Below are 139,840 nucleotides of genomic sequence, written 5' to 3'. Positions count from 1 at the left end.
ACATAGCCTCCTCTACTGCCATGATGAGGCCAAACTCAGGTTGGAGGAGCAACACCTCATCTACCGTCTGAGTAGCCTCCAACCTGGTGGTATGAACATTGAATTCTCCAATTTCCAGTAATTCCCTCCCCCTTCCCCTTCCCCTATCCCAGGCCCCTCTCTGCCTCTCTCTCCTTTCAACTTTCTGCTCCTTTACCTCTACAGTTCTTTCATGCTTATCCCCTCCCCCCTTTATCCTTCCTCTGATTGGTTCTCCACCTGTGCCTCTAGCCCTTCTCCCTCCCCTATCTCTATTACTGGGCTTCGGCCCTCTCTTCCCCCCCCCCATTCCTGATGAAGGGTCTTGGCCCGAAACGTTGGCTACTCTTTTCTCATGGATGCTGCCTGACCTGCTGAGTTCTTCCAGCGTTGTGTACGTAATCTTTGATCCACAGCATCTGCAGTTGTATTTTTGTGTTTATCTCCTGCCGTTGTCTGTTATTTCTCTGCAGATTTGCTCCTCCAATTCTCGCTGACTATTGGGTGGTCTATAATACAACCCTATTAATGTGATCATGCCTTTCCTGTTTCTCTGGGTTGAACTCTATCTGCCACTTCTCAGCCCAGTTTTGCATCCTATCAATGTCCTGCTGTAACGTCTGACAGCCTTCCACAGTATCTACAACACCCCCAACCTTTGTGTCATGAGCAAACTTACTAACCCATCCCTCCACTTCCTCATCCAGTCATTTATAAAAATCACGAAGAGTAAGTGTCCCAGAACAGATCCCTGATGCACACAACAGATGACCGACCTCCATGCAGTATATGACTCGTCTACAACCACTCTTTGCCTTCTGTGGGCATGCCAGTTCTGGATCCACAAAGCAATGTCCTTTGGATCCCATGCCTCCTTACTTTCTTGCACAGTGTACCTTATCAAATGCCTTGCTGAAATCCATATACACTACATCTACTACACTTCCTTCATCAACATGTTTAGTCACATCCTCAAAAAATTCAATCAGGCTCGTAAGGCACGACCTGCCCTTGACAAGGCCATGCTAACAATTCCTAATCATGCTATACCTCTCCAAATGTTCATAAATCCTGCCTCTCAGGATCTTCTCCATCAGCTTACCGACCACTGAGGTAAGACTCACTGGTCTATAATTTCCTGGGCTATCTCTACTCCCTTTCTACAATAAAGGAACAACATCTGCAACCCTCCAATCCTCCAGAACCTCTCCTGTACCCCATTGATGATGCAAAGATCATCGTCAGAGACTCAGCAATCTCCTGCCTTGCCTCCCACAGAAGCCTGGGGTACATCTCATCCAGTCCCGGAAACTTACCCAACTTGAAGCTTTCCAAAAGCTCCAGCACATCCTCTTCCTTAATATCTACATGCATAAGCTTTTCATTCTGCTGCAAGTCATCACTACGATCTCCAAGATCCTTTTCCTTCGTGAATACTGAAGTTAAGTATTCATTAAGTACCTCTGCTATTTCCTCCAGTTCCAAACATACTTTCCTACTGTCACACTTAATAGGTCCTATTCTTTCACGTCTTATCTTCTTGCTCTTCACATACTTGTAGAATGCCTTGGGGTGTTCCTTAATCCTGCCCGCCAAGCCCTTCTCATGGCCCCTTCTGGCTCTCCTAATTTCCTTCTTAAGCTCCTTCCTATTAGCCTTATAATCTTCTAGATCTCTAACATCACCTAGCTCTCTGAACCTTTTGTAAGCTTTTCTTTTCTTCTTGACTAGATTTATTACAGCCTTTGTACACCATGGTTCCTGTACCCTACCATAACTTCCTTGTCTCATTGGAACATACCTATGCAGAACTCCACACAAATATCCTCTGAACATTTGCCACATTTCTTCCTTACTTTTCCCTGAGAACATCTGTTTCCCATTCAAGCTTACAATTTCCTGCCTGATAGCCTCATAATTCCCCTTATTCCAATTAAACACTTTTCTAGCTTGTCTGTTCCTATCTCTCTCCAATGCTATTGTAAAGGAGATAGAATTATGATCACTATCTCCAAAATGCTCTCCCACTGAGAGATCTGACACCTGACCAGGTTCATTTCCCAATACCAAATCAAATTCAGTCTCTCCACTTATAGGCTTCTCTACATATTGTGCCAAGAAACCTTCCTGAACACTCCTAACAGACTCCATCCCACCTAAACCCCTTGCTGTAGGGAGATGCCAATCGATATTTGGGAAATAAATCTCCCATCACAACAACTCTTATTACTACACCTATCCAGGATCTGTTTCCCTATCTGCTCCTCAATATCTCTGCTACTATTGGGTGTGTCACTTACATGCAACCCTGTAAAACCAGCAAAAGAACACACCTGGAGTCTGGTTTTGCTGTTTACAAAACACTATTTTATTAGTAACTACGTCATATAAAAACTGAAACAAGGTAAAACAAGAATTAACGGTGTTACGCGTATATAGGTGTAAATATATAAATCCCCAAAACTTCTTCAAGCTTAGGTGGTAAGTGATACAGTCTTACGATGATGTGGTAAGGAAATTCAGTTCAGTCCAAGTAAACAGGTGTTGTTGATTCTCCTCGATGTCCTCCAAATCTTCCAAGTTAGCCAAATGTGACCAACTTAAGAGCACCATCTTCAAGTGATGATCTACCAACCCAGGCAAGGGTTAGACACACCGGTAGATTCCACAGGGTTGTCCTTACATGCACTGATAGTCATTGATCAAGTCCTCTTAATTGATCCTCAGCCCTAACCTTGTGGGCACTTAAATTTTCAGTGGCAATTCCGCCACCAGTCTTCATGCGCCTGTGTGTCCCGCAAGAGAGACAGTTATGCTTGTTTAAATACCAGCGTGCTGAACACCAGTTGTCCATCATGTAGCTCGTCCCCTCTCTATCTCTACAGCAAGCAGCTTGCGCTGAATGTCTCTCTCTCTCTCTCTCTCTCTCTTTTACAGGCATGATTCTTAAAGGCACAGTCCATAATGAATAAAACTTAAGATTCCATCACAGGTGGCCTATAAAAAACACCCAGTAGAATTATTAACACCAATTAAAGTTCTGCATGGAAAGTTAGATAGGAAGGTTCAATCGTTAGGTATTAATATTGAAGTAGTAAAATGGATTCAACAGTGGCCTGATGGGAGATGCCAGAGAGTAGTGGTGGACAACTGTTTGTCATGTTGGAGGCTGGTGACTAGTGGTGTGCCTCAGGGATCTGTACTGAGTCCAATGTTGTTTGTCATTTACATTAATGATCTGGATGATGGGGTGGTAAATTGGATTAGTAAGTATGCAGATGATACTAAGGTTGCGGATAATGAAGTAGGTTTTCAAAGTTTGCAGAGAGATTTAGGCCAGTTAGAAGAGTCGGCTGAATGATGACAGATAGAGTTTATTGCTGATAAGTGTGAGGTGCTACATTTTGGTAGGAATAATCCAAATAGGACATACATGGTAAATGGTAGGGCATTGAAGAATGAGTAGAACAGAGTGATCTAGGAATAATGGTGCATAGTTCCCTGAAGGTGGAATCTCATGTGGATAGGGTGGTGAAGAAAGGTTTTGTATGCTGGCCTTTATAAATCATAGCATTGAGTATAGGAGTTGGGATGTAATGTTAAAATTGTGCAAAGCATTGTTAAGGCCGAATTTGGAGTATTGTGTACAGTTCTGGTCACCAAATTATAGGAAAGATGTCAACAAAATAGAGAGAGTACAGAGAAGATTTACTAGAATGTTACTTGGGTTTCAGCACCTAAGTTACAGAGAAAGCCTGAACAAGTTAGGTCTTTATTCTTTGGAGTGTGGAAGGCTGAGGGGGGACCTGATAGAGGTATTTAAAATTATGAGGGGGATAGATAGAGTTGACGTGGATAGGCTTTTTCCATTGAGAGTAGGGGAGATTGAAACAAGAGGACATGAATTGAGAGTTAGGGGGAAAAAGTTTAAGGGTAACATGAGGGGGAATTTCTTTACTCAGAGCATGGTAGCCGTGTGGAACCAGATTCCAGTAGAAGTGGTAGAGGCAGGTTTGGTATTGTCATTTAAAGAAAAATTGGATAAGTATATGAACAGGAAAGGAATGGAGGGCTATGGGATGAGAGTGGGCCAGTGGGACTAGGTGAGAGTAAGCATTTGGCCTGGACTAGAAGGGCCGAAATGGCCTGTTTCCGAGCTGTAATTGTTATATGGTTATATTAGCCCTTTCCTGTTCCTAACCTCCACCCACAGAGACTCCGTACACAATCCCTTCATGGTGTCCACCTTTTCTGCAGCCATGACACTAACCCTGATCAACCGTGCCACGTCCATACCTCTTTTGCCCCCCTCCTTGTCCTTTCTGAAACATCTAAAACCCAGCACTTGAAGTAACAATTCCTGTCCCTGAGCCATCCAAGTCTCTGTAATGGCCACCACATCATATCTCCAAGTACTGATCCACGCTCTAAGCTCATCCTCTTTGTTCACAACACTCCTTGCATTAAAATAGACACATCTCAAAGCTACGGTCTGAGCGCGTCCCTTCTCTATCACCTGCCTATCCTCCCTCTCGCACTGTCTACAAGCTTTCTCTAGTTTTGAGCCAACCTCCTCTTTCCCAGTCTCTTCAATTCAGTTTCCACACCCCAGCAATTCTAGTTTACACTCTCCCCAATAGCCTAAGCAAACCCACTGCCCGGATATTGGTCCCCCTTGTATTCAGGTGCAACCTGTCCTTTTTGTACAGGTCACATCTGCCCCAATAGAGGTCCCAATGATCCAGAAATCTGAATCCCTGCCCCCTGCTCCAATCCCTCAGCCACGCATTTATCCTCCACCTAATTCTATTCCTATTCTCACTGTCGCGTGGCACAGGCAGTAATCCCGAGATTACTTCCTTTGCCGTCCTGCTACTCAACTTCCCTCCTAATTCCCTGTAGTCTTTTATCAGGACATCTTCCCTTTTCCTACAAATATGTACCATGACCTCCGGCTGTTCTCCCTTCCACTGCAGGATATCTTGGACATAATCTGAAACATCCCGGACCCTGGCACTTGGGAGGCAAACTACCATCTGAGTTTCCTTCCTGCGTCCACAGAATCACCTGTCTGACCCCCTAACTATAGAGTCCCCTGACATCTCCTCTCCCCTACTTCCTACTGTGTACTGAGGGAAATACATGTTAGTAGGGAAGTGGTGTTAGGTAAATTGAAGGGATTAAAGGTAGATAAATCTCCAGGGCCAGATGGTCTGCATCCCAGAGAGCTTAAGGAAGTAGCCCAAAAAATAGTGGATGCATTAGTGATGATTTTTCAAAACTCTTCAGATTCTGGATTAGTTCCTGAGGATTGGAGAGTGGCTAATGGAACCCCACTTTTTAAAAAAGGAGAGAGAGAAAAACCGGGGAATTATAGACCGGTTAGTCTGACATCAGTGGTGGGGAAAATGCTAGAGTCAGTTATCAAAGATGTGATAACAGCACATTTGAAAAGAGGTGAAATCATCGGACAAAGTCAGCATGGATTTGTGAAAGGAAAATCATGTCTGACGAATCTTATAGAATTTTTTGAAGATGTAACTAGTAGAGTGGATAGGGGAGAGCCAGTGGATGTGGTATATTTAGATTTTCAAAAGGCTTTTGACAAGGTCCCACACAGGAGATTAGTGTGCAAACTTAAAGCACACGGTACTGGGGGTATGGTATTGATGTGGATAGAGAATTGGTTGGCAGACAGGAAGCAAAGAGTGGGAATAAACAGGACCTTTTCAGAATGGCAGGCAGTGACTAGTGGGGTACTGCAAGGCTCAGTGCTGGGACCCCAGTTGTTTACAATATGTATTAATGATTTAGATGAGGGAATTAAATGCAGCATCTCCAAGTTTGCAGATGACGGGAAGCTGGGCGGTGGTGTTAACCGTGAGGGGGATGCTAAGAGGATGCAGGGTGACTCGGATAGGTTAGGTGAGTGGGCAAATTCATGGCAGATGCAATTTAATGTGGATAAATGTGAGGTTATCCACTTTGGTTGCAAGAACAGGAGAAAAGATTATTATCTGAATGGTGGCCGATTAGGAAAAGGGGAGGTGCAACAAGACCTGGGTGTCATTGTACACCAGTCATTGAAGGTGGGCATGCAGGTACAGCAGGCGGTGAAAAAGGCAAATGGTATATTGGCATTCATAGCAAAAGGATTGAGTACAGGAGCAGGGAGGTTCTACTGCAGTTGTACAAGGCCTTGGTGAGACCACACCTGGAATATTGTGTGCAGTTTTGGTCCCCTAATCTGGGAAAAGATATTCTTGCCATAGAGGGAGTACAGAAGGTTCACCAGATTGATTCCTGGGATGGCAGGACTTTCATATGAAGAAAGACTGGGTTGACTAGGCTTTTATTCACTGGAATTTAGAAGATTGAGGGGGGATCTTATTGAAACGTATAAAATTCTAAAGGGATTGGACAGGCTAGATGCAGGAAGATTGTTTCCGATGTTGGGGTAGTCCAGAACAAGGGGTCACAGTTTAAGATAAAGGGGAAGCCTTTTAGGACCGAGATGAGGAAAAATTTCTTCACACAGAGAGTGGTGAATCTGTGGAATTCTCTGCCACAGGCAACAGTTGAGGCTGGTTCATTGGCTATATTTAAGAGGAAGTTAGATATGGCCCTTGCGGCTAAAGGGATCAGGGGGTATGGAGAGAAAGCTAGTACAGGATTCTGAGTTGGATGATCAGCCATGATCATACTGAATGGCGGTACAGGCTCGAAGGGCTGAATGGCCTACTCCTGCACCTATTTTCTATGCTTCTATGTTTCTGCTCTGTACCTAATGTGCCCTCTTGTGCTAGCAATTTTAGCCCTGCGAAAAAGCCTCTGACTATCCACATGATCAATACCTCTCATCATCTTATGCATCTCTATCAGGTGTCCTTTCATCCTCCGTCACACCAAGGATAAAAGGCCGAGATCACTCAACCTGTTTTCATAACGCATCCTTCCCAATCCAGGCAACATCCTTGAGAATCTCTTCTGCACCCTTTCTATAGTTTCCACATCCTTTCTGTAGTGAAAACTGAGCACTGTACTCCGAATGGGGGTCTGACCAAGGTCCTATATAGCTGCAACATTACCTCTCGGCTGCTAAATTCAATCCCATGATTGATGAAGGCCAATGCACCGTATGCTTTCTTAACCAGAGAGTCAACCTGTGCAGCAGCTTTGAGTGTCCTATGGACTTGAACCATTAATGGGCAAGAAAGTGGCAAATGAAATACAATGTTGGAAAATGCAAGGTCATGTACTTTAGTAGTAGAAATAAATATCCAGACTATTTTCTAAATGGGGCAAAAATCCAATAATCTGAGATGCAAAGGGACTTGGGATTCTCTGTGCAAAACACCCTAAAGATTAATCTGCCAGCAGAGTCGGTGGTGAGGAAGGGAACTGGAATGTTAACATTCATTTCTAGAGGCCTGGAATACAAGAGCAGGGATGTGATGCTGAGGCTTTATAAGGTAATGATGATGCCTCGCTTTGAGAATTGTGAGCAGTTTTGAACTTATCATCAAAGAAAAGATGTGGTGGCATTGGGGAGGGTTCAGAAGAGGTTCACAAGGATGAATCTGGGAAAGAAAGGGTTATAATATGAGGAACATTTGATAGCTCTGGGTCTGTATTCACTGGAATTTAGAAGGATAAGGGGTGGGGGGGAGGTTCTCATTGAAACCTTTCGAATGTTGAGAGACCTAGACAGAGTAGATATGGAAAGGATATTTCTCATGTTGGGGAGTCTAGAACAAGAAAGCATAGCATCAGGATAGAGGGGTATCCATTTAAAACAGATATGCATAAAATGTCTTTTGCCAGAGGGTGATCGAATTTGTGGAATTTATTACCACAGGCAGCTATGGAGGCCAGGTCGTTGGATGTATTTAAAGCTAGCTTGATAGGTTCTTGACAGGACATAGCATCAAAGGTTACAATAAGAAGGCTGGGGAGTGGGGCTGAGGACGGAAAAAAGGATGAGCCATGTTGAGTGGCAGGCAGAACTGACTTGATGGGCCAAATGGCTTAATTTTGCTCCTCAAACATGAGAAAATCTGCAGATGCTGGAAATTCAAGCAACACACACAAAATGCTGTTGGAATGCAGCAGGCCAGGCGGCATCTATAGGAAGAAGTACAGTCAATGTTTTGGGCTGAGACCCTTCGTCAGGACTAATTGAAAGAAGAGATAGTAAGAGATTTGAAGTGTTTGGGGGAGGGGGAGATCCAAAATGACAGGAGAAGACAGGAGGGAGAGGGATGAAGCTAAGAGCTAGAAAGTTGATTGGCAAAAGGGATACACAGCTGGAGAAGGGAAAGGATCATGGGATGGGAGGTCTAAGGAGAAAGAAAGGGGGAGGGGAACACCAGAGGGAGATGAAGAACAGGCAAGGAGTGATTGTGAGAGGGGCAGATGGAGAGGAAAAAAAAGGCGGAGGAGAATAATTAATAAATAAATAGACAGATAAACAAACAAACAAGCAAATAAATAAATAAATACATAGACAACACGCGTGAATCTGCAGATGCTGGAAATAAATAAAAACACAAAATGCTGGCAAGAACTCAGCAGGCCAGACAGCATCTATGGGTGTTTCAGCCCAAAACGTTGTCACTACTTCCTCCCATAGATGCTGTCTGGCCTGCTGAGTTCTGCCAGCATTTGTGTTTTTAAATAAATAAATAGGTGATAGGGTAAGAAGGGAAAAGGGAAGGAGTGGCACTATTGGAAGTTAGAGAAATCAATGTTCATGCCATCAGGTTGGAGGCTACCCAGACGGAACATAAGGTGTTGTTCCTCCCACCTGTGTGCGGCATCATGTTGACAGTAGAGGAGACATGGATAGACATATCAGAATGGGAATGGGAATTAAAATGTGTGGCTACTGGAAGATCCTGCTTTCTCTGACAGACAGAACGTAAGTGTTCAGTGAAATAGTCTCCCGGTCTGCATCCAGTCTCACCAATACAAAGAAGGCCACACTGGGAGCACCACATGCAGTATATCACACCAGCCAACTCACAGGTGAAGTGTCACCTCACCTGGAAGGACTGTCTGGGGCCCTGAATGGTGGTGAGGGAGGAAGTGTAAGGGTAGGTGTATCACTTGTTCCGTTTACAAGGATAAGTGCCAGGAGTGAGATCAGTGGGAAGGGATGGGGGGGGATGAATGGATAAGGGAGTCGTGTAGGGAGCGATCCCTGTGGAAAGCAGAAAGGGAGGGAGGGAAAGATGTGCTTGGTGGTGGGATACTGTTGGAGGTGGCAGAAGATACGGAGAATTATATGTTGGACCTGGAGGCTGGTGGGGTGGTAGGTGAGGACAAGGGGAACCCTATCCCTAGTGGGGTGGCAGGAGGATGGGGTGAGAGCAGATGTGCATGAAATGGGAGAGATGCGTTTGAGAGCAGAGTCAATGGTGGAGGAAGGGAAGCCCCCTTCTCGAACAAAAGAAGATGTTTCCTTCGTCCTAGAATGAAAAGCCTTATCCTGAGAGCAGATGCAGTGGAGACAGTGGAATTGTGAGAAGTGGATGGCATTTTTGCAAGAGACAGGGTGGGAAGATGATTAGTCCAGGTAGCTGTGAACTCTAATTTTGCTCCTATATCTTTTGGTCTTATGGTCTAAGATATGGTCCAACTTGTGGAAACCATGCTGACTACGGCTTGTTTTATCGTGCACCTCCAAGTACCCCAAAACCACAACATACTAATTCAGTTCATCCACCATTTCCTCATCCTCCATTGCTACCTCTCCAGCATCGTTTTACAACGGTCTGACATCCACTTTCCACTCTAATTTACACCTTATATATCTGAAGAAACTTTTGGTATCTTTTTTAATATTATTGGCTAGCTTATTTTTGTATTCCATCTTTTTGTTCTTTATGGCTTTCTTAGTTGCCATCTGTTGGTTGTTAAAAGCTTCCCCATCCTCTAACCCACTATTTTTGCTCTATTATATGCCCTCACTTGTCAGCCATGGTTGTTCAAAGGTTCATTTATTATCAAAGGATACAACTCTGAAATTCTTCTTTTCCAGATATCCACAAAACCAAGAAATAAAAGAAAGGCAACATAATCATAAGACCATAAGATAAAGGAGCAGAAGTAGGCCATTTGGCCAATCAAGTCTGTTCCACCATTCCATCATGGGCTGATCCAATTCATCCAGTCATTCCAACTCCCCTGCCTTCTCCCCATGCCCTTTGATGACCTGGTTAATCAAGAACCTATCTATCTCTGCCTTAAATGCACCCAATGACTTGGCCTCTAATCTATTCAGGCCTTTTAACAGTTGGAATGTTTCTATGAGATCCTCTCCTCATTCTCCTGAATTCCAGGGAATATAGCCCAAGAGCTGCCAGACATTCCTCATAAGGTAACTCTTTCATTCCTGGAATCATTCTTGTGAATCTTCTCTGAACCCTCTCCAATGTCAGTATATACTTTCTAAGATAAGGAACCCAAAACTGCACACAATACTCCAAGTGTTGTCTCACGAGTGACTTATAGAGCCTTAACATCACACCCCTGCTCTAATATTCTATACCTCTAGAAATGAATGCCAACATTACATTTGCCTTTTTCACCTAGAGGTTAACCTGCAGGGTATCCTGCACAAGGACTCTCAAGTCCCTTTGTATCTCTACATTTTGAATTCTCTCCCCATCTAAATAATAGTCTGCTTATTTATTTCTTCCACCAAAGTGATGACCATACACTTTCTAACATTGTACTTCATTTGCCCATTCCCCTCAACTATATAAGCCTCTCGGCAGACTCTCTGTTTCTTCAACACTACCTGCTCCTCCACCTATCTTTGTATCATCAGCAAATTTAGCCGCAAATCCATTAATCCCATTGTCCAAATCATTGACATACATTATAAAAAGCAACAATCCCAACACTGACCCCTGTGGAACTCCACTGATAACCGGCAGCCAGCCAGAATAGGATCCCTTTATTCTCACTCTCTGTTTTCTGCTGATCAGCCAATGCTCCACCCATGCTAGTAACTCCCCTGTAATTCCATGGGCTCTTATCTTGCTAAGAGTCCTCAAGCATCAAAGGCCTTCTAAAAATCCAAGTACATCACACCTACTGCATCTCCTTTGTCTACCTTGCTTGTAATTTCCTCAAAGAACTGCAGTAGGTTAGTCAGGTAGGATTTTCCTTTCAGGAAACCATGTTGGTTTTGGCCTATCTTGTCATGTGCCTCCAGGTATTCCATAATCTCATCCCTAACAATCAATTCCAACAACTTCCCAAACACTGATGTCAGGCTAATATGTCTATAGTTTCCTTTCTGCTGCCTCCCACCCTTCTTAAATAGCAGAGTAACATTTGCAATTTTCCAGTCAACCAGTACAATGCCAAAATCTCTCGATTCTTGAAAGATCATTGTTAATGCCTCTGTAATCTCTCCAGCTGCTTCCCTCAGAACCCAAGGGTGCATTCCATCAGGTCCAGGAGACTTATCCACCCTCAGACCAGTAAGCTTCCTGAGCATCTTTTCTGTCGTAATTTTCACTGCACAAACTTCACTTCCCTGACACTCTTGAATGTCTGGTGTACTGCAGATGTCTTCCACTGATGCAAAATAGGTATTCAGTTCCTCTGCCATCTCTGCATCCCTCATTACATTATCTCCAGCGTCATTTTCCATTGGTCCTATATTTACCCTCAGCTCTCTTTTACCCTTGAAATACTTAAAAAAGCTTTTAGTATCTTCTTTGATTTTAGTTGCCAGCTTCCTTTCATAATTCATTTTTTCCTTTCTAATGACCTTCTTAGTTTTCTTCTGCAAGTTTTTAAATGCTTCCCGATCCTTTATCTTCCCACTTGCTTTGGCTTCCTTGTGTGCCCTCTCTTTTGCGACGGTCAGGCCTAAAACTTCAACTGTTCTTTTTTCCATAAATGCTGCCTGGCCTGCTGAGTTCCTCCAGCATTTTGTGTATGTTGCTCAGATTACTAGCGTCTGCAAATTTCTCTTGTTTGTAAAACGTAAAAGACTCATTGACCCTCAAATCCTCCTCTCCTGCATACAAAAATATGAGAAAGATTGGGCGAAAACTCATAATATAAAAAACTACAAGACTGCAAAAAAATCCATCGTCCAAGTCCGTATCCAAAATACAGAAAACCTGGGTAACATTTTCTGAGCATAGCGGCAGGTTCTCCAGTCTCCGGCAGCAGAGCAATTCCATCAGTGTTCAAAAGGCACTCTCCCCTCTCCAGCAGCAGACAGTCCCACCAGTGATCAAAAGGCAGTCTCTCCTCTCCAGCAACAGAGTGGTCCCACCAGTGATTAAAAGGCAGGCAGCCTGCTCTCAACTTGTGCATTCGTCTCGATGTTTCAATATCCCTCTTCACTTTAATTGGTGAACAATGGAAGGTATAATTGGCAAAATGTAGTTGATCATTGGCTTGTGACCCGTCCCACAGCCTTCTCACCACAAGGTTAGTGTATGCTACCTCTGCCTCCCAGAATCTGCTCGGAGACTGCAGAGTGATGAAACACCCTAACGATCTCCAAACTACCAATCACTGGTTCTAGAGTCACATTCAAGATGAAAAACAAGCATAATAGACATGTGAAATCAATGGTTTCATGGTCTATCCAGAAGATGTCAACTGTGGGAGCATTGTACCACGGCACTGTCTTGACCGGAAGTCATCCTGCCTTTAGAATACTTCTTATTGAGGGGAATAAATCTCTCTAGATGCAGCATGTTTTGCTGAGTTCCTCCAGCATTTTATGTGCAATGTCCTTTATAATTCTGCATTGCTCTGTCAGTTTCCAATCACTGTCCTCTACTGTAAGGAAAACAAATTCAAGTATCCAGCTGCACTCTCTATCCCAGTCAACATCAGAAAGAAAATTTTCCTTTTATCTCTGTGTGATTTGCCAATCTATCCGCTGACTGCTGGACCCCTCAGTAAAGTTTTCTCATCTGTTTTGTGCTAATTGCATTTTAGAACCATAGAACACTACAGCATAGTACAGGCCCTTCAGCCCTCCATGTTGTGCCGACCCATATCATCCTTAAAAAAAAGTACTAAACCCACACTACCCCATAACCCTCCATTTTTCTGTCATCCATGTGCCTGTCCAAGAGGCTCTTAAATACCCCTAATGTTTTAGCCTCCACCACCATCCCTGGCAAGTCATTCCAGGCACTCACAACCCTCTGTGTAAAAAACTTACCCCTGATGTCTCCCCTAAACTTCCCTCCCTTAATTTTGTACATATGCCCTCTGGTGTATGCTATTGGTGCCCTGGGGAACAGGTACTGACTATCCACCCTATCTATTCCTCTCATAATCTTGTAGACCTCTATCAAGGCCCCTCTCATTCTTCTACGCTCCAAAGAGAAAAGTCCCAGCTCTGCTAACCTTGCTTCATATAGCTTGTTCTCCAAACCAGGCAACATCCTGGTAAATCTCCTCTGCATCCTCTCCATAGCTTCCACATCCTTCCTATAATGAGGTGACCAGAATTGAACACAATACCCTAAGCGCAGTCTCACCAGAGATTTGTAGAGTTGCAACATGACCTCTCTACTCTTGAACCCAATCCCCATTAATGAAGCCTAGCATCCCATAGGCCTTATTAACTACCCTATCAACCTGTGCAGCGATCTTGAGGGATTGATGCACTATCAATAACTCCAAAAGACTAGAAGTAGAGTAAATACTGAAAGGCTTTTATTAGCAGTAAAACGGAGCAGTAAAATGGTGCACGTCCATGCTGGATGACTGCCCTGGACTGTGGGAGGAGCAGTGACACAATCACCTTTATCCAGGGGTCTGTGGGAGGAGCCACAGGAGCAGTCAGCAGAGGGGCGTGACCAGACAGATATACGTGGTTTACCACAGGGATGTATGGATTTGAACCCCAAGGTCCCTTTGTTCATCCACACTCTTAAGCAACTGACATTAATCCTGTATTCAGTCTTCTGGTTTGTCCTTCCAAAATGCATCACTTCACACTTTCAAATCTCTTAGTATCTTTCCTTTCGGTTAGTCCTGACGAAGGGTCTCAGCCTGAAACATTGACAGCGCTTCTCCCTATAGATGCTGCCTGGCCTGCTGTGTTCCACCAGCATTTTGTGTGTGTTGTTGTTTGAATTTCCAGCATCTGCAGATTTCCTCGTGTCACCTCACACTTGTCTGGATTGAACTCCATCTGCCATTTTTCTGCCCAACTCTGCAGCCTGTCTATATCCTCTTGTAAACTTCAACAAACTACAGCTCCATCCCCAACTCCTTCAATCTTCGTGTCATCTGCAAACTTACTCACCCATCCTTCCGCCTCTACATCCAGGTCATTTATAAAAATCACAAATAGCAGGGGTCCTAGGACAGATCCCTACGCACTCCACTAGTCACCGACCTCCAGGCAGAATACTTTCCTTCCACACCAACCCTCTGCTTTCTTCCTTTAAGCCAATCTTTTATCCAAACAGCCAAGGTTCCACTTATCCCATGTCTCATGACTTTCTGGATAAGTCTCTCATGAGGGACCTTGTCAAATGCTTTGCTAAAGTCCATGTAGACCACTGCCCTACCCTCATCAATTTCTTTTGTTACCTCTTCAAAAAACTCAATCAGGCTCGTGAGGCATGACCTTCCCTTCACAAAGCCATGTTGACTATCCATGAGTAGACTGTACTTCTCCAAATGCTCGTAGATCCTATCCTTAAGAATCCTTTCCAGCAGTTTGCATACCACCGACGTAAGATCCACCGGTCTATAGTTCCCAGGTTTCTCCCTATTACCTTTTTAAAACAAGGGAACTACATTTGCCATTCTCCAGTCCTCCGGCACTTCCCCTGCAGCCAAAGAGGATTCAAAGATCATAGCTAATGCTCCTGCGATCTCATCTCTCAATTCCCACAACATCTTGGGGTGTATCATAGCTGGCCCTGGGGATTTATCAATCTTAATGTTTTTAAGAAGATCCAGCACTTCTTCCTTAATCTCCACATTGTCCAGAACACAGGCCGGCTCTACTTCGACCTCATCCTGATCAAGATCCTTTTCACTTGTGAATACTGAAGCAAAGTATTCATTTAGGATCTCCCCAACCTCATCCGCTTCCTGGCACATGTTGCCCTCTTTTATCCTTTAGCGTTCCCACCTTCATTCTCGTCATCCTCCTATTCTTCACATATGCATAGAATGCCTTGGGGTTCTCCTTAATCCTACATGCCAAGGCCTTCTGATGCCCCCTTCGAGCTCTCCTAAGTCCTTTCTTTAGCTCCTACCTGGCTACCCTTTTGAGTTGTTTTAGTCTTCCCATGTTTTTTGTTTACTCTGTGAGATCCATGTACCGTGTTATATCTAACAATATTCACACAGCATGCTGGAGGAAATCAGTAATCTAAGCAGCATCTATGGAAAAGAGTACAGTCAATATTTCCCCAGTCCTGATGTAGTGTGTCAGACCAAAACATCGACTGTACTATTTACCATAGATGCTGCCTGGCCTGCTGATTTCAGAGTCAGAATCAGGTTTATTATCACTGGCATGTGACGTGGAATTTGTTAAGTTAGCAGCAGCAGTTCAATGCAATACACAATCCGGAAGAGAGAAAAAAATAAATTAAATAAAAAAACAATGATAAATGAAAAGTAAATCAATTACAGTGTACGTATATTGAATAGATTTTAAAAATTCAAAAAAACAGAAATGCTGTGTATTGAAAAAAGTGAGGTAGTGTCCAAGGGTTCAATGTCCATTTAGGAATCGGATGGCAGAGGGGAAGAAGCTGTTACTGAATCACTGAGTGTGTGCCTTCAGGCTTCTGTACCTCCTACCTGATGGCAACAGTGAGAAAAGGGCATGCCCTGGGTGCTGGAGGTCGTTAATGATGGATGTTGACTTTCTGAGACATCGCTCCCTGAAGATGTCCTGGGTACTTTGTAGGCTAGTACCCAAGATGGAGCTGACTAGATTTACAACCCTCTGCAGCTTCTTTCGGTCCTGTGCAGTAGCCCTTGTCATACCAGATAGTAATGCAGCCTGGCAGAATGCTCTCCAAGGTACAACTACAGAAGATTTTGAGTGTATTTGTTGACATGCCAAATCTTTTCAAACTCCTAATGAAGTTTAGCTGCTATCTTGCCTTCTTTATAACTACATCCATATGTTGGGACCAGGTTAAAAACATAGAAACATAGAAAATAGGTGCAGGAATATGCCATTTGCCCCTTTGAGCCTGCACCGCCATTCAGTATGATCATGGCTGATCATCCAACTCAGAACCCTGTACCTGCTTTCTCTCCATACCCCCTGATCCTTTTAGCCACAAGGGCCATATCTAACTTCTTCTTAAATATAGCCAATGAACCGGCCTCAACTGTTTCCTGTGGCAGAGAATTCCACAGATTCACCATTCTCTGTGTGAATAAGTTTCTCCTCATCTCGGTCCTAAATGGCTTCCCCTTTATCTTAAACTGTGACCCCTTGTACTGGATTTCACCAACATCGGAAACAATCTTCCTGCATCTAGCCTGTCCAATCCCTTTAGAATTTTATACGTTTCAATAAGATCCCCCCTCAATCTTCTAAATTCCAGTGAATAAAAACCTAGTCAATCCAGTCTTTCTTCATATGAAAGTCCTGCCATCCCAGGAATCAATCTGGTGAACCATCTTTGTACTCCCTCTATGGCAAGAATGTCTTTCCTCAGATTAGGGGACCAAAACTGCACACATACTTTAGGTGTGGTCTCACCAAGGCCTTGTACAACTGCAGTAGAACTTCCCTGCTCCTGAACTCAAATCCTTTTGCTATGAATGCCAACATACCATTTGCCTTTTTCACCGCCTGCTGTACCTGCATGCCCACCTTCAATGACTGGTGTACAATGACACCCAGGTCTCGTTGCATCTCCCCTTTTCCTAATCGGCCACCGTTCAGATAATAATCTGCTTTCCTGTTCTTTCAACCAAAGTGGATAACCTCACATTTATCCACATTAAATTGCATCTGCCATGAATTTGCCCACTCACCTAACCTATCCAAGTCACCCTGCATCCTCTTAGCATCCTCCTCACAGCTGACACTGCCGCCCAGCTTCGTGTCATCCACAAACTTGGAGTTGCTGCATTTAACTCCCTCATCTAAATCATTAATATATATTGTAAACAACTGGGGTCCCAGCACTGAGCCTTGCGGTACCCCACTAGTCCTTGCCTGCCATTCTGAAAATTTACTCCCACTCTTTGCTTCCTGTCTGCCAACCAATTCTCTATCCACATCAATACCATACCCCCAATACCGTGTGCTTTAAGTTTGCACACTTATACGTTTCAATAAGATCCCCCCTCAATCTTCTAAATTCCAGCGAGTATAAGCCTAGTCAATCCAGTCTTTCTTCATATGAAAGTCCTGCCATCCCAGGAATCAATCTGGTGAACCTTCTTTGTACTCCCTCTATGGCAAGAATGTCTTTCCTCAGATTAGGGGACCAAAACTGCACACATAATTTAGGTGTGGTCTCACCAAGGCCTTGTACAACTGCAGTAGACCTTGTCAAAACTGTGTGGGACCTTGTCAAAAGCCTTTTGAAAATCTAAATATACCACATCCACTGGCTCTCCCCATCCACTCTACTAGTTACATCTTCAAAAAATTCAAAAAATTCTATAAGGTTCGTCAGACATGATTTTCCTTTCACAAACCCATGCTGACTTTGTCCAATGATTTCACCTCTTTCCAAATGTACTGTTATCACATCTTTGATAACCAACTCTAGCACTTTCCCCATCACTGATGTCAGACTAACCGTTCTATAATTCCCCGGTTTTTCTCTCCCTCCTTTTTTAAAAAGTGGGGTTACATTAGCCACCCTCCAATCCTCTGGAACTAATCCAGAATCTAAGGAGTTTTGAAAAATTATCACTAATGCATCCACTATTTCTTGGGCTACTTCCTTAAGCACTCTGGGATGCAGATCATCTGGCCCTGGGGATTTATCTGCCTTTAATCCCTTCAATTTACCTAACACCACTTCCCTACTAACATGTATTTCCCTCAGTTCCTCCATCTCACTAGACCCTCGGTCCCCTACTATTTCCAGAAGATTATTTATGTCCTCCTTAGAGAAGACAGAACCAATGTAGTTATTTAATTGGTCTGCCAGGTCCTTGTACCCTATGATCAATTCACCTGTCTCTGACTGTAAGGGACCTCCATTTGTCTTAATCAATCTTTTTCTTTTCACATATCTATAAAAGCTTTTACAGTCAGTTTTTATGTTCCCTGCCAGCTTTCTCTCATAATCTTTTTTCCCTTTACTAATTAAGCCCTTTGTCCTCCTCTGCTCATCTCTGAATTTCTCCCAGTCCTCAGGTGTGCCGCTTTTTTTTGCTAATTTATAGGTTTCTTCTTTGGACTTGATACTATCCCTAATTTCCCTTGTCAGCCACGGGTGCACTACCTTCCCTGGTTTATTCTTTTGCCAAACTGGGATGAACAATTGTTGTAGTTCATCCATGCGATCTTTAAATGCTTGCCATTGCATATCCACCGTCAACCCTTTAAGTATCATTTGCCAGTCTATCTTAGCTAATTCACGTCTCATACCTTCAAAGCTACCCTTCTTTAAGTTCTGAACCTTTGTTTCTGAATTAACTATGTCACTCTCCATCTTACTGAAGAATTCCACCATATTATGGTCACTCTTACCCAAGGGGCCTCGCACGACAAGATTGCTAACTAACCCTTACTCATTGCTCAATACCCAATCTAGAATAGCCAGCTCTCTAGTTGGTTCTTCGACATGTTGGTTCAGAAAACCATTCCGCATACATTCCAAGAAATCCTCTTCCTCAGCACCCTTACCAATTTGGTTCACCCAATCTATATGTAGATTGAAGTCACCCATTATAACTACTGTTCCGTTATTGCACGCATTTCTAATTTCCTGTTTAATGCCATCCCCAACCTCACTACTACTGTTAGATGGCCTGTACACAACTCCCACCAGCGTTTTCTGTCCCTTAGTGTTATGCAGCTCTACCCATATCAATTCCACATCCTCCAGGCTAATGTTCTTCCTTTCTATTGTGTTAATCTCCTCTCTAACCAGCAATGCTACCCCACCTCCTTTTCTTTCCTATCTATCCCTCCTGAATATTGAATATCCCTGGATGTTGAGCTCCCATCCTTGGTCACCCTGGAGCCATGTCTCTGTGATCCCAACTATATCATATTCATTAATAACTATCTGCACATTCAATTCCTCCACCTTGTTACGAATGCTCCTCGCATTGACACACAAAGCTTTCAGACTTGTTTTTACAACACTCTTAGCCCTTATACAATTATGTTGAAAAGTGACCCTTTTTGATTTTTGCCCTGGATTTGCCTGCCTGCCTCTTCTACTTTTCACCTTACTACTTTTTGCTTCTACCCTCATTTTACACCCCTGTCTCTCTGCACTTGTTCCCATCCCCCTGCCACATTAGTTTAAAGCCTCCTGAACAGCAGTAGCAAACGCTCCCCCTAGGACATTGGTTCCAGTCCAGCCCAGGTGCAGACCGTCCTGTTTATACCAGTCCCACCTCCCCCAGAACTGGTTCCAATGCCCCAGAAATTTGAATCCCTCCCCCTTGCACCATTTTTCAAGCTACATATTCATCTGAAATATCCTCCTATTTCTACTCTGACTGGCACGTGGCACTGGTTGTAATCCAGAGATTATTACCTTCGTGGTCCAACTTTTTAGTTTATCTCCTAACTCCCTAAATTCACCTTGTAGGACCTCATCCCATTTTTTACCTATATTGTTGGTACCTATGTGCACCATGACTACTGGCTGTTCACCCTCCCACTCCAGAATGTCCTGCAGCCGCTCAGAGACATCCTTGACCCTTGCACCAGTAGTGCAACATACCATCCTGGAGTCTCGTTTGTATTCCCCTTACAATTGAATCCCCTATCACTATAGCTCTCCCTCTCCTTTTCCTTCCCTCCTGTGCTGCAGAGCCATCCATGGTGCCATGAACTCGGCTGCTGTTGCCTTCCCCTGATGAGACATCTCCCCCAACAGTATCTAAAACAGTATGTCTGTTTAGGAGGGAGATGACCTCAGGGGACTCCTGCACTACCTGCCTACTGCCAGGATGTCTAGTGGCCACCCCTTCTCTTTCTGCCTGTGTGGCTTTTACCTGCGGTGTGGCCAACTCACTGAACGTGCTATTCATGACTTTCTCAGCATCGCGGATGCTCCAGTTTGAATCCAATCGCATCTCCATCCGCTCAATGCGGTCTGCCAGAAGCTGCAGCTGGACACACTTAGTGCACACATAGTCATCAGTGACACTGGAAGTATCCCTGATTTCCCACATGCTGCAGGATGAACAAACCACGGGGCTGATCTCAGCTGCCATGACCTACCCAATACTTGCCTCAACTTTTGAAACTTTCTCCTTTTAAAGGAACTTACCCGGCTTTACCTCACTTGGAGTGAAGCTCGTCCTCAGCCTCTTCTCGTCGAAGCCTCTCGAGACAAAGCCTTCCTACTCTGTCTTCTTCTATTATGTCGCCCACTCCATCTAACTGTTCTCTTTAAATACTCCCGCTGCCTCACGGTCCGACTTACACGCGCTTACGCAGTCATGCCCCCGTTAAACTGCCGAAGAAAATGAGGTTAAATCCTCAGAGATCGTGACACCCATGAACTTGAAACTGCTCACTCTCTCCACTTCTGATCCCTCTATGAGGATTGGTATGAGTTCCTTCATCTTACCCTTCCTGAAGTCCACAATCAGTTCTTTCATCTTACTAACATTGAGTGCCAGGTTGTTGCTGCGGCACCACTCCACTAGTTAGCATATCTCACTCCTGTATGCCCTCTCATCACCACCTGAGATTCTACCAACAATGGTTGTATTGTCAGCAAATTTATAAATGGTACTTGAGCTATGCCTAGCTGCGCAATCGTGTATATAGAGAGTAGAGCAGTGGGCTAAGCACACACCCCTGAGGTGCATCAACATTGATCGTCAGTGAGGAGGATATGTTATCACCAATCCACACAGATTGTGGTCTTGGAAGTCGAGGATCCAATTGCAGAGGGAGGTACAGAGGCCCATGTTCTGCAACTTCTCAATCAGAATTGTGGGAATGATGGTATTAAATGCTGAGTGTAGTCAATGAACAGCATCCTGACATAGGTGGTTGTGTTGTTCAGGTGGTCTAAAGCCACGTGCAGAGCCATTGAGATTGCATTTGCCATTGAGCTATTGTGGTGATAGGCAAATTGCAATGTGTCCAGGTCCTTGCTGAGGCAAGAGTTGAGTCTGGTCACGACCAACCTCTCATTCATCACTGTCGATGTGAGTTCCTCCAGCATTGTGTAAGTGTTGTTTGGATTTCCAGCATCTGCAAATTTTCTCTTGTTTGTATATAACAATATAATGGACATGATCGCCTAAATCACCTGATACAGCACATAATAATGATGATGATGAATGTACATGGTCTCAGTTGAAGAGGCTGTTTGGATATTATCTTTAGATATTTTGGAAAATCAGTATTGCAATGTCAGATTCTTTGGGTTTCATCTTCCCCAAAAAATCTCCCCAGTGATTCAGAAATCATCCTTTTAGATAAAAAGTCAGAGATGCAAATGGATTTGGGAGTCTGTGGTGAGGAAGGCAAATGCAATGTTAACATTCATTTCAAGAGGTCTAGAATACAAGAGCAGGGATGTGATACCAGTGCTTTATGAGGCACTGGTAAGGCCTTACTTAGAGTATTGTGAACGGTTTTGGGCTCATCTAAGAAAAGATGTACTAGCATTGGAGAGGGTTCAGAGGAGGTTCGCAAAGATGATTCTGGGAATGAAAGGGTTATCATATAAGGAATGTATGGTAGCTCTGGGTCTGTACTCACTGGAATTTAGAAGATGAGGGGTGATCTCACTCAAACCTTTCGAATGTTGAAAGGCCTAGACAGAGTAGATGTGGAAAGGATGTTTCCCATGGTGGGGGAAGTATAAGTCAAGAGGGCATAGCTTTAGGATAGAGGGACATCCATTTAAAACAGAGCTGCAGAGAAATTTATTTAGCCAGAGGGTCATGAATTTGTGGAATTTATTACCACAAGCAGCTGTAGAGGACAGGGTTGTTGGGTGTTTTTAAGGCAGAGCTTGATAGATTCTTGATTGGTCATGGCATCAAAGGTTACGGAGAGAAAGTTAGGGAGCGGAGCTGAGGAAGGAAAAATAAGATCAGCCATGATTAAATGGCAGAACAGATTTGATGGGCCAAATGGCCTAATTCTGCTTCTAAATCTTATTATCAAAAATGTATATCCTGGAGAACATTCTAAGTGGTTGACTCACCTTCTGGTACAGAGGGGCTAATGCACTGGATTGGAAAAAGCTGCAATAAACTCAGCCAGTCCTATCATGGGCACTAGTCTCCCCAGCATCCAAGGACATCTACAAAAGACAATGCCTCAAAAAGTCAGCATCCATAATTAAGGAGCCAGGACATCCAAGACATGCCCTTTTCTCATTGCTACCATGAAGGAAGTGACTCATCAGCCTGAAGGCCCACACTCAACATTTCAGGAACAGCTTCTTCCCCTCTGCCATCAGAATTCTGAATGGACAATGAACCCATGGTCACTACCTCACTATTTTTCCACTCTTTTTGCACTACTTAGTTAACTTAACTTTTTACATATTCTTATTGTAATATATAGCTTTTATTATTATATAGTTCAATGTACTGCTGCTGCAACTGCTGTGAAACATCTGCCAGTGATATTAAACCTGATACTAATTCTGTCTTGGGGTACTGTGGATTGGGGGTATCCCAGAGAAAAAAGAAAAGCAGCAACATGGTGGTTCATGCGTCTTGCTGAATAGAAGCCACAACACTTGGAGAGTCAGGCAATTCTATTATGAGCATTGAGAAATGTGTGAGTGGGGAAGGAGGTGCAGAGAGGCATTTCCATGGCCATGAACAAATGTTGGCAAGCCTATATACAAGATCAAGAATCAAAAGATTGAGCATAGTGGGACTAATACTTTGAGATGCATATATTTCAATGCAAGAAAAGGAAAGGCGGATGAATTTAGGGCATGGATCACTGTGTGGAATTATGACATTGTAGCCATTAATGAGTCTTGGTTCCAGGAGGGGCAGGACTGGCAGCTCAACGTTCTGGGGTTCCTTTAAAGTTGTCATTGCTGGAGAGCGGAGAGGATAGTGGGGATAAGCTCCTACTCCCATTAAATTCTCCCAATGTCATCTGTCTCAAATAGCTCTTGGTCTTCACATGTGGCTTAGCTACTAAACAATTTCTAAAAACATAGAAACATAGAAAACCTACAACACAATACAGGCCATTCGGCCCACAAAGTTGTGCCGAACAAGTCCCTTTCTTAGAAATTACCAGGCTTACCCATAGCCCTCTATTTTTCTAAGCTCTGTGTACCTATCCAAAAGGCTCTTAAAAGACCCTATCGTATTCACCTCCACCACTATTGCCGGCAGCCCATTCCACGCACTCACCACTGTCTGCATAAAAAAGTTACCCCTGACATTTCCTCTGTATCTACTCCCCAGCACCTTAAACCTGTGTCCTCTTTTGGCAACCATTTCAGCGCTGGGAAAAAACCTCTGACTATCTACACGATCAATGCCTCTTTGATACACCTCTATCAGGTCACCTCTCATCCTCCATTGCTCCAAGGAGAAAAGGCCGAGTTCACTCAACCCATTCTCATATGGCATGCTCCCCAGTCCAGGCAACATCATTGTAAATCTCCACTACACCCTTTCTATGGCTTCCACATCCTTCCTTTTGTGAGGTGACCAAAACTGAGTACGGTACTCCAAGCGGGGTCTGACCAGAGTAACATATAGCTGCAACATTACCTCTCGGCTCCTAAATTCAATTCCACGATTAATGAAGGCCAATATACCATATGTCTTCTTAACCACAGTGTCAACCTGCACAACTGCTTTGAGCATGCTATGGACTCAGACTCCAAGATCCCTCTGATCCTTCACACTCCCAAGAGTCTTACCATTAATATTATATTCTGCCATCATATTTGACCTAACAAAATGAACCACTTCACACTTATCTGGGTTGAACTCCATCTGCCACTTCTCTGCCCAGTTTTGCATCCTATCAATGTCCCACTGTAACCTCTGACAACCCTCCAAACCATACACAACACCTTCAACCTTTGTGTCATTAGCAAACTTACTAACCCATCCCTCCACTTTCTCATCCAGGCCATTTATAAAAATCACAAAGAGTGAAGGTCCCAGAACAGATCCCTGAGGCACACCACTGGTCATAGAACTCCATGTAGAATATGACCCATCTACAACCACTCTTTGCCTTCTGTGGGCAAGCCAATTCTGGATCCACCAAGCAATGTCCCCTTGGATCCCATGCCTCCTTACTTTCTCAATAAGCCTTGCATGGGGTACCCTATCAAATGCCTTGCTGAAATCCATATACACTACATCTACTGCTCTTCCTTCATCGATGTGTTTAGTCACATCCTCAAAAAATTCAATCAGGCTTGTGAAGCACAACCTGCCCTTGACAAAGCCTTGCTTCCTATTGCTAGTCAAATTATACCTCACCAAATGTTCATATATCCTGCCTCTCAGGATCTTCTCCATCAATTTACCAACCACTGAAGTAAGACTCATTCGTCTATAATTTCCTGGGCTATCTCTACTCTCTTTCTTGAACAAAGGAATAACATCAGCAACCTTCCAATCCTCCAGAACTTCTCCAGTCCCCATTGATAAAGCAAAGATCATTGTCAGAGGCTCAGCAATCTCCTCTCTCGCCTCCCACATTAGCCTGGGGTACATCTCAGCCGGTCCCGGTGACTTATCCAACTTGACGCTTTCCAAAAGCTCCAGCACATCCTCTTTCTTAATATCTACATGCTCAAGCTTTTCAGTCTGCTGCAAATTATCACTACAATCACTGAGATACTTTTCCATAGTGAATACTGAAGTAAAGTATTCATTAAGTACCTCTGCTATTTCCTCCACTTCTACACACTCTTTCCCACTGTCACACTTGATAGGTCCATATTCTGTTTCCCTATCTGCTCCTCAATATCTCTGTTACTATTGGGCGACCTATAAAAAACACCCAGTAAGATTATTGACCCCTTCCTGTTCCTAACCTCCACTCACAGAAACTCCGCAGAGAATCCCTCCATGACATTCTCCTTTTCTGCAGCCGTGACACTATCTCTGATCAACAGTGCCACGCCCCCACCTCTTTTGCCTCCCTTCCTGTTCTTTCTGAAACATCTAAAACCCGGCACTTGCGATAACAATTCCTGCCCCTGAGCCATTCAAGTCTCTGTAATGGCAACCACATCACAGTTTCAAGTACTGATCCATGCTCTAAGCTCATCTAATTTGTTCACAATATTCCTTGTGTTAAAATAGACACATCTCAAACCTTTGGTCTGAGAGCGTCCCTTCTCTATCATCTGCCTATCCTTCCTCACCCACTGTCTCCAAGCTTTCTCTATTTGTGAGCCAAACACCTCCTCCCCAGTCTTTTCAGTTCAGTTCCCACCCCCCAACAATTCTAGTTTAAACTTTCCCCAGTAGCCTTGTCAAACCTCCCCTCCAGGATATTGGTCCCCCGGGATTCAAGTGCAACCTGTCCTTTTTGTACAGGTCAAACCTGCCCCAATAGAGGTCCCAATGATCCAGAAATCTGAATCCCTGCCCCCGCTGCAATCCTTCAGCCACGCATTTATCCTCCACCTCACTCTATTCCTATACTCACTGTCACATGGCACAGGCAGTAATCCCAAGATTACTATTTTTGCGGTCCTGCTTCTCAACTTCCTTCCTAACTCCCTGTAGTCTTATTTCAGGACCTCTTCCCTTTTCCTACCTATGTCATTGGTTCCAATATGTACCACGACCTCTGGCTGTTCTCCCTCCTACGGCAGGATATCTTGGACACGATCTGAAACATCCCGGACCTTGGCACCTGGGAGGCAAACTACCATCTGAGTTTCCTTCCTGTGTCCACAGAATCACCTGTCTGACCCCTAACTATGGAGTCCCCTGACATCTCCTCTGTCCCTACTTCCTACTGTGTACTGAAGGAAATACATGTTAGTAGGGAAGTGGTGTTAGGTAAATTGAAGGGATTAAAGGCAGATAAATCCCCAGGGCCAGATGGTCTGCATCCCAGAGTGCTTAAGGAAGTAGCCCAAGAAATAGTGGATGCATTAGTGATGATTTTTCAAAACTCCTCAGATTCTGGATTAGTTCCTGAGGATTGGAGAGTGGCTAATGGAACCCCACTTTTTAAAAAAGGAGGGAGAGAAAAACCGGGGAATTATGTCTGATGAATCTTATAGAATTTTTTTGAAGATGTAACTAGTAGAGTGGATAGGGGAGAGCCAGTGGATGTGGTATATTTAGATTTTCAAAAGGCTTTTGACAAGGTCCCACACAGGAGATTAGTTCTCCCTCACACTGCAGGATATCTTGTATGCGATCTGAAACCTCCCGGATGCTGGCACCTAGGAGGCAAACTACCATCCATGTTTCTTTCCTGCATCCACAGAATCGCCCGTTTGACCTCCTAACTATTGAATCCCCTATTACTACTGCCTTCCTCTTCCTTTCCCTACCCCTCTGAGTCACGGGGCTGAACACTGTGCCAGAGGCATGGCCACTGTTGCTTCCCCCAGTTCAGCTGTCCCCCCCCCCCCAACAGCACTCAAACAGGAGTACTTATTGTCAAGGGGTACAGCCACAGGGGTACTCTCTAGTACCTGACTCCTGACTGTGACCCACTTGTCTGCCTCCTGTGGCCCCGGTGTGTCCACCTGAATATTACTCCTTTCTATCATCCCCTCACTCTCCCTGACCAGACGAAGGTCATCGAGCTGCAACTCCAGTTCCCTAATGTAGTCCCTTAGGAGCTGCAGCTGCAGGAGAAAGTGAAAAGGTGGGTTACTGGTGCCTGAAAACCAGTTGCTCTGGCTAGATGGGGCTCATCAGCCATGGTTGGCAGCTCATCAAGGAGAAGCAAAACTCTGATCTCAAATCTCCCCTGCCTTGCAGCTATACCCACTCATGGGAAAGGCTTCAGGAGTAAACCCTGAGGAGAACTCCAGTGCGGTCCTACATTGAGTACAATGAATTGAATTGACTTTATTACTTACATCCTTTATATGCATGAGGAGTAAAAATCTTTACGTTACATCTCCATCTAAATGTGCAATTTATAGTAATTTATAATAAACAGTATGTACAACTGGACAGTCAATATAACATAGAAATACAGCTGTCAGCATGAATTAATCAGTCTAATAGCCTGGTGGAAGAAGCTGTCCCAGACACTTTTATGCTGTTTGCCCTGGCTTTTATGATGGTAGCAGCTGGAACAATTTGTGGTTGGGGTGACTCAGGCCACCAATGATCCTTTGGGCCCTTTTTACCGCGGTCTTTATAAATATCCAGAATAGTGGAAAGTTCACAACGGCAGATGTGCTGGGTTGTCTGCACCACGTTCTGCAGAATCCTGCTACTGAAGGAAGCACAGTTCACATTCTAGACAGTGATGCAGCCAGTCAGAACTGGCAACTCCTGTAACACCGCTGGTGCTTAACTGTACTGTCTCTTCTATCCTCTGGATTACTCAGCTGCATGGGCCACAAACAGTTTGTTCCCCATATTGTATTGTCCTGGCTTGATGCTATATGGGTGGAAATGAGGATTGTTTCTGGGAATGAAAGGATTAACATATGAGTAGCGTTTGGTTGTTCTGGCCTGTACTCACTGGAGTTTAGAGGAATGAGAGGGGATCTTATTGAAAGCTATTGAATATTAAAAAGCGGATAGAGAGGATGTAGAGAGGATATTTCCTATAGATTCAAGCTCAAGATTCAAGATTGTTTAATGTAACTTCTTGTACACAAATGTAAGGAGAACAAAGTAATTGTTACTCTGGATCTGATACAGCACAAAAAACCCACAGAAGATTAAGAACATAATAATACTTCTAAAAAACAAACAATAAATATAAATGCACAAAACAGCTTATGCACATAGATTGATTATATGTCCTTAAAGTGATGCTAGGCTGTACATAAGGTGACTGTTGGGAAATAATATAGTAGTGATGAAGTTAGTAGATGGAGGTCAATGGGAGTGGGTGAGTCTAGCACCATTGGACACAGCTTCAGAATAAAGGGACATCCACTTAGAAAAGAGATGAGAAGGAATTTTTTTAGTCAGGGGATGGTGAATCTGTGGAACTCATTGCTACAGACGCTGTGGAGGCCAGGGTATATTTAAAGGGAAGATAGATAGGTTCTTGATTAGTCAGTGCATCAAAGGGTATGGGGAGAAGGCAGGAGAATGGGATTGAGATGGATAATCGATCAGCTCTGGTGGAAGAGAATCAATAGGCTGAATAACCTAATTCTCCTCCTATGCTGTCTTGAGGCAAATTAGGGTGGATAAACCCCTAGAGCCTGACAAGGTGTTCCCTCAGACCCTAAGGGAGGCAAGTGCAAAAATTGCAGGTGCCCTAGCAGAGATATTTGAATCATCCTTAGTGACAGGTAAAATACCAGAGGATTGGAAAATAGCCAATGTGTTCAGCTGTATAAGAAAGGCTCTAAAAATTAACCAGTAAATTATAGGCCACTGAGACTGACATCAGTAATGGGAAAGTTATTGGAAGGTATTCTAAGGTTCTGGATATATGAGTATTCGGATGGACATGGTATGAGTATTAGGAATTGTCAGTTTAGTTAAGTCAAGTCACTCTTTATTGTCATTTCAACCATAACTGCTGGTACAATACACAGTGAAAACGAGACAATGTTTTTCAGGACCATGGTGGTACATGAAACAATACAAAGACTACATTGAACTACGTAAGACAACACAAAAACTACACTAGACTACAGACCTACCAAGGACTGCAAAAAGTGCACAAAACAGTGCAGGCATTACAATAAATAATAAACAAGACAATAGGCACAGTAGAGGGCAGTAAATTGGTTATAGCTAAGTGTATGTCAGCAAAGCCATGTCTAACCAATCTTTTCAAGTTTTTTGAGACAGTTACCAGGAAACTTAATGTTGGCAAGGCAGTTGATAGACTTTAGCAAGGCATGGGAGGTGAGATCCCACATGGGAAGTAGATTAATAAGGTTCAGTTGTTCAACATTCAAAATGAGGTGGTAAATTGGATTAGACATTGGCTTTGTGAGAGTGGCAGTAGATGTTGCCTCTCTGACTGGAGATCTGTGACTAGTAGAGTGCCTCGACAATGTTTGCTGGATCTGTTGTTTATCATTTATATCAATAATCTGAATTTATAATGTGGTTAACTGGATCATCAAATTTATAAATGATACAATGATTGGGTGTGGAAGACTATGGTTCAGGTTGATGAGAGTATGCAGTTTAGATGGTTCAGCACAGACTATATGGGCTAAAGGGCTTGTTTCTGTGCTGTACTTTTATATGACTATAACTTTACAGGGAGGGGTTACAGGGGTTACGAAGTGTGCAAGACAAGGCAGGTCCAACGAAAAGTTGCACAAGATCCAATAATCAGAAATGACGGGGCAATTGAAAAAAATGGATGAAAGAAAAAATGTGGCGGCTGAAAATCCAAAATAAAAATTTGAAATTGTTTCTATTTACTCTCAGTTTGACCTAATCACAGTTGCTTTTTGGTAGTAAAGGCATAAAGTTTCCACACCTCGCATGAGAACATTAACACCACCGTCACGTTTATCTAGAGGTAACGCCAGAAAGTTGTGGAATAAGCCGTAGCCATAACTGCTGCATAAAATCGGCGTGGTCAGCATACAGCGCAGGGAGTGGAGCGTCAGAGTGTCAGTGAAATTAAGGGATTCACCTGACTGGCTGTTTGTCGGCCGCTAATTGATAAATGCACGGTTCTTGGAGAACTAAGGTAGGGAAGGTTGTTCTGTGTAAGGGTTAGGCTGATGGGGGTTTCTAAAGCGAATGATATTTGTTTTCTCTCTAGTCTTTGGTTTAAATAAGGAGTTTGAAGTACATGGTGTGTTTGCTGTTTCAAAATCACGACCAGAATTGCTCCTAGGTGTTTATATTTAAAATAAACCTATTTCTTATTGTGTGGAAGTGTGTTTAGTAATGGGTTTGGAAGTTCTCTGTGTTTTGCCTTTTTTTTCCAGTTGGAGCTCCGATGAATCTGCCACTGATCCCAGATAGTTGGATTTTAACTTTAATTGTCTGCTTGTCACGAGTCGCTATGAATTCTTCACCAAGCTACCAAAGGACGGAAGATGGCCACCCGCCCAATCAGAACCGCTCTTTCTTCTTCCAGCCACTGCCGCCACCACAGATGTTTGTACCTCCCGTGTCTCATTTCATGCACCCTCCCGCCTTCCATCCGTACTTCTACCCGACTGTAGGTGAGTAGATTTGCCGTCGCATACATTTTTGAGAGGAGAGATGTGTATTCGCATACAATTGTGAGATGGCAGATGTGTGGTTGGTTAAAACACCGGTGACGCGAGAAACTGCAGGCGCTGGTATCTTGAGTACAAAACAACACTCAGTGGGTCGACCAGCGTCTGTGGAGGCAAGCGGGGGTGGTCAACTGCTTCGAGACTCGGTTCCGATACGGTTGAACATCCCTCTGCCATCACAGACGCTGTTCGGCCCGCTGAGTTCCTACAGCGGTTAATTTCATTTGTCACTTTAGTCGCTTGATTTATGCGTTTATTTTAATTGTTGCAGTGGATTCATAATCAACGGGTTAATTGTATAAACCCCGCTTTGTCCGGGTAGTCACTGGTAGTTGAGGGAGGGTGCAGCAGGTGAAGGGCTCTGAGCTCAGTGTCTGGAACCGACCCTCTTACTCATGAAGACCAGTGTGCTGTTATGTAAACAGTCCAAAGGGTGTGGTAGTAGCGTTGTAATTTGTTTAACTGGAAGGCGATCTGGTGTTTATTGGGTCATGCCCAGTGACACATTGTGCTGTCTATCTTTTAAATGTTGATATAGGCTGGCTGCCTCTGCATCAGGGTCCCTCATTGTCATATGGACTGACAGGGGTGGTAGTAGAGCAGATAGAATATGGCACAGGAATGGGCCCTTCTGCCCACAAGGTTGTGCTGATCCATTTAAATAGTAATCAAATGGCTAACTAAACCCCTCTGTCTCACAACATCCATATTGTTCCATTTTCCTCACATCCATGTGCTTATCTAAATGTCTCTTAAAAGCCCTAATATATCTAACTTTACCACTAACCCTGGCAGCACATTCCAGGCACTCAGTTTAAAAAAAAAATTGCCCCTCACAACTGTTTTGAACTTGCACCTCTCACCTTAAATAAATGCCCTCTGGCATTGGCCATTTCAACTCTGGGAAGAAGGTATTGTCTATCTATGCCTCAATCTTATAAACCTCTACTACATTAGGGTCATTTTGGAAACTCTTAGATAGGCCCATGGATGAGGGTTGTGTGGGAGGGAGGGGTTAGATTGATCTTGGAATAGGTTTAAGATTGACACAGCATTGTGCAGAGAGCCTGAATTGTGCTGATAGGTTTGATGTTCTAAGTTCAAATAGTTTTTCTGAGCCCATTTGCACCACTTACCTGTAGATGTTATCAAGATACATTTGTGGGATGGCTGGATCTTTCTGAAGCATCAGCAGATTCCATTCAGAGTCTAGTACCATCTGGATTTGGAAATGTGCTGCCTGCACAGAAATAAGCCCTTCAACCCATCTAGTCTGGACAATGATGGGGTGGATGGTGAGAATCTTTACTGAAACATTTAAAACCTGAGATGAGTTTGAGGGAGTAACTGGGTGAACAGTTAAGATTCTGTTCTCACCAAGAACATGGTGGTGATGTGAAATGTGTGTGGAGGCATGTATTTGGACAACATCTAAATCTGGGACACTACTTGAATTATCAAAGCAGGTGAGACAATGGGACCCAGTATAATGAATAAAATTAAGCACAGTTAGCATAATTATAGTGTCTTCTACAAGGTTGTTTTTTGTGCTTATGACACTATTACTTGACCAACACCTAGTGATGGGTAATAAACACTAATTTTGGTGACATCCACATCCCAAAATTAATCAAGTAGTGGCCAGACTAGTTTTCCATTAAGGGGATGCAATACTGATTTACATTTTTCCTTTGTCACATCTGTTTGACGTTGGAACTTGCCTCCTTTTGTTACCATTTTGTTTGACTTTCTGATTTGTTTGAGTTTAATGTTTGTCAGGTGCTGGCCATAAACATTACCCTTATGTGAAGGAATGACTCCTTTAAAATTGTCGTTTTCAGTTCCCAAAATGCTAGGTAGAATTGTGTGTGGATTAAGAACCTTGCAATTTGTTTGTAAGGATCAATTGTTGGTTATATGAAAGTAATTTTTGTCTCTTTTTCCTGTTAGAAATTGGTGGTAGTTTGTATTACCCTGTGTGTCCCATGCCATTCCCAAGAAGCTATGGCCCACAGTCACCAATGGCTCACACGAATTTAAGGAGACCCTATTTTAATTCTTTTGTCGCTCGACCGGCGTTTTATCACTCTGCCCGATTCCGGCACTATCCCTTCCGAAGAAATGTGACTAATTCAGAAGTCCAAACAGACACAAATGAAACCAATCCAATCCAACCCAAAAGGACTGATGTGGTTACTGAAACTATGGCATGTAGCAGTCAAGCAGCTGTAATAAGGCACCAGCAGCCCCCTGGTACTGAATTGGCCTCCAACCCTGTTGAGATCCTCCAAGAAAGAGGCCTGCACCAAGGATTACAAGGAGAGTCTAATGAGACAGAAGAAACAGCTGTTACAACCAAGAGTACCAAAACAGGTGGCTATGCTTTACAAAAGGAAAAGATAAGGATAGAGTGCAGTGAAGGAGCACCTTCAATCAATGTGTGGAGGTCATTTGAAGCTACTGTTCCCTTGTATAACACACCTAATAAAAAGGTAGAAGATGGTATTCAATGTGAAGTTTGGTCTGTTAGTGCCTGTGATAGTGGGGTGCCCTTTTATGGTCCATTTGAAGCTGACAAAATAATCAAGAAAGCTGAAGTTCCAGAAGAATGTACTCTTCCAAGCAAGTCACAAAGAATTTTGCAGGATTCAAACAAGTTTCCAGAAACAGGGTTTGAAACTAGAACAAATGAGGCTTTGTGCTGCCCAGGCAGGCTTGGCAAAGTGGACAGCCTGCTCAGCAAAAACAATAAAAGCTGCAAGTTTCCAGCAAATGAATTTGTGCCTGAGGTGTCTGAAAAGTCTCCATTGCATAGGAGCCCAAGTGGACTTGTCCGTCAACATGGGATGGAAGAGAAGAATGCAACAAATAAAGAAAATGAGCAGATTAGTTCAATAGAGCCGTTAAATGAAGAAAAGGTGTGTGAGCTATTAAAAAGTGATGTTTCCCTTGAGTCAGCTGAAGAATATATACCTTCTGCAAGTGTCCTGGCATGGCTACAAGACCAAGCAAGAAGCAGTTACTGGAAAAGTGGTCTTCCTCAAACATTGCAACATCAGCCAGGAGATCCCAGTGGATCTTTTGAAGAGATCTCCTCAAAGGATGAGGAATCGTCACTTGATTTCTTCGATGTCATGCACAGAAAAAGGCAGGTGTCATACTCTCACTTGATGTGCAATCCCTATTCTTCATCCTTCTGCCCAGCATCCTCTGCCTGCAGTGAAGACATTGGGAGCAAAGGGAATCAATGCCTTTCTGAGAGAAAGCAATTTTGCAGTGGTTGCAGAAAAGAACTTCTAAAAGGAAAAGGTGCAAAGCATGTTTGCAGAAATAACTCTGCTACTTGGAATATCAGTAGTGATGCCTTGTCTGAGAAAGAGGATTTGAAAAAGGACCATTTAACTCATGGGACTTCAGTATCCAACGTATGGCGACGATGTCGCAGGTTTTCCAAAGAATCACTCAGAACAAGCAGAAACAAAAAATCTCGTTACTCTTCAGATTCCATAGAGGTAATGATATTTTAGCAATTAGTGAAACACTGTGGGGCAGCAAATAGCTTTAATTTTAGTTGATTACTTCAACTGTTTCTAGATGGGGAAAGTTCAGCAATAATTTGGGTAAATTATTGGAATACATTCAGAGGGATCAGAGTGAATTTGTTAAGTTTTCAAATGGTTATGGATAGGAAAACTAAGGATTGGGGAAAGGTTAATGCTGATGGCATTGGGCAGGAACTGGAGCAGCAGTTTGGAGGCAGCTTTTACTAGGTAAATTGAACATGTGAACCATTTAAAAACCAGTGGGCCAATGCAGGAACAATGTCTTCCTGTGAGGACAATGAGATGGCAAAGTTCTAGCATCTTTTATGTTAAAAATTTAGTCAAGGAAAGCAAAGCTAGTTTTGGTGATCTAGAATCGGGAGAGAAGTGAAGCAAGGTATTGGGAAGGCTAAAAGGAGACAATTCTTGCTTGGAAAGTAAGAATTACAGGCATTTTATACTTGAAAAGGCAAAGGGTAGGTCTACCAGAGGACAGAATGTATCTACCAAAAATAGAAGGCCTAGGTAGAATGGACATGGAGAAGCTATTTCCTGTGGGGGGTGGGGGAAAAAGTCTAGGACCAGAGGCCATAGCCTCAGAATATAGGAACGTCCATTTAGAACAGAAATGAGGAAGAATTTCTTTACTCAGAGGTGGTGAATCTGGAATTCATTGCCACCGACAGCTGTGGCAGCTAAGGTATTAGGTATATTTAAAGTAGAGGTTGATGGTTTCTTGATTAGTAAGGATGTCAAAATTGATGGGGGTTAAGTCTTGTAACTCCAAAACACAAAAAAACTAATTGAAAGAAAAGCCTGGAGTTAGGAATGACATGTACTTCATTTTACTTCAGTGAGGCACATGTGTGACGTGCAGGTGTGAAGTATACCGTTCACATATCTTTACAGACAACCCATTATGAATTATGTAAACAACAAATGTTTATATTTACAATATTACTCTAATATTACTGAAATATTAAATACGCAATGGCGAAAGCTGGAGAATTTGGTTGAGACTGGTTTTGAGGGTGCAGACGCTTTCATAGCTTCAGTTTTGAATATTATTTGCATGATTTGTTTTTTAACATTGGGTGTTTGACCATTTTTTTAAATGGGTTTCTTTGTTTTGACTGCCTGTATAAATACTTAGATAAATGTCCTTGAACTTTTGAACTTTGAGCAGGGGAAAAATTAGGCATGATCAAATGGTGGAGCAGATTCAATAGGCTGAATGGCCTAATTCTGCTTATGTACATTATCATGTGCCTGGAGCCAGAGAGCAAGATGTTAATGAGCACTTTGCATTAGCATTTATCAAGGAGAAGGATATTGAGGATACTGAAGTCAGGAAAGGGATGCTCATGCTCCATAAAATGACGATAGCAAAACAAGATGGTATTGTTTAGTTGTCTCCAAGGCCAGTGAGCTTTGCATCAGTGGTAGGAAAATGAAGAATTGGAGTGAAGGATGTATGTGGATGTCAAAGTATGGGTTTGAGGGATAGCCCAAATGTCTTCCAAACTTGTGTTTTTGAGGAAATGACAAAAGAAAGAAAAAGGCAGCACTTGAGACAAACATCGAAAACAGAAAACCTACAGCACAATCAATACAGGCCCTTCAGCTCACACTGAACATGTATATACTTCAGAAATTACCCAGGGTTACCCATAGAAACATGTATTTTTCTAAGCTCCATGTACCTCTCCAAGAGTCTCTTAAAAGATCAGATCTTATCCTATCCACCTCCACCATCATCGCCGGCAGCCCATTCCACACACTTGCCACTCTCTGCATTAAAAAAAAACTTACCCCTGACATCTCCGCTGTTCCTACTTCCAAACACCTTAAAACTGCCCTGTCGTATTAGCCATTTCAGCCCCAGGGAAAAAGCCTCTGACTATCCACACGATCAATATCTCTCATCTTGTACACCTCTATCAGGTTACCTTTCATCCTCCATTGTTCCAAGAAAAAAGGCTGAGTTCAATCAACCTATTCTCATAAGGCATGCTTCCCAATCCAGGCAACATCCTTATAAACCTCCTCTGCATCCTTTCTATGGTTTCCACATCCTTCCTGTAGTGAGGTGACCAGAACTGAGCACAGTACTCCAAATGGGGTCTGACCAGAGTCCTATATAGCTGCAACATTACCCCTCATGATTGAAAGCCAATGCACCATATGCCTTCTTAACCACAGAGTCAGCCTGCGCAGCAGCTTTGAGTGTCCTATGGACTTGGACCCCAAGATCCCTCTGATCTTCCATACTGCCAAGAGTCTTGCCATTAATACTATATTCTGCCATCATATTTGATCTACCAAAATGAACCACTTCACACTTATCTGGGTTGAACTCCATCTGCCACTTCTCAGCCCAGTTTTGCATCCTACCATCCTAACCTCTGACAGACCTCTACACTATCCACAACATCTAATCTTTGTCATCAGAAAATTTATTAACCCATCCCTCTACTTCCTCATCCAGGTCATTTATAAAAATCATGAACATTGATTGGCCTGCTGAATACTTCCAGCAGAAGGATGGATAAGTCCCCGGGGACTGACGGAATATTCTCCAGGCTGCTCCACGAGGCAAGGGAAGAGATTGCTGAACATCTGGCTAGGATCTTTATGTCCTTGTTGTCCACGGGAATGGTACCAGAGGATTGGAAGGAGGCAAATGTTGTTCCCTAGTTCAAAAAAGGTAGTAGGGATAGTCCAGGTAATTACAGACCAGTGAGCCTTACGTCTGTGGTGGGAAAGCTGTTGGAAAAGATTCTTAGAGATAGGATTTATGGGCATTTAGAGAATCATGGTCTGATCTGGGACAGTCAGCATGGCTTTGTGAAGGGCGGATCATGCCTAACAAGCCTGATAGAGTTCTTTGAGGAGGTGACCAGGCATATAGATGAGGGTAGTGCAGTGGATGTGATCTACATGGATTTTAGTAAGGCATTTGACAAGGTTCCACAAGGTAGGCTTATTCAGAAAGTCAGAAGGCATGGGATCCAGGGAAGTTTGGCCAGGTGGATTCAGAATTGGCTTGCCTGCAGAAGGCAGAGGGTCGTGGTGGAGGGAGTTCATTCAGATTGGAGAGTTGTGACTAGTGGTGTCCCACAAGGATCTGTTCTGGGACCTCTACTTTTTGTGATTTTATTAATGACCTGGATGTGGGGGTAGAAGGGTGGGTTGGCAAGTTTGCAGATGACACAAAGTTTGGTGGTGTTGTAGATAGTGTAGAAGATTGTTGAAGATTGCAGAGAGACATTGATAGGATGCAGAAGTGGGCTGAGAGATGGCAGATGGAGTTCAACCCAGAGAAGTGTGAGGTGGTACGCTTTGGAAGGATAAACTCCAAGGCAGAGTACAAAGTAAATGGCAGGATACTTGGTAGTGTGGAGGAGCAGAGGGTTCTGGGGGTACATGTCCACAGATCCCTGAAAGTTGCCTCACAGGTAGATAGGGTAGTTAAGAAAGCTTATGGGGTGTTAGCTTTCATAAGTCGAGGGATAGAGTTTAAGAGACGCAATGTAATGATGCAGCTGTATAAAACTCTATTTAGGCCACACTTGGAGTACTGTGTCCAGTTCTGGTTGCCTCAGTATAGGAAGGATGTGGAAGCATTGGAAAGGGTACAGAGGAGATTTACCAGGATGCTGCCTGGTTTAGAGAGTATGGATTATGATCAGAGATTAAGGGAGCTAGGGCTTTACTCTTTGGAGAGAAGGAGGATGAGAGGAGACATGATAGAGGTGTATAAGATATTAAGAGGAATAGACAGAGTGGGCAGCCAGTGCCTCTTCCCCAGGGCACCACTGCTCAGTACAAGAGGACATGGCTTTAAGGTAAGGGGAGGGAAGTTCAAGAGGGATATTAGAGGAAGGTTTTTCACTCAGTGTGGTTGGTGCGTGGAATGCACTGCCTGAGTCAGTGGTGGAGGCACCTCAAAAAATTCCAGTAGATTGGTGAGGTAGGATCTTCCCTTCATGAAACCATGCTGGCTTGGGCTTATCTTGTCATGCACCTGGACGTATTTCTTAACTTCTTCCTTGAGGATCGACTCCAATAACTTTCCAACTACCGATGTCAGACTTGTAGGTTTGTAATTTTCTTCTTTGCTGCCTCCCTCCTTTCTTAAACAGCGGAACTACATCTGTGACCTTCCAGTCCTCTGGAACCATGCCAGAGTCTATTGATTCCTGGAAGATCATTTCCAATGCCTCCACAATCTCCAAAGCCAGCTCCTTCAGAACCCATGGGTGCACCTCATCCAGTCCGGGAGACTTATCTATCCTGAGTCCATTTAGCTTCCCAATCTAGTAATCTTGACTGTACCTAGTTCTATTCCCTAAGACCTCGGGCCATCAGGTATGTTGCTAATGTCTTCCACTGTGAAGACTGATGCAAAATACTCATTTAGTTCTTCTGCCATCTCTTTTGTTACCCATTATAATTTCTCCAGCATTTTCAATCGGTCCTATATCTACCCGTGTCACTCTTTTACTCTTCATATATTTAAAAAAAAAACTCTTGGTATCCATTATGTTAATTGCCAACTTCCTTTCATAATTCATCTTTTCTTTCCTAATGACTTCCTTAGTTTCCTTTTTAAGTTTTTAAAGGTCATTCAGTCCTCAATTTTCCCACTAATTTTTGCTTCCTTGTACGTTGTCTCTTTTGCTTTTATTTTAGCCTTAACCTCTCTCGTTAGGCACATTTGTGCCGTTTTTCCATTCATGATTTTTTTTTCTCTTGGAGTATATTTTTCCTGTATTTATTTCTTGTAGGAATTTCATCCAATTCTGCTCTACCGTCCCTCCATCTAGCTTACTTTTCCAATCAACTTGGGCCAGTTCCTCTCTCTTACCACTAATTTCCTTTGTTCCACTGAAATATAGATACACCTGATACCAGCTTCTCCCTTTCAAATTTGAAACTGAACTCAATCATATTATGATCACATCTTTTAAGGGGTTCCATTACCTCTAGCTCCCTAATCACCTCAGGCTCATTACACAGCACCCAATCCAAAACAGCTGATCCCCGGTGGGTTTATGGACAAGCTGCTCCAAATAGCCATCCTGTAAGCATTCTACAAACTCCCTCTCCTGAGATCCAGTACCTTCCTGACTTCCCCAATCCACTTTCACATTAAAATCTCCCATAATTGACATTATCCTTTTGACACGCTTTTTCTATTTCCAGCCGTAACTTGTAGTCCACATCCTGGCTGCTGTTTGGAGGCCTGTATATAACTGCTATTAGTGTCTTTTTACCCTTCCATTTCTTAACTTGACCAATAAGATTTCTACCTCTTCTGATCCTATGTCCCTTCTTTCTAGTGATTTGATATCATTGCTTACCATCATGCCACGCCACCCCCTTTACCTACTTTCCTATCTTTCCTATACACTGTGTTTCCTTGGACGTTCAGCTCCCAATCATATCCATTATTTAGCCATGACTCTCTGATGGCCACAATGTCATATCTTTTAACCTGCAGCTGTACAACAAGGTCATCCACTTTATTTTTAATGCTGCGTGCATTTAAGTACAGTACATTTAGATCAGTATCTGTTATCAATTTTGCTATATTTCTATCGCACAGCAAATTACCCTGTCTATTCACCTGCCTGTCCTTGCCATCTTTGCTGCACAGTATCTTTGACTTATTTCTATTTTCCTCTTCCTTGACCTTAACAACCTGGTTGCCTTCCCCTTACCAAATTAGTTTAAACCTTCCCTAACAGCTATATTTAAACAATCCCGCCAAGATATTAGTACCTTTTGAGTCATGGCTGCAGAAAAGGAGGAAGTCGTGAAGTGATTATCTACTGAGTCATTATGGGTGTAAGTCAGAAATGGGAAGGGGACAATAACTCTATTGTATATTTTTTTTATATAGACCCCCTCGCCACTATTAACAGGGACTTTGAGGAGCCAACTGAGGCAGTTTCTGGAACTGTTCAATAATACTAGGGTTGTTATGATGGAAAATTTTAACTTAATATTGACTGGCACCTCTGAAGCAATGGGTTTAGATAGGGTGGAGTTTATTAGGTGTGTTCAGTAAGGCTTCCCAATGCTATATGTAGATAAGCTGACTGCACTTGATCTGGTATTGGGAAATAAACCTGATTCAGATGTCATTCTCTCAGTGGAAGAGCATTTTGGAGGTGGTGATCACAACTCTATCTCCTTTACCATAGTGCTACAGAGGGATAGGAGCAGACAATTTGGGAAAACATTTAACTGGGGTAGGGGTAAATATAATGCTATCAGGCAGGAACTTGGGAGCAGATATTCTAGGGAAATACATGGCATAAATGTGGCAAATGTTCAGGGAACACTTGCAAGCATTCTGCATAGGTATATTTAATTGAGGCACGGAAAGAATGGTAGGGTAAAATAAAACCATGGTGTACAAAGAATGTGGAACATCGAGTTAAGAAAAGAAAAGCTTATGAAAGGTTCAAGAAACTAGGTACTGTTGGAGCTCTAGAAAATTACAAGGCTGAGAGATGGCAGATGGAGTTCAACCCAGAGAAGTGTGAGGTGGTACACTTTGGAAGGACTAACTCCAAGGCAGAGTACAAAGTAAATGGCAGGATACTTGGGAGTGTGGAGGAGCAGAGGGATCTGGGGGTACATGTCCACAGATCCCTGAAAGTTGCCTCACGGGTAGATATGGTAGTTAAGAAAGCTTATGGGGTGTTAGCTTTCATAAGTTGAGGGATAGTTTAAGAGTCACAGAGTAATGATGCAGCTCTGCAAAACTCTAATTAGGCTACACTTGGAGTACTGTGTCCAGTTCTGGTCGCCTCACTATAGGAAGGATGTGGAAGCATTGGAAAGGGTACAGAGGAGATTTACCAGGATGCTGCCTGGTTTAGAGAGTATGGATTATGATCAGAGATTAAGGGAACTAGAGCTTTACTCTTTGGAGAGGAGGATGAGAGGAGACATGATAGAGGTATACAAGATATTAAGAGGAATAGACAGAGTGGACAGCCAGCACCCCTTCCTCAATACAAGAGGACATAGCTTTAAGGTAAGGAGAGTAAAGTTCAAGGGGGATATTAGAGGAAGGTTTTTCATTCAGAGAGCGGTTGGTGCGTGGAATGCACTGCCTGAGTCAGTGGTGGAGGCATTTACGCTACTGAAACTTAAGAGACTACTAGACAGGTACATGGAGGAATTTAAGAGGGGGGGGGAGGTTATATGGGAGGCAGGGTTTAAAGTTTGGCACAACATTGTGGGCCAAAGGGCCTGTACTGTGCTGTATTGTTCTATGTTATATCTTGCAGTGGGAGGGAGAACAGCCAGAGGTCGTTGTGCATATTGGTACCAATGACATAGGTAGGATAAGGGAAGAGGTCAGGGAGTTAGGAAGGAAGTTGAGAAGCAGGACCACAAAGGTATTAATCTCAGGATTACTGGCTGTGTCACATGACAGTGAGAATAGGAATAGAATGTGGTGGAGGATAAATATGTGGCTGAGGGATTGGAGCAGAGGGCAGGGATTCAAGTTTCATTGGGACCTCTTTATCGACATAGGTAGAGCTGCATAACACTAAGGGGCAGAAAGTGCTGGTGGGAGTTGTGTACAGGCCACCTAACATTAGTAGTGAGGTTGGGGATGGCATTAAACAGGAAATTAGAAATGCGTGCAATAAAGGAACAGTAGTTATAATGGGTGACTTCAATCTACATATAGATTGAGTGAACCAAATTGGTAAGAGTGTTGAGGAAGAGGATTTCTTGGAATGTATGCGGGATGGTTTTCTGAACCAACATGTCGAGGAACCAACTGGAGAGCAGGCCATTCTAGACTGATATTGAGCAATGAGGAAAGGTTAGTTAGCAATCTTGTTGTGCGAGGCCCCTTGAGTAAGAGTTGACCATAATATGGTGGAATTCTTCATTAAGGTGGAGAGTGGCATAGTTAATTCAGAAACAAAGGTTCTGAACTTAAAGAAGGGTAACTTTGAAGATATGAGAAGTGAATTAGCTAAGATAGACTGGCAAATGATACTTAAAGGGTTGATGGTGGATATGCAATGGCAAACATTTAAAGATCGCATAGATGAACTACAACAATTGTTCATCCCAGTTTGGCAAAAGAATAAACCAGGGAAGATGGTGCACCTGTGGCTGACAAGGGAAATTAGGGATAGTATCAAGTCCAAAGAAGAAACCTATAAATGAGCAAAAAAAAGCGGCACACCTGGGGACTGGGAGAAATTCAGAGTCCAGCAGAGAAGGACAAAGGGCTTAATTAGGAAAGGGGAAAAAGATTATGAGAGAAAGCTGGCAGGGAACATAAAAACTGGCTTTTATAGATATGTGAAAAGAAAAGATTGGTCAAGACAAATGTAGGTCCCTTACAGTCAGAGACAGGTGAATTGATCATAGGGAACAAGGACATGGCAGACCAATTGAATACTTTGGTTCTGTCCTCACTAAAGAGGACATAAATAATCTTTAGGAAATAGTAAGGGACCAAGTGTCTAGTGAGATGGAGGAACTGAGGGAAATACATGTTAGAAGGGAAGTGGTGTTAGGTAAATTGAAGGGATTAAAGGCAAATAAATCCCCAGGGCCAGATGGTCTGCATCCCAGAGTGCTTAAGGAAGTAGCTTAAGAAATAGTGGATGCATTAGTGATAATTTTTCAAAACTCCTTAGATTCTGGATTAGTTCCTGAGGATTGGAGGGTGGCTAATGTAACCCCACTTTTTAAAAAAGGAGAGAGAGAAAAACCGGGGAGTTATAGACCGGTTAGTCTGACATTGGTGGTGGGGAAAATGCTAGAGTTGGTTATCAAAAATGTGATAACAGCACATTTGGAAAGAGGTGAAATCATCGGACAAAGTCAGCATGGATTTGTGAAAGGAAAATCATGTCTGACGAATCTTATAGAATTTTTTGAAGATGTAACTAGTAGAGTGGATAAGGGAGAGCCAGTGGATGTGGTATATTTAGATTCTCAAAAGGCTTTTGACAAGGTCCCACACAGGAGATTAGTGTGCATACTTAAAGCACACAGTATTGATGTGGATGGAGAATTGGTTGGCAGACAGGAAGCAAAGTGTAGGAGTAAACGGAACCTTTTCAGAATGGGAGGCAGTGACTAGTGGGGTACCGCAAGGCTCAGTGCTGGGACTCCAGTTGTTTACAATATATATTAATGATTTAGACGAGGGAATTAAATGCAGCATCTCCAAGTCTGCAGATGACACAAAGCTGGGCGGCGGTGTTAGCTGTGAGGAGGATGCAGGGTGACTTGGATAGGTTAGGTGAGTGGGCAAATTCATGGCAGATGCAATTTAATGTGGATAAATGTGAGGTTATCCACTTTGGTTGCAAGAACAGGAAAACAGATTATTATCTGAACGGTGGCCGATTAGGAAAAAGGGAGATGCAACGAGACCTGGGTGTCATTGTATACCATTCATTGAAGGTGGGCATGCAGGTACAGCAGGCGGTGAAAAAGGCAAATGGTATGTTGGCATTTGTAGCAAAAGGATTTGAGTACACGAGCAGGGAGGTTCTACTGCAGTTGTACAAGGCCTTGGTGAGACCACACCTGGAATATTGTGTGCAGTTTTGGTCCCCTAATCTGGGGAAAGATATTCTTGCCATAGAGGGAGTACAGGTTCACCAGATTGATTCCTGGGATGGCAGTACTTTCATATGAAGAAAGACTGGATCGACTAGGCTTATACTCACTGGAATTTAGAAGACTGGGGGATCTTATTGAAAAGTATAAAATTCTAAAGGGATTGGACAGGCTAGATGCAGGAAGATTGTTTCTGATGTTGGGGAAGTCCAGAACAAGGGGTCGCAGTTTAAGGATAAAGGGGAAGCCTTTTAGGACCGAGATGAGGAAAAACTTCTTCACACAGAGAGTGGTGAATCTGTGGAATTCTCTGCCACAGGAAACAGTTGAGGCCGGTTCATTGGCTATATTTAAGAGGAAGTTAGATACGGCCCTTGTGGCTAAAGGGCTCGGGGGTATGGAAAGCAGTTACAGGATTCTGAGTTGGATGATCAGCCATGATCATACTGTATGGCAGTGCAGGTTCAAAGGGCCAAATGGCCTACTCCTGCACCTATTTTCTATGTTTCTGTTTCTATGTTTCGGGGCAGGTGTGACCTGTACTAAAAGGACAGGTTGCACTTAAATCCCAGGGGGACCAATATCCTGGTGGGGAGGTTTGCTAAGGCAACTGGGGAGAGGTTAAACTAGAATTATTGGGGGATGGGTACCAAACTGAAGAGACTGGGGAAAAAGAGTTTGGCTCATAAATAGAGAAAGCTTGTAGACGGTGTGAGAGGGAGGATTGGCAGGTGATAGAGAAGGGACGCGCTCAGACCAAAGGCTTGAGATGTGTTTATTTTAATGCAAGGAGTGTTGTGAACAAAGTGGGTGAGCTTAGTGTGTAGATCAGTACTTGGAACTATGATGTGGTGGCCATTACAGAGACTTGGATGGCTCAGGAACAGGACTGGTTACTTCAAGTGCAGGGTTTTAGATGCTTCAGAAAAGACAGGCAGGGAGGCAAAAAAGGTGGGGGCGTGACACTGTTGATCAGAGACAGTGTCACAGATGCAGAAAAGGTGGATGCTATGGAGAGATTGTCTACTGAATCTCTGTGGGTGGAGGTTAGGAACAAGAAGGGGTCAATAACTTTACTGGGTGTTATTTATAGACCGCCCAATAGTAACAGGGATATTGAGGAGCAGATAGGGAAACAGATCCTGGAAAGGTGTAGTAATAAGAGTTGTCGTGATGGGAGATTTTAATTTCCCAAATATCGATTGGCATCTCTCTAGAGCAAGGGGTTTAGATGGGGTAGAGTTTCTTGGGTATGTTCAGGAAGGTTTCTTGACACAATATGTAGATAAGCCTACAAGAGGAGAGGCTGTACTTGATTTGGTATTGGGAAATGAACCTAGTCAGGTGTCAGATCTCTCAGTGGAAGAGCATTTTGGAGATGGTGATCATAATTCTATCTCCTTTATAATAGCATTGGAGAGAGATAGGAACAGACAAGTTAGAAAAGCATTTAATTGGAGTAAGGGGAATTATGAGGCTACCAGGCAGGAAATTGGAGGCTTAAATTGGAAACAGATATTCTCGGGGGCAAGTATGGAAGAAATGTGGCAAATATTCAGGGGATATTTATGTAGAGTTCTGTATAGGTACATTCCAATGAGACAGGAAAGATATGGTAAGGTACAGGAACCGTGGTGTACAAAGGCTGTGATAAATCTAGTCAAGAAGAAAAAAGCTTACGAAAGGTTCAGGGAGCTAGGTAATGTTAGAGATCTAGAATATTACAAGGCTAATAGGAAGGAGCTTAAGAAGGAAATTAGGAGAGCCAGAAGGGGCCATGAGAAGGCCTTGGTGGGCAGGATTAAGGAAAACCCCAAGGCATTCTTCAAGTATGTGAAGAGCAAGAGGATAAGACGTGAAAGAATATGGGACCTATCAAGTGTGACAGTGGGAATGTGTGTATGGAACCGGAGGAAATTGCAGAGGTACTTAATGAATACTTCAGTATTCACTATGGGAAAGGATCTTGGTGATTGTAGTGATGACTTACAGTAGACTGAAAAGCTTGAGCATGTAGATATTAAGAAAGAGGATGTGCTGGAGGTTTTGGAAAACATCAAATTGGATAAGTTGCCTGGACCCGATGAAATGTACCCCAGGCTACTGTGGAAGGTGAGGGAGGAGATTGCTGAGCCTCTAGCGATGATCTTTGCATCATCAATGGAGACGAGAGAGGTTCCCGAGGATTGGTGGGTTGCTGATGTTGTTCCTTTATTGAAGATGGAGTAGAGATAGCCCAGGAAATTATAGACAAATGAGTCTTATGTCAGTGGTTGGGAAGTTGATGGAGAAGATCCTGAGATGCAGGATTTATGAACATTTGGAGAGGTATATTATGATTAGGAGTAGTCAGCATGGCTTTGTGAAAGGCAGGTCTTGCCTTTTGAACCTGATTGATTTTATTTTTTTGAGGATGTGACTAAACACACTGAAGGAGGAGCAGTAGATGTTGTGTATATAGATATTAGCAAGGCATTTCATAAGGTACCCCATGCAAGGCTTATTGAGAATGTAAGGAGGCATGGGATCCAAGGGGATATTGCTTTTTGGATCCAGAACTGGCTTGCCCACAGAAGATGGAGTGGGTGTAGATGGGTCAAATTCTGCATGGAGGTCGGTGATCAATGGAGTGCCTCAGATCTGTTTTGGGACCTTTACTCTTCATGATTGTTATAAATGACCTGGATGAGGAAGTGGAGGGATGTGTTAGTAAGTTTGCTGATGACACAAACGTTGCAGGTGTTTTGGATAGTGTGGAGGGCTTTCAGAGGTTATATCAGGACATTGATAGGATGCAATACTGGGCTGGGAAGTGGCAGATGGAGTTCAGCTCAGATAAGTGTGAGGTGGTTTGTTTTGGTAGGTCAAATATGGTAGAATATAGTATTAACGTAAGACTCTTGGCAGTGTGGAGGATCAGAGGGATCTTGGGGTCTGATTCCATAGGACACTAAGCAGGTTGACTGTGGTTAAGAAGGTCTAAGGCATATTGGCCTTCATTAATAATGGAGTTGAATGTAGGAACTGAGAGGTAATGTTGCAGCTATCTCGGATCGTGGCCAGACCCTGCTTGGAGTACTGTGCTCAGTTCTGGTCGCCTCAGTACAGGAAGGATGTGAAGGCCATGTAAAGAGTGCAGAGGAGATTTACAAGGACGTTGCCTGGATTGGGGAGCATGCCGTATGAGAACAGGTTGAGTGAACTCGGCCTTTTCTCCTTGGAGTGACAGAGGATGAGATATGATCTGGTAGAGGTGTATCAGATGATAAGAGGCATTGATCATGTGGATAGTCAGAGGCTTTTTCGCAGGGCTGAAATGGCTGCCACAAGAGGACACAGGTTTAGGGTGCAGGGGAGTAGGTACAGAGGAGATGTCAAGGATAAGTGTGTACAGTTCTGGTCACTGAATTATAGGAAAGATGTCAACAAAATAGAGTACAGAGAAGATTTACTAGAATGTTACCTGGGTTTCAGCACCTAAGTTACAGGGAAAGATTGAACAAGTTAGGTCTTTATTCTTTAGAGCGTAGAAGGTTGAGGGGGGGATTTGATTGAGGTATTTAAAATTGAGGGGGATAGATATGATGTGGATAGGCTTTTTCCATTGAGAGTAGGGGAGATTCAAACAAGAGGACGTGAGTTGAGATTTCAGCGGCAAAAGTTTAAGAGTAACGTGAGGGGGAATTTCTTTACTCAGTGGTAGCTGTGTGGAATGAGCTTCCAGTAGAAGTGGTAGGGGCAGCTTCGGTATTGTCATTTAAAGCAAAATTGGATAGGTATATGGACAGGAAAGAAATGGAGGGTTATGGGCTGAGTGCGGGTCAGTGGGATTAGGTTGAGAATAATCGTTCGGCACAGGCTAGAAGGGCTGAGGTGGCCAGTTTCTGTGCTGTAATTGTTATATGGTTGTCTGGTAAGTTTTTTTTTACTTGGATTGGTGAGTGCGTGGAATGGGCTGTTGGCAACAGTGTTGGAGGTCGATACGATTGGGTCTTTTAAGAGGCTTTTAGATAAGTACATGGAGCTTAGTAAAATGGAGGGCTCTCGTAGGCCTAGTATTTTCTGAGGTAGAGAAATGTTCGGCACAACTTCGTGGGCCGAAGGGCCTGTATTGTGCTGTGGGTTTTCTGTTTCTGTGTAATATGAGGGGAGAAACTTAGAGGGCTGAGTGCAGAATGAGCTGCCAACACTGGTGAACCATGCGAGATCAATTTCAACATTTTAACACAAGTTTGGATAGGTACATGGATTGTGGAGATATGGAGGGCTGTAATTCAGGTGTAGGTTGTTTAGTAGGCAGCTTAAAAGGTTTTGGCTTGTGCTAGTTGTGCCAAAGGGACTGTTTCTGTGCTGTTTTTCTGACACTTTGTCTCATCTACCTTTCCTACCATACTACTTGCGTTCTTGCAGCTCAGGATGTTAATCACACCATGCTCAATGTTGTTAATCCTTTGGGTTCCTGACTTTGACGTCTTAACAACTGTTTCCAACTTTTCCACTACCTGCTGTGGCACTCTGGTTCTCATCCCACTGCAACTCTAGTTTACCACTCCTCACACCACCCCCCCCCCCCCAACATCTTGCAAACTTCCATTTTATTTTAGCATATACTAAGTATGAACTCTTTCCTTACAGTCATAGAACACTACAGCACAGAAATAGGCCCTTCAGGCTGTGTAATCTGTACCAAACAGTTATTCTGTGTAGTCTTGTTGATCTGTACCTGGCCCATAGCCCTCGTACCCCTCCCATCCATGTACTTATCCAAATTTCTTGAATATTGCAATTGAACCTGCATCTATCATTTCTCATGCAGCTCATTCCACTCACCACCCTTGGTGAAGAAGTTCCCATGCAGGTTTCACTTAAACATTTTGCCTTTTGCCCTTAACTCTAATGGTTCTAGGATTGAATGGCTTGTCAAATGAAGACCGCTTGATGGCTCTGGGCCTGTATTCACTAGAATTCAGAAGAATGAGGGGTAACCTTATTGAAACATCAAATGGTCAAAGGCCTTGATAGAGTGGATGTAAAGAGGATGTTTCCTGTGGTGGGAGAGTCTAAGACCAGAGGACACAGCCTCAGAATAGAGGCATCCTTTTAGAATAAAAATGGGAGTTTTTCTTTAGCCAGCGCGTGGCAAATCTTGAATTATTTGTCACAGGTAGCTGTGGAAGCTGAGTCTTTACTTATATTTAAGGCAGAGGTTGATGGATTCTTTATTGGTCAGGGCATGAAGGGATATGGGACAAGGCAGAAGATTGTGACTGAGGAAAATTGGATTAGCCATGATGAAATATCAGAGCAGACTCAATGGGCCAAATGGCCTAATTCTGATCCTTTATCTTATGGTCTTAACCTATGATCTTTTGTACTACACTCATTCAACCTCAATGGGGGGGGGGGGTGGGGAAAGCCTGCTTTCATTTACCCTATCTATGCCCCTCATAATTTTGTATACCTCTACCCAATCTCCTTTCTGGCCTGTGCTCTACAGACTGAAGTCCTAACCTATTCAACCTTTTTCTATTACTGAGGTCCTCGAGTCCTGGCAGCATTCATATAGCTTTTCTCTGCATTCTTTCAATCTTGTTTACATCCTCCTGTACATAAGTGATAAGAACTGTGCACAATTCTCCAAATTTGACCTCACTGATATCTTGTACAACTTCGACATAACATCCCAGTTCCTGTGCTATATACTCCTTTAGGAAGGGTAACATGTCAAAAGCTCTGTTTATGACCCTATTTGCCTGTGATGGCCAGTTTCAAGGAATTGTAGACCTTTATTTGCAGATTCCTCTGTCCTACTACATTCTTAATGCCTGCCTTCCCTTTGCTCTACCACACTCCCCAGTGCCCTACTACTCACTGTCAGTCCTGCCTCACACTTGAACTCCATCTGTCATTCTTTGGCCCGTTTTTTCCAGCTGGCTCTGATTCCGCTACAAGTTTTGAAGCTTTGACAGTCTTTGCCACTGTTCACTATACCCCCAATCTTGGTGTCATCTGCAAATTTGCTGATCCAAATTTACCATATCATCATCCAAATAACATTGATCCCCCTCTTCACACCTCTCCAGTCAGAGAAGCAGCATCTACTGCCACTCTCTGGCTTCTCCCACAAAGCCAATATTGAAATCATTTACTACCGGAATGCCAATCCACTAAACCTTCTTGACTAACGTCCCATGCATAATTTTGTTAAAGGCTTTGCCACAGTTCATTTAGAAAATATTCACTACCTTTTCATCACCTTTGCTTTAAAAAAAATCAAAGAAAAAAAAAGGTCTATAAGATTATGAGAGGCAGAGATAGGATGGACAGTCTGTTTCCCAGGGCACCAATAGCATACACCAGAAGGCAAATGTACAAATTAAGGGAGGGAAGTTTAGGGGAGATGTCAGGGGTACTTTTTTTTACACAGAGGGTTGTGAGTGCCTGGAATGACTTGCCAGGGATGGTGGTGGAGGCTAAAACATTAGGGGTATTTAAGAGCCTTTTGGAGAGGCACATGGATGAAAGAAGAATAGAGGGTTATGGGGTAGTGTGGGTTTAGTACTCTTTTTAAGGATTATATAGGTCGGCACAACATGGAGGGCTGAAGGGCCTGTACTGTGCTGTAGTGTTCTATGGTTCTAATAAAATCCTTGAACAATTTTAAGACTAGTTAGATATGACATAGCATGCACAAAGCCAAGTTTACTATCCTTAATAACACAGAATACTGGAGGAAGTAGCAGGCCAGGCAGCATATATGGAAAAAAAGTACAGTTGATGCTTCAGGCCGAGATCCTTCAGTGGGACTGGAGGAAAAAGATGAGTCAGTTAGAGTGAGGCCTATCTCTAATCTGGCTCTGTTCTATCCAAATGCTTGTACATCCATTCCCTTGGAATACCTACCAATAACCTATCCGCTATTGGGATTGAGTTCACTGGCTGATAGTTTTCCAATTTATTCTTAGAGCTTTTCTTGAACAACAGAACAATATCAGCTAACCTACAATCCTCTGGCACCTCACCCGTGGCTAAAGGTGTTTCAGATATGTCTGCTAGGGCCCCTTCTATTTCTGCACTTGCCTTCCACAAGGTCTGAGGGATCACCTTGTCAGGCCCTGGGGATATCTCCACCCTAATATGACTCAAGAAAGCAAGCACCTCTTGCTTTGTAATCCTTGACTAGTGTGGTAGCCCTGGCAATATCCCCAGTACACTTGCCATTTTAATGGTAGAATTCACCAAAGTTAGCTGAATAAAGACTGTTCAAAGTTCCTTTCATTAAAACAGGAAGCAAGGATGTTGAGAGGCCGTAATAAAGTAAGGGACAGGAATGAAACATGTTTGACACTGACAGATAGCCCAAATTCCAAACTCACTGTCTGAAAGAGAGGAGTTAGAAAGCCTTGTCTCATGGGCTTGTATGCATTCTTGAAGAGCCTTGAAACCAAGTGTTACAATAGACAGTAGGTGCAGGAGTAGGCCATTCGGCCCTTCTAGCCAGCACCGCCATTCACTGTGATCATGGCTGATCATACACAATCAGTACCCTGTTCCTGCCCTCTCCCCATATCCCTTGATCCCACTATCTATAAGAGCTCTATCTAACTCTCTCTTGAATGCATCCAGAGACTTGGCCTCCACTGCCTTCTGGGGCAGAGCATTGTTATAACAAACAATGTTATAAGATGGGCTAGCTTCACTGAATCGTTGTTGTATATTTCATAGTCACAGGCTGTTTTGGCCAGATTCCATGATGGTAATATCTATCTATGCTCATCATTTTTGCCTACATTCCTCTACCTTCCCTCTTCTTTCATGTTTGTACTACCTGTCCAAATGACTTTTAAACATTGCATTTGACTGCATTACCTCATGGCTTATTCCAGATATTCCTAGCCCATTGTGGGAATACTTGCCCCTCAATCTCCTTTACATTTCTTCCTCGTGTCCTCCAGTTCTTGCCTATCCCTGAGAGTAGAGTGGGGTGGGGGAAGAGATTCTATCCATTGTTTCAATGCCACTGAATTTTATACAATTGTAAAACCTACATTCTAGTGAGAATAAATGTGAGCTGTTGAATCTCTCCTTGTAACTAATTCTCCCAATTCCCGGCAACATTGTGATGTATCTCTTCCACACTTTCTTGCTCCCCTTCCTGTATTGTGGAACTAGAACTGACGGGTATACTAACCTTTAAAGGGGCATGATATCCCAATTCTATACTCAATGCCTCAGCTGATGAAGGCAGTCATGTAAGCTGCCTTTTTCACTACCCCACCCACTGTGTTGTCACTTTCCGGGAACGCTGGACTAGTACCTCAAAGTTTCCTTTTACATCTGTGTTCCTAAGGTCCGCTATTTATTCTGACCCCATGGAGTTTGAATTCTCAGTGCTTTATGCTACTTGTCTGGATTAAACAAAATTTGTCACTGCTCTGCCAATTTTTTCCAGCTGATCTTTATCCCACTATTTTTAAAGAACCAACTTTTCTGTTTATAACTTCAATAATTTTTTGCCATCTTCAGACTTGCTAAACTTGACCTCTGCATTCTTAACCATGTCTTTCTATAAAAGGTCCCACCACAGATCCCTGCAATACCATAGTTGGAAAAAATACTCCTACGCTCTGCCTCCTATCCCTCAGATAATCTTGGATCCAGTTTGCTGACGCATCTTGGATAGATGGGTTATGCCTTCTGGCACAACTTGTGATATTTTTTCAATTCCAACCAGGTTTCAGAGGAGCATGATGATTCCAGGACAAGAATTCCAGGAAAAGTAAAGGCTAGACTTTTGCATAAGAAAATTCGGGGATCACCAAAGATCTTTGCACTTCAGATCTCAAATCGGTTGCAGCAAGAAAAACTGAGGGCAAAGAGAAGACAAGAGATGTCTAAGTATATCATTCACCGACGAGAGCAAGCTAAAGAGGGAGCTGAACACCAGGAGTGCCAAAAATCTGGACAAATCTCAAGACTAGAAAGAAAACACAAAGTAGGAAAAAGATACAAATGTGCAAGAGAAACAATGAATGGTAAGGATTCATTGTACTATTGAACTGGATGGTTTAAAAAAAATAAATGTTTACTGGATCTATTTGTCTCAACTAAACATTATGTCCCTTGTGTCCAAGAATCTGTTCAACTTGTCATGCTTGATCTAACAAAGAGCTTTGACTCAGTTTAGAACTCCAGCCCTGCTATTTTCCCCACCCGTGTTTCTGCTTTTCCTTTTTTAAAAAACAAATACTGAAGTTGCACCTGTCACATTTGCCTATGATGCTGGTTCTTTAGCCAAATTGTTCAAATCTGCATTTACTGACTTTTCATACCTTTTGCCATTGAGGCCTGATTCTTTACAACTGAAATCCTCCTTGAACATCTGTAAAGATTTCTTTACTCTTGCAGTAGATAGAGGGGAACAGATGGACGTTATTTACTTGGATTTCCAGAAGGTGTTTGATAAGGTGCCGCATTAGAGACTTGTCCATAAGATAAGCATGCATGGAGTTGGGGGTTATGTATTGGCATGAATAGAGGATTAGTTAATTAATAGAAAGCAGAGTTGGGATACACGAGTGTTACTCTAATTTGCAATTAGCGGTGGGTAGTATGTTGCAGGGTTCGGTGCTGGGCCCAAACTGTTCACGATATACATTAACGATCTGGAAGAAAGGACCAAGTGTAGTGCATCTAAATTTGCTGATACTAAATTGAGTGGAAAAGCAAATTGTGCAGAAGATAGTCTGCAGAGATATAGATAGGTTAAGTGAGTGGGCAACGGTCTGGCAGATGAATGTTGGTAAATGTGAGGTCATCCACTTTGAAAGGAAAATTGAAAGAGCAGATTATTGTTTAAATGCTATATAAAAAAAATGCAGCATGCTGCTGTGCAGAGGAACTTGGAGGTGCTTGTGCATGAATCACAAATGTAGGTACAGCAAATTATCAAGGAGGCAAATGAAATGTTGGCCTTCATTGCTAGAGGGATTAAATTTAAGAGCAGGGAAGCTATGCTGCTACTGTAGGGTACTGGTGAGGCAGAACCTGGAGTACTGTATGCAGTTCTGGACTCATTACTTGAAGGATATACTAGCTTTGAAGGTGCTGTGGAGGAGGTTCACCAAGTTGATTCCAGAGATGAGGGGGTTAGATGAGGAGAGGTTGAGTTGCCTGGGAATGTACTCATTGGAGTTCAGAAGTATGAAGGGAGATCTTATAGAAACATATAAACATTATGAAAAGGATAGATAAGATAGAGGCAGGAAAGCTGTTTCCACTGGTAGGTGAGACTAGAACCAGGGGATATATTCTCAAGATTCGGGAGAGTAGATTTAGGACGGAGATGAAGAGGAACTACTTTTCCCAGAGGGTAGTGAATCTGTGAAATTCACAGCCCAATGAAGCAGTGGAGGCTATCTCAATAAATGTACTTAAGATGAGGTTGGATAGACTTTTGCATGGTTGGGAAATTGAGGGTTGTGGGGAAAAAGGCCAGTAGGTGGAGATGAGTCCATGGCCAGATCAGTTGTGATCTTACTGAATGGCAGAGCAGGCTGAAAGGGCCAGATGACCTATTCCTATTTCTATTTCTTGTGTTCTTGTATCTCTGCTTTCACATCACCAACTTTGTCTCCGTATCTGAAGATTCCTAAAGTTGTTCCATTTTAATTCAAAGTATTTGGTATCTTTAAATGTTAACTATTGCAATAATTGTCCTAAAGCAAGTTTTGTATTGTCCTATTACCTTCAGATTTGTGTACATATTCTAGTCCTTTTCATATATTCACTTTCATTTTTCTAAGAATGAGAAATTGCAGTAACTTCATACTGATGCTCCACATTGTTGTTGATGGCACTGTACTACTGGCACAACATGGTTTCAGTGTAAATCACTTAATGTGAGGCAACCATCTACCACCATTCTAGGGCTTCTCCCACAAAGCAAATGTTTAATCTAATTTACTACCTCATCTTGAATGCCGAGCGACTGAACCTTAATCAACCCCTTGTGGGACCTTGTCAAATGCTTGTCTAAATTCCATGTAGACAATATCCATTGCACTGCCTTCCTCAACTTTCCTGGTAACTTCCTCAGAATGCTCTAAGATTGGTTAGACATGACCTACCATGCACAAAGCCATGTTGACTATCCTTAATCAGCCCATGTCTATCCAAATACTCATATCCAATCCCTTAATACCTTCCAATAGCTTTCCCACTACTGATGTCAGATATGCAGCCTATAATTTTCTGGTTTGTTTAGAGCCTTTCTTAAACAGTGAAACAATGATGGCTATCCAATGCTCTGGTACCTCTCCTGTGCTAAGGATGATTTAAATATCCCTGCTAGGGTCCAGGCAGTTTCGTTACTTACCTCGTGTAAGGTCCAAGGGACCACCTTGTCAGGACCTGGGGATTTATTGACCTTGATTTCCCTCAGGACAGCAAACACCTCTTCCTCGATAATCTGTACAGGGTCCATAAAGTTGATGCCACTTTGCTTCACTTTTATGGACTGTCCATCTTTTGAGTAAATACAGATACAAAAAAATGTTTTTAAAGATCTCTTCCCATTTCTTTTGGCATCACACATGGATTACCAATCGGATCTTCAAAAAGCCCAGTTTTGTCCCTTGCTAACATTTCTCTTTTTGCAGAGTATGACCACTTGTTATCTTTACTACTTATTCTGACAGGCACATGCAATTTTTGTACTCTCAAAAATTTCACTTTTGAAGGCCACCCATTTCCCAAGTACATCTTAGCCAACAAACAGCCTATCCCAGTCCACCCTTGCCAGACCTTCCTCCAATTTGGAATTTCAACCTGCAGATTAGTCCTTTCTTTTTCCAGTTTTACTTTTAAGCAAATGGTACTGTGGTCACTTGATGCAAAGTGTTCCCCGACACAAACTTCTGTCCCCTGCCCTGTCTCATTCCTTTATAGCAGTTCAAGTATCACGCTCCCTTTGGGACTTCTATGTACTAAGGAGCAATCTTTCCTGAACACATTTGACACAAACTATCCCAACTAGTCCTTTTACAGTATAGGAGTCTGTCAATATGTGAAAGGTTAAAATCACCTACTATAATAACCTTGTGTTTCTTGCAATAGTCTGCAATCTCTCTACTAATTTGTTCCTCTAAATCCCTTTGGCTGTTGGATGGTCTGTAATATAGCCTATTTAACGTGGTCGTACATTTATGCGCACAACACTTCACCAGACGAGTTCTCCAGTCTGTCCAGACAGTATTGCTGTGACATTTTCCCTGACTAATAATTCCATTCCTCTCATGTAATCCCTTCAGTTCTGTCATGTCTAACATAACAGAACCCCTGGATAATGAGCTGCCAGTCCTGTCCCTTCTGCAACAAAGTCTCACAGACGGCTACAGCACAATAATTCCAGGTGTTCATCCATGCCCTGAGCTCATCAGCTTCCCTATGATATTTGTATTGAAATATATACAGCTCAGGACGTGATTTGCACCATACTCAACCTTTTGATTCTTGACTGAGGTCTTATCTACATCTGTCTCCAGCCTCTTCACTAACTGTTCTGGCATCCTGGTTCCCATCCCCCTGTAACTCCAGTTTAAACCCCATTGTGCAGCATGAGTAAACCTTCCCACTAGGATATTAGTCCCCTTCCAGTTTAGGTGCAAACCGTCTCTTCTGTACAAGTCCCACCTTCCCTGGAATTTCAGAAATAACCCAAATAGCCCAATAACCCATAAATCCCCTCCCTCCTACACCAACCCCTTGTGTTAAACTATATGATCTTCCTATTTTTGGCCTCACTGGCTGTTCACTCTCCACTTAATGCTGAGGACTCAAACTGAGATTTTGGTGCCAGAGACCTGACCCCTGTGACTTTCCCCAACAGTATCCAAAATGATGTACCTGTTGTTGAGGGGGATGGCCATAGGGGTACTCTGCACTGGCTGTTTAATACCTTTCTCCTTTCCGTCTGTCACCCAGTTTCCTGGGTTCTGCACCTTGGGTGCAACTACCTCTCTATGTCCTATCTGTCACCCTTCAACATCCTGAAAGATCTGGTGTTTATCCAACTCAACAGTGTTGGAAACTGCAGCTTGATGCAGGTGATGTTGTCAGAGACACAGGAGGTCAGCCTGCTTTCCCACATCCTGCAAGCTATTCAGCTATCCTGTCTGGCATCTCTACCGTTCTAACTGAGCCAAATGTAAGGGGGGGGGGGGGGGGAGGCCTGTGGCTAGTGTACTGCTGCAGAGATTGGTGCTGGGCCTGTTTGTCATCTGTATCAATGATTTGGAATGTAAGACCATTAGACATGCGAGCAGATTTGGGCCATTCAACCCATTGAGTCTGCTCCGTCATTCCATCATGGCTCATCCCAGATCCCACTCAACCCCATACACCTGCCTTCCCACCATTTCCTTTGATGCCAAGACAGATCAGGAAACAATCAACATTTACGTTAAATATAAAACCATAAGATTGGGAACAGAATTAGGCCATTTGTCCCATCGAATCTGCTCTGCCATTCAATCACATCTGATCCTTTTTCCCTCTCCTCAACTCCAGTTCCCGCCCTTCTCCCTGTAACCTTTGATGCCATGTCCAATCAAGAACTTGTCAATCTCTGTCTTAAATATACCCAACGATCTGGCCTCCACAGCTGCCTGTGGGAATAAATTCCACAAATTCAATACCCCTGGCTAAGAAATGTTTCCACATCCCTGTTTTCAACGGGTGCTCCTCTATCCTGTGGCTGTGTCCTCTAGTACTAGACTCCCCCACCATGGGAAGCACCCTTCCCACATCTACTGTCTAGGGTTTTCAATATTCAAAAGGTTTCAATGAGATCCCACCCTCATCATACTAAATTCCAAACGCATAGTCATCAAATATTACTCATATGACAACCCTTTCATTCCTGGAATCACCTTTGTGAACCACCTCTGGGGCCTCTCCAAAGCCAGTACATTTTTTCTTTGAGGAGTTCAAAACTGTTCACAATCCTCAAGATGAGTGCTCAACAGTGGCTTATAAGGCCTCAGAATCACGTCCTTGCTCTTTTATACTAGACCTCTTAAAATGAATGCTAACATTGCATTTGCCTTCCTCACCACTGATTCAACCTGCAAGATAATCTTAAGGATATTCTGCCCTTTCATTCCTGGAATCATTCTGTCAACCTCTGGACCCTCTCCAATACCACCACATCTCTGAGGCTTCACCAGTGCCTTATAAACTCTCAGCATCTCATCCCTGCTCTTGTATTCTAGACCAGTTGAAATGAATGTTGACATTACATTTGCCCTCCTCACCACTGACTTGACCTGCAAGCTAACCCTCAATGTATGCTGCACACAGGCTCTCAAGTCCCATTGCATCTCAGATTTTTGGTTTTCTTCCCCGTTTAGAAATAGTCTGCACATTTATTTCTGCTATAAAAGTGCATAGAAACATAGAAAACCTTCAGCACAATACAGGCCCTTCGGCCCTCAAAGTTGTGCCGAACATGTCCCTATCTTAGAAATTTACTAGGCTTACCCATAGCCCTCTATTTTTCTAAGCTCCATGTACCTATGTAAAAGTCTTTTGAAAGACCCCATTGTATCTGCCTCCACCACTGTTGCCGGCAGCCCATTCCATGCACTCACCACTCTGAGTAAAAAAACTTACCCCTGACATCTCCTCTGTACCTACTCCCCAGCACCTTAAACCTGTACCCTCTTGTGGCAGCCATTTCAGCCCTGCGAAAAAGCCTCTGATTATCCACATGATCAATACCTCTCATCATCTTGTACACCTCTATCAGATCACCTCTCTTCCTCCGTCACTCCAAGGAGAAAAGGCCGAGTTCACTCAACCTGTTTTCATAAGGCATGCTCCCCAATCCAGGCAAAATCCTTGTAAATCTCCTCTGCACCCTTTCTATGGCTTCCATATCCTTTCTGAGGCAACCAGAACTGAGCACAGTACTCCAAGTGGAGTCTGACCAGGGTCCTATGTAGCTGCAACATTACCTCTCAACTCCTAAATTCAATTCCATGATGAATGAAGGCCAATACACCATATGCCTTCTTAACCACAGCATCAACCCGCACAGCTGCTTTGAGCATCCTATGGACTTGGACCCCAAGATCCCTCTGATCTTCCACACTGCCAAAAGTCTTACCATTAATACTATATTCTGCTATCCTATTTGACCTACCAAAATGAACCACCTCACACTTATCTGGGTTGAACTCCATCTGCCACTTCTCAGCCCAGTTTTCCATTCTATCAATGTCCAGCTGTAACCTCTGATAGCTCTCCATACTATTCACAACACCTCCAACAAACTTATTAACCTGTCCCTCCACTTCCTCATCCAGGTCATTTATGAAAATCATGAAGAGTAAGGGTCCCAGAAAAGATCCCTGAGGCATACCACTGATCACCGACCTCCATGCAGAATATAACCCTTCTACAACTATTCTTTGACTTCTGTGGGCAAGCCAGTTCTGGATCCATAAAGCAATGTCCCCTTGTATCTCATGCCTCCTTACTTTCTCAATAAGTCTTGCATGGGGTACCTTATAAAATGCCTTGCTGAAATCCATATATGCTATATCTACTGCTTTTCCTTCATCAATGTGTTTAGTCACATCCTCAAAAAATTCAATCAGGCTCGTAAGGTATGACCTGCCCTTGACAAAGCCATGCTGACTATTCCTAATCATATTATACCTCTCCTAATATTCATAAATCCTGCCTCTCAGATCTTCTCCATCAACTTACCAACCACTGAAGCAAGAATGACTATGTTTTTGTCAACATTGTGTTTAGTTTCCCATTTTCTTGCCCATTCTCCTAATCTGTGCAAGCCCTTCTGCATCCTGTGTGATTCCTCAACACTACCTGCCCCTCCACCAATCTTTGTATCATCTGCAAACTTGATGGCAAAGCCATCTATTTCATTATATAAATCATTTATATGTAGCATAAAAGGACTTGGTCCCAACACCAATCCCTGCGGAACACCACTAGTCACTGGCTGCCAACCAAGATCCTTTTATTTCCACTTGCTGCCTTCCACCAATCAGCCAACGCTCTAACAATGCTAGTAACTTCCCTGTAATGCCACGGGCTCTTAACTTGGTCAGCAGACTTAAGTGTGGCACCTTGTCAAAGGCCTTCTGGAAGTCCAAATATAAAACATCCACTGCATCCCCTTTGTCTATCCTTCTTGTAATCTCCTCAAACAATTCCAACAGGCTTGTCAGGCATGATTTTCCCTGAAGGAAACCATGCTGGCTTTGTACTATCTTGTCTTGTGTCGCCAAGTACTCTGTAACCTCGTCCTTAACAGTTGACTCTAACATCTTCCCAACAACTGAGGTCAGGTTAATTGGTTTATAACTTCCTTTCTACTGTCTTCCTGCTTTCTTAGAGTGGAGTAACACTTGCAATTTTCCAGTCCTCTGGCACCATGCCAGAGCACAATGATTTTTGAAAAATAATTTCTAATGTCGCCACAATCTTTAACTCCACCTCTTTCTGAACTCTTGTGTGCAGTTCATCTGGTCCGGGTGACTTGCGTACTTTTGGGTCTTTCAGCTGTTTGAGCACTTTCTCCCTTGTAATTGTAACTGCACCCACTTCTCTTCCTTCACGCTACAACATCCACCACTCTGCTGGTACCTTCCACAGTGAAGAATGATGCAAAATACTCATTTAGTTCATCAGCCATCTCCTTGTCCCTTGTTACTATTTCACCTGCCTCATTTTCTAGTGGTCATGTATCCACTCATTTTTTTTTAACATACTTGAAAAAACTTTTGTTATTATTTGCCAGCTTGCTTTCATATTTCATCTTTTCCCTTCAATGATTGTATTATTTTACTATTTGAGTATTTCTTCATATTTGGAATACACATGTCCTACACCTTCCTCATTCTCCCCAGAAACACATGTCATTGCTGCTCTGCTGCCAGCCCTGCCAGCAGTTCCTTCCAAATTACTTTGGCCAACTCTTTTCTCATGCTACTATAATTTCCCTTACTCCACTGAAATGCTGCTATGTCTCTTGAGATCCATTACCAACCTGAGAGGCAGGATTTATGAAAATTTGGAGAGGCATAACATGATTAGGAATAGTCCATAGAACTATAGAACACTACAGCACAGAAAACAGGCCATTCAGCCCTTCTAGTCTGTGCTGAAACTTTATTCCACTAGCCTCATGGACCTGCACCCAGTTCATAACCGTCCAGACTTCTCCCATCCATGTATCTATCCAATTTATTCTTAAAACTAAAGAGTGAGCCTGCATTTGCCATGTCAGATGGCAGCTCATTCCACACTCCCACCACTCTGAGTTGAAGAAGTTCCCTCTAATATTACCCCTAAACCTTTCCCCTTTCACCCTAAAGCCATGTTCTCTCGTATTTATCTCCCGTAAGTGGAAAGAACCTACTCGCATTTACTGTTTATACGCCTCATCATTTTGTAAACCTCTATCAAATCTCCCCTCATTCTTCTATGTTCCATGGAGTAAAGTCCTAACCTGTTTAATCTTTCCCTGTAACTCAACTCCTGAAGACCCGGCAACATCTTAGTAAATCTTCTCTACACTCTCAATCTTACTGATATCCTTCCTATAGTTAGGTGAACAGACCTGCAAACAATACTCAAAATTTGGCCTCACCAATATCTTACCATAACATCTTAACTCCTGTACTCAATACTTTGATTCATGGATGCCAAAAGCTGCCTTTACAATCCTGTCTACCTGTGATGCCACTTTCAGGGAATTATCTATCTGAACTCCCAGATCCCTTTGTTCCTCCACACTCCTCAGTGCCCTACCATTTACTGTGTATGTCCTACCTTGATTTGTCCTTCCAAAATGCAACACCTCACACTTGTCTGCATTAAATTCCATCTGCCAGTTGGTCCAGATCCCTCTGCAAGCTTTGAAAGCCTTCCTTGCTGTCCACAATGCCTCCAATCTTAATGTCATCAGCAAACTTGCTGATCCAATTTACCACATTATCATTATCATTGATAGGGACAACAAACAACAATGGTCCCAGCACAGATCCCTGAGGCACACCACTAGTCACAGGCCTCCAGTCTGAGATGCAATCATCCACTTCCACTCTCTTGTCTTCTCCCACAGAGCCAATTTCAAATCCAGTTTACAACCTCTCCATGGATAGCTAGTATCTGAACCTTCTGAACTAACTTCCCATGTGGGACCTTGTCAACTGCCTTACTAAAGTCCATGTAGGCAACATCCACAGCCTTTCCTTCATCTACTTTCTTGATAACCTCCTTGGAAAAACTCTAAGATTCATTGAACATGATCTACCACGCACAAAGCCATGCTGACTATCCTTAATCAGCACTCGGCTGTCCAAATACTTGATATCCATTCTCTCAGACCACCTTCCAAAATTTACCTACTACTGATGTCAGGCTCACTGGCCTGTAATTACCTAGTTTACTTCTGGAGCTTTTTTAAACGACCGAACAACATGAGGTACCCTCCAATCCTCCGACACCATGCCCATGGTTAAGGATATTTTACATATTTCTGCCAGGGGCCCCTGCAATTTCTCCACGTCTCTCTCAAGCTCCAAGGAAATATCATGTCAGGCCCGTGGGATTTATCTACCTTTATTCGCTGTAAGGCAGCAAGCACCTCCTCCTCTTTAATCTCCACATGTTCCATGATACTTCTGCTTGTTTCCCTTCCTTCCATGTCTGCTATGCCAGTTTCCTGAGTAGATACTGATGTCAGCCCGGTTTTGTCAAAGGTAGGTCATGCCTTATGAGCCTGATTGAATATTTTGAAGATGTGACTAAACACGTTGAAGGTAGAGCAGTAGATGTAGTTCATATGGATTTCAGCAAGGCTCTTGATAAGGTAAGCAATGCAAGGCTTATTGAGAAAGTCAGGAGGCATTGGATTGAAAGGGACCTTGCTTTGTGGATCCAGAACTGGCTTGCCCACAGAAGGTAAAGAGTGGTTGTAGACAGGTCATATTCTGCCTGGAGGCTGGTGACCAGTGGTGTGCCTCGGGGATCTGTTCTGGGATCCCTACTCTTCATGATTTTTATAAATGACCTGGATGAGGAAGTAGGGGGATGGGTGAGTAAATTTGCTGATGACACAAAGGTTGGAGGTGTTGTGGATAGTGTGGAGGGCTGTCAGATATTACAATGGAACATTGATAGAATGCAAAACTGGACTGAGAAGTGGCAGATGGAGTTCAACCCAGATAAGTGTGAAGTGGTTCATTTTGGTAGGTCAAATATGATGGCAGAATATAGCATTAATGGTACTGTGGCAGTGTGGAAGATCAGAGGGATCTTGGGGTTTGAGTCCATAGGACACTCAAAGCTACTGCGCAGGTTGACTGTGGTTAAGAAGGCATATGGTGCCTTCATCAACTGTGAGATTGAGTTCAGGAGCCAAGAGGTAATGTTACAGCTATATGGGACCCTGGTCAGGCCCCATTTGGACTACTGTGTTTTCAGTTCTGGTCACCTCACTACAGGAAGGATGTGGAAACTGTAAAAAGGGTGTGGAGGAGATTTACAAGGATGTTGCCTGGATTGGGGAGCATGCCTTATGAGAATAGGTTGAGTGAACTCAACCTTTTCTCCTTGGAGTGGTGGAGGATGAGAGGTGACCTGATGGAGATGTACAAGATAATGAGAGGCATTGATTGTGTGGATAGTCAGAGGCTTTTACCAAGGGCTGAAATGGCTAGAACGAGAGGGCACAGTTTGAAAGTGCTTGGAAACAGGTACAGAGGAGATGTCAGGGTAAGTTTTTACTCAGTGGTGAGTGTGAGGAATGGGCTGCCGGCAATGGTGGTGGAGGTGGATACGATAGGGTCTTTTAAGAAACTCTTGGATAGGTACATGAGCTTAGAAAAATAGAGGGCTATGGGTAACCCTAGGTAATTTCTAAAGTACATGTTCGGCACAGCTTCATGGGCCAAAGTGCTGTATTGTGCTGTAGGTTTTCTATGTTTCTAGTGTGTGTGTGTGTATATATTTTATTTCCAGCCAACATCAGGAGACTAAAAGGTTTTGCTACTTAGATGTATCTTGAGGTGCGATAGGAATGAGGTGGGGAGTGGATCTTCTTTCTGTGGTCTGTGCACCACCTGTACCTAATAAAGTGGCCACTGAGTGTAAATTCATTGTTTTCTGCTGCTGTGTGGAATGAGCTTCCTGTAGAAGTAGTAGAGGCCAGTTCAGTTGTGTCACTTAAGGTAAAATTGGATAGGTATATGGACAGGAAAGGAGTGAAGGGTTATGGGCTGATTGCGGGTAGGTGGGACTAGGTGAGATTAAGAGTTCGGCACGGACTAGGAGGGCCGAGATGGCCTGTTTCCGTGTTGTGATTGTTATATGGTTATCCTCTTCAGGTTTGACGTGCTGTGTATTCACAGATGCTCTTCTGCTTACCACTGTTATAACACGTGGTTACTTAATTTACTGTTGCCTTCCTATCAGCTTGAACCAGTCTGGCCATTCTGTTCCATTTTCTTTCATTAAAAAGACATCTTTGCCCACAGACTACTGCTCACTAGATTTTCTTTTGTACTGTGCACCATTCTCTTTCCCTTCTGCACCACAGACCCACGCTAACCTTATTTATATACCCTCAGACGTGGCCTCCTCTGCAGTCTATTGTAGAGCAATCCACAGATTCACTATCCTGGCAAAAAAATTCCTCCTTGCCTCTGTTTTAAAAGGACTCCCCTGAATTTTATAGCTGTGCTTTTTTAGTTCTGGATAACCCATCATAGGAAATGTCTTCCTCATGCCCACCCTATCTTGTTGCAAGATTCAGTAGGTTTCAATGAGATCTCCCTTCTAAATTCCGGTGCATACAGGCCCAAAGCTGCTCAATGCTCCTTGTATGTTAACACCTTCATTACCAGACTCATTCTAGTGAACCTCCTCTGGACACTCTCCAATGCCAACACAACCTTTCTGAGATATGGGGCCCAAAACGGTTCACAATAAGTGCAGACTGACTAGTGTCTTATAAAGGGTTATTATTGCATCTTCGCTTTTGTATTCCCCTCAAAAATAAATGCCAACTTTGCATTTGCATTTGCAGCCTCAACCTGCAAATTAACTTTCTGGAAGTCTTGCATAAGACCCTGAAGTCCCTCTGCACCTCTGTTTCAACTTTCTCCCCATTTAGATAATTATCTGCACTATTGTTCCTTTTACCAAAATGAATTATACATTTCCCAACACTGTATGCCATCTGCCACTTTTTGCCCATTCTTCTACTTTGTCCAAGTCCTGCTGCAATCACATTGCTTCTTTGGCACTACCCCTCCTTCCACCTATCTTTGTATCATTTGCGAACTTTACCACAAAGCTATCAATTCCATTATCTAAATCATTGACAAATAACGTGAAAAGTATTGGTCCCAATACTGACCTCTGAGGAACACCTCTAGTCACTGGCAGCCAGTCAGAAAAGGACCCTCTTATTTCCACTCGCTGCCTCCTGCCTGTCAGCCATATCAAATGCCTTCTGAAAGTCCAAGTAAATGACATCTACTACCTCTCCTTTGTCCACCGTACTTGTTATTTCCTTGAAGAACTCTAAGATTTGTCAGGCAAGATGTCCCTTTACAGAAACCATGTTGACTTTGACTTATTTATCATTAGTCTCCAAGAACTCAAACTTCATCCTTAATAATAGACTCCAACACTTTCCCAATCACTGAGGTTAGGTTAACTGGTCTATAATTTCCTTTCTTCTGCCTTCCTCCCTTCATAAATAGTGATGTTTGCAATCTTCATACCCATGGTATTATAGGAAAGTTACTAACGTGGTTAGGTGTTGGCTGATTGGTAGGAGGCAGCGAGTGGGAATAAAAGGATCCTTTTCTGGTTGATGCCAGTGACTAGTGGTGCTCCACGGGGTCAGTTTTGGGACTGGTTTATATGCTATATATAAATGATTTAGATGGAACAGATGGCTTTGTTGCCAAGTTTGCAGATGATGTGAATATTGGAGGGGTAGGTAGTGTTGAGGAAAGGGGTAGGATGCAGAAGGACTTAGACGAATTAGGAAAATGGCAAGTAAGTGGCAAATTAAATACAATGTTCACAAATGCATGTTCATGCACTGGTAGTGGAAATAAATGTGTGGACTATTTTCTAAATGGGGAGGAAATCTAGGAATCTGAGATGCAGAGGGATTTGGGAATCTTTATGCAGAACACCCTGAAGGTTAACTTGCAGGTAGAGTTGGTGGTGAGGAAGGTAAATGCCACATTAGCATTCATATCCAAGAGGTCTAGAATACAAGAGCAGGGATGTGATGTTGAGGCTTTACAAGGCACTGGTGAGGCCTCACCTTGAGTATTGTGAACCGTTTTAGGCCCCTCATCTAAGAAAAGATGTACTGGTATCGGAGAGGTCCAGAGAAGGTTCACAAGCATGATTCCAGGAATGGAAGGGTTATCATACGAGGAATGTTTGTTTGGTCTGTACTTGCTGGAATTCAAAAGGATTGGGTGGGGGTGGGGGGTACGTGTGTGAAATCTCACTGAAACCTTTCGAATGTTGAAAGGCCCAGACAGTAGAAAGGAAGTTTCCCATGGTGGGAGGGTCTCAGACAAGAGGGCACAGCGTCAGGATAGAGGGGCGTTCATTTAAAACAGATGCGGAGAAATTTCTTTAGCCAGAGGGTGGTGAATTTGTGGAATTTGTTGCCAAATACAGTGGTGAAGGCCAGGTTGTTGGGTTATTTAAGGCAGAGATTGATAGGCTCTTGATTGGACATGGCATCAAAGGTTATGGGGAGAAGGCTGGGAACTTGGGTTGAGAAGGAGATAAATAAAGATCATCCATGATTGAATGGTGGAGCAGACTCGATGGGCCAGATGGGCTAATTTTGCTCCTTTGTAATTTTATCTCTGCCTGGGGTGGGGGGGGGGGGGAAATTACCTCCTTGTAGCTCCTGTCTATCACTGCTTCACTTTCCCTAACAAGCTGATGGTCTTTGAGCTGCAGCTTCAGTTCCCTAATACAGTCTCTAAGGAGTTGCATCTTGATGCAGCTGTGGTCATTGCGGAGGCTGCAAGTCTCCTGGAAATCCCACATCTGACACCCAGAACAGAAAAGGCTCTGTAGTCATACCCCCTGTTCTCTGAAGAATTAAATAAGAAAAAAATGTGCATCAGTCAGTAACCCTCTGAAGGCAGGAGAAAGGTCTAATTTTAATGGTAGCATTAAAAGGGAAATAAGCCTCTGAAAGAGAAGATGAAGAACCAAGTTGTATTCAGGGAAGTGGGTCTAGCTGGTTTGCTCTTGCATTCTATAGGCCCAGCAATAACATAGCATAATAGTTGCTCCACAAGTTCTGCAATAATAAAACCCATTTAGAAATCGCATTGGATTTGGACAAAACTGAATATTCAAATTGCACTTGTAAGGTTCATGTTTTACAATGATAATTGCCTACACTGGTAAGTTATTCCTCCCATAGAAGGGCAAGAGCTACATGTATCACTAGCTTCCCAAGTTTCAAATTAGTGAGGACTAATCAGGTCTACTTAACAATGACTTTATGAATATTTTCAATACTGATTCATTCATCTCTCAATCTGGTGTTAAAGTAAAAAATGCAAGTGAAGATTCTGTGGATGAATATTGGAATAAAGTTGGTGCGAAACCCAAGTCAGCTACTCAGTCACTTGATGATGCAGAGTACGGTAAGAAGACATTTACATTTTAATATGACATAGATATGACCTAATTTAAGTTGATTTTGCATTTTTAGGTGACTAAATTCATTGCTGATCTCAGAGATAATCCAATTAGAACAGCAGCAGCTGATACTGGGATAGTAGTGAAAAATGCTAGTGAAATGCGGCTTATACTCCGAAGTAAGCAAGTTGAACTGGATTTCAAAGGCCTTGGCTGCTTGTATTTCAATACTGTGTGATTCTTGTTGACATGGTCTCCTGCCGTTCGTAGAGAGAACTGCAACATAGAATAGAAGCTTCAATAGCTATGCATATTGATAACTTCAGCCCTGGTGAAAACAGACCAGATAATCACAAGAGTGGTAGAAGTAGTAGAGCAGAAAATGGACTTCTGACTTGAAGTATCAACTCCACACCACTGTTTAGATTAGTCCATGGTCAATTGCTTTGAGCTATAATGTCATTCGCCATTTAAGGAAATTGGCATGCTTTTTAGCATCCTTGACTGAGTTAATAGAAGCTAAATGCTGATTGATTCCATTGGCAGGGAAACCTGCAGACTTGGTATGACAATGCAAAAGCTGTGAAGTGTATTGGCTGGTGTACTGCAAGATAACCTACATTGACATTTTAAGAATAATTTTTGGACCTGATAGAGGGTTGAATTCTACCCACCAGGGAGATTTCTGCCTCTGTTCATCCCAGCAGCTGGAGCCACTGTATTTGGATTCTCCCCTGCAGATAAACAAGCCAGGCTTGCTTATGAATTTGTTTGGAATGGAGAGCTTTACATGGAAAGCATTAATATAGAACATAGAAATCTGCAGCACTTTAGAGGCCCTTTGGCCCACAATATTGTGCCGACCATGCAGCCTACTCTAGAAACTGCCTTGAATTTCCCTAGGGGGTAGCTTTCTACTTTTCCAAACTCAGTGTACCTATCTAAGAGGCTCTTAGAAGACCCTGTTGTATCCATTTCCTCCACCACCGCCGCTGGCAATGCAATCCACACACCCACCACTCTGTGGGTAAACTTGCTCCTGACATCTCATCGGTATCTATGATCTGATTAGGACAACAAAGTACGGATATTGAAGTACGGATTCAAAGCAAGAAGGCTGTGAGTGAATGGCAGATTTCGGGAGCCAAGGCTGTTTTTACTCCACAGGGTAAAAGAGAAGCAAGTCTGTGCAAGCGTGTGATGTCAGCCAGTAGAGCGTGAAAGGTTTAAAAAGAAGACTGCCATGTACAGCGGGCAGCAGAGTGATAGGGCTTTGGCGGTAACGGGACGAGCCAAAGTAGATTCAACTGTGTTAATTGCGGAAAGGAAGTAGAATGTGTGAGGCCTGTTTTCTGTGCTCGGTGTCGGATGTGGGGGGTCCTGGAGTCTCCCAGCCTCCCGGACAGTCATATCTGCACCCAGTGTGCCATTGCCACTCCTAACAGACCAAGCTAGGGAACTGGAGATGCAGCTCGATGACTTTTGCTTGGTCAGGGAGAACGAGGAGGTGATAGAAAGGAGTTGCAGGCAGGTGGTCACACTGGGGCCATGGGAGACAGACAAGTGGGTCACAGGAGGGGGAAGGGGAAGAGTCAGGTACTAGAGAGTACCCTTGTGGCTTTATCCCTTGACAGTAAGTACTCCTGTTTGAGTACTGTTGGGGGAAACGGCCTACCTGGGGGAAGTAACAGTGACTGTGCCTCTGGCACAGAGTCTGGCCCTGTGGCTCAGAAGAGTAGGGAAAGGAAGAGGAAGGCAGTACTGATAGGGGACTCGATAGTTAGGGGGTCAGACAGGTGATTCGGTGGACGCAGAAAAGAAACTCTGATGGTAGTTTGCCTCCCAGGTGCCAGGGTCTGCAATGTTTCAGATCGCATCCAAGATATCCTGCAGTGGGAGGGAGAACAGCCAGAGGTCGTGGTACATATTGGTACCAATGATGTAGGTAGGAAAAGGGAAGACGTCCTGAAAACAGACCACAGGGAGTTTGGAAGGAAGTTGAGAAGCAGGACCACAAAAATAGTAATCTTGGGATTACTGCCTGTGCCACGTGATGGTGAGTATAGGAATAGAGTGAGGTGGAGGATAAATGCGTGGCTGAGGGATTGGAGCAGGGGGCAGGGATTCAGATTTCTGGATCATTGGAACCTCTTTTGGGGCAGGTGTGACCTGTATAAAAAGGACGGGTTGACCAATATCCTGGTAGGGAGGTTTGCTAAGGCTACTGGGGAGAGTTTAAACTAGAATTGTTGGGGGTTGAGAACCAAACTAAAGAGACTGGGGAAGAAGCAGCTAGCTCACAAATAGAGAAAGCCAGGAAACAGTGGGTGAGGGAGGGTAGGTAGGTGATAGAGAAGGGACGTACTCAGACTGAAGGTATGAGTTGTGTCTATTTTAACTCGGAGTGTTGTGAACAAAGCAGATGAGCTCGGAGCATGGATCAGTTCTTGAAGCTATGATGTGTTGGCCATTACAGAGACTTGGATGGCTCATGGACAGGAATGATTACTTCAAATAGTGGGTTTTAGATGTTTCAGAAAGGACAGGGAAGGAGGCAAAAGAGGTGGAGACATAGCACTGTTGATCAGAGATAGTGTCACAGCTGCAGAAAAGGCGAATGTCATGGAGGGATTATCTACGGTGTCTCTGTGGGTGGAATTTAGGAACAGGAAGGGGTCAATAACTTTACTGTGTGTTTTTTATAGGCCACCCAAGAGTAACACGGATATCGAGGAGCAGACAGGGTAACAGATCCTGGAAAGGTGTAATAATAACAGTTGTCGTGATGAGAGATGTTAATTTCCCAATATTGATTGGCATCTCCCTAGAGCAAGGGGTTTAGATGGGGTGGAGTTTGTTATGAGTGTTCAGGAAGGTTTCTTGACACAATATGTAGATAGGCCTACGAGAGGCTGTACTTGATTTGGTATTGGGAAATGAGCGTGGTCAGGTGTCAGATCTCTCAGTGGGAGAGCATTTTGGAGATAGTGATCATAATTCTATCTCTTTTACAATAGCATTGGAGAGATAGGAACATACAAGCTAGAAAGGCATTTAATCAGAGTAAGGAGAATTATGAGGCTATCAGGCAGGAACTTAGAAGCTTAAATTGAGAACAGATGTTCTCAGGGAAAAGTATGGAAGAAATGTGGCAAATATTCAGGGGATATTTATGTGGAGTTCTGTATAGGTACATTCCAGTGAGACGGGGAAGTTATGGTAGGGTACAGGAACTGTGGTGTACAAAGGCTGTAATAAATCTAGTCAAGAAAAAAAGAAAAGCTTACAAAAGCTTCAGAGAACTAGGTAATGTTAGAGATCTAGAAGATTACAAGGCTAACTAGAAGGAGCTTGAGGAAATTAGGAGAGCCAGAAGGGGTCACGAGAAGGCCTTGGTGGGCAGGATTAAGGAAAAACCCGAGGCATTCTACAAGTATGTGAAGAGCAAGAGGATAAGACATGAAAGAATAAGACCTATTAAGTGTGACGGTGGGAAAGTGTATGGAACCGGAGGAAATAGCAGAGGTACTTAATGAATACTTCAGTATTCACTATGGAAAAGGATCTTGGTGATTGTAGTGATGACTTGCAGCAGACTGCAATGTAGATTTTAAGAAAGAGGATGTGCTGGAGCTTTTGGAAAGCGTCAAGTTGGGTAAGTAACTGGGACCAAATGCGATGTACCCTAGGCAGTTTCTGTACCTCAGGATAGTGGAAAGTACCCCTGTGGCTGCCCCCCTCAGCAACAAATATATCGTTTTGGATGCTGTTGAGGGGAATGACCTGACAGGGGACGGCCACGGTGACCAGGTCTCTGGCACTGAGCCTGGTGCTGTTTTGCAGGAAGGAAGGGGGGAGAAGAGGAATGCGGTAGTCATAGGGGATTCCATAGTCAGGGGAACAGACAAGGAGATTCTGTGAGCCTGACAGAGGTACCCACATGGTGTGTTGCCTCCCAGGTTCCATGGTACAGGATGTCTCGGATTGGGTCCAGAATATTCTGAAGGGAGAGGGCGAGCAGCCAGCTGTCTTGGTACATGTTGGTATCAATGATATAGATGGGATAAGGGAGGAGGTCCTGAAGAGAGATTTCCAGGAGTTAGGAAGGAAGCTGAGAAGCAGGACCCCCAGGGTAGTAATCTCAGGATTGCTACCTGTGCCAAGTGCTAGTGAGGGCAAGAATAGTAGGATCAGGCTTATGAATGTGTGGCTGAGAGACTGGTGCAGGGGGCAGGGCTTCAGATTCTTCGATCATTGGGATCGCTTCTGGGTGAATTATGACCCGTTCAAAAAGGATGGGTTACACATGAACCCAAAGGGGACCAATATCCTAGCGGGAAGGTTTAATAGAGCTGTTAGGTTTAAACTAATTTGGCAGGGGGATGGGAACCGGAATGATAGAGCAGAGGAGGGGGAAAACAGAAATGAATCTAAGATAGTGAGCAGTAAAGATGTCAGGGAGGACAGGCAGGTGATGGGGCAAATTTGCAGCCATTGGAATGAGATGCAGTGCAGTAAAGTTGCAGTGCAATCATTGCAAGAGATACCAAATACTGGACTTAATCTGTTATACTTAAATGCACACAGCATAAGGAATAAGGTGGATGATCTTGTCATACAGCTACAGATTGGCAGGTATGATATTGTAGTCATCACTGATATGTGGCTAAAAGATGCATGTCTCTGGGAGCTGAACGTCCAAGGATACATGGTGTACTGGAAGGATAGGCAGGTAGGCAGAGGGGGTGGTGTGTTTATTGGTAAGAAATAATATTAAATCGTTGGAGGTGATATAGGATCGGAAGGTGCAGAATCTTTATGGGTTGAGTTAAGAAATTGCAGGGGTAAGAGGACCCTGATGGCAGTTATATACAGGCCTCCTAACAGCTGCAGTAATGTGGACTACAAATTACAACAGGAAAAGCTTGCCGGAAGGGTATTGTAATGATAATTGTGGGGGATTTTAACATACGAGTAGATTGGGAAAATCGGGTCGGCACTGGATCTTAAGAGAGAATGGCTTTTTAGTACAGCTTGTTGTTAAGCCCACTAGGGGATTGCTTGTACTGGATTGGGTATTGTGTAATGAACCAGAGGTGTTTAGAGAGATTGAGGTAAAGGAAACCTTGGGAGGCAGTGATCATAACATGATTGAGTTCACACTGAAATTTGAGAAAGAGAATAGATGAGGGTAGTGCAGTGGATGTGATCTACATGGATTTTAGTAAGGCATTTGATAAGGTTCCACACGGTAGGCTTCTTCAGAAAGTCCGAAGGCATGGGATCCAGGGACGTTTGGCCAGGTGGATTCATAATTGGCTTGCCTGAAGAAGGCAGAGGGTCATGGTGGAGGGAGTACATTCAGATTGGAGGGTTGTGACTAGTGGTGTCCCACAAGGATCTGTGCTGGGACCGCTACTTCTTGTGATTTTTATTAACGACCTGAATGTGAGGGTAGAAGGGTGGGTTGGCAAGTTTGCAGACGACACAAAGGTTGGTGGTGTTGTAGATAGTGTAGAGGATTGTCGAAGATTGCAGAGAGACATTGATAGGATGCAGAAGTGAGCTGAGAAGTGGCAGATGGCGTTCAACCCAGAGAAGTGTGAGGTGGTACACTTTGGAAGGACAAACTCCAAGGCAGAGTACAAAGTAAATGGCAGGATACTTGGTAGTGTGGAGGAGCAGAGGGATCTGGGGGTACATGTCCACAGATCCCTGAAAGTTGCCTCACAGGTAGATAGGGTAGTTAAGAAAGCTTATGGGGTGTTAGCTTTCATAAGTCGAGGGATAGAGTTTAAGAGACGCAATGTAATGATGCAGCTGTATAAAACTCTAGTTAGGCCACATTTGGAGTACTGTGTCCAGTTCTGGTTGCCTCAGTATAGGAAGGATGTGGAAGCATTGGAAAGGGTACAGAGGAGATTTACCAGGATGCTGCCTGGTTTAGAGAGTATGGATTATGATCAGAGATTAAGGGAGCTAGGGCTTTACTCTTTGGAGAGAAGGAGGATGAGAGGAGACATGATAGAGGTGTGCAAGATATTAAGAGGAATAGATAGAGTGGACAACTGCTTAGTACAAGAGGACATGGCTTTAAGGTAAGGGGAGGGAAGTTCAAGGGGGGTATTAGAGGAAGGTTTTTCACTCAGAGTGGTTGGTGCGTGGAATGCACTGCCTGAGTCAGTGATGGAGGCAGACACACTAGTGAAGTTTAAGAGACTACTAGGCAGGTATCTGGAGGAATTTAAGGTGAGGGGTTATATGTGAGGCAGGGTTTGAGGGTCGGCACAACATTGTGGGCCGAAGGGCCTGCAATGTGCTGTACTATTCTATGTTTAACTATGAAAGGAAGCTAGCAAATAAAGAGGACACTGAAAGTTTTTCAAGTATATAAAGAGTAAAAGACAGGTGAGGGTAGATATAGGACAGATAGAATATGATGCTGGATAAATTGTGACAGGAGGTAAGGAGATGGCGGAGGAGCTGAACGAGTATTTTTCCATCAGTCTTCACTGAGGAAGACATCAGCAGTATACCAGACACTCAAGGGTGTCAGGGAAGAGAAATATGTGCAGTCACAATCACGACAGAGAAAGTACTCGGGAAGCTGAATAGTCTAAGGGTAGATAAATCTCCCGGACCAGATGGAATGCACCCTCGTGTTCTGAAGGAAGTAGCAGTGGAGATTGCGGAGGCATTAGCAATGATCTTTCAAAGGTTAATAGATTCTGTCATGGTTCCGGACGACTGGAAGATTGCAAATGTCACTCTGCTATTTAAGAAGGGGGCAAGGAAGCAAAAAGAAAATTATAGACCTGTTAGCTTGACATTGGTGGTTGGGAAGTTGTTGGAGTTGATCATCAAGGATGAGGTTACGGAGTACCTGGAGGCATATGACAAGACAGGCAGAACTCGGCATGGTTTCCTTAAAGGAAAATCCTGCCTGACAAATCGATTGCGATATTTTTTTTTGAGTAAATTACAAGTAGGCTCGACAAGGGAGATGCAGTGGATATTATCTTTGGATTTTCAGAAAACCTTTGACTAAGTGCTGCACATGAGGCTGCTAAACAACATAAGAGCCCATGGAATTGCGGGAAAGTTACATACATGGATAGAACGTTGGCTGATTGGCAGGAAACTGAGTGGGAATAAAGGGATCCCATTCTGGTTGGCTGCCGGTTACCAGTGGTGTTCCACAGGGGTCCGTGTTGGGGCTGCTTCTTTTTATGTTGTATATCAATGATTTGGATTATGGAATAAATGGCTTTGTGGCTAAGTTTGCTGATGATACAAAGATAGGTGGATGGGCCAGTAGTGCTGAGGAAACAGTCTGCAGAGAGACTTGGATAGATTGGGGAAATAGGCAAAGAAGTGGCAAATGAAATACAATGTTGGAGAGTGTATGGTCATGCACTTTGGAAGGAATAAACGGGCAGACTATTATTTAAATTGGGAGAGAATTCAAAGTTCTGAGATGCAACGGAACTTGGGAGTCCTTGTGCAGGATACCCTTAAGGTTAACCTCCAGATTGAATCAGTGGTGAAGAAGGCGAATGCAATGTTGGCATTCATTTCTAGAGGAATAGAGTATAGGAGCAGGGATGTGATATTGAGGCTCTACAAGGCACTGGTAAGACCTCACTTGGAGTACAGTGTACAGTTTGGGCTCCTTATTTAAGAAAGGATGTGCTGACATTGGAGAGGGTTCAGAGAAGATTCACTAGAATGATTCCAGGAATGAGAGGGTTAACATATGAGGAACGTTTGACTGCTCTTGGACTGTACTCCTTGGAGTTTAGAAGAATGAGGGGGGACCTCGTAGAAACATTTCAAAATTTGAGAGGCATGGACAGAGTGGATGTGGCAAAGTTGCTTCCTGTGGTGGGAAAGTCTAGTATGAGAGGGCATGACTTGAGGATTGAAGGGTGCCCATTCAGAACAGAGATGCAAAGAATTTTTTTTAGCCAGAGGGTGGTGAATCCGTAGAATTTGTTGCCACAGGTGGCAGTGGAGGTCAAGTCATTGGGTGTATTTAAGGCAGAGTTTGATAGGTACCTGAGTAGCCAGGGAATCAAAGGTTATGGTGAGAAAGCAGGGGAGTGGGAATAAATGGGAGAATGGATCAGCTCATGATAAAATGGTGGAGCAGACTCAATGGGCCGAATGTTCTTTGTCTTATGGTCTACTCAGTGGTGAGTATGTGGAATGGGCTGCTGGCAACGGTGATGGAGGCAGATATGATAGGGTCTTTTTAAGAGACTTTTGGAATGGTGCATGGAGCTTAGAAAAATAGAGGGCTATGGGTAAGCCTAGTAGTTTCTAAGCTAGGGACATGTTCGGCACAACTTTGTGCTGAAGGGCCTGTATTGTGCTGTAGGTTTTCTATGTTTCTGTTTTCTCCTGAAAGTTTAATATCATTTAATGATGGACTCAAAATTCAGTTTTGTTGGTGTTTGCTGCTGTTTGGAGAGGATGTTGGGTCAAATATTTGACACCATGCTATACCAGCAAGTGTGTATTAGCACTTTAACTGCACTTTGAATAGATACTTTATTGATCACCAAAGAAATTCGAGTCACAGTAGCATTACAAATGCACAGATAGGCAAATATTAGAAGAGAAGTAAGAAAGAGTGAAAAATATAAGTAAACTTAAAATAAGATGCACAAGATTTCCAAGTTCACACTGATAATATGGTAGTGCAAGAATTTCCATAATATTATGCAGTAATGGGTGCACTGTCCCGTTAAGAAGTAATGGTTGTGTTGCACAGGGTGTGTTAAACAGCTAAACAGATTAATCAGAGGTAATAAGTTTAATGGGAGGGTGTCATCAGCTATAGGCTGAATTATTACGCAGCTTAATGGCAAAGGGTAAGAATGACCTTGTATAGTGCTCTTTGAAGTAGTACGGCTATCTTTATCGATTACTGATGGTGCTCCTCTGTTTCGCCAAGGTGGCAGGGCAGATGGTGAGAAATGACCTAAATTGCCAGGGTTTTCTGGAGGGTCCTTTGCTGTAACACAGCCCCCTATAACAGACCCAGCCTTTCTGATCAGTTCATTGAATGTGTTGGCATCACTGAGTTGATGCCATTGCCCCACCACACCATCGCATAGAAGACTGTACTGGCAACAACAGACTGGTAGAGTATGTGAAGGAGAGGCCTGCATATTCCGAAGGACACCAGTCTTTTCAGGAAGTAGAGGTGACTTTGGCCCTTGTGCACAGGCTCTATGTTGGTGCTCCTCTCAAGTGGAGTGTTAGGGGATGTGAGGAGGTGATAGACAGGAGTTGCAGGGAGGTAGTCACCCTCAGGCTACTAGAGACAGATGACTGTCAAGAGAAGAAATGGAAAACATCAGATAGCAGAGGGCACTCCTGTGGTAGTCTCCCTTCACATTTTGGGTACTATTGGTGGGGGTGAGAGAGAAAGACAGCTTACCTGGGGAAAACAACAGCAGCTGTGCCTCTGGCACGGAGTCTGACCCAGTGGCTCAAAAGAGCAGGAACTGAAGAGGGATAGCAGCAGTAATAAGGGACTCTATAGTCAGAGGGACTGATCGGTGATTCTGTGGATGCAAAAAGGAAACACGGAGGTAGTTTGCCTCCCAGGTGCCGGAGTCGGCGATGTTTCTGAACGCATCCACAATATCCTGTAAAGGGAGAGTAAGCAGACAGTAATGTTACATTGATGCCAATGACATAGGTAGAAAAAGGAGGTCCTTTTATTTAAAAAAAAATAATAATAATACAAGGAGTTAGGAAGGAAGTTGAGAAGCAGGACCTTGAGGGTAGTAATCTTGGGATTGCTGACTGGGCCACGTAACAGTGAGGATAGGAATAGAATGAGGTGGCAGATAAATGTGGCAGAAGCATTGGAGCAGGGGGCAGGGATTCAGATTTCTGGATAATTGGGACCTCTTCTGGGGCAGGTGTGACCTGTATAAAAAGGGATGGGTTGCACTTGAAGTAGAGGAGGACCAATTTTCTTGTGGGCAGTTTTACTAGAGCTGTTGGGAGTGGTTTAAACCAATATGGCAGTGGGGCATGGTACCAAAAGGCAAAATTCAAAAGGGTGAAGAAAGCAGGACTGAATGTGGTGTATTGAAATACAGGTAGTATTCAGAATGAGGTGGAGGAACATGGTGCGAATAGAGATTGGTCAGTATGATGTAGGCATCACTGAGTTGTGGCTGAGAAGATCATAGTTGGGAGCTGAACATCAAAGGGTATATCAAATAGACAAGCAGGAAAGGAAGGCAGTGGTGTGGTTCTGTTGGTAAGAGATGGAATTGCATCTTTAGAAAGAGGTGACATAGGGTCAGAGAATGTTGAATCTTTGTGGGTAGGGTGATGTGCCAGAGGTCCCTGAGTGTCAGGGAGAAGGTGTAAGTTTCATTGCTATTACAAAAGAAAAAGAACTAGGCAAACTAAATGGTTTTAAGGTGAATAAATCACCAGGACCAGATGGACTACATCCCAGAGGCTTGAGATGTTGCTGAAGAGATGCATTGGTTATGATCTTTCATGAATCACTTGATTCTAACATGGTTCTGGAGAACTGGAAAATTGCAAATGTCACTCCTTTTTAAGAAGGGAGGAAGGTAAAAGAAAGGAAATTAGCCCAACCTTCTGTGGTTGGGTAAGTGTTTGAGTCCATTATTAGAAATTAAGTTTTGGGGTACTTGGAGACTGATGATAAAATAAGTCAAAGGCAGCATGGTTTCTCTAAAGGGGAATCTTGCCTGACAAATCAGTTAGTTCTTTGAGGAAGTAACAAATAGGGTGGACAAAGGAGTAATGGTGGATGTCATTTACTTGGATTTTCAGAAGGCATTTGATAAGGTGCCACACATGACAATGCTTAAAATAAAATCCTATGGCGTTACAGGAAAGATACTGGCGTGGATAGCAGAATGGCTGACAGGCAGGAGGCAGCAAGTTGGAATAAAGATTCCCTTTTCTGGTTGGCTGCCAGTGTCTAGTGATGTTTCTCAGGGGTTAGCATTGGGATTGATGCTTTTCAGTTTGTAAATGATTTAGATAATGGAATTGATGGCTTTGCAGTCGATCCAGTCTTTCTTCATACGAAAGTCCTGCCATACCAGGAATCAATCTGGTGAACCTTCTTTGTACTCCCTCTATGGCAAGAATGTCTTTCCTCAGATTAGGGGACCAAAACTGCACACAATACTCTAGGTGCAGTCTCACCAAGGCCTGGTATAACTGCAGTAGAACCTCCCTGCTCCTGTACTCAAATCCTTTTGCTATGAATGCCAACATACCATTTGCCTTTTTCACTGCCTGCTGTACCTGCATGCCCTCCTTCAATGACTGGTGTACAATGACACCCAGGTCTTGTTGCACCTCCCCTTTTCCTAATCAGCCACCGTTCAAATAATAATCTGTTTTCCTGTTCTTGCAACCAAAGTGGATAACCTCATGTTTATCCACATTAAATTGCATCTGCCATGAATTTGCCCACTCACCTAACCTATCCAAGTCACCCTGCATCCTCTTAGCATCCTCCTCACAGCTAACACCGCCGCTCAGCTTCGTGTCATCCGCAAACTTGGAGATGCTGCATTTAATTCCCTCGTCTAAATCATTAATATATATTGTAAACAACTGGGGTCCCAGCACTGAGCCTTGCGGTACCCCATTAGTCACTGCCTTCCATTCTGAAAAGGTCCCGTTTACTCCCACTCTTTGCTTCCTGTCTGCCAACCATTTCTCTATCCACATCAATACCATACTCCCAATACCGTGTGCTTTAAATTTGCACACTAATCTCCTGTGTGGGACCTTGTCAAAAGCCTTTTGAATATCTAAATATACCACATCCATTGGCTCTCCCCTATCCACTCTACTAGTTACATCTTCAAAAAATTCTATAAGATTCGTCAGACATGATTTTCCTTTCACAAATCCATGCTGACTTTGTCCGATGATTTCACCTCTTTCCAAATGTGCTGTTATTACATCTTTGATAACCAACTCTAGCATTTTGCCCACCACCGATGTCAGACTAACCGGTCTATAATTCCCCGGTTTTTCTCTCCCTCCTTTTTTTAAAGTGGGGTTACATTAGCCACCCTCCAATCCTCTGGAACTAATCCAGAATCTAAAGAGTTTTGAAAAATTATCACTAATGCATCCACTATTTCTTGGGCTACTTCCTTAAGCACTCTGGGATGCAGACCATTTGGCCCTGGGGATTTATCTGCCTTTAATCCCTTCAATTTACCTAACACCACTTCCCTACTAACATGTATTTCCCTCAGTTCCTCCATCTCACTAGACCCTCGGTCCCTTACTATTTCCGGAAGATTATTTATGTCGTCCTCAGTGAAGACAGAACTAAAGTAGTTATTCAATTGATCTGCCATGTCTTTGTTCACTATGATCAATTCAGCTGTTTCAGATTGTAAGGGACTTACATTTGTCTTGACCAATCTTTTTCTTTTCACATATCTATAAAAGCTTTTACAGTCAGTTTTTATGTTCCCTACTAGCTTTCTCTCATAATCTTTTTTCCCCTTCCTAATTAAGCCCTTTGTCCTCCTCTGCTCATCTCTGAATTTCTCCCAGTCCTCAGGTGTGCCGCTTTTTTTTTGCTAATTTATGTTTCTTCTTTGGACTTGATACTATCCCTAATTTCCCTTGTCAGCCATGGGTGCACTACCTTCCCTGGTTTATTCTTTTGCCAAACTGGGATGAACAATTGTAGTTCATCTATACGATCTTTAAATGCTTGCCAATGCATATCCACCATCAACTCTAAGTATCACTTGCCAGTCTATCTTAGCTAATTCACGTCTCATACCTTCAAAGTTACCCTTCTTTAAGTTCAGAACCTTATTTGATGAAGACCTCCACCAGGGCCCTGTATTCATCCTTCTGTCCTCCTTTTATACACACAATTGTTGCTGACTCGGAGAATTTCTACAAATGACATGATTTTGAGTTGTACCTAAAGTCTGAGATGAACAGGAAGTGAGCCAGTACAGTCCCCCCCACCCTCGGGGCCCCAGTGCTGCCTATAGTGAACTCTGGCACATAGTTCTGAAGCTGCACAGGTTGTGGTCTGCCAGTCAGGTAGTTAGGAAGTGCAACTTGTATTGAACAGAGGTTTTCCCCCAGCAATGAGGGCAGTAGGGTATTGAAAGCACTTGAGAAATCCAAAAGCATGAATATAATTTCTACCCTGCTTATCCAAATGGGAGTAGTCTCTGGTGGCCCTTCCTAGATGCAGGTGCTAAACCAGGTTTGAAACTTGACATCATTTTGGCATCTTTTAGTATTTGAAACTATATTGCAAAAGTTGCAGTGCTGGTCCTCAGTTGGATCTATTGACTCTGATCAGAAACAAGTTTATCACTTTCTTGTGATGTGAAACTTCATTATTGATTTATTGATTTTTAAACTTTGGTAGTGCAATCACTTGAGTATGATGTTCTCTTTCGGAGTTGCTATTAATGGGCACTCAGGTGGCTGTAGAAGCCAATCTGGGATCCACATCCTGGTGCAGTATGGGAAAGAGTAGATGGTGGCTCTGGTTTGTGGTTGGGTCTTTTGGTTGTTCAGTCTCTTCTTTCACAGCTGGCCTTGGCATTTTGCAGAATAGCAGAAAATTTGTAGAACAGAATATTGACAAGGAGCAAACACGAGAAAATCTGCAGATGCTGGAAATTCAAACAACACACACAAAATGCTGGTGGAACACAGCAGGCCAGGCAATATCTGTATAAGGAGAAGCACTGTCGACGTTTTGGGCCGAGACCCTTTGTCAGGACTAACTGAAAGAAAAGATAGTAAGAGATTTGAAAGTAGAGGGGGAAGGGGCCCTTCAACTTTTTGATATCATTTCACATTTCCTCCCCCCCCCCCCCCCCCACTACTTCACTACTGCAAAGCCTCTGCCAGTGATGCCTACACTGAAGAAGTTTAAATCTTCTCTTTGACGGGAGTTCAGTGAAACCCTCTCTCGCTGCTCCCCATTTATAATTCCTTCGGCCCTTCAACTTTTTGATATAATTAACAAGGGTGATGCTGGGACTTGGGACCTGAGTTGTAGAGTAAATTTGAATGAGATTCTGCAAATGCTGGAAATTCAGAGCAACACACGCAAAATGCTAGAGGAACTCAGCAGTTCAGGCAGCATCTATATAAATAATCAGTCAGTTTCAGGCTAAGACACTTCAGGACTGATGGGAGTGCAGTGGGACCCTGTCACTGCTCTTCCACTGTACCCCCATGATCTCTGCCACCCTCTGACTGTTCGACCATGTCCTCTCCCAGACTCGCTACTCCAGTCCTGACCTGCTTTCCTCCAGCATTTTGTGTTATATAGGGAAAGGTTAAATAAGGTAGGACTTTAGTTCAGGTTTAATTATCATTCAACCATACATGAATACCCATGAATACAGCTGAATGAAAGTGTTCCACTGGGGGTAAGGTATAAAACACAGTACGAAAAGTCATACAAGCACAAAAGATAGCAAGTAAACAGTCACATATATTCCAAGTCCAAGCAACATATCCTGTAAATTGATGGTGCATGACATTATTCAGAGCAAACAGTTCTTGGCAGTCTGCATGTATGCTTACCAGCTTGTCATTTCACTGGTCAAACACTGGATGGTAGTACTGATGGGAGTGGTCAGCACCCCTCCCATCTTCCTCCCCCACCCCCTAAACAATATGGATGCCACCTTACAGTCTCTGGCATCACCTTTCTTGGACTGCAGCAATAAGCAAGCCTACAGTTTGAGGCCTAGTCCTCACTACAAGCAAGGCCATGCAGCTCCTCTGTGTCTCACCAATAAACCAAGGGGAATGGACTTGCAGCATCTTACATTATGAGTGTGCAACAAGGTCTTGCGATCACAAGTAAGCTATCCAGGATAACCTATTGCTGTTAGATGATCCACTGGATTCGCACGCTGACTTCAATGCAATTTTGTCGTAGGCAGTAACAGTGTTCACACTGACCAGCTCTTCTGCCAATGAGCAGTTCACTGATGGGGTAGACCTGCAGTACCTGAAGTTCTTAATGCCCAGCATTGTCTTGCAATCATAATGATCAGTTAAACAGATAAAAACATCTTTGGTTGGCCCCCAAGAAGTCACTGTGTCCGAACGTGCTGCCATCTTACTGGAAGACTTTATTCCTGTAGCATAGGAGAAGAGATTCACAAAATTGATTCTGGAAATGGAAGGGGCATCATATGAGGAGTGCTTGATAGCTGTGCCTCAACTCACTGGGATTCAGAAGAATTGGGGGGAGGGGTGAACTAATTGAAACATGCCAAATAGTACAAGCCCTTGATAGTGGTTCTGGAGAGGGTGTTTCCTTGGTGGGAGAGTCAAAGACCAGAGGGCACAACCTCAGAATAGAGCAATCTTCATTTGGAATGGAGATGAGGAGGAATTTTTTCAGCTAAAGAGTGGTGAATCTGGAATTTGTTGCCACAGGTGGCTGTGGAGGCAAAGTCGTAGGGTATATTTAAGGCAGAGGTTGATAGATCTTGATTAGTCAGGGTATGAAGGGATATGGGGAGAAGGCAGGAGACTGGGGCTCAGAAAGGAAAATGGATCAGCCATGTTGAAAGGAAGGAGCAGACACATAGAACATGTTAACTTGATGGACCAGATGGCCTAATTCTGCTCCTAAAACTTAGGGAGACTTTAATGAAGTATCAGAGAATTCTATCCTCAGTTCATGCTTTTCCCCTTAAAACAGTATGTCATTAACATGAAGAAATCTGCAGATGCTGGAAATTCAAGCAACACACACAAAATGCTGGTGGAACGCAGCAGGCCAGGCAGCATCTATAGGAAGAAGCACTGCTGAGGGAAGAGTCTCGGCCCGAAAGGTTGACAGCGCTTCTTCCTATAGCTGCTGCCTGGCCTGCTGTGTTCCACCAGCATTTTGTGTGTGTTGCATGTCATGACACATTTAATTTATTACAATTGGGTGCCTTCACTCATTTACACCTTGCAACTCTAAATCTGAACTTGCACAAAGTTGACTGTGGCTCTACCTCTGGGATCTGCGTTGGACTTTTGATAAGGTAGTAATAATAATGACTTAATTTTTGGTTAAAATCCTGGAACTCTGTGCCACACCAGTGTTTTTTTTTAATTTTAAAATACTGCCACTTTTTTTTGATAGAGGTTTAGAAATGGGTTTATTATCACTGACATATGGTGTGAAATTTGTTTTGTGGCAGTATTGGACTGTAATACATAAAACTGTATGCAAAAATATAAATGATACAAAGAGCAAAATATGAGATGATGTTCATAGACCATTTAGTAATCTGATGGCGGAAGCTGTTCCTGAATTGTTGACTGTGCAAATAGAAGTAGATTGGATGGGTTTCTTGATCAGTATGAATCAGTTGGGCAAAAGGCCTTTTTCTGTGCTCTAACTTTGTAATTAAACAATGACACAGCATGTGAGTTCACCATACTTCTATTTTAAGTAGTGCCCATTTAGTATCATGCAGGTGACAATTGAAGTTGTATATTGATGTATTTTATTTCTGCACAGAGAAAATGGAAGAAGTCAAGTCCAGCTGCAAATCAGTCCCTCGGAAGAGGGCTGCTCCAAAACTGGATGAAATGGATTTTTGGGATTTATCAGATTTACATGGACTTCAAGGTGATCACTAGTGACCTCCCATTAAATGTGCAAGTGTCACAATTCAAGGGGATAATGATCATGATTTGATATGCCAAGTGATTTTCTAATTGAGAATGTGCCCAAGTACTTGTCAAAGTACAAATACCTTGACATATCAATTACTTCAACCCATCATTGGAAACTTTTTTTAAAAAGCTGAATCTTAGTGAAAATGCTGGACTATAATGTTTAACACTTTGGACCTTGACTTTCTTTCCTTGTATTTTAGGAAATGTACTGAGGAGAGGGAGGACTAAAAGTGCCAAAAAGGTTGCACCTTTATACCAGGTCAACAAACAGCACTCGGATACAATTCAAAAATACTCCAATTATTGGAAATGTCTTCACAATGTGGAGTGATGAAACACTTACAAATAAACTGGTGCAAAAGCAGTACATACTGTCCTGGTTGTTCTGTATTACATTTCTAGCCTTTTAAAATTTTATATTCAAAATTAAAATGTGGAAATCTGAGTTTATAGAATCTCACGTCACAGAAACAGTTTCCATCTCTTGGGATCCAGCAACAACTTGATTTTTCCAAAATTACCTGCATATTGAAATCCCCCATGACTATTGTAAAATTGCACTATTGGCATGCATTTTCCATCCTCCATTGTAATTTGTAGGCCTCATCCTCCTACTGTTTGGGGGCCTGTATACAACTCACATCAGGGTCTTTTTACCCTTGCAGTTCCTTAGCTCTACCCACAACAGTTCTCCACCTTTTGATCCTATGTCAGCTTTCTAATAATTTGATTTCCTTTTTAAAAATGAAGCCACCCTGTCCTATCTGCCAGTCATTTTGATACAATATATATTCTTGGGTGTTTAAGCTCCCAGCTACCATACTCTTTCAGCCATGCTTCAGTGATCTCCACAACATCATACATGCCGATCTGTAACTATGCCTTAAGTTACACAGAAACTTAAAATCTACACCCCATTACAGGGCCTTCAGTTCACAATGTTGAGCTGACCATGTAACCATCTCAAAGCTGCCTAGAATTTCCCTACTGCCTAGCCCTATATTTTTCTAAGCTCCATTTACCTATTGAAGGTTTTTTTTAAAAAAAAAAGAGACTCTAGCATATCTGCTTCCACAACTGCCACTGGCAGCCCATTCCATGCACCCACCACTCTGTGATAACCTTACCCCTGACATCCCCTTTGTACCTACTTCCAAGCACCTTAAAAATATGCCCCCACATGTTAGCTATTTCAGCCCTAGGGATAAAAGCCTCTGACTATCTACATGGTCAATGATTCTCATCATCTTGTAAACCTCTCATCCTCCATTGCTCCAAAGAGAAAAGGTCAAGTACGCTCAACCTACTCTCATACTCTCCTTGTAAATCTCCTCTACTCTCTATATAGCACCCACATCCTTCCTGCAATGAGGTGACCAGAACTGAACAAAGTACTCCAAGTGGGATCTAACTAAGGTCTTGTACAGCTGTAACATTATCTCATGGCTCTTGAACTCAATCCCATGGTTGATGAAGACCAACATTGTCAATTTGCGCAGCAGTTTTGAGTGTCCTTTGGATATGGGCCCCAAGATCTTGCTGATCTTCCACACTGTCTTGCCATTAATATTATATTCTGTCTTCAATTATGACCTATGGAAATGAACCATTTCACACTTGTATGGGTTGAACTCCATTTACCACTTCTCAGCCTAGTTCTGCATCCTACTAATGTTGCACTATAACCTCTGACAACTCTCCAGACTATTCACAACAATCCCACTTTTGTATTATCAAACTTACTAACCCACCCTTCTACTTCCTCATCCAGGTCATTTATAAAAATCACAGAAGAGTGGTCCTAGAACAGATCCCTGTGGAACACCACTGGTCATCGTCCACTATGCAGAATACGAACCATCCACAACCACCCTTTGCCTTCTATGGGCAAGCCAATTCTGGATCCACAAAGCAAGGTCTCCTTGGATCCCATGCCTCATTACTTTCTGAATGAGCCTTACATAGGGAACTTTATTAAATGTCTTACTGAAATCCATATACACTACACCTACTGCTCTCCCTTAATGTGTTTTGTTATATCTTCAAATAATTCAATTAGGTTTGTAAGGCATAACCTGCCCTTGACAAGGCCATGCTGACTATCCCTAATCAGATTGTCTCTCCAAATGCTCATAAATCCTGCCTCTCAGAACTGCAACAATTTGCCTACCACTGAAGTCAGACTCGCTAGTCTATAACTTCCTGGGTTATATCTACTCCTTTCTTGAACAAGGGAACAATGTTTGCAAACTTCCAATCCTCTAGATGTACTCCTGTCCCTATAGATGATGCAAAGATCATCGCCAGAGGCTCTGCAATCTCTTCCCTTGCTTCTCATAGTAGCCTGGGGCATATCTCATTTGGTCCTGGCAGCTATTCATACTTAATACCTTTCAAAGGCTCCAGTAGATCCTCTGTCTTGAAGTCCATACACTCAGGCATTTCAGTCCACTTTAAGTCATCCCGACAATTGCCAAGGTGCTTTTCACTGGTGAAAACTGAAGCAAAGAATTCATTAAGTACCTCAGTTACTTCCTTTGGCTCCATGCACATGTTTCCACTTTCACTCCTGATTGGTCCTATTGTCACATGGCTCACTCTCTTGCTCTTCAAATACTTGGAGAATACCTTGGGGATTTTCCTTAATCCTATTCACCAAGGCCTTTTCATGGCCCTATCTCTCCCTCTTAATATCATTCTTGAGCTCCTTCCTGGCACCCTTGTAATGTTCTAGAGCAGTGGTCCCCAACCACCGGGCCGCAAAGCATATGCTACTGGGCCACGAGGAAACAATATGATTTGGTGGTATGAAGTGATATGAGTGCTTTGCGGCCTGGTGGTTGGGGACCACTGTTCTAGAGCTCTAACAGTACCTAATTTCTTAAACTTTTCGTAAGCTTTTCTTCTTAACTAGATTTTCTACATCCTTTATATCCCATGGTTCTTTTATCCCATCAAACTTTGTGTCTCAATGAACATTTGTCACATTTCTGCCATGCATTTCCCTGAGAATATCTGCTCCCAATTTATATACCCAAGTTCCTGCCTAACATTTCCCATTAGCCCAATTCAGAATCAGGTTTATAATCACCGGCATGTGGTGTGAAATTTGTTATCTTAGCAGCAGCAGTTCAGTGCTGTACATTCTCTAGCAGAGAAAAGAAATAATAAATAAAATAAAATAATAAATAAATCAATTATGTATTTTGAAGAGATTAAAAAAAACCTGCAAAAACAGAAATAATGTATATTTAAAGAAAAAGTGAGGTAGTGTCCAAAGATTTAATGTTCATTTTGGAATAGACAATAGGTGCAGGAGTAGGCCATTTGGCCCTTCAAGCCAAACAGATTGACATTAGGAAAGAAACTGTGATGAGTAGACTGATAGGACTGAAGGCTAATAAATCCCCGGGTCCAGATGGTCTGCATCCGAGGGTTCTAAAAGAGGTGGCTCAGGAAATTGCGGATGCATTGGTAATCATTTTCCAATGTTCCTTAGATTCAGGATCAGTTCCTGAAGATTGGAGAGTGGCTAATGTTATCCCACTTTTCAAGAAGGGAGGGAAGGAGAAACCGGAGAACTATCGCCCTGTTAGCCTAACGTCAGTCGTGGGGAAGATGCTTGAGTCCATTATTAAGGACAAAGTAGTGGCATATCTTGATGGCAATAATAGGATTAGGCCGAGCCAGCATAGATTTACCAAGGGCAAATCATGCTTGACTAATCTTATGGAGTTTTTTGAGGATGTAACAAGGATGTTAGACGAGGGTAAGCCAGTGGATGTAGTGTACCTAGATTTTCAGAAGGCATTCGATAAGGTGCCAAATAGGAGATTGGTGAGTAAAATCAGAGCTCATGGCATTGGGGACAGGGTTTCAACATGGATAGAAAACTGGTTGGCAGATAGAAAGCAAAGGGTAGCAGTGTTTCTCAGACTGGCTGGAGGTGACTAGTGGGGTACCACAGGGCTATGTATTGGGACCACAGCTCTTTACGATTTATGTCAACGATTTAGATGAGGGCATTGAAAACTATATCAGCAAGTTTGCTGACGATACTAAACTGGGTGGCAGTGTGACATGCGAAGAGGACGTTAGGAGAATACAGGGAGAATTGGATAGGCTGGGTGAGTGGGCAGATACTTGGCAGATGTCATTCAATGTGAATAAATGTGAAGTTAAACACTTTGGAAGCAGGAACAAGAGGGCAGAGTATTGTCTGAATGGTGTAGAGTTAGGTAAGGGAGAAATGCAAAGAGACCTAGGAGTCCTAGTTCACCAGTCAATGAAGGTGAATGAGCAAGTGCAACAGGCAGTGAAGAGGGCAAATGGAATGTTGGCCTTTGTTACAAGGGGAATTGAGTACAAGAGCAAGGATGTCCTTTTGCATTTGTACAGGGCCCTGGTGAGACCACACCTGGAATATTGTGTACAGTTTTGGTCTCCAGGTTTAAGGAAGGACATTCTGGCAATTGAGGAAGTGCAGCGTAGATTCACTAGGTTGATTCCTGGGATGGCAGGGCTGTCTTACGCAGAGAGATTGGGCTTGTACACACTGGAATTGAGGAGATTGAGAGGGGATCTGATTGAAACATTTAAGATAATTAAAGGATTTGATAGGATTGAGGCAGGAAATATGTTCCAGATGTTGGGAGAGTCCAGTACCAGAGGGCATGGATTGAGATTAAGAGGTCAGTTATTTAAAACAGAGTTGAGGAAAAACTTCTTCTCCCAGAGAGTTGTGGAGGTGTGGAATGCACTGCCTCAGAAGACGGTGGAGGCCAATTCTCTGGATGCTTTCAAGAAGGAGCTAGATAGATATCTGATGGATAGGGGAATCAAGGGATGTGGGGACAAGGCAGGGACTGGGTATTGATAGTGAATGATCAGCCATGATCTCAGAATGGCGGTGCAGACTCGAGGGGCCAAATGGTCTACTTCTGCACCTATTGTCTATTGTCTAAGCCAGCATAGTCATTCAATGTGATCATGGCTGATCATCCACAATCAGTACCCCGTTCCTGCCTTCTCCCCATATTCCTTGACTTCGCTATCTCTAAGAGCTCTATCTAACTCTTTCTTGAAAGCATCCAGAGAATTGGCCTCCACTGCCTTCTGAGGCAGAGCATTCCATAGATCCACAACTCTCTGGGTGAAAAAGTTTTTCCTGAACTCTGTTCTAAATGGCCTACCCCTTATTCTTAAACTGTGGCCTCTGGTTCTGGACTCACCCAACATCGGGAACATGTTTCCTGCCTCTAGTGTGTCCAATCCGTTAATAATCTTATATGTTGCAATCAGATCCTCTCATCCTTCTAAATTCCAGTGTGTACAAACCCAATCGCTCCAGTCTTTCAACATATGACAGTCCCGCCGTCCCGGGAATTAACCTCGTGAACCTACGCTGCACTCCCTCAATAGCAAAAATGTCCTTCCTCAAATTTGGAGACCAAAACTGAACACAATACTCCAGGTGTGGTCTCACCAGGGCTCTGTACAACTACAGAAGGACCTCTTTGCTCCTATACTTAACTCCTCTTGTTATTAAGGCCAGCATGCCATTAGCTTTCTTCACTGCTTGCTGTACCTGCATGCTTACTTTCAGTGACTGATGTGCAAGAACACCTAGATCTCGTTGTACTTCCCCTTTTCCTAACCTGACACCATTCAGATAATAATCTGCCTTCCTGTTCTTGTTACCAAAGTGGATAACCTCACATTTATCCACATTAAACTGCATCTGCCCACTTACCCAACCTGTCCAAGTCACCCTGCGTTCTCCCAACATCCTCCTCATATTTCACACTGCCACACAGCTTTGTGTCATCTGCAAATTTGCTAATGTTACTTTTAATCCCTTCATCTAAACCATTAATGTATATTGTAAATGGCTGCGGTCCCAGCACAGAGCCTTGCAGTACCCCACTAGTCTCTGTCCGCCATTCTGAAAAAGATCCATTAATCCCTACTCTTTGTTTTCTGTCTGCCAACCAATTTTTTATCCATGTTAGTACCCTACCCCCAATACCATGTGCTCTAATTTTGCCCACTAATCTTCTATGTGGGAGCTTATCAAAGGCTTTCTGAAAGTCCAGGTACACTACATCCACTGGCTCTCCCTTGTCCATTTTCATAGTTACATCCTCAAAAAATTCCAGAAGATTAGTCAAGCATGTAAATCCATGTTGAATCAGACTGATCCTGTTACTGCTATCCAAATGTGCCGCTATTTCACCTTTTATAATTGACTCCAGCATCTTCCCCACTACTGATGTCAGGCTAACTGGTCTATAATTTCCTGTTTTCTCTCTCCCTCCTTTCTTAAAAAGTGGGATAGCATTAGAATCGGATGGTGGAGGGGAAGAAGCTGTTCCTGAATCGCTGAGTGTGTGCCTTCAGGCTTCCGTTTCTCCTACCTGATGGCAATGTGAGAAAAGGAAATGCTACTACTACTAGTATGTCGACTCAGGCCTAGGGGGCCGGCGTCGGGAAATGCCTTACAAGGTACGAAATGAAAGACTGTGTGGCGCGCCACTCCTCACACAGATTGTAGTTGGCCGTTGTCTCACAAGGAGTTCATCTGTCCTTTGGCAGGTTTTGTTTTTAGTCCTGCTAGGTGCCTACACACCCTCCTCCCTGGTTAACCAAAGTGCACCAGGAGGTCTGTCGGTTGAGTCGCCAACAACCCGACCCAAGACAGGTAGTACTGGGCTACATGGTACCAATAGCAAGGCAAGGCCTTGACCTGACAGTGCTGGAGATCCTTAATAATAGACCCTGCATCTCTGAGACACTGCTCCCGAAAGACGTCCTGGTTACAGTACTTTGTAGCCGCTGTCTTGCCTTCTTTATAAATACATTGATATGTTGGGACCAGGTTAGATCCTCAGAGATCTTGACACCCAGGAACCTGAAACTGCTCACTCTCTCCACTTCTGATCCCTCTATGAGGATTGGTACGTATTCCTTCATCTTAGCCTTCCTGAACTCCACAATCAGCTCTTTCATCTTACTGATGTTGAGTGCCAGGTGGTTGCTGTGGCACCACTCCACTAGTTGGCATATCTCACTCCTGTATGCCCTCTCATCACCACCTGAGATTCTACCAACAGTGGTTGTATCTTTAACAAACTTTTAAATGTTTTACAAATTTTTCTGCTCCTTTCCCTCTTCAAAGCTATGGTAAAGGAGATAGAGCTGTAATCACTACCTCCAAAATACTCTCCCACTGACAGATCTGACACCTGACCAGGTTCATTTCTCAATACCAATTCTCAAGTACAGCCTCTCCTCTGGTTGGTGTATCTACATATTGCATCAGGAAACCTTCCTGAATACACCTAACAAATTCTTCCCTACCTAAACCCCCTGCTCTAAGGATTTGCCAGTCAATATTAGGAAAGTTAAATTCAATCATCACAAGAACCCCATTGTTATTGCATCATTCCAGAATCTGCCTCCTTACCTGCTCCTTGATGTTTCTGTTACAATTGGGGGTTCTATAAAAAACACCCAGTAGAATTATTGCCCCCTTCCTTTTTCTGACTTCCACCCACAATGACTCAGTAGACAATCCGTTCATGACTTCCTCATTTTCTGCAGCCTTCATCTACTTTATTCCATATATTGTATGCATTCAAATATAACACCATTTTTTATTTTTGTCTGCCTTTTACATTGCAGCTCATCCCATTGACTGCAATTTAGCCCTATCATCAGCCCCTCTTGGTAGCAGTCTTACTATGCACAGCTTCTGGTTGTAAACCAGCTATCCCATGCTCAGCCTTATCTCTCTGGTTTCCATCCCCCTGCCAAGTTAGTTTAAACTCTCTGGAACAGCTCCAGCAAACCTGCCCACAATGATACTGGTCCCCCTCAGGTTCAGGTGTAACTTGTCCCTTTTGTACAGGTCATACATCTCTTAGAAATCCCAATGCACGAATTCCTCAGCCACACATTCATCTGCTAAATCATTGAGGCAAGTTGCCATATTCCTCTTAAACACGTATAATTGAATCCTGCTTGAAGCAGTTGGGTAGCTAAGACTGCTGAAGCACGAGACTAAAGATCTCAGTGAACACTCCAGCCAGTTAATCAGTACAGGTTTTTCATAGTCGACCAGGTACCCCATCTGGGCCATGTGGTTTCATCCTCCTGCAGGCTGCTCACACATCAACCTCAGATTGAAATCACAGGATCATCGGGGGCTGTGGGAGTTCATGATGTTTCCTCTGCTTTGATGATCAAAGTGAGCACAGAAGGTAGAGACCTAATCTGGAAGCAAAGCCTTGTTGTCTGTCACCTATGTGTCCAGTGCTCCCGGTGTGGCCTTCTGCATATTGGTGCGACCCGATGCAGACTGGGAGACCGTTTCGCTGAACACTTACGCTCTGTCTGCCAGAGAAAGCAGGATCTCCCAGTGGCCACACATTTTAATTCCACATCCCATTCCCATTCTGATATGTCAATCAATGACATATCAATCTACTGTCAAGGTGAAGCCACACTCAGATTGGAGGAACAACACCTTATATTCTGTCTGGGTAGCCTCCAACCTGCTGGCATGAACATTGATTTCTCTAACTTCCATTAATGACCCCCTTCCCTATCCCTTATTTACTTATCCATTTTTCCCTTGTTTTTCTCTCTCTGTCCCTCTCACTATCACTCTCTGCCTGCTCTCCACCTTCTTCTGGTGCTCCCCTTCCCCTTTCTTTCTCCCTAAGCCTCCCGTCCCATGATCCTTACCCTTCTCCAGCTCTGTGTACCTTTTGCCAATCAACTTTCCAGCTCTTAGCTTCATCCCTCCCCCTTCTGTCTTCTCCTATCATTTCAGATCTCCCCTTCCCCCTCCCACTTTCAAATCTCTTTGTATCTCTTCTTTCAATTAGTCCTGATGAAGGGTCTCAGCCCGAAACGTTGACTGTACTTCTCCCTATAGATGCTGCCTGGCCTGCTGTGTTCCACCAGCATTTTGTGTGTGTTGCTTGAATTGCCAGCATCTGCAGATTTTCTCATGTTTGTCATTTATGTTGCTTGATTCAACTTTATAGGAGGTGATTGTATTCAAGCCCTGCCACAACTGTGGAGTATCCTTCATTGATTCAAGTTAAGCCATGAGATGGCTTTCTGTAGACTTTACCTTGAGCTCTTGTAACTTGCTTGTTCACCAGACTTGAATACCTCTGATCTGGCATCAGCATATTGTGGATCTCATGGTTGATCCAGAGCTTTTGATTGGGGAAGACTCTGAATGTTTTTATGGGGATACACTCATCTACAACTGATTTTATGAAGTCCATAACGACCATGGTGTATTTCTAAATCCCTATACTCCCTGTGCAGAACCTTTTCCCCCTTCCTAGCTGTATCATTGCTATCAATGTCAACCACAATCTCTGGCTGAATATTCACCCCCTTGAATATTCTGAGACCTTGTACCTGGGAGGCAACACAGCATCACTGCATCTCTTTCACAGCCATAGAATCTGCAGTTCACTCTCCTAACTATCAAGTCTTCTCTGCAGACTGGAAAGTTGAGTTATGCAGGATTGATACTGGCCCTCTGGCCCAACTTATCAATGCCAACAAAGTTTCCGATCTGAACTATTCCCAATTGCCTGTGTTTGGTCCATATCCTTCCAAACATAACTGTCTTTATGTTATCATTGTATGCACTTCCTAACATTTCAGTTAGGGGCTCATTCCACATGACTACTACCTTCGCTTTGTTACCTTAAACCAATATACTCTAGATTTAGACTCCCCTAGCCTGTTCCATCTGATCTTGTCCTCTAATAATTTTATAGCCTCTGCTTTCCTCCCTCTCAGGGAAAACAGCTGTAGCTATCCAGTATCTCCTTCTCACTCAAGGCCTTCAGTCTCAGTATCATCTATGTTGAGGATTCATCCTACTGTTTTGCTCAAAACAATCCATAGTAAAAACCACAGCGAGCAAGTAAAATTCAGACCCAATTCCTGATCCTATTTAATATACAGTAGACTCGTGTGTGTCAAGGAGCAGGAGTGACTACCATTGTTATTACAAAGGAAAAATTGCTAGACAAACATTGATAGGATGCAGAAGTGGGCTGAGAAGTGACAGATGGAGTTCAACTCGGAGAAGTGTGAGGTGGTACACTTTGGAAGGACAAACTCCAAGGCAGAGTACAAAGAAAATGGCAGGATACTTGGTAGTGTGGAGGAGCAGAGGGATCTGGGGGTACATGTCCACAGATCCCTGAAAGTTGCCTCACAGGTAGATAGGGTAGTTAAGAAAGCTTATGGGGTGTTAGCTTTCATAAGTTGAGGGATAGAGTTTAAGAAACGCGATGTAATGATGCAGCTCTATAAAACTCTATTTAGGCCACACTTGGAGTACTGTGTCCAGTTCTGGTCACCTCAGTATAGGAAGAATGTGGAAGCACTGGAAAGGGTACAGAGGAGTTTTAACAGGATGCTGCCTGATTTAGAGAGTATGGATTATGATCAGAGGTTAAGGGAGCTAGGACTTTACTCTCTGGAGAGAAGGAGGATGAGAGGAAACATGATAGAGGTGTACAAGATATTAAGAGGAATAGATAGAGTGGACAGCCAGCACCTCTTCCCCAGGGCACCACTGCTCAATACAAGAGGACATGGCTTTAAGGTAAGGGGTGGGAAGTTCAAGGGGGATTTTAGAATCATAGAACATTACAGCACAGAAACAGGCCCTTCAGCCCTTCTTGGCTGTGCTGAACCATTTTTTCTGTCTAGTCCCACTGACCTGCACCTGGACCATATCCCTCCATACCATTCTCATCCATGTACCTGTCCAAGTTTTTCTTAAATGTTAAAAGTGAGTCTGCATTGACCACTTCATCTGGCAGCTCATTCCGCACTCCCACCACTCTCTGTGTGAAGAAGCTCCCCCTAATGTTCCCTTTAAACTTTTCCCCCTTCACCCTGAACCCATGTGCTCTGGTTTTTTTCTCCCCTAGCCTCAGTGGAAAAAGCCTGCTTGCATTCACTCGGACTATACCCATGATAATTTTATTTACCTCTATCAAATCTCCCCTCATTCTTCTATGCTCCAGGGAATAAAGTCCTAACCTATTCAACCTTTCTCTGTAACTCAGCTTCTCAAGTCCCAGCAACATCCTTGTAAACCCTCTCTGTAATCTTTCAACTTTATTAATATCCTTCCTGTAATTAGGTGACCAAAACTGCACACAATACTCCAAATTCGACCTCACCATAACATTCCAACTCTTATACTCAATACTTTGATTTATAAAGGCCAATGTACCAAAAGCTCTCTTTACTACCTTATCTACCACTTCTAGGGAGATATGTATCTGTATTCCCAGATCCCTCTGTTCTACTGCACTCCTTAGTGTCCTACCATTTACCTTGTATGTTCTACCTTGATTTGTCCTTCCAAAGTGCAATACCTCACACTTGTCTGCATTAAACTCCATCTGCCATTTGTCAGCCCATTTTTCCAGCTGGTCCAAATCCCTCTGCAAGCTTTGAAAACCTTCCTCACTGTCCACTACACCTCCAGTCTTTGTATCATCAGCAAATTTGCTGATCCAATTTACCACATTATCATCCAGATCATTGATATAGATGACAAATAACAATGGACCCAGCACTGATCCCTGTGGCACACCACTAGTCACAGGCCTCCACTGTGACTCTAACCCATCTAGACCTTTAACAGTATGGGAGTCCCCATCAATATGTGGAAAATTAAAATCCCCTACAATCACAACTTTATGATTCCTGTGGTTGTCTGCTATCTCTCTGCAGATTTGCTCCTCCAATTCACGCTGACTATTGGGTGGTCTATAATATAACCCCATTAATGTGGTCATACCTTTCTTGTTTCTCAGCTCCACCCATTTGGCTTCGGTAGACAAGCCCTCTAATCTGTCCTGCTTGAGCATTTCTGTAATATTTTCCCTACTAGCAATGCCAACCCTCCCCCCCCCCACTCTTCATCCCTCATGTCTGAAACTTCTGAACCCTGGAACATTGAGCTGCCAGTCCTGCCCCTCCTGTAGCCAAGTTTCAGTAATGGCTATAATGTCATAATTCCATGTGTCAATCCAGGCCCTCAGCTCATCTGCCTTTCCCACAATACTCCTCACATTGAAATAGACACATCTGAGTAGATTATTACCAGCACATTACAACCCTTCTATTTCTGACTTTGCATGAACTTTTAACATCATTTATTTTCACCCTTGCTCCACTATCTGCTCTGTCACTCTGGTTCCCATTCCCTGCAAATCTAGTTTAAACCCTCCCCAATAGCACTAACAAACCTCCCTGCAAGTATATTGGTCCTCCTGTAGTTCAGGTGTAACCCGTCTCTCTTGTACAGGTCCCACCTGCCCCAGAAGAGCTCCCAATGATCCTGAAAACTGAAACCCTGCCCCTACACCAGTTCCTCAGCCACGCGTTCATCCGTCAGAGCGTCCTACTCTTGGCCTCACTGGTATGTGGCACAGGTAGCAATCCTGAGATTACTACCCTTGAGGTCCTGCTTTTTAACTTCTTACCAAGCTCTCTATACTCACTCTTCAGGACCTCCTCACTCTTTCATCCTATGTCATTGGTACCGATGTGTACTATGAACATCTGGCTGATCACTCTCTCACTTCAGAATACTGCGCACACAATCAGAGACATCCTGGACCCTGGCACCCAGGAGGCAACAAACCATCCGGGATTCTCTGTCATGACCACAGTACAGAGGAGATTTACTAGAAGGTTACCTGGGTTTCAGCACCCAGGTTACAGAGAAAGGTTGAACAAGTTAGCTCTTTATTCTTTGGAGCATAGAAGGTTGAGGGGGGACTTGATAGAGGTATTTAAAATTATGAGGGGGATAGATAGAGTTGATGTGGATAGGCTCTTTCCATTGAGAGTAGGGGAGATTCAAACAAGAGGACATGAGTTGAGAGTTAAGGGGCAAAAGTTTAGGGGTAACACAGGGGGAACTTTTACTCAGAGAGTGGTAGCTGTGTGGAATGAGCTTCCGGTAGAAGTGGTTCGATTTTGTCATTTAAAAAAAAATTGGATAGGTATATGGACAGGAAAGGAATGGAGGGTTATGGGCTGAGTGCAGGTAGGTGGGACTAGGTGAGAGTAAGTGTTTGGCATGGACTAGAAGGGCCAAGATGGCCTATTTCCGTGCTGTAATTGTTATATATATGGTTTTTGTGGGCCAAAGGGCCTGTACTGTTCTGTACTATGTTCTATATATAAACTCAGATGTCTTAAGGTGCGTAAGTCACCTGGGCCGGATGGACTTCATCACAGAGACCTGAGAGTAGTTGTTGAAGAGATAATGGATGCATTGGTCATGATCTTTGAAGAACCACTTGATTCTGGTATGGTCCCGGAGGACTGGAAGATTGCAAATGTCACTCCACTCTTTAAGAAGGCAAAAGAAAGGTAACTGTAGACCAGTTAATCTAGACTCAGTGGTTGGGAAAGTGTTGGAGTCTATTATTAAGTATGACGTTTCCAGGTACTTGGAGACTAATTATAAAATAAGTCAAAGTCAGCATGGTTTCTGTAAAGGGAAATCTTGCCTGACAAATCTGTTAGAGTTCTTCGAGGAAGTAACAAGCAAAGTGGACAAAGGAGAGACAGTGGATGTCATTTTCTTGGATTTTCAGAAGGCATTTGATAAGGTGTCACACATGAGGCTGCTTAACAAGATAAAATCCTATGGTGTTACAGGAAGATACTGGCATGGACAGCGGAATGGCTGACAGGCAGGAGGCAATGAGGGAATAAAAGGGTTCTTTTCTGGTTGGCTCTGGGTAACTAGTGGTGTTCCTTGGGGTCAGTATTGGACCTGCTTCTTTTCACATTTTTGTCAATGATTTAGATAATGGAATTGATAGCTTTGTGGCAAAATTGTGGATTATACGGATAAGTGGAGAGGTAGGTAGTGTTGAGGAAATAATGCGATTGCAGAAGGACTTAGACAAATTGGAAGAATGGGAGTTCTCATGTAAAACTTCCAGAAGGGTAATTTACAGGTTGAATCTGTGGTAAAGAAGGCAAATGTAATTTTAGCATTCATTTCAAGGGGAATAGAATAGAAAATCAATGAGATGATGCTGAGCCTTGATAAGATAATAGTCAGGCTGCACTTAGAATATTGTCAACAGTTTCGGGCCCAATATCTCAGAAGAGATGTGTTGTCATTGGAGAGAGTCCAGAGGAGGTACACGAGGATGATTCTGGTAATGAAGGGGTTAACACACGAGGTGCATTTGGCAGCTTTGGGCTTGTACTCACTGGAATTTAGAAGAATGCAAGGGGATCTCATTGAAACCTACCGAATGTTGAAAGGACTAGATAGGGTACATATGGAGAGGATGTTTCCTTCGGTGGGGTTATCATGAACTAGAGGGTACAGACTCAAAATTGAGGAGTGACCATTTAGAACACAGGTAAAGAAGATATTTTTTAGCCAGATAGTGTTAAATCTGTGGAATGCTCTACCACAAACTGTGGTGGAGGCCAAGTCCATGGGTGTATTTAAGGTGGAAGTTGATCATTTCCTGATCGGTAAGGGCATCAAAAGATATGGTGAGAAGGCATGTGTATGGGGTTGAGTGGGATCCGGGATCAGGGATCAGCCATGATGGAATGGTGGAGCAAACTCAATGGACTGAATGGCCTAATTCTGCTCTTGTGTCTTGTGGTCTTATGGACTCTGGTGAAAAATAACTCTGTCTCTGTTGTGCTATATGAGGTACTGAAGTTGCTTTGCAGCCTGAAACAGAAAGGCAAAACATTGTCAATAATCAGAGAAAAAATACTTTTATATATTGACTAAAATAAATTTAATCATCAACAAAGCATAACTGGAAAGAGGCACCAGGAAAATTTATAGTGTGATGTCAACTCAGCAATGAAGGAATGGCAGGGCAGACTCAATGAGCCAAATGATCCAATTCTGCTCTGTTGTCTGATGGTCTAACTGAAGGTCCACAAAATGTAAGCCATAGTGGCACAACCAGGAAGCAGATTTCATCTATGTTGGTTTCAAAACAGTTTCTGTGTATTAGAACACAAAACACAGCTCTATAGAAACATAGAAAACCTACAGCACAGTATCAGATATATGATTTTAGATTTTGTAAACATGATACTTTTATATATTTCCAGCTAAAATGCAAAAATTGGCAGGTTATTTTTAATACAACTACTTAACCTGACCAAAACAGTATCTTAGCTCTTGTTAAAACCAGTGGACATATTTAGAATGCTTATTTCCTCTGGTCTCGACTGCAGCAAAAAAAAAAGGAAGTCCCCTTTTAGCTGGTGATATACTATATTTTGCACTTGTGAGGCTGTTGTCAACGGGCAAGTACAAAATTCACCTTTCAGCTTTGATCACAAGCCTCAAGGTAAGGCAGTGTGTTTAATGTAAAGTTTAATTCAAATGGAGATAGAAAGAGAACAAAGAAAATAAGCAGCAATTTCCTCAAAGCTGTCTTTCTTTAAAATTATTTTACTTATTGTATTTTTGACTTCCTCATATTTCGACTTTGGGGTAGGAGTTCCAGGATTCCTTTTGGGGAGTTAAACCTGTTCAGGACATACACAGTAATTGGCAGCCCCCTTGAGAGTGTTATAGAAACTGAGACAATACAGGATTTGTCATATACTGAATGCGGATTTTGAAGTTGGTTAACTCTTCTTCGATCTGTGCCAGTCACTCTTTAATTTAATTTAAAATTGTACATCATTACTATTTGACAAAGGAGGGACTGTCTAAGATGTTTCCTAATGTTGATAGTCAGTGTGATAGATGTAAAACCGAGACAGCCACATTGACACAAATGTTTTGGACGTGTTCTGTATTGAAACATTTTTGGAAGTCTATTTTCTCTACAATTTCTAAAGTATTAAAAATTAATTTACAACCTAATAAATTGACAGTTTTATTTGGTACATTCCCTTAACATATTCATGGTATTGCTCCATCAGACCAACATGTAATTGCATTTTTACATTATTGGCCAGAAGGGCTATTTTGTTGAAATGGAAAGATACTTCTGCTCCTACTTTGATACAATGGTTCTCTCAGGTGATGCTATGCCTTAGTTTGGAGAAAATCAGAAGTCGAACTTTTGATTCTCGATTTGATTTTGAGAAAAGGTGGGGTTCACTCGCCTGCTACTATCATCTGATTTGAGTTAATTAATATGGTTTCCTTTCGATTTTTCTTTAAATGGATTTGAGTTGGCAGATTGATGTTTTTCTTTTATGGAAGCTTGTATGATTATATAGCTCCAGGGTTGTCTATAGCTCCGGGGTTGTGTTCCCAATGGCGTTTTTTTCAGTTAGTAGAGTTTTTTTCCTTAGTTAGTAGGGGTTCTTTTTTTTCTTTCAAAAAAATATTCTTAACACTTTGTTTTTTCTTCTTATTATTGATATATTGCTTAGCTTTGTTAATCATTTAGTTGCTAATTTAATTCCTCATTGTGCATAATAACATATTGACAATGTATTTTTTGTTGATCTTCAATAATAATTAATAAAAAAAAATTTAAAATGAAGGATTTGTCATATATGTCCAAGTCAGGATGGTTATCAGTCAGACACTCCTAGCATTGCTTTACAGACATACATAAGCTAACTAACATGTATATATATATATAGTTATATATATTGTGTTTTTTTATTATTGTGGTGGCACGTTGTTGGAAAAGATCCTGAGAAGCAGGATTTATGAACATTTGGAGAGACATAATCTGATTAGAGATAGTCAACATGACTTTGTCAAGAGCAAGTTCTGTCTTAAGAGTCCGATTGAATTCCTTGAATATGTAACAAAACACAATGATGAAGGTAGAGCAGTGAATGTAATATTTATGGATTTCAGTAAGGCATTTGATAAGGTTTCCCATGCTAGGCTCCTTCAGAAAGTAAGGAGGTTTGCGATCCAAGGAGACCTTGCTTTGTGGATCCAGAATTGGCTTGCCCACAGAAGGCAGAGGGTGGTTGTAGAGGTTCATATTCTGCATGGAGGTCGGTGACCAGTGGTGTTCCACAGGGATCTCCTCTTTGGGATTTTTATAAATGACCTGGATGAAGAAATAGAAGAGAAGAAGTAAGTCTGCTGATGACACAAAGGTTGGGGGTGTTGTGAATGGTTTGGAGGGCTGTCAGAGGTTACAGCGGGACATCAATAGGATGCAGAACTGGGCTGAGAAGTGGCAGATGGACTTCAACCCACATAAGTGTGAAGTGGTTCATTTTGGTAGGTCCAATTTGAAGACATAATATAATATAAATGGTGTATATAATATATATAATATAAATAATACAATATGACTCTTGGCAGTGTGGAGGATCTTGGAGTCCATAAGACACTCAAAGCTGCTGCACAGTTTGACAGTGTTGTGAAGAAGGCGTCTGGTGTGTTGGCGTTTATTAACTGTGAGATTGAGTTCAGCAGCTGTGAGGTAATGTTACAGCTATATAAGACCTTAGTTAGACCCCATTTGGAGTACTGTGTTCGGTTCTGGTCACCTCACTACAGGAAGGATGTGAATACAATAGAGAGAGTGCAGAGAAGATTTACAAAGATGTTGTCTGGATTGGAGGGCATACTTAATGAGAATAGGTTGAGTGAACTTGGCCTTTTCTCTTTGGAGCGATGGAAGATGAGAGGTGACCTGATATAGGTGTATAAGATGATGAGGGGCATTGATCATATAGATAGCCAGAGGTGTTTTCTCAGGGCCGAATTGGCTATCACAGTGGGCATAGGTTTAAGGTGCTTGGAACTAGGTACCAACGGGATGTCAGAGTTTTCCACACAGAGAATGGTGGGTGTGTGGAATGCACTGCTGGCAGCAGTGGTGGAAGCGGATGCAAAAAGATCTTTTAGATAGATACATGGAGCTTAGAAAAATAGAGGGCTATGCAGTAAATAAATTCTAGGCAGTTTCTAGAGTAGGTTACATGGTCGACACGATATTGTGGGCTGAGGGAGGGGCCAGTAATGTGCTGTAGATGTTTATGTTCCATGCTTATTGCGTTCTTTTTCTGATTGAAAGCTGCCAGTATGGTCATCTATGGTGTTTTTGACCGTGGCGATCATATGATTGTTTTATTTGGTGCTGCATCAGATTCGGAGCAACAAATAATTTGTCTTCTTTTCACTTGCTAACTGGAAATTACATTAAACAACCTTGAATCTTAAGATGTGACTTTTCCTATTCTATAGCCACTATATTCTCTTCATAAGTGTAACATAGTTAATCCCTTTAAGTATAGTTTATACATTAGGTAAAAATGGGACTGCAATAATCAATGAAAGCAGTTTATTTGAGGGATTCTATTGTCATCTAATGTGCTATCTCAAAATGGTAAGGATTGATACTCTGTTTTCTCTGGCTCCTGTCCACTCCTGGATAGGAGAACACAATATGTCTGAAGTGAGCTTTCTGCGTCCAGACCAAGCTGTTTTGGGTCAAGGTCCATAATCTCTGTATTACAAAAAAAGCTGCATTCTTTCAGTACATCAAACACAGAGGCAAAAGGAGTGTGGCCATAACTGTACAGAGGTATTTTTGGTACATTGGGGGAGATAAAAATTCCACCATGGACAGTCCCAAGCCAGGCTGTGAATGGAGGCAAGTTGGGCATGTGGCTGACAACCCTATCACTTAAAGAGTGTGGCAGATATATGGAGCCTAGAAAAATAGAGGACTATGTGCTAGAGAAATCCTAGGCAGTTTCTAGAATAGGTTACATGGTCAGCACAACATTGTGTGCTGAAGGGTCTGTAATGTGCTGTAGATTTCTATGTTCTATGTATATAAAACAAGCTGCCTGAGCTGGTGATACATAGAACATAGAATAGTACAGCACATTACAGGCCCTTCAGCCCACAATGTTGTGCCAACTTTCAAACCCTACCTCCCATATAACCCCCCACCTTACATTCCTCCATATACCTGTCTAGTAGTCTCTTAAACTTCACTAGTGTATCTGCCTCCACCACTGATTCAGGCAGTGCATTCCACGCGCCAACCGCTCTCTGAGTGAAAAGCCTTCCTCTAATATCCCCCTTAAACTTCCCTCCCCTTACCTTAAAGCCATGTTCTTTTGTACTGAGCAGTGGTGCCCTGGGGAAGAGGCACTGGCTGTCCACTTTGTCTATTCCTCTTAATATCTTGTACACCTCTATCATGTCTCCTCTCATCCTCCTTCTCTCCAAAGAGTAAAGCCCTAGCTCCCTTAATCTCTGATCATAATCCTTACTCTCTAAACCAAGCAACATCCTCGTAAATCTCCTCTGTACCCTTTCCAATGCTTCCACATTCTTCCTATAGTGAGGTGACCAGAACTGGACACAGTACTCCAAGTGTGGCCTAACTAGAGTTTTATAGAGCTGCATCATTGCATCGCAACTCTTTATCCCTCGACTTATGAAAGCTAACACCCCATAAGCTTTCTTAACTACCCTTTCTACCTGTGAGGCAACTTTCAGGGATCTGTGGACATGTACCCCCAGATCCCTCTTCTCCTCCACACTACCAAGTATCCTGCCATTTACTTTGTACTCTGCCTTGGAGTTTGTCCTTCCAAAGTGTACCACCTCACACTTCTCTGGGTTGAACTCCATCTGCCTCTTCTCAGCCCACTTCTGCATCCTATCAATGTCTCTCAGCAATCTTCAACAATCCTCTACACTATCTACAACACCACCAACCTTTGTGTCATCTGCAAACTTGCCAACCCACCCTTCTACTCCCACATCCAGGTCGTTAATAAAATTCACAAAAAGTAGAGGTCCCAGAACAGATCCTTGTGGGACACCACTAGTCACAACCCTCCAATCTGAATGTACTCCCTCCACCACAACCCTCTGCCTTCTGCAGGCAAGCCAATTCTGAATCCACCTGGCCAAACTTCCCTGGATCCCATGCCTTTTGACTTTCTGAATAAGCCTACCATGTGGAACCTTGTCAAATGATAGAGATTGATTGCATCACAATTGGTAGAGATGATTACTATTCTCAACCATAATGGCACTATATTTCAGTAACAGCAGCAAGATTAAACCCAGTGACATTCTTTGTGAATTCTAATCTAGAACAAAAAATATAGAAGATAGAACCGTCCAGCATAGGAGCAGGACTTTTGTCCACAATGTTATTCTCTCAGATATTGTCTTTCTGCTATTTAATTTTGACTCCAGCTCCTCAGACTCCATTAGCTGAATCTTATTCACACTTCTACCTCAGTGAATTCATATACTTAATGATCACTTTATCAGGTACACCTGTAAACGTGCTCATTAATGCAAATATCTAATAAGTCAATCATGTAACACAATCATAAAATCATGCAGATATGGTCAAGGAATTCACTTGTTGATCAGACAAAAAGTCAGAATGGGGAAGAGTGTGATGTAACTTACTTTGATTGTGGAATGATGTTTGGTGCCAGATGGAGTGGTTTGAGTTTCTCAGCAACTGTTGATCTCCTGTAATTTTCATGCACAAAAGACTCTCGAATTTATAGAGAATGGTGCAGAATACAAAAAAAACCATCCAAGCTAGACAAAGAGGGCAGAGCCATGGTTTACAAAGCCCAGGTATGAAGTATCATGGAATATGCCTGCTTATCATGGATGAATGGCTCACAGGGTGTCCTCAGCCAGCTTGATTCCATTCAAAGAAAGGCTCTCAGGATTATAGGTGTAGATGAAGCCACAGCTCATGAGAAGCTAGCCATCAGTAGCTTATACCACAGACGACAGGTTACTTTAACTACTGTGGTATACAAAATGCACACCAGCCACAGCCCTGCAGACCTTCGTGCCATGCTGCCTTCATCTTACAAGAGACGGCTCACCACACTATCAAGTTTATCTATGCCTGCTCACATGCTTCTTCGTAAGCTATCATGAAGGGGACCAGGATGGCAATGCTTGGTTGTTGGTAGGTAGGGTTAATACTGACTTTCAAGAGCACTTGTGAGTTGTGTTCCAGCTGGAATTAGTTGTTAAACTGCCGGATAACGGTGCAGAAAGAACAGGTGCTGTTTTCTCCTGGTAGGGATTAGTTTTTACTTCCAAGTGCTCCTGCCATGTTTTGTCACCCTGCAACCTTATCCTTCAATCTCTTTGAATTATAGAGGTCAGCATGTGTATAAATGTCTCTCTCCAGCTGACTTCATCATGATCATCATGACTCCAGTATTTTTACTATTTTTTAATGTTTCTTAATCGTACGTATGATTTTTTTTTGTATTCCATCGCTGAGCAGCAGAGAACCATCTGATTGGCCTATCAGAGTTCCCTTTGGGAACTAGTTGACTTGATCAGCATTTCTGATCTGGCTATTGTTCACGATTGCATTTAATTAAAAAAAAGCAGTAGTTCTGAGGGCAAAAATGTCTTTTTAATGAAAGAAAATGGAACAGAATGGCCAAGCTGACAGGAAGGCAACAGTAACTCAAGTAACCAACCACGTGTTATAACAGTGGTATGCAGAAGAGCATCTGTGAACACACAGCACGTCAAACCTGAAGAGGATGTGCTGCAGCAGCAGATAACAATGAATTTACACTCAGTGGCCACTTTATTAGTTACAGGTGGTGCACAGACCACAGAAAGAAGATCCACTCCCCACCTCCCTCCTATCGCACCTCAAGATACATCTAAGTAGCAAAACCTTTTAGTCTCCTGGTGTTGGCTGGAAATAAAATATATATACACACACACACACTAGAAACATAGAAAACCTACAGCACAATACAGCACTTTGGCCCATGAAGCTGTGCCGAACACGTACTTTAGAAATTACCTAGGGTTACCCATAGCCCTCTATTTTTCTAAGCTCATGTACCTATCCAAGACTTTCTTAAAAGACCCCATCGTATCCACCTCCACCACCATTGCCGGCAGCCCATCCCACACACTCACCACTGAGTAAAAAACTTACCCTGATATCTCCTCTGTACCTACTCCCCGGCACCTTAAAACTGTGCCCTCTTGTGTTAGCCATTTCAGACTAGGAAAACCTCTGACTATATAACCATATAACTATCCTCTGATGGAGGATATGATGATGAGAGGCATTGATCGTGTGGATAATCAGAGGCTTTTTCCCAGGGCTGAAATGGCTAGCATGAGATGGCATAGTTTTAAGGTGCTTGGAAGTAGGTACAGAGGAGATGTCAGGGGTAAGTTTTTTAAGCACAGAGTGGTGAGTGTGAGGAATGGGCTGCCGGCGACGGTGGTGGAGGAGGAAACAATACGGTCTTTTAAGAGACTCCTGGATAGGTACATGGAGCTTAGAAAAATAGAAGGCTACGTGTAACCCTGGGTAATCTCTAAGGTAAAGACATGTTCGGCACAGCATTGTGGGCTGAAGGGCCTGTTTTGTGCTGTAGGTTTTCTATGTTTCTGTGTTCTATGTTTCTATGTATTTTTTACCCTTGCAATTTCTTAAATACATACACTAAGTTTCAACTTTCTCTGTTCCTATGTAATCTCTTTCTAAAGATGTAATGCTGTCTTTCCAAAAGAGCCACTCCACTGCCTATGTCTTCCTGCCTATCCGTTCGATACAAAGTATATCTGATGTTAAGCTCCCAACTATAGCCTTGTTTCAGCCACAACTCGGTGATGCCCACAATGTCATACCGACCAATCTCTAATTGTGCCATGAGTTCATCCACCTTATTCCACATGCTATGTGCATTTAAATACAGCACCTCAGTCCTACTGTTTGGAGCCTATCTATGATTCCCATAATTTTTTTTAATCTTGCAGTTTCTATGCATGTTTGTGTGCATGTGTCTGTATATATCTGTGTGTGCACACGTTTCTGAGAAAGCACAACTTTTGAGTTGTAAGGCGGAAATGCTGTAAGACGTACAGTCTGCACAAGGGAGTTCTGAAGGGAAAGGTCCCTACAGAATACTGAAAGGGGAAGGATATATCTGGTGGTGTAAGAGGAAGGATGTGTCTTTTTAAAGGTATCTAAATTATAGAGAATAATTGGTTTTATGTAGAGGCTGGTGGAATGGAAGGAATGGATTGGGGAAATCTATTGTCATTCTGTCTAAGAGCAGGGGGGGGGGGTGAAAGCAGAAGCAGAGGAAATAGATAAGATATGGTCAAGTTCTTTGACAACAGCGGAGGGAAAAATGTCCCTGAAACATTTTCATTTAGATACATCCTCTCACTCTATTCTACCTTTCACACAGCTTTATCAGTTTCAATTCTGAAGAAGGATCTTTAATCTATGGTCTGCCTGCTGAGGAGTTCCAGCACTTTTTTTGTCTTTATTTTAGATTTCCAGCATCTAATTTTTTTAAAATTTCCATAAAATGTAGGATAGAGTTCTGCAAAGTGGGATAAGGTTGGAGTTTTTTTTGGCCAGGATACACATGATGGGACACATGGCCTTCCTCGTGTGCAAAAATCTTAGGCACAGGTAAAAACATTCTGTAAAGTGAAGATGCTTTCAAATATAATGAAATGAAAACTTTCTAAAAATCAAAAAATTGTGATAAAGATCAGCAAGTGGGAAAAAATGTTATCGAATCAATATTTGGTGTGACCACCCTTTGCTTTTAAAACCGTATCAATTCTCTGAAGTACACTGTCGTGCAGTTCTGAGAAAATTGGCTGGAAGGTTGTTCCAAGCATCTTGGAGCTTATCAGAGTTCTGCAGAACTTGATGGCAGGTTGCATGCATCACTTGCACTAGAAACTCATTCCATACCCTCTCAACCATCTGAGTGAAGATGTTTCTCTTCATGCTCCCCTAAACTTTTCAAATTTCATCCTTAACCCATGACCTCTAGTTGCAGTATGACCCAACTTCAATGGGAAAAGCCTGCTTGCATTTATCTGTTCTAATTTGTATATCTAATTTGTATTTGGCTTTACTAGAAGAGAGGTCAACCAGCAGGGCTGTAGCTGAGGCAGCAGAGACAGGATCATCATCGGTGTGGAACAAGTATGTCCAGAGGGGCAGATAGTCAGACAGTGTATCCATCTTTTGTAAACTCTTCAGTAGCTGCATAGTTACCTGAAGAGTAGACTATCTGTTGGATGGAAGCGACCAACAACTCTGATAGAGGCAGATGCCAGGTTGTTAAGCTCATCAGTGGGAGGTGGTGCTTTAGCACTGCTGGCCCACCACCTTGAGGGAGTCTTGATCATAAGCGGGCCAAAACTCCTGAAGACAGGTGGCAGATCAACTGATGATCCCACTGATGATAGCACAGGACAGTTAACATTTTAGTCCACGTGTATTTTCAATTCTACCTTAATCAAATCTCCCCTCAGTCTTCTACGTTCCAAGGAATAATGTCCAAACCTGTTCAATCTTTACTTGTAATTCAGGTCTTGCAGTCTTGGCAACATTCTTGTAAATTTTCTCTGCAGTCTTTCAAATTTATTTACAGTGGGTAGGTAACCAAAAGTGCACACAATACTTCAAACTGGGCTTCACCAACAACTTGTAGAACTTCAACACAACATTCCATTTCCTGTACTAACCAGGGGTGCAGTGCTAGCGGGAGTGCACCCGGCACGCCTTTAAGAAAAAAGCCGAACTAAACAAGCTAATTAATTAGGTGCCATCCAGGGTGATTTGAGTATCTCAGAAACTGCTGATCTCCTGGGATTTTTATGCACAACAGACTCTGGTTTACAAAGAATGGTGCCAAAAACAAAAAAAAAACATCTAGCGAGAGGCTGTTCTGTGAGCGAAAACATCTTGTTAAATCCACTCGCTGGATGTTTTTGCCTCTCTCCCTTCTTGAAGAATGGAGTGATATTTGCAATTTACCAGTCTTCCAGAACCATTCCAGAATCTAGTGATTTTGGAAAGATCATTACTAATGCCTCCATAATCTCTTCAGCCACCTCTTTCAGAACCCTAGGGTGTACACCATCTGATCCAGCTAAATTATCTACCTTCAGACTTGTCAGTTTTGTGAGAACATACCAAATGGCTGAAGTGAATCAGTTAAAGATGGACAAAGTACCAGTGAGGATTTGGCAGAAGAATGCATGGCTGAGGAGCTAGTGCATGAGGCAGGGCTTCAGGTTCTTGGAGCATTGGGATCTCTTCTGCAGGGAGGTATGACCTGTTCAAAAGTGTCAGGTTGCACCTGAACTTGAGGGGAACCTAAATTCAAATGAATAGGTACATTAGAGCAGTTGGGGAGGGTTTAAACTAATTTGGCAGGGGATGGGAACCAGAGTGAAGGGACTTGAGATAGGATGGATAGTAGAAATGCAAAAATGGCGTACTGTCAGCTATGGCAGTCAGATGATAAAACGTAATTGCAGCCAGCAGGGTAAGTATCAGTACATTAAGGATGCAGAATCAAAAGGGATAGCAAATACTGTCCTCAAAGTATAGTATCTCAATGCACAGAGTATAAGAAATATTAAAGATTGTCAGGTATGATATAGTGGCCATCACTGAATCGTGGTTAAAGGATGGTTGTAGTTTGGAGCTGAATGTCCAAGGTTACACATTATATCAGAGGGATAGGAAGGTAGGCAGAGGGGATGGTATGGCTCTACTGGTAAAGAATGGCATCAGATCAGTAGAAAGATGTGACATAAGATTGGAAGATGTTGAATTCTTGTGGGTTGAGTTAAGAAGCTGCAAGGGTAAAAGGAACTGGATGGCAGTTATATATAGCAGCCAGGATGTGGACCACAGATTCCAACAGGAAATAGATAAGGCATGTCAAACGGGCAATGTTACGATAGTCTTGGGAGATTTCAACAAGCAGGTGGATTGGGAAACCGATATTGAAAATCAGGATGGAAATGGGTTTCAAGAGAATGAGTTTATTGAATGCCTATTAATTGATTTTTTAGAGCAGTTTGTCATTGAGACTACTGGGGGATCAGCTATACTAGATTGGGTGTTATGTAATGAACTGGAGGTGATTAGGGAGCTTTAGGTAAAAGGTATATTTTGTGTATTGAGATGTAACATTTTATTTGCTGTACTTGCTACCCTTTATGATTTTGCATCCCTAATGCACTGATACACACCTTGCTAGCTGCAATTTTATCCTATGATCTGCCTGTCCTTCCTGACTGTCTGACTTGTACCATCCATCCTATCCTGAGTTCCTTCATTCCAGTTCCTACCCCCCCCCCCATCAAATTAGATTTAAGCCCTCCCCGACAGCTTTAACAAACCTGCTCGCAAGAATATTGGCCCCCTTGTGGTTCAGGTTCAACCTGTCCCTTTTCTACAGGTCATACCTCCCCCAGAAGAGATCCCAAAGATCCAATAATCTGAAGCCCTGCCCCCTGCACCAGTTTCTCAGCCACGCATTTATCTGCCAAGTCATCCTGTTCCTACCCTCACTGCCACATGGCACAGGTAGCAATCCAGAAATTACTACCCTGGAGGTCCTGTTTCTCAGTTTTCTGCTTAGCTCTCTAAATTCTCTCTTCAGGACCTCATTGCTTTTCCTTCCTATATCATTGGTACTAATAAAACATTTGCTGTTCTCCCTCCTACTCTAAAATGCTGTGGACACAATCCAAGATGTCCCTGACCCTGGCACCTGGGAGGCAACATACCATCCGGGTGTCCCGTTCATGGCCATAGAATCTCCTGCCTGTTCCTGTGACTACTGAGTCTCCTATTACTACTGCTCCCTTCTTCTCCCTCTTTACCTTCTCATCACAGACCCATGCTCAGACCCATGCTCCATGGCATTCCCCTGGGAGGTTATTTCCTAAACGTATCCAAAATGGTATTCTTATTGTTGAGGGGAGTAGCCACACAGTGCTTTGCCCAAACTGCCTATTCACATTTCCAATTCTCCTGACAGTCACCTAACTACTCATCTTCTGCAACTGCAGGGTGACTACTTTCCTGTAATTCTGATTGAATATCTCCTCACTCTCCTGTACAAGCTGAAGGTCATCCAGCTGTAACTCCAGATCCCAAACAACGTCTTAAAGGAACTGCAGCTGGATGTACTTCACACAGATCTAGTTCCCTGGGAGCACTGGATCTCCCAGGGAGTGGCATGTGAAATAGTATGTTGGCAGATCCATGGTCAAGCACTTTGATAGTAGAAATAAGTGCCCAGGCTATTTTCTAAATGGGGAGAAAATCCGAAAATCAGAGATGCAAAAGGACTTGGGAGTCCTTGTGTGGAACACCCTAAAGGTCAGCTTGCAGGTAGAATTGGTGGTGAGGAAGACAAATGCAATGTTTGCATTCATTTCGAGAGGCCTTGAATACCAGAGCATGATTTTGATGCTGAGACCATAAGGCCATTAGACAGGAACAGGATTAGGCCATCTGGCCCATTGAGTCTGCTCCACCATTCAATCATGGCTGATCCTTTTTTCTATCTCCTCCTCAACCTCAGTACCTGGCCTCCCTGTAACCTTTGAAGCCATGTCCAATCAAGAACCTATCAATTTCAGCCTTAAATACACCAAATGACCTGGCTTCCACAGATGTATGTGGCAACAAATTCCTCAAGTTCACCACCCTTTGACTAAAGAAATTTCTCTGCATCTCTGTTTTGAAAGGATGTTCCTCTATCCTGAGGCTGTGGCCTCTTGTCCTAGACTCTCCTATCATGGGAAACATCCTTTGCACATGTACTCCATCTAGGCCTTTCAACATTCAAAAGGTTTCAATGAGATCCCCTTCATCCTTCTAAATTCCAGCAAGTACAGACCCAGAGCCATCAAACGTTCCTCATATGATAACCCTTTCATTCCTGGAACCATCCTCGTGAACTTCCTCTGGACTCTTTCCAATGCCAGCACATCTTTTCTAACATGAGGGGCCCAAAATTGGTCACAATACTCAAGGTGAGGCCTCACCAGTGCCTTATAAAGCCTCAGCAACACATCCTTTCTCCTGCATTCTGAACCTCTTGAAATGAACGCTAGCAAATGTATTTGTCTTCCTCACCACCAACTCAACCTGCAAGATAACCTTCAGGGTGTTCTGCACAAGAACTCCAAAGTCCCTCTGCATCTTAGATTCCTGGATTTTTCCCCATTTAGAAAATAGTCCTCACATTTATTTCTACTACCAAAGTGCATGACCAGGCATTTTCCAACATTGTATTTCATTTGCCACTTTCTTGCCCATTCTCCTAATCTAAGTCCTCAACACTACCTACTCCTCCACTACCTTTGTATCATCTACAAACTTGGCATCAAAGGCATCTACTCCATCATCTAAATCATTTACGTACAACATAAAACAAAGCGGTCCCAACACTGACCCCTGCGGAACACCACTAGTCACTGGCAGCCAACCAGAAAAGGATCCTTTTATTTCCACTCACTGCCTCCTACCAATCAGCCAGTGCTCTAATCATGATTGTAACTTCACTGTAATACCATGCGTTCTTAACTTCTTAACGTGGTAAGCAGTCCCATGTGTGGCACCTTGTCAAAGGCCTTCTGAAAGTCCAAATATACAACATCTACTGCATCCCCTTTACGTATCCTACTTGTCATCTCTTCATATAACCATATAACCATATAACAATCACAGCACGGAAACAGGCCATCTCGGCCCTCCTAGTCCGTGCCGAACTCTTAATCTCATCTAGTCCCACCTACCACCACTCAGCCCATAACCCTCCACTCCTTTCCTGTCCATATACCTATCCAATTTTACCTTAAGTGACACAACTGAACTGGCCTCTACTACTTCTACAGGAAGCTCATTCCACACAGCTATCACTCTCTGAGTAAAGAAATACCCCCTCATGTTTCCCTTAAACTTCTGCCCCCTAACTCTCAAATCATGTCCTCTCGTTTGAATCTCCCCTACTCTCAATGGAAACAGCCTATTCATGTCAACTCTATCTATCCCTCTCAAAATTTTAAATATCTCGATCAAATCCCCCCTCAACCTTCTACGCTCCAATGAATAGAGACCTAACTTGTTCAACTTGTTCAAAGAATTCCAACAGGTTCATCAAGCAGGATTTTCCCTGAAGGAAACCATACTGACTTTATACTATCTTGTCCCGTGTCACCAAGTACTCTGTCACCTCATCCTTAACAATTGACTCTTAAAATCTTCCCAACCACTGTGGCCAGGATAACTGGTCTATAATTTCCTTTCTGCTGCCTTCCTCCTTTCTTAAAGAACAGTGTAACATTTGCAATTTTCCAGTCATCTGTCACCATGAGAGTCCAATGAGGTTTTATAAGGCACTGGTGAAGCCTCACCTTGAGTATTGTGAACAGTCTTGGGCTCCTCCTTTAAGAAAAGATGTGCTGGCATTGGAGAGGGTTCAGAAGATGTTCGCAAGGATGATTCTGGGAATGAAAGGGTTATCATACAAAGAACATTTGATAGCTCTATGCCTGTACTCACAGGAATTTAGAAGAATGAGGGGAATCTCATTGAAACCTTTCAAATATTGAAAGGTCTAGATAGAGTAGATGTGAAAATGATGTTTCTCATGGTGGGGGTGTCTAGGACAAGAGGGTACAGCCTCAGGAAAGAGGGGTGGCCATTTAAAACAAAGATGCTGAGAAATGTGGTGAATTTGTGAAATTTATAACCACGGGTAATTTAAGTCAGAGCTTGATAGGTTTCTTGATTGGACACAGCATCAAAGGTATGGGGAAAAGTCTGGGGAGTGGGACTGAGGAGGGGAAAAGGATCAACCATGTCTAAATGGCGGAGCAGACTCAATGGGCAAAATGGTCTAATTCTGTTCATAGAAACATAGAAAACCTACAGCACAATACAGGCCCTTTCACCCACAATGTTGTGCTGAACATATACTTACTTTAGAAATTACCGAGGGTTAACCATAGCCCTCTATTTTTCTAAGCTCCTTGTACCTATCCAGGAGCCTCTTAAAAGACCCTATTGTATCTAAGAGAATCTTAAAAGACTTTATTGTATTCAGGAGCCTCTTAAAAGACCCGATTGTATCAGAAGACCCTATTGTACGCTGTATCCACAGTCGCCGGCAGCCCATTCCACACACTCACCACTCTCTGAGTAAAAAACGTACCCCTGACCTCTGTACCTACTTCCAAGCACCCTAAAACTGTGCCCTCTCAAGTTCCTATGTCTTATGGTCTTAATATTTGCTCCCCTCGGGTTAAGGTGCAACCCATCACTTTTGAACAGGTCATACCTCCCCCAGAAGAGATCCCAATGATCCAAGACCCTGCACCAGTTTCTCAATCTCACATTCATTTTCCAAATCATCTTGTTTCTACCCTCACTGACGCGTGACACGGGCAGCAATCCAGAAATTACTACCTGGGAGGTCCTGCTTCTCAGCTTTCTACCTAGATCTCTAAATCCTCTTTTCAGGACCTCTCTGCTTTTCCTTCCCATGTCATTGGTAACAATATGTACCAGGACATCTGTCTGCTCTGCCTCCCTCTCCAAAGTGTTGTGGATGTGATCCGAGATGCCCTGATCCTGGCATCTGGGAGGCAACATACAATTAACCATAAGATATAGGAGCAGAAGTAGGCCATTCAGCCCATCGAAACTGCTCTGCATCCAATCATGGGTTGAGATAGATAGGTTCTTGATTAGCCAGGGCATCAAAGGTTATGGAGTGAAGGTAGGGGAGTGGAGATGACTGGAAGAATTGGATCAACCCATGATTGGATGCGGAGCAATGACTTGGCCTCTATAGCCGCTCATGGCAACAAGTTCCACAGTTTACCATCCTCTGACTAAAATAATTTCCAAGAGATGCCAGACGTTTTTTATAAGGTAACCCTTTCATCCCTGGAATCATTCTCGTGAATCTTCTCTGAACCCTCTCCAATGTCAGTATATCCTTTCTAAGATAAAGAGCCCAAAACTGCACACAGCACTCTAAGTGTGGTCTCACAAGTGCCTTACAGAGCCTCAACATCACATCCCTGCTCTTATATTCTACACCTCTGGAAATGAATGCCAACGCTGCAATTGCCTTCTTCATCACCAACTCAACCTGGGGCTTAACCTTTAGGGTATCTTGCACAAGGACTCCTAAGTCCCTTTGTATCTCTGTATTTTGAATTCTCTCCCCATCTAAATGATAGTCTGCTTGTTTATTTCTTCCACTAAAGTGCATGACCATACACTTTCCAATATTGTATTTCGTTTGCCACTTCTTTGCCCATTCCTTTAAGCTATCTAAGTCTCTCTCTTTCCTCAGCATACCCGAGTGTCCCGTTCATGTCCACAGAATCTCCTGTCTGTTTCCCTGACTACTGAGTCCCCTATCACTACTGCTCCCTTCTTCACCCCCTTCCCTTCTGCACTATGGACCTGTACTCCTACAAGCTTTGTACTCTCAAAATTCACTTTTGAAGGCCTCCTGTTAATGGCATTATGATCACATGATGCAAAGTGTTCCCCTACACAAACTTCTTTCACCTGTTATCTCACTCCCTAATAGAGATCAAGTATAACTCTCATGTTGGGACTTCTATTCTATGTACTGATTCTATTTCCTGAACACATTTGACAAACTCTATCCCACCTTGTTCTTTACAACATTGGAGTCCTAGTCAATATGTGGTAAGTTAAAATCACCTATCATAACCTTATGTTTCCTGCAACAGTCTGCAATCTCTCTACAAATTTTTTCCTTTAATTCCTGTGGACTGTTGGGTGGTCTAAAATATAGCCCCACTAACATGTTCATGCCTCTCTTATTCTTCAGTTCCACTCATAAAGCCTCACTATATGAGACCCTAATGCAGTGTGTCCTGACTAACTACTGTGACATTTTCACTTAGTATCGTCACCCTTTACCCTTTAATCCCTCTTGCTCTGTTGCATCTAAAACAAAGGAACCCCAGAATTTTGAGCTGCCAGTCCCACCGCTCTTGCAACCAAGTCTCACCAATGGCTACAATATCATAATTCCAGGTTACGATCCATGTTCTGAGCTCATCTGCCTTTCCTACGGTCATTCTTGCATTAAAATATACACAGCTCTGAACATTGATTGTACCATGCTCAACCATTTGATTCCTGACTTTGTTTGAGGTCTTAACAACATCTGTCTCCACAGCCTCTCTATTATCTGTTCTGGAACTCTGGTTCCTATCCTCCTGCAACTCCTGATTAGCCTCCACCCCCTGCACAGCACTTTGGAAACATTCCTGCTGGGATATTAGTCCCCTTCCAGCTCAGTTGCAAACTGTCCCTTTTGTACTGTACTGATCCCACCTTCCTTGGAAGAGAGCCCTATAACCTAAAACTCTGATGCCTTCCCTCCTGCACCAACTCCTTAGCCATGTTTGATCTATTTCTAAACTGTTTGATCTATTTCTGATCTCACCAGCACAATGCACGCATAGCAACCCTGGGATCATAATTCTGGAGGTCCAGTCCTTTAACTTAGCACCTAACTCCATGAACTCCTTTGCAGAACCACATCACTCTTCCTACCTATGTCATCAGTACCTACGTGGCCTCTGCCTACTCACCCTCCCACTTAAGAATGCTGTGGATTCTAACAGAGATGACCTGGATCCTGGCATCTGGAAGGCAACATACTATCCAGATATCTCATTCTTGTCCACAGAACCTCCTTTCTGTTATCCTACCTCCACAGTTCACCTCTTCTCTCTCCTTCCCTTGAGAGTCACTGAGTCAGACTCAGATCTAGAGACCTCACACCTATGGCTTTCCTCTGCTAGGTCATCCCTGCTCCTCCCAAACAGTATCTAAAAAGGTATACCTGTTGTTGAGGGGGATGGCCACAGTGGTACTCTGCACTGGCCGTTTAACCCTTTTCCCCTTCCTGATTGTCACCTATTCCTAAGTCCATAAGACCATAGAATAGTACAGCACATTACAGGCCCTTCTGCCCACAATGTTGTGCCCACCCTCAAACCCTGCCTCCCATATAACCCCCCACCTTAAATTCCTCCATATACCTGTTTAGTAGTCTCTTAAACTTTATTAGTGTACCTGCCTCCACCACTGACTCAGGCAGTGCATTCCATGAACCAACCACTCTCTGAGTGAAAAACCTTCCTCTAATATCCCCCTTAAACTTCTCTCCCCTTACCTTAAAGCCATGTCCTCTTGTACTGAGCAGTGGTGCCCTGGGGAAGAGGCGCTGGCTGTCCACTTTGTCTATTTCTCTTAATATCTTGTACACCTCTATCATGTCTCCTCTCATCCTCTTCTCCAAAGAGTAAAGCCCTAGCTCCCTTAATCTCTGATCATAATCCATACTCTCTAAACCAAGCAGCATCCTGGTAAATCTCCTCTGTACCCTTTCCAATGCTTCCACATCCTTCCTATAGTGAGGCAACCAGAACTGGACACAGTACTCCAAGTGTGGCCTAACTAGAGTTTTATACAGCTGCATAATTACATTGCGTCTTTTTTTAAACTCTATCCCTCGACTTATGAAAGCTAACACCCCATAAGCTTTCTTAACTACCCTATCTACCTGTGAGGCAACTTTCAGGGATCTGTGGACATGTACCCCCAGATCCCTTTGCTCCTCCACACTACCAAGTATCCTGCCATTTACCTTGTACTCTGCCTTGGAGTTTGTCCTTCCAAAGTGTACCGCTTCACACTTCTCTGGTTTGATTTCCATCTGCCACTTCTCAGCCCACTTCTGCATCCTATCAATGTCTCTTTGCAATCTTCGACAATCCTCTACACTATCTACAACACCACCAACCTTTGTATCGTCTGCAGTCTTGCCAACCCACCCTTCTACCCCCACAGGAGTAGGAGCAGAAGTAAGCTATTTGGCCCATTGAGTTTGCTCCACCATTCAATCATGGGCTGATCCAGTCATCCCCACTCTCCTGCTGCCTTCTCCCCATACCCAAGTTACAAGATGATAGTTACAGCTAAGTCCTGCACCTTGGATGTAACTATCACTCTAAATGCCCTATTCATCATCCCCCTCAGACTCCTAGATGATCAAGAGTTCATCCATTTCCAGCTCCAACCCTCTAATGCGGAGTGTTAGAAGCCAAGTTAACAAACTTCATAACACATGCTGGTGATAAAAAACCTGATTCTGATTCTTCAGCTGGATGCACTACCTGCAGGTGGTCATCAGGGACACTGGAGGTCTCCCGGTCTCCCCACATCCTGCAAGAAGAACATTCAGCTATATCACCTAGCATCTCTACTGTTCTAACTGAGCAAATATGAGGAAGAAAACAATAAATAAACGGAGGAATAAAATCTACCTACAACTTTGTTGACTTCTGTCATTTAAGCCGCTCATCACCGAAGCCTTGAAGATCTGAAGCCTCAAATATCTTCTTGAATAAAGGCTGCCCCATAATAGCCGCTTTGCTCTCCTTGCCTTATTTTATTTATTCTTGCCATTGAATCCTGATTGCTGATTGGCCACTACTCAAACACCAAACTGCTGCAAATTGATGCCATATGTACTCATTCAATGAACCTGAGTGAGCTACGTCTTCTCTCACTTCTGATTGTTTGGCTGCGACTCAAACCATGAATCGATGCCTTCTATACTGAATTGGTGATCCTGAATGAGGTACATCTTGTCTACATTTTTGTTGAAGATAGTTCTTTATGACCATGGTCGTGTGTTTGATGCCAATGTCCTGCAGCAGAATAAAGTTGGGACTGATCAGATGCATCTCTAATGGTATTATGTGATGGCTGAGAATCTGCTTCTACTTCAGCATTGAGGATTCCATTAATTTTGACCAGATCATCAACTTTATTTACCTAAATTTCCAAGATGGCAGCACGATGCAGCTTGCAGCAGCCACTCTGGAGCTGATTATCTGTTATTTGTGAACTGGGATGCCATGCGCAATCATAATCAATTGAAAACAGACGTGGGAGCATGGAGGAACATTGGGAAATCTCCAGGAAGACCTTCTTCATTGCTGCTGCTGCTGCTGTGAGGTCTGGGACTCTGCTGGGAAGAACAGGCCCCCAGTCTTTGGCCATTGCCGATGCGTTGCCGATGGCCATTGGCGGGGCCATCTTAATATACTCGGCAGAGGATGGTGCTCGGAGAAGCTGTGCCGGAGGGGATGGTCAGAGGCTCGGAGGTTCAATGGACTCAGAGTCCGCTGCAGTCAGGTCGCTTTTGGTGTGTGCTGCGTCTGTGAGGCTGGTTTTGACGGAGCTTTCATTGTGTGCTGCGTCTGCAACGCTGAGTCGGGTAGCACCGTGGAAGTCCATAGCGGGGGTATTCCCTTCTGCTGCCAGCGTGGGTTGGCGAGTCTGTCAGGACCCTGGGGACTTGTGGAAACTGTGTGGTGATTTCTTTTGAACTTATAGTCCTTTAACATCTTTGGACTATTTTTACTGTGCCCATGGTCTGTTTTTTTTATCAATTATACTATTGTTTGCACTGTTGTAACTATGTGGTTTTATGCAGGTCTTGTAGCTTTAGTTTTTGGTCTTGTGTGTCTGGTGGATTTGGAACTCCTTTCCGGGGAACACGCTAAGACGGTAGCATGATATTAATACGCAGCACCTCTCCGGACTCTGGATTGGGGATTGCTAAACGTTATGTGGATTTTCTAGTGCAGTCTGTTTTGTCATATGCTTTTGTGATATCATTCTGGAGGAACGTTGTCTCATTTTTTAACTGCATTGCATTTGTGGTTTATAAATGACAATAAACTGAATCTGAAATGCAGTTCCAAACCTGCAGAGAACCTCCATCAAGTTTCACTGTTGGCTGCAGCACTCATCCATGTAGCGCTTTCCATCTCTTCTATGGACAAACTGCCATATGTTGGAGCCAAAGATTTCAAATTTTGTCCAGAGTACTTGCTGCCAATTTTCAGCATCCCAGTCCTTGTACATAGTTGAACCTCTGTTTCCACTTTGGCGCAGGATGGCTTTTTGGCAGCAAATCTTCCATGACTGTAGAGGGACATCCTTGGGTTCCAAAGGTTTCTGCGAGTTCAGAGTCAATAGCAGTGTTGGACTTCTGATTTAGAAGAGATGTCAGCTTGATGTATCTCTCATTTGCTAAACTCATTTTCCTTGACCGAGCACTGCATTTCTGGTCCTCATCCTTGCCCATTTCTTTGTGCTTCTTCAGAAGAGCTTGGAGAGCACATCTTGAAGCTCCCGTCTGCTGCAAATTTTCTGCTTAGGAGAGATGTTGGCGATGCAGTTTGACCACTTTGTGTCTTGTTGCTATGCTCACTCTTGCCAAGGTGTAGGAACTGATGATTTGAAAATTAAACTGTCACATCTCCCACAGCCTCACCTTTTAGTTTGGTTGTCCTTCATCCAGTTTGATTCCTTCTACACCCATTCCTGTTTCAGTTAATCAGAAAAAGAATGGTTAGAAATCTAAAATTTGCTCTTTTCTACTGACACACTAATGCAGAAGACAAAAATATAAAATTTTAAGACAAAGTTTATATAAAAATCTAGGGTGCCCGAGACTTCTGCAGTGCATAATGTGGCCAAAATTCCACATTACTCTATGGTCCATGCAAGATTCAATACCGCTGAAGTATAACTATCCTGTATTTTAGTTCTAGTAACTTGGTGGCCTTTCTATCCTGCAGTGCATCTTTCGGTGAGTGGTGTAAATATATTCCTCTGTTCCTCTACCCACCTAACTTTGAAGACTCTAAGATTGAATAGCCAAAAGACCCAACCACTAATCACAGCCACTACTTGCTACTTGCACATGCTGCACCAGAATATGTGGATCCCTGATCAGCCTCTATAGCCACCTGAGGACCCACCAATAGACAACTCCTATGTTCCAGATGAGCTCAATGCCTTCTATAATCGCTTTGACTGACAAACCATGGAGGAACCATCACAAATTCCCACAGCCCCTGATGATCTGGTGATTTCAGTCTTTGAGGCTGAGTGTGAGCAGCCTTCAGGAGGGTGAACCCATGAAAAGCATCTGGCCCAGTACTAAATACCTCACCATGTACTAAAGACCTGTGTTGATCAACTTGCTGGAGTGTTCACTGAGATCTTTAACCTTTGTTGGAGAAGATCCTGGGAGGCAGGATTATGAGCATTTGGAGAAACATTATCTGATTAGGGATAGTCAGCATGGCTTTGTCAAAGGCAGGTCATGCCTTATGAGTCTAATTGAATTATTTGAGGATGTAACAAAACACATTGATAAAGGTAGAGCAGTGGAGGTAGTGTATATGAATTTCAGTAAGGTTCACCATGCAAGGCTCATTCAATAAGTAAGAAGGCATGGGATCCAAGGAGACCTTGCTTTGTGTATCCAAAGTTGGCTTGCCCATAGAAGACAAAGGGTGGTTGTAGATGTTCATATTCTGCATGGAGGTCGGTGACCAGTGGTGTACATCAGGGATCTGTTCTGGGGCTCCTCCACTTTGTGATTTTTATAATTGACCTTTTAACCTACTCTAAGATCAATCTAACTTTTTCCTCCTACATAGCCCTCCATTTTTGTATCATCTAAATAAGACCACATAGTTGTCATATTTTTGAGCAGCCATGGCCCCATTATTAATAGGCGTGAATATACAATGATTAGTATTTAATGTGTTCCATTGTTTTAATGATTATATCTTAAATCTTTTCTTTCAGGTTTCAAAACCAACAAGGTTAATGCAGTTGACTACAAACAACTTATCTGTGAGTTCTGGTATAATGTTGTTTATTAGCTCCTTTTCAGTACATTTTCCAGAGATGTGTGGATAATTTCTTCATTTCTTTTGCAGAAAACTCTTCGCTTTTAATTACAAACAAGTTACTTGTTCTTGAAGGATCTGCAGAATGGCTAATATAACAAATAATACATCACCCTCAAAAAGCATGTGTGAATATTTGCAGATCTCTTCTCCGAGCATTTTAATCGCAATTTATGCGCTTGTGTTAGTGGGAGGTTCTGCTGGTGCTTTCATCATGATATGGAAGATCAAAAATGATAAAAAGTCAGTGACATCTATTGCTGTCATCAATCTCATATCAGTGCACATAATCTTTATCTTAACTCTGCCTTTCCGCATCTCTTATTATGTTTTGCATGAATGGAAATTCGAGAAGATATTCTGTAAGGTAGTGAGTGCGATGATTCACGTCCACTTGTACCTGTGCTTTGTGTTTTATGTCATTATAGTTGTCATAAGGATGTCCTGTTTCTTTGGAGGAAAGAAGTCAATGCAATTTTACCAACCTTGGCACTCCAGTGCTGTCAGCCTGGCAATCTGGGCACTGGTACTTCTTGCCATCCTCCCATTGTTTTTCAAATTCTATGGTGCTTCAAAGGAGTATAACAAAACTGAATGCTTCCAGTTTCAAGAAGAATTTAGTGAAGAATTTGTAAAGACTGTGAACTATATTCTTATTACTGTTGTACTAACAACAATTTGTATCTTGCTTGCCATTCAGATGAGGATAATAATAAAATTAGCAGCTAAGCACACGAGGACCTTACACAAACGACAGGAATTTGGAGCACAGAAAAAGACATTGTTGATTTTATTTCTTTTGATCACATGCTTTTTGCCCTACCTTGGCTTCAGGTTGTACTACATTCAGCAAGTCAAGCCTTGTTATATTATTAATGAAATATTCTTAGCTCTAACGACAATGAGCTGCTTCGATGGGCTTATCTTCTTTTTCACTGCACATTGAAAAATTATTCTGGTCTAGTTTCAAATGAATGAGAATCAATTCTCAAGTACAATAAAGATGTTCAAAATTACTAATTGCAAAATGTTTTGGTTATTGAATTATGGAAATTGTACATATAGTTTGAGTTGTGGACAATAAGTGCTGTAGAAATGTGGTTGCTTAGTGTGCTTTGTAAATGTGATTATCCTTATAAAGTTAATATATCTAAAATTATTGAAAATTGTTTGTGATTCTGTCATATACTTGCAGATGTGGGTATCTTCGCAGTTACCATTACACTATTACAGCACCAGTGACCAAGGTTCAATTCCTGCTAAAGGCTGTAAGGAGTTTTTACGTTCTCCCCATAACCACAGGGTGCTCTAGTTTCCTCTCACATTCCAAAGATGTATGTGTTAGCAGATTAATTTGTCACATGAGTGTAATTAGATGGCAAAGGCTTGTTGGGCCAAAAGAGCCCATTATTGCGTTGTATCACTACATAAAATAAATAAAATATTTTAAATATGTAGGAGAGGGTGAACTGAGTTACATTCATGTTTTAAAATACAATCCATTTGGCATTGCTGATACAATAAATACCGAATACTAGTAAGAGATTGTTCATTAGTATAGTGACCCGAACTGGATTTCAACCAAAGGTCTCCAAATGGACTGTGACCCGCGGAATGCCAAAGCAATTCACCATCTTTTCCATTTTGTGCCTATTCAGTACCTTTAAAATATCCAACATAAAAAAAACCTACCCCTGACATCTCCTCTGTACCTACTTCCAAGCACCTTAAAACTGTGCCCTCTCCTGCTAGCCATTTCAGCCCTGGGAAAAGCCTCTGACTACCCAAATGATCAATGCCTCTCATCATCTTATATACCTCTATCAGATCACCTCTCATCCTCCTTCGCTCCAAGGAAAAAAGGCTGAGTTCCCTCAACCTATTCTCATAAGGCATGCTTCCCAATCCAGACAGCATCCTTGTAAATCTCCTCTGCACCCTTTCTATGGATTCCAAATCCTTCCTATAGTGAGACGACCAGAACTGAGCACAATACTTCAAGTGGGGTCTGACCAGGGTCCTATATAGCTGCAACATTACCTCTCGGCTCCGAAACTCAATTCCACGATTGATGAAGGCCAATGCACTGTATGCTTTCTTAACCAGAGTCAACCTATTAAATAACTAATAGCTTAAAATAACTGTAGTCAGGCCATGGAAGCATGAGAGAGGAAAACAGAATGTCTCTACCCAATTCAACTGATCAAATCTCCAAAAAAAAGTACAGACACAGTACAGCAACAAGGAATTTGCAGATTATTAGCTACCAAGTCACATATATTTCACATACCCTGATGACCTTATCAGAGTCATTACTTGCTTTCATCCTGAACCGGTTGTCAAGTCAAGTCAAGATGCTTTTTATTGTCATTTTGACCATAAACTGCTGATATAGTACACAATAAAAATGAAACAACGTTCCTCCAGGACCATGGTGCTACATGAAAAAACACAAAACTACGCTAGACTATGTGAGACAACACAAAAACTACAGACCTACACAGGACTACATAAAGTGCACAAAACAGTGCAGGCAATGCAATAATTAATAAATAAATAAATAAATAAATAAATAAATAAATAAATAGATAGATAGATAGATAGATAGATAGATAGATAGATAAATAAATAAATAGATTGATTAATAATAAACAAGACAATAGGCATAGTAGAGGACAAATTTCAATATAATAATAAATGGTGTAGATGTCAGTCTAGACTCTGGGTATTGAGGAGTCTTATGGCTTAGGTGAAGAAACTGTTGCATAGTCTGGTCGTGACAGCCCGAATGCTTGGGTACGTTTTGCCAGATGGCAGGAGGGAAAAGAGCTGTCAATTTCCAAATGTTTCTCATCTTCACATTGTCTATCGCTGATGATGCCACCATCATATACAGAGCTTTAGCAATACCAAAGACACTTGTAAATTTCTACTCATGTACAGTGAACAGCATTTTAACTGTTGGCATTACTGTCTGGTATGAAGGGCCACTGCAACGGATCAGAAAAGGCTGCAGGGAGTTGCAAACTCAGCCAGCTCCATCATGGGCACTGGCCTCTCCAGCATCGAGGCATCTTCAAAAAGCAATGCCTCAAAAAGGTGTCATCCATCATTAAAGACCCAGGACATGCCCTCTTCTCATTGCTACAATCAAGGAGGAGGTACAGGAGCCTGAAGACGCACATAAACATTTTAGGAACAGCTTCATCTCCTCCCCCGTCAGATTTCTGAATGGACAATGAACTCATGTACACTACTTCACTATTATTACTTCATTTTTTGCTCTCTTTTGAAAAAAAGCTGGAATTCTCTTTATTTATTTAAGGTATCCCATGCAAGGCTATTGAGGAGTAGGGAGGCATGAAATCCAAGGGGACCTTGCTTTGTGGATCCAGAATGTTGTAAAACAATAAAACAAGAAAACTACCAAGTTGGGGGGGGGGGGTGATTACTTTTTATAGGCACTGTATGTAGCCTCACATTGGGCTCATATGGAAACTTGGCTCATTGCCTGCCATGCTAACAGGCACAGGACTTGTCAGTGAGAAGACCACCTCTCATAAACAATAGGCGTCTAGAGTCAGTATGATTTGGAATTGAACTAAACAGGAATGTCGTGATGTTCCAATCAAAGAAACCTCCATTTGAGCAAATGCTGCATAAATACTGCCATATACAATTGTCGGTCAGCAAGCTATAATAAATTGTACACTAAATAAAGTTATAAAGAAAGTATATTTACAAATTTCAGCTTTGTCAAACATTTAGTAGGAAAAATGAAAAGGCAAAAAAAAAGTGCCCATTACAATTAAACCAGTCCAAATGTACACATCAGTCGAGCATATCTTGAAGTTGTCTTTTACCCATACTCTGGACCCTGTCTGAGTGAAAGCACATACCACATACTGACCATCACTTGAAATACATTTTGAACAAATGGTCATTCTCTCTTGAGTATTGGCTGTTCCTCCTTGTGTTCATTCATCTACACAAAGCATCTTGTGCAATGGGGGGCACTCCTTCCCACAACATCCTCAGCCATCTTCTCTGCTGTCCTCTCTGAACCTCCCACCAAAAAAGACCACAAGCCACACCAGAGTCTGTCACAAATCTCTCTCCACCCAGCTTTCCCTAGAACCTTCCCCAAATTTCACCACCCTGTTTGGCTGACACAACATTTCTAACTTGAACATCATAGCCCCTTATCTTTCACCAAAAACCCAAATGTGCTAAAAGTAGAACACACTGCTTTTACAAAAATGCTAAAATGAAATACCTATAGCATAGCTGAAAAAATCTTAACTAGGGCATTACACCAAAAATTTTCTTTCTCTTCAAATTGATCAGGCTACGTCCACACTAGACCGGATAAATCCATAACCAAAGCTTTTTCTCTTCATTTTGACCCTCCTTCCACACTGAAACAGCGTTTTCCTCCTCTGAAAATGGAGCTTTTCTAAAACCCTGAGAATCTGAGAATCTGAGAATGCCAGTTGGGCAGTGTATGGGGTAATCAGAGCTTTTTAAAAATGCTGTCATGACGTGCTGGAACAGATGGTGGCAGCAGCGTGGCATTTCATTGTTTTCTTGAACGCAACCTCCAACACCACAACAACAATGGCAGACAGCTTCATACGTATATTTTTACTGTTCTTTATAGCAGTTGAGGATGTCGTTGTATTTGGTTTGGCATGACTCCCAGTCCACGTTCTCCACTGCTTTGCTGACTTTGTAGTTGCTTGTAACTTGCAGAAGCAGCTCGACTTCATCGTCTGTCTAAATGACTAAGTCCAGCCTGCTTTTTCCAGTGGAGGTTTTCTGTGTATTCCTTGAAGACATTGTTGAAAACTTTCTTTCACTGTTGTTGTAGTTACTCTAGTTTTTGACCAATGGAAATAGCACAACGTCACAGCAGAAAAGGAAATAGTATACTGTTTCATCTTCACTTGTTTTCTGTAGATGTGTTCTGCGCGTGCCCAGTAGGAGGAGATTCGCCCAAATACCCATCTTAATGTGGACAGAGGTATTTTCAAAAATGCCTGGTATGGATGCCTATCATTTTTACGCGAAACTGGCGTTTTCAAAATTATCCAGTCTTGTGTGGACATAGCCTGAGAATGCAGCAGCATATCTTCTCTTTCCATGGTCCAACATATCTATCACCTCCTGCCTTTTGAATGTAAATCCTTGCAAAGATGGTGTTGACTGCACTTCAAACACTTCCTTGCAGTAGCAAATGTGACCCTGAGCTTCCAGTTTACTTCTTTGCTCAAGTGTCAGTATACAGTACTGTATACCCTCTGGATCCATCTTTTGTAAATGAAGTTAAAAGTAAATGTATTATCAAAGGACATATGTCACCATATATAACCCTGAGATTCAGTTTCTTGTGGGCATTCACAGTAACACAATAGAATTAATGAAAGACCATACCCAACAGGACAGACAAACAACCAATATACAAAGGTCAACAATCTAAATAGAAAAGAAAGAAAAAAGAAATAATATTAATAAATAAGCATAAATATTGAGAACATGAGATGATGAATCTTTGAAAGTGAGACCTTAGGTTGTGGACAGTTCAATGACAGGGTTGAGTGAAGTTATCCCTAACAGTTCAAAAGCCTGATGGTTGAGAGGTAATAACTGTTCCTGGCTATCCTGAAATTGAATCCTCGACTTCCTAACTGGAAGACCACAGTCTGCGTGGATTGGTGATAACATCTCCTCCTTGTAGATGATCAACACTGGTGCACTTTAGGGGTGTGTGCTTAGTCCACTACTCTACTCTCTATATACCCATGACTGTGTGGCTAGGCATACCTCAACTACCCTCTATAAATTTGCTGACGATACAGCCATTGTTGGTAGAATCTCAGCTGATGATGAGAGGGTGTGCAGGAATGAGATATGCCAACTAGTGGAATGGTGCCGCAGCAACAACTTGGCACTCAACGTCAGTAAGATGAAAGAGCTGATTGTGGACTTCAGGAAGGGTAAGATGAAGGAACACATAACAATCCTCATAGAGAGATCAGAAGTGGAGAGAGTGAGCAGTTTCAAGTTCCTGGGTGTCAAGATCTCTGAGGATCTAACCTGGTCCCAATATATTGATGCAGTTATAAAGAAGGCAAGACAGTGGCTATATTTTACTAGGAGTTTGAAGAGATTTGGCATAACAACAAATACACTCAAAAACTTCTACAGTTGTACCATGGAGAGTATTTTGACAGGCTGCATCACTGTCTGGTGTACTGCACAGGACTGAAAGAAGCTGCAGAAATCTAGACAGCTCCATCTTGGGCACTAGCCTACAAAGTACCCAGGACATCTTTAGGGGGCGGCATCTCAGAGAGGCAGCATCCATTATTAAAGACCTCCAGCATGCAGGGCATGAACTCTTTTAATTGTTACCATCAGGCCGTTCTATCTGCCGAGGGAATTCACCATCATGCTTGTGGCAGCTGGTTACATAGCTCCCAGTGCAAATGCTAAGGCTAATGCTAACGAAGCACTAGGAAGCCTAAATGAAGCAATCAGTGAGCTACTGTGGAAAGCGGCCAGTGAGTGAGTGGGCCAGTAAAGGAGTGGAGATTTGAGGCTTTGACTCAAGAGATTCTGGGAGTTTTGGCAGTTGAACTGTGCAATCAAGTCAATCAAGATTTGAGTAGCTCAGCAGAAAGCCGTTGATTAGACAATCAAGATTTGAATAGCTCAGACTCAGCAGAAAGCAGCTGATTGGGCAATCGAGGTCAGGTGACCAAGCAGTTTGAAAAGCTCAAACAAATAAATAGAGGGTTACTTCAAGCAGAGTGGCTTGTGGAAAGCGGCCAGTGAGTGAGTGGGCCAGTGAAGGAGTGGAGATTTGAGGCTTTGACTCGAGAGGCTTTGGCGAGAAGAGGCTGAGGACGAGCTTCACTCCAAGTGAGGTAAGGCCGGGTAAGTTCCTTTCAAAGGAGAAAGTTTCAAAAGTTGAGGCAAGTATTGGGTAGGACATGGCAGCTGAGATCGGCCCCGTGGTTTGTTCATCCTGCAGCATGTGGGAAGTCAGGGATACTTCCAGTGTCCCTTACGACTATGTGTGCAGGAAGTGTGTCCAGCTGCAGCTTCTGACAGACCGCATTGAGCGTCTGCAGCTGTGATTGGATTCATACTGGAGCATCCGCGATGCTGTGAAAGTCGTGAATAGCACGTTCAGTGAGTTGGCCACACCGCAGGTAAAGGCTATACAGGCAGAAAGGGAAGGTGTGGCCACTAGACAGTGTGGCAGTAGGCAGGTAGTGCAGGAGTCCCCTGAGGTCATCTCCCTCCTAAACAGATATACTGCTTTGGATACTGTTGGGGGAGATGTCTCATCAGGGGAAGGCAGCAGCAGCCGAGTTCATTGCACCATGAGTGGCTCTGTGGCACAGGAGGGAAGGAAAAGGAGTGGGAGAGCTATAGTGATAGGGGATTCGATTGTAAGGGGAATAGATAGGCGTTTCTGTGGCCGCAAACGAGACTCCAGGATGGTATGTTGTCTCCCTGGTGCAAGGGTCAAGAATGTCTCTGAGCAGCTGCAGGACACTCTGGAATGGGAGGGTGAACAGCCAGTGGTCGTGGTGCACATAGGTAACAACGATATAGGTAAAAAATGGGATGAGGTCCTACAAGGTGAATTTAGGGAGTTAGGAGATAAACTAAAAAGTAGGACCACAAAGGTAATAATCTCTGGATTACTACCTGTGCCACATGCTAGTCAGAGTAGAAATAGGAGGATATTTCAGTTGAATACGTGGCTTGAAAAATGGTGCAAGGGGAGGGATTCAAATTTCTGGGGCATTGGAACCAGTTCTGGGGGTGGTGGGACTGGTATAAACAGGACAGTCTGCACCTGGGCTGGACTGCAACCAATGTCCTAAGGGGAGCGTTTGCTACTGCTGTTCAGGAGGCTTTAAACTAATGTGGCAGGGGGATGGGAACAAGTGCAGAGAGACAGGGATGTAAAATGAGGGTAGAAGCAAAAAGTAGTAAGGTGAAAAGTAAAAGTGGCAGGCAGGCAAATCCAGGGCAAAAAGCAAAAAGGGCCACTTTTCAACATAATTGTATAAGGGCTAAGAGTGTTGTAAAAACAAGCCTGAAGGCTTTGTGTGTCAATGCGAGGAGCATTCGTAACAAGGTGGATGAATTGAATGTGCAGATAGTTATTAATGAATATGATATAGTTGGGATCACAGAGACATGGCTCCAGGGTGACCAAGGATGGGAGCTGAACATCCAGGGATATTCAATATTCAGGAGGGATAGACAGGAAAGAAAAGGAGGTAGGGTAGCATTGCTGGTTAGAGAGGAGATTAACGCAATAGAAAGGAAGGACATTAGCCTGGAGGATGTGGAATCGATATGGGTAGAGCTGCATAACACTAAGGGGCAGAAAACGCTGGTGGGAGTTGTGTACAGGCCACCTAGCAGTAGTAGTGAGGTTGGGGATGGCATTAAACAGGAAATTAGAAATGCGTGCAATAAAGGAACAGTATTTATAATGAGTGACTTCAATCTACATATAGATTGGGTGAACCAAATTGGTAAGGGTGCTGAGGAAGAGGATTTCTTGGAATGTATGCGGGATGGTTTTCTGAACCAACATGTCGAGGAACCAACTAGAGAGCAGGCCATTTCAGATTGGGTATTGAGCAATGAGGAAGGGTTAGTTAGCAATCTTGTCATGCGAGGCCCCTTGGGTAAGAGTGACCATAATATGGTGGAATTCTTCATTAAGATGGAGAGTGACATAGTTAATTCAGAAACAAAGGTTCTGAAATTAAAGAAGGGTAACTTTGAAGGTATGAGACGTGAATTAGCTAAGATAGACTAGCAAATGATACTTAAAGGGTTGACGGTGGATATGCAATGGCAAGCATTTAAAGATCGTATAGATGAACTACAACAATTGTTCATCCCAGTTTGGCAAAAGGATAAACCAGGGAAGGTAGTGCACCCGTGGCTGACAAGGGAAATTAGGGATAGTATCAAGTTCAAAGAAGAAACATATAAATTAGCAAAAAAAAAAGCGGCACACCTGAGGACTGGGAGAAATTCAGAGTCCAGCAGAGGAGGACAAAGGGCTTAATTAGGAAAGGGAAAAAAGATTACGAGAGAAAGCTGGCAGGGAACATTAAAAACTGACTGTAAAAGCTTTTATAGATGCGTGAAAAGAAAAAGATTGGTCAAGACAAATGTAGGTCCTTTACAGTCAGAAACAGGTGAATTGATCATAGGAACAAAGACATGGCAGACCAATTGAATAACTAGCAAACACGAGGAAATCTGCAGATGCTGGAAATTCAAACAACAACACACACAAAATGCTGGTGGAGCACAGCAGGCCAGGCAGCATCTATACTGAGAAGCGCTGTCGACGTTTCGGGCTGAGACCCTTCGTCAGGACTAACTGAAAGGAAAGATAGTAAGAGATTTGAAAGTAGTGGGGGGAGGGGGAAATGCGAAATGATAGGAGAAGACCGGAGGGGGTGGGATGAAGCTGAGAGCTGGAAATGTGATTGACGAAAGTGATACAGAGCTGGAGAAGGGAAAGGATCACGGGACAGGAGGCCTAGGGAGAAAGAAAGGGTGGGGGAGCACCAGCGGGAGATGGAGATCAGGCAAACAACTAAATATGTCAGGGATGGGGTAAGAAGGGGAGGGGCATTAATGGAAGTTAAAGAAGTCAATGTTCATGCCATCAGGTTGGAGGCTACCCAGCCAGTATATAAGGTGTTGTTCCTCCAACCTGAGTTTAGATTCATTTTGACAGTAGAGGAGGCCATGGATAGACATATCAGAATGGGAATGGGACGTGGAATTAAAATGTGTGGCCACTGGAAGATCCTGCTTTTTCTGGCGGACCAAACGTAGGTGTTCAGCGAAACGGTCTCCCAGTCTGCGTCGGGTCTCACCAATATATAAAAGGCCACACCGGGAGCACCAGACACAGTTTATCACACCAGCCGACTCACAGGTGAAGTGTCGCCTCACCTGGAAGGACTGTCTGGGGCCCTGAATGGTGGTGAGGGAGGACGTGTAAGGGCAGGTGTAGCACTTATTCCGTTTACAAGGATAAGTGCCAGGAGGGAGATCGGTGGGAAGGGATGGGGGGGATGAGTGGACAAGGGAGTCGCGTAGGGAGCGATCCCTGTGAAAAGCAGAAAGAGTGCGGGAGGGAAAAATGTGTTTGGCAGTGGGATCCCGTTGGAGGTGGTGGAAGTTACGGAGAATTATACATTGGACCTGGAGGCTGGTGGGGTGGTAGGTAAGGACAAGGGGAACCCTATCCAAAGTGGGGTGGCGGGTGGATGGGGTGAGGGCAGATGTGCGGGAAAAGCACAAAAAGCCTTTCAAAAGGCTTTTGACAAGGTCCCACACAGGAGAATAGTGTGCAAACTTAAAGCACATGGTATTGGGTGTATGGTATTGATGTGGATAAAGAATTGGTTGGCAGACAGGAAGCAAAGAGTGGGAGTAAACGGGACCTTTTCAGAATGGCAGGCAGTGACTAGTGGGGTACCGCAAGGCTCAGTGCTGGGACCCCAGATGTTTACAATATATATTAATGATTTAGATGAGGGAATTAAATGCAGCATCTCCAAGTTTGCGGATGACGCAAAGCTGGGCGGTGGTGTTAGCTGTGAGGAGGATGCTAAAAGGATGCAGGGTGACTTGGATAGGTTAGCTGAGTGGGCAAATTCATGGCAGATGCAATTTAATGTGGATAAATGTAAGGCTATCCATTTTGGTTGCAAGAACAGGAAAACAGATTATTATCTGAACGGTGGCCGATTAGGAAAAGGGGAGGTGCAACAAGACCTGGGTGTCATTGTACACCAGTCATTGAAGGTGGGCATGCAGGTCAGCAGGCGATGAAAAAGGCAAATGGTATGTTGGCATTCATAGCAAAAGGATTTGAGTACAGGAGCAGGGAGGTTCTACTGCAGTTGTACAAGGCTTTGGTGAGACCGCACCTAGAATATTGTGTGCAGTTTTGGTCCCCTAATCTGAGGAAAGACATTCTTGCCATAGAGGGAGTACAAAGAAGGTTCACTAGATTGATTCCTGGGATGGCAGGACTTTCATATGAAGAAAGTCTGGATCGTCTAGGCCAGGGGTCGGCAACCTTTACCACTGAAAGAGCCATATGGACCCATTTCCCACAGAAAAGAAAACACTGGGAGCCACAAAACCCGGTTGACATTTAAAATGAAATAACACTGCATACAATGTTTTTTTTGCCTTTATGCTATGTATAAACAAACTATAATGTGTTGCATTTATGAAATTGATGAACTCCTGCAGAGAAAACGAAATTACATTTCTGCATGCAACAAAAACATTTTGAACTCCGAATAAAAGATGTTGGGTTGCTAGCTAGCCTACCTTGGATCGAAAAATTAAAAGAAATCGCGCACTGGTGTCAGGCATTGGCAGTGGTGACGTATATTAATAGCGATAAAAAACACGTTGTAGCGGTGTGCTACACACAGCGCTAAAATAACGACACTGCAGTCAAAGATAACTTTATTCGAACTAAACAGCCTTGCTTTAAAGCCTCCCTCAACCCGACCCCCCCGTGGGCGTGGATGCTCCAAAAGACACGTACTCACAAACCCCCGTAGGCTATCTCCCTTAGCCGGAACGGTGGCTAATTGTGAGCTGGTTCGGATGTGCCAGGAAATGGGGTCACCACAACGTTTTATTTAGATTGTACAAGATCACCATAATCTTCAAATTTCGAATTACATTTTAAAAACTAACAAACCACGGGGAGCCACAGCACAGAGATGAAAGAGCCGCATGTGGCTCCGGAGCCGTGGGTTGCCGACCCCTGGTCTTGGCTTATGTTCACTGGAATTTAGAAGATTGAGGGGGGATCTTATTGAAATGTATAAAATTCTAAAGTGATTGGACAGGCTAGATGCAGGAAGATTGTTTCTGATGTTGGAGAAGTCCAGAAATAGGGGTCACAGTTTAAGGATAATGGGGAAGCCTTTTAGGACTGAGATGAGGAAAAACTTCTACACACAGAGAGTGGTGAATCTGTGGAATTCTCTGCCACAGGAAACAGTTGAGGCCAGTTCATTGGCTATATTTAAGAGGAAGTTAGATATGGCCCTTGTGGCTAAAGGGATCGGGGGTATAGAGAGAAAGCAGGTACAGGGTTCTGAGTTGGATGATCAGCCATGATCATAATGAATGGCGGTGCAGGCTCGAAGGGCCGAATGGCCTACTCCTGCACCCATTTTCTATGTTTCTTTGTTTCTACTGACTACACATCCTGACAGCTTTGTGGTTATTGCTGGGGACTTTAACCACACCAGCTTAAAGACTGTGTTCCCCAAATTCCTGCAATATGTGGATTTCAAAACCAGGAGAGACAACACACTGGAATTGGTTTATACCAACACCCCACAGGCATACAAAGCATTCCCCCGCCCCCATCTTGGCCACTCTGACCACATATCTGTCATGGTAACACCAGCACATATACCACTGCTTAAACATGTGAGAGCAGAGAAAAGACAGATAAGGGTCTGGCCAATCAGAGCAGCCTCAGCACTACAAGACTGTTTTTTGCACACAGACTGGGACATATTCAAGACAACAGCCTCCTATGATGACCATACAGACATTGAGGAGTATACTGAGGCAGTAATCAGCTACATAGCCAAATGCATGGAGGATGTCACTGTGATGAAAACCTTCACCACATGTAATAATCAAAAGCCATGGATGACAACAGAGGTACGTTTGCTACTGAAGGCCCATGACACAGCCTACAGATCGGGGGACAGGAGTGTGCTTTGCTCAGCCAGGACTGTGCTTTCACTAGGGATCAGGAAAATGAAAAGGGCCTACGCGGGCAAAATACATGGACACTTCTGTGACACAGGTGACACCAGATGGATGTGGCAGGGAATTCAAGCTCTGACAGTCTACAGGATCAGGCAGAAAGTTGATGACAGCGACGCCTCTCTTCCAGACAGGCTCAACAATTTCTTTGCACGCTTCGAAGCATCAAGCATCAGCAAGGGGGAGAGCCAGTTCCTTCTAACCATCTGACCAGCCGGCTCCAATCATTGATTCAGAGCACACACAGAGGACCCTGGCCAGGGTCAACCCACGAAAAGTGGGAGGTCCCGATGACATCCCTGGATGTGTGCTCAAGGAATGTGCTGATGTATTAGCAGATGTCCTGACAGACATCTTCAACATCTCCCTTAGTCAAGCCATTGTCCCCAGATGCTTCAAAACCTCCACAATCGTCCCTGTAGCAAAGATATCAGTTGTAGCCTGTCTGAATGATTACCGTCCTGTCGCCCTGACCACCATAGTGATGAAATGTTTTGAACAGCTTGTCAAGCTGATGCACCATCAATAACTCTGAGACATGGGTTAAGGTAGGCTTTTATTGGCTGGAAGAAAGAACAAGCAGCAAGTGACCACCACACTACATCCTGGAGACTGAGGCCAGGGCTGTGTCTCCAATCGCCTTTATACCGGGGTCCGTGGGAGGAGCCACAGAAGCAGTCAGTGGGAGGGGGGGGCGTGTCCAGACAGGTTTATGTAGTTCACCACACAAGCCTCATATCGCAGCCAGCCTCCCCTCATCGCTATGTCCCCTCTACAGTTTGCTTGTCGTCCCAACCACTCTATGGAGGATGCAATATCCACCACACTGCACACAGTTCTCTTTCATTTGGAGAACAAGACACTTATGCCAGGATCCTGTAAATTGATTTCAATTCAGCGTTCAATACCATTATCCCGCAGAGGCTGTCGCTGCTTGGCCTTAACGCTGCCATGTGTCGCTGGATTCTGGATTTCTTGACAGAGACCATAGTCAGTCCATGTTGGCAGGAGTATCTCTGACTCCATCACACTGAGCACTGGATCCCCACAAAGGCTGTGTGCTCAGCCCACTGCTGTTTACACTGCTAACACATGACTGTGCAGCCAGATTCAAGGGGAACCTGATCATTAAATTTGCTGATGATACCACAGTGGTGGGGCTCATCAGTAAAAATGATGAAACAATATACAGGGAGGAGGTCAAACACCTAGAGAGCTGGTGCAGTGACAACAACTTGATGCTTAATGTCACTAAAACCAAGGAGATGATAGTCAATTTCAGACGGTATCCACCCCTCAGCATCAGCAGCTCCACAGTGAAAAGAGTGGAAAACATCAAGTTCCTTGGGGTGCAGATCTCAGACAATCTCACCTGGTCCAGGAACACCACTGGGATTGTGAAACGGACCCAGCAGAGATTGCACTTTCTGAGGAAACTTAAACAAGCATCACCCTCCACTAACATCTTAACTACATTCTACAGAGGCATGGTTGAGAGTGTGCTGACCTTTTGCATCACAACCTGGTACTCCAGCTGCAGTGCTGCTGACAAAAAAACCTTGCAGAGGGTGATTAGGGGAGCAGAGAAGGTTATTGGGGTCTCCCTACCTTCTGTCCAAGACCTCTTTCAGTGTCGATGCCTCCAGAAGACACGGTACATCATTAAAGACCCCTCGCACCTTCTCCATAAATTGTTCGTTCTTCTGCCATCAGGCAAACGTTACAGGAGCATCAAAACAAAAACCACAAGGCTACTAAACAGCTTCCTCCCACAGGCAGTCAGGCTGCTAAATAGCTGCTCTACCTGACTCTGCTTTGGACACTTTTAACTTGCACTGGACACTTATAACTTGATTTTAATCGACATGTGGCTGTTATGTTTTACTATTTATTGTTGTGTTTGTTATGTCATGATTGCACTTGCCCCTGGGAAACACTGTCTCATTCTGCCCTGAAGAGCTGATGTATGGTTGGAATGACAATAAAGTTTTTGAATCTTGAATCTTGAGGTAGGAGATACAGAAGCCTGAAGGCACACACTCAGTGATTCAGGGACAGCGTCTTCCCCTCTACCATCTGATTCCTAAATGGACATTGAATCTTTGGACACTACCTCACTTTTTTTTACATATACAGTATTTCTAGTTTTGCACTTTTTAACAATCTATTCAATATACATAATTGATTTAGCTGTTTATTTATTATTTTTTAAATTTTATTTCTTTTTTTTTCTGCTGGATGATGTATTGAACTGCTGCTGCTAAGTTAAGAAATTTCACGTCACATGCTGGTAATAATAAACCTGATTCTGATTCTGAGGAGAGAGAGGAAAGTATAAAGTGCCTTAGACTACATAAGGAGTACGACATGCAGTTCTGGTCTCCTTCCTTGAGGAAGAATATACTGACTTTGGGGCAGTGCAGAGGAGGTTCACCAGGTTGATTCCAGAGATGAAGGGGTTAGATTATGAGGAGAAATTGAGTCACTTGGGTCTGTATTTGCCGGAATTCAGAAGAATGAGAGGAGGTCTCATATAAACATATAAAATTATGAAAGGGATAGATAAGATAGAGGCAGGAAAATTGTTTCCACTGGTAGGTGAGACTAGAACTAGAGGACATAGCATCAAGATTTGGATGAGTAGATTTGGGAAGGAGAGGTGGAGAATTTGTGGAATTCTCTGCCCCATGAAGCAGTGGAGGCTACCTCAGTAAACATATCCAACATTTAAGACAAGGTTGGTTAGATGTTTGCATAGCAGGTGAATTAAGGGTTATGGGAAAAATGCAGGTTCCATTGCAAGAGCAGCCATGATCCCATTGAATGGCAGAGCAGGCTGATGGGGCTGATGGCCTACTCCTGCTCCTATTTCTTATGTTCTTATGAAGGAGAGTGACAGAGAGTGAGAGAGAGAGAGAGTGTGTGTGTGTGTGTGTGTGTGTGTGTGTGTGTGTGTATGTGTGTGTGCGAGAGAGAGAAAAAGAGAGAAAGAGTGTGTGTGAGAGAGAGAGAGAGAGAGAGAGAGAGAGAGAGAGAGATACAAGAAATAGACCACACAATAGTAACAGGGACATCCAGGAGCAGATAGGGAGACAGATTCTTCAAAGGTGTAATAATAACAAGGATATTGTGGTGGGAGGTTTTAATTTCCCAAATACCGATTGGCATCTCCCTAGAGCAAGGGTTTTAGATGGGGTGGAGTTTTTAGGTGTGTTCAGGAAGGTTTCTTGACACAACATGTAGATAAGCCTACAAGAGGAGAGGCTATACTTGATCTGGTATTAAGAAATGAACCTGGTCAGGTGTCAGATCTCTCAGTGGGAGAGCATTTTGGAGATAGTAATCACAATTCTATCTTCTTTACCATAACATTGGAGAAGGATAGGAACAGACAAGTTAGGAAAACGTTTAATTGGAGTAAGGGGAAATATGAGGCTATCAAGCAGGAATTTAGAAGTATAAATTGGGAACAGATGTTCTCGGGGAGATGTACAGAAGAAATGTGGCAAATGTTCAGGGGATATTTGTGTGGAGTTCTGCATAGGTACATTCCAGTGCGACAGGGAAAGGATGGTAGGATACAGGAACTATGGTGTACAAAGGCTGTTGTAAATTTAATTAAGAAGAAAAGAAATGCTTACGAAAGGTTCAAAAAACTAGGTAATGATAGAGATTTAGAAGATTATAAGGCCAGCAGGGAGGAGCTTCAGAATGAAATTAGGAGAGCCAGAAGGAGCCATGAGAAGGCCTTGGCGGACAGAATTAAGGAAAACCCCAAGGCATTCTACAAATATGTTAAGAGCAAGAAGATAGGATGGGAAAGAATAGGATCAATCAAGTGTGACAGTGGAAGGTGGGTATGGAACCGGAGGAGATAGCAGAGGTACTTAATCAGTACTTTGCTTCAGTATTCACTATGGAAAAGGACCTTGGTGATTGTAGGGATGACTTATAGTGGACTGAAAAGCTTGAGCATGTAGATATTAAGTAAGAGGATGTTCTGGAGCTTTTGGAAAGCATCAAGTTGGATAAGTCGCTGGGACAGGACGAGATGTACTCCAGGCTACTGTGGGAGGCAAGTGAGGAGATTGCTGAGCCCCTGGCAATGATCTTTGCATCATCAATGGAGAGGTTCCTGAGGACTGGAGGGTTGCGGATGTTATTCCTTTATTCAAGAAAGGGAGTAGAGATAGCCCAGGAAATTATAGACCAGTGAGTCTTACCTCAGTGGTTGGTAAGTTGATGGAGAAGATCCTGAGAGGCAGGATTTATGAACATTTGGACAGGTTTAATATGATTTGCGATATTCAGCATGGCTTTGTCAAAGGCAGGTCATACCTTACAAGCCTGATTGAATTTTTTGAGGATGTGACTAAATGCATTCATGAAGGTAGAGCAGTAGATGTAGTGTATATGGATTTCAGCAAGGCATTTGATAAGGTACCCCATGCAAAGCTTATTAAGAAAGTAAGGAGGCATAGAATCCAAGGGGACATTGATTTGTGGATCCTGAACTGGCTTGCCCACAGAAGGCAAAGAGTGGTTGTAGACGGGTCATATTCTGCATGGAGGTTGTTCACCAGTGGTGTGCCTCAGGGATCTGTTCTGGGACCCTTACTCTTCATGTCACGATTCATTGATGGACACAACATCATACCTGTCAATTCATAATAGTGTATCAAGATCATCCACCCTATTTGTTACACTGCATGTACTGAGATATAACAATTTAAGTACTGTTTTTGCTACCCTTTTTGATTCTGCAAAAAAATAGTTAAGACCAAAATTGGGCCATTGAAGACAGAAACGGTGAATTTATTATGGAGAACAAGGAAATGGCAGACGTGTTGAACAGGTACTTTGGATCTGTCTTCACTAGGGAAGACACAAACAATCTCCCAGATGTAATAGTGGCCAAAGGAACTAGGGTAAAGGATGAACTGAAGGAAATTTATATTAGGCAAGAAACGGTGTTGAATAGACTGTTAAATCTGAAGACTGATAAGTCTCCGGGACCTGATGGTCTGCATCCCAGGGTACTTAAAGAGGGGCTCTAAAAATCGTGGATGCATTGGTAATCATTTTCCAATGTT

At 43.1% G+C, this 139,840-nt stretch overlaps 1 protein-coding gene across 6 annotated transcripts; it reads left to right on the top strand.

The window, feature by feature from the left end:
- The first annotated feature begins 29,912 nt into the window (after positions 1–29,912).
- Positions 29,913–122,111, top strand: LOC132402483 (uncharacterized). Of its 6 annotated transcripts, XM_059985346.1 has the most exons (8): positions 30,020–30,157; positions 30,252–30,491; positions 32,499–34,060; positions 52,449–52,749; positions 67,363–67,458; positions 84,018–84,128; positions 121,762–121,809; positions 121,896–122,111. In XM_059985346.1, coding segments are annotated over exons 1-8 (2,457 nt in total). In that variant the 5' UTR covers positions 30,020–30,060; the 3' UTR covers positions 121,898–122,111. The 6 variants fall into 6 exon arrangements, with proteins under 6 accessions (XP_059841331.1, XP_059841329.1, XP_059841347.1 ...); XM_059985348.1 differs by lacking the exons at positions 30,020–30,157; positions 121,762–121,809; positions 121,896–122,111 and adding exons at positions 29,913–30,007; positions 84,379–84,530; XM_059985364.1 differs by lacking the exon at positions 84,018–84,128.
- The last annotated feature ends 17,729 nt before the right edge of the window (positions 122,112–139,840 follow it).

This window comes from Hypanus sabinus, chromosome 1, assembly GCF_030144855.1.
Source record: "Hypanus sabinus isolate sHypSab1 chromosome 1, sHypSab1.hap1, whole genome shotgun sequence".
Lineage (NCBI taxonomy): Eukaryota > Metazoa > Chordata > Chondrichthyes > Myliobatiformes > Dasyatidae > Hypanus > Hypanus sabinus.
This window is presented reverse-complemented; position numbering and strand designations above follow the sequence as displayed.

What these genes read in the sequence shown, in the direction of transcription:
- LOC132402483 (XM_059985341.1), top strand. Translation starts at nt 30,061, where the DNA reads ATGATATTTGTTTTCTCTCTAGTCTTTGGTTTAAATAAGGAGTTTGAA. An exon ending in GTACTTCTACCCGACTGTAG is followed by an intron (nt 30,492 to 32,498) that starts GTGAGTAGATTT and finishes TTTTCCTGTTAG; the next exon opens with AAATTGGTGGTAGTTTGTAT. An exon ending in ACTCTTCAGATTCCATAGAG is followed by an intron (nt 34,061 to 52,448) that starts GTAATGATATTT and finishes AATTCCAACCAG; the next exon opens with GTTTCAGAGGAGCATGATGA.